General features: G+C 41.3%; 1 protein-coding gene and 1 non-coding gene across 5 annotated transcripts; one reads left to right on the top strand and one right to left on the bottom strand.

Annotated features, from left to right (window-relative positions):
• Positions 1 to 17604: 17604 nt before the first annotated feature.
• TRNAD-GUC (transfer RNA aspartic acid (anticodon GUC)) lies at positions 17605 to 17677 on the bottom strand. Its single transcript has one exon. It is a non-coding gene; the product is annotated as a tRNA-Asp (tRNA).
• A 6520-nt stretch (positions 17678 to 24197) lies between these two features.
• Positions 24198 to 112869, top strand: GCNT3 (glucosaminyl (N-acetyl) transferase 3, mucin type). Of its 4 annotated transcripts, none has more exons than XM_047766218.1 (3): positions 24198 to 24283; positions 109539 to 109731; positions 111044 to 112869. In XM_047766218.1, exon 3 carries the CDS (start codon positions 111098 to 111100, stop codon positions 112418 to 112420), a length of 1323 nt encoding a protein of 440 aa, XP_047622174.1. In that variant the 5' UTR covers positions 24198 to 24283; positions 109539 to 109731; positions 111044 to 111097; the 3' UTR covers positions 112421 to 112869. The 4 variants fall into 4 exon arrangements, with proteins under 4 accessions (XP_047622174.1, XP_047622175.1, XP_047622173.1 ...); XM_047766219.1 differs by lacking the exon at positions 24198 to 24283 and adding an exon at positions 64799 to 64883; XM_047766217.1 differs by lacking the exon at positions 24198 to 24283 and adding an exon at positions 92738 to 92983.
• Positions 112870 to 132854: the final 19985 nt, after the last annotated feature.

The following is a 132854-nucleotide window of genomic DNA, read 5'->3' as shown; positions in this document are numbered from 1 at the left end:
CCCACATTCCCGCAGTCCTGCAGTTCCCTCAGTCCCTGCTCGGCCCCTGCTGGTCTCTTGGCAGCTCCCAGGTCCTCAGCCGTGCGTTCTAGAATCTGGCCAGAAGCTGCCACATCCAACAGCTGCTGTGCTACCGCCCAAACCAGGTTGGACAGGACCACATGCTGAGTTTCTTACCTGAGACCTCAGCCTTCTCCACGCTCCCCACAATGTTTTCAGCTTCCTCAAACCCATCTGGGCGTCTTGACCAGTTTTTCTACTTCTGGGTTTCATTCCAAGACGAAGAAAAGGGAGAATGTGTTTACAGCCTTTCTTGCTCCTCCTCACACCCCACTGGGGTGAAAAAGAGGGCTGGCTTTCTCTCCTGCTTCCTGCCTGGAGTGGCCTTACTCAGCCACGTCCGTCCTTATTCTCAGCCCCTGATGGGAGCGGGGTGTTCTTTCTGCACCACAAAGGCAAGTCTGGTTAAAACCAAGTCCATGACCCTTGCTCCCACTAGGAGTTAAAGAAATTTAGAAAATTCTTTCTCTTGTCACAAAGCCTGGCTTTTGAGATTTGTCTCTCTCTGTGTTCATGATATCTATTCTGGGGAGTTCCCATTGTGGCACAGTGGTAACGAACCTGATTATTATTCCTGAGGATTCGCTGGCCTCGCTCAGTGTGTTTAAGGATCCGGCATTGCCATGAGCTGTGGTGTAGGTTGCAGACGTGGCTCAGATCCCACATTGCTGAGGCTCTGGCGTAGGTCAGCAGCTGCAGCTCCAATACAGCCCCTAGCCTGGGAACGTCTATATGCTGCAGGTGTGGCTCTAAAAAGAAAAAAAAAAAAAAAAGCTATTCTGGGTTTGAGAACAGAGAACTGCTTTGTCTTTGCATTCCTGCTGTCACCATCCTAGTTCTCTCATGGGCAAATGGATATTTCCACAGACTAGAGGCAGATGGAGGTCAAGGACTTGCAAATGACACAATTAGTAGTTTATTTCAAAATATTATCCCATTACATACACCCGTCTATCCTCTCCTTAGACAGTGATCTTCTTGAAGGCATGGCCCATATTTCCCCAGAGATCTCCAAATGTCTAAGGGAAGTCAGATGCTAACCACAGAAAGGTTTGTGGATTAACCAAAGTTTCAGGTTTCTTTAGGTTGCCTGTGCTTATAATGGCTCCTTGAGTACAGGTTCTCAACTCTTAAAAGAAACTCCGACTAATAGTTCCAGATGGGCTAAAGTCTTTGATGAATGAGACTATGAATTAACTGTTTGATTAAGCCTCTTTTAAAAAACCTAATATTTCTAAGGTGTCTATGTTTGGAGGTAAAATTCCAAAAGGAAGGTAAAAATATCAAAAACTACTGCATTAGGCATTCACTAAGCCCTTTTGCAAAGTGACTTTGCACATTATCTTATTTACCTGTTATTTCTCTTTATTATTTTTGTTTTTTTCCATTATAGCTGGTTCTGTCAATTTTCTACTAAAGAGCAAGCTGACCCAGTCACACATACATATATACATTCTTTTTTCTCACATTATCATGCTCCATCATGAGTGGCTAGATGTAGTTCCCAGTGCTGTACAGCAGGATCTCATTGCTTATCCATTCCAAAGGCAATAGTTTGCATCTATTAACCCCAAATCCCCAGTCCATTTCACTCTCTCCCCCTTGGCAACCAGAAATCTGTTCTCCACGTCCATGATTTTCTTTTCTGTGGAAAGGTTCATTTGTGCCATATATTAGATTCCAGATATAAGTGATATTATATGGTATTTGTCTTTCTCTTTCTAACTTCACTTGAGAGTTTCTAGTTCCATCTATGTTGCTGCAAATTACTGGTTATTTCTGGACCGTGTGAAAAGTAAGTTTTATCACAGACCTCTCTTAAACAGGCCTTCTGAAAGCCAGATGGTATAAATTCTCTGGCTTCTTCAAGAAGAAGAAATTATTTCAGGTTAACTTCATTTTGGCTCTTTTTCTAAACTTAGAGAAACTACAGAGCTGTAAAATTTATCCCTAGATGGAGCAATAAGGTAGAATTTTAAGAAGCAATGAAGAAAAGTTTACACCCCACCACCACCCCGACTTTCAAATTTCTTTCTACGTTTTGGCTGTGCCCATGGCATAGGAAGTTCCTGGACCAGAGATCGAACCTGCACCACAGCAGTGACTTGAACTACTGCTGCAGTGACAATGCCAAATCCAGAGCCACAGCAACATGGGATCCAAGCTGCATCTGTGACCTACACCATGGCTCATGGCAACACTGGATGCTTAACCCACTGAGCAAGGCCAGGGATCAAATCTGAAACCTCATGGTTCCTAGTCAGGTTCGTTGACCGCTGAGCCACGACAGGACCTCCTTGCTTTGCTTTTTAGGGCTGCACCTGCAGCATATGGAAGTTCCTGGGCTAGGGGTCAAATCTGAGCTACAGCTGCCAGTCTACACCACAGCCACAGCCACAGCAATGCTGGATCTGAGCTGATGCTGCACTTTGTGGCAATGCAGGATCCTTAACTGACTGAGTGAGGCCAGGGATCGAACCTGCATCCTCATGGATACTAATCGGGTTCTTAAACTACTGAGCCACAACAGGAACTCCAGTTGTGGCGTTTTAACCACCCCCCAGGTGCATTTAACTCAGATGATATGTGTGAGGACCACCACATCTTGAAAACCGCCTTTCTGGATGAAGAAACTAAAAACAGGAGACAAATCCATCCCAGTTGGTGAGTATCTTTCTGGCTGCTCCATCAGAGCATGGCTGCACGGCCCAGTGCTGGAGAGTCTCCACAGCTGGGGGCCCCATCTGGCAAGGCGCAAATGCCAGATTGAGATTGGGGAGGGTATTCCCACCTTCCTGGGTGTCCTAGGAAGGAATAAGCCAACCAAAGAGAAGGAGAGGTGTTGAGTGTTTCTCTAGAAATCAAACATAGTTTTCTGTCCATGGATGTGGTCTGGGGACTTTAGAGTTTGGGGGTTTAGCTGGCAAATATGAGGGAGAAGAGGCCCAGGAGGCTGAAGAAGCACCTGCTGAAAGTACAGATGGTCAGCAGCCCTGGGGGCAGAGGGCGATGACCAGAGGCCCACACCCTGAGCAGTGAGCTGGTTAGGGTTCACCCTCTGGAAAGAAGGATTCACTGTCACTCAGAGACAACTACAGGAGGTTCAGAGCCAACCTAAGAGATTCCTTGTTGCATTCTTCAGGGTCCTGCCATCTGTCCCAAGATGGTCAATAACTTTATTTATTTACTTTTTGAGAACAGGCTGTAGAGGACATTCCTGTTATATTTGCAATTGACGAGTCCCTGAAAGAATCGCAGCATAGGAGCAGGGTGTGAATGTGTGATCAGGTGAGATGGTGGAATGAATTTAAAAGAACAACATGCAATAGGAAAGAAGCACATAAAAAGATGCTTAACATCATTAGTTATCGGGGAAATCCAAATCAAAAAACCACAATGAAATACTTTAATCCTGCTAATGCAAAATGGTATGGCTGCTGTGGAAAAGAGCCTGGCAGTTCTTCAAAATGTTGAAGAGAGTTACCGTGTGACCCAGCAGTTCTGCTTCTAGGTATAGATCCAAAAGTATTGAAAACACGTGTTCACAGAAGAATCTGTACAGGACCGTTCCTGGCAGCATTAGTCATATTAGCCAAAAGGTGAAAACAATGCAAATGTCCATCCACTGATGAATGGGTGAACAAAACATGGTACAGCTTTACGATGAATATTGTTTGGCCAGAAAAGGGAATGGAATTTCGATACACAAAAGGGCATATATTATGATTCCGCTTCTGTGAAATGTCTGGAGTAGGTAAATCCGCAGCGATAAAAAGCAGGGGAAGTACCCATTGTGGCTCAGCAGAAACGAATCTGATATCCATGAGGACAAAGGTTCTAACTCTGGTTTCGCTTAGTGGGTTAAGGATCTGGTGTTGCTATGACTGTGGTGTAGGCTGGCAGCTACAGCTCTGATTCGACCCCTAGCCTGAGAACCTTCGTATGCCACAGGTGTGGCCAAAATAAATAAATAAAAGAAAAAGAAAGTAGATTGGTGATTGCCAGGGGCTTTGGGGAGAAGGAATGAGGAATAATGGCTAATAGGAATAGGATTTCTTTTTGGGGTGATGAAATATTCTGGAACTTAATGGTGGATACTCGGTGATAGATATTAAGACTTACTGTACTGTATACTTTAAGAGAGTGAATTAGATTTCAATAAACCTGTTATTTAAAAAAATACTCAAGGAGTTCCCTTCATGGCTCAGTGGTTAGCAAACCCGACTAGGATCCATGAGGTTGTGGGTTTGATCCCTGGCCTCGCTCAGTGGGTTAAGGATCCACTGGTGTTGCCGTGAGCTGTGGTGTAGGTCGCACACAAGGCTCAGATCTGGCGTTGCTGTGGTTGTGGTGTAGACTGGCAGCTACAGTTCCGATTGGACCTCTAGCCTGGGAACCTCCATATGCTGTGGGTGCAGCCCTAAAAAAAAAAAAAAAAAGACAGTAGTAAGAATAAATATGTGGTCCTGTCTTTGAGTTCATGAATTAACGGAGCTAGAGGAGGACACTTCCTTTTTCCTGGCCAGCCACCACCTTCTTTTAGGTGACAGTCTCCGGTTTCTCTGGAGAATTAGCTTCGTTCTAGTGGTCCTGTTGGGAGCCTATGTCACAAGGCCACTTACCTCCTGCACAGGGGCCAGTGGCCCTGCCTGAGCCAGATCAGACTCTGGCTGGGAAATCTGGACCCCGAGCCGAAAGGCTCATGGAAGCTATTGGGACTGAATCCTTCCTAGGACACCACCTGCAGGTTTCCCACTGAGATCCCTGGAGCTGGGTCTATTCCTGTGTTCAGTTTTGGGTACGTCTTCCTTTTTTAAAAAAATGTTTTTATTATAGTTGATTTACAGTGTTCTGTCAATTTCTGTTATACAGCAGAGTGAACCAGTTATACACATATACATACACTCTTTTTCTCCTATTATCTTCCATGATGTTCCATCACAAGTGATTGGATATAGTTCCCTGTGCTATACAGCAGGACCTTATTGTTTATCCATTCTAAAGGCAATAGTTTGCATCTACAACCCCTAAACTCCCAGTCCATCCTGCTCCTTCCTCCCCCCTTAGCAACCACAAGTCTGTTCTCTTTGTTCATGAGTTTGTTTCTGTTCTGTAGACACGTTCATTTGTGCCATATATTAGATTTCAGATATAAGCGCTGTCATATGGTATTTGTCTTTCTTTCTGACTGACTGACTTCGCTTAGTATGAGAATCTCTAGTTCCATCCATGTTGCAGCAAATGGCATTATTTTGTTTGTTTTTATGGCTGGGTAGTATATATACATATATATATATGTATATATATGTATGCCACATCCTCTTAATCCATTCCTCTGTTGATGGACATTTAGGTTGTTTCCACATCTTGGCTATTTTGAATAGTACAGCTATGAGCATTGGAGTATATGTATCTTTTTAAATGAAAGTTTTGTCTGGATATATGAGGCACATCTTCTAACACACGTCTTTTCTGTCTAGGTTAGTCAGAGTGGTTAAACTGGAGTTGCTTGTTAAGGGAACCCTCAACGGCTATGTTGAGTCAATGTGCTGTAGCAACTGCACAGGCAAAGTATCAGGTGTTTTAGCATCAATGCTAATAACAGTAACTAATCCTTATGGAGCCACGTCTTGGAGCTAGCACTGTGCTGAGAGCCCTAAATGCCTTTTCCCATTTAACTCAACTCTCACTAAAACTTTAGTTGGTAGGTATTGTTTTGGCTCCCCTTTTGGAATCTAGGTTCCCTTTTGGAATCTGGATTCAAATCCTGCTCTCCTTGACCCCAGAATAGGGCTCCTAACCACTGCTCTGAACTGCCTCAAAAGGGGGCAGTATCATGGAGGGCTGCCCAGCTCAAACTGGACCTCTGACTGTGACCTGAGAAGTTAAACATGTCAGGGCTCATCCTTTCCCTGGCACTGGTCTCTCAGGTAGAGCCTGCCCTTTAAGATACTCAATGGCAGAGTTATCAACCCTCACATCAGATGGCAACCACCTGGAGAGGTTTAGAACCACTGATGCCTGGATCCCACCCTCTGATGTAATGGGTCAGTGGTACTGCTGGGCCATGGGATTGTTTTGCAATATCTTAGATGATTCTGATATGCCGCCATGGCTGCCAGCTTCTATTTTTTCAAATTTTAAAGGACACACTGGAGTTCCCTGGTGGCACAGCGGGCTAAGGATCAGGCATTGTCACTCTTGTGGCTCTGGTTATTGCTGTGGTGCAGGTTTGAGCCCTGGCCGGGAACTTTCTTATGGCATGGGCCCAGCCAAAGAGTAAAATAAAGGGCATGCTATGCACCATGGGTCTGGTTAAGCTGCAGATTCTGATTCACGAGATCTGCTTGGGGTCCAAAAACTATGTTTCTAACAAGCAGCAGGTGATTTTAAGTAGAAATGCCATCCCAAGTGGAAATTTCTTGCTCAGAGTGGTGAGCATCACCTGGATCTTGTTGAAAATTCAGACTCCAGGACCCCACCCAGACCTACGGAAGCCAAGAGGGCACGCCAGGGAGAGTGCAGGTGATTTCTATGTACATTCAAGTGTGAGAAGCACGTTGAGCATACCGTATATTTAAAGAGGTGAGGCGGAGGCGGGGCTTAAAGCTGAAGAGTCTGTCCGGGCAGGTGGGAAAAGAGCTGAGGATGTGTTGCCAGGAGGAGAGGAGAAAGGACAGACGGAGGCAGGTAAGTGCTTTGCTCCTAGAAAAAGCTGCCCCCAGGAGGAGGGGACGGAGAGATGTGTCGTCTAAAGGAAGACCAAGAAGCTTGGGGGGACTCATTTCTGTCCAGTGTGGGTGGCTGGTTCCGCTGGGGCTGTGGGGGCTGCACTGGTTGTCGAGGAGACCACAGTCCCTTCACGCTGGGAGAAGGAACTCGAGCGGTGTAAAGGTTTGCTGGTTTTTCAGCTGTCTTGCTGTTCTGAAATTGTGAGTCTATAGAGTTGAAATGGTAGGACTGTCGGGTCACCTGGGGACATAGGTGCCTGTGGAGCTGAGGTGAGACGTTTGGGTTTGGGGTCAGTACGACTGTAGGGTCTTGGGTTGAAACTGATAAAAACCAACCTAAGGTGAGGAGATGCCCTCAAAGAGGTGTCGGATAGGAAGATGTTTTTCTCTACTCTTCTGGGTTTTGAGGGCTGGTCTGAGGATTAAATTGTCGTGAGCTGGACTAAAGGGAGAAAGTTGAACACAATTGATATAACATGTATATGTGGGAGAGACCCAGGAAAATAGCAACTTGCCGAAATGGCTGAAACCTTCACCTTAAATACTATCCTCGGCTAAAGACAAAGGAGTGTGTTGAGGGTGGGGAGACTCCCTTATGGGAGGTGACCAGGAAAAGCACAGTAAACAAGGGTAAGGTGGTTATGCAGCCTTAATATCGATAAGTTTCTAGAGATTGGGTTATCCTCTGCTTCCAGACATAGGAAGTTACCCTTAGAAATGGGGATTTTCCTTACAAATGTAAACATTTCTTATGGAAGAGTAATTCCTATTTGGTTTTCAGTGCCTGTCCCCCAGATGGCGCTTTCTTAGAAAGTGACCAGCTGAAAACAATGAATAAGCCAGGGAGACATGTTTTAGGGTGGCCAATTCTGGTCCCCTCTGGGGCAGACGTGGGTTTTACAGAAGAGTATGCAGGAAGAGATTGTGGGTGCCCCCAAATCCAGCAGGGGTGACCCCAGAGTCCCAAGGCCCCATCCTGCTGTGATCTGGTAGGCTGCGAGGAGCAAGGCCATGGGGGTGGGGCCAAGAATCGGGGTGAGGTTGGGGGTGTTTATGCTTGGATTGGAGAGGCCTGGTGCTTTAGCTAGAAACAACCCTGGAAGGACCAGAGCCCATTACTTCAAGCCGCGTTGTTCGTCTTGCCTGTGAATCCAGGAGGAGAAGCTGCATGAAGCCACCCAGGGAGACATGGGAAGGAGGGCCCTGGGCCTTGGCGCCTGCACGCATTTTGGCAGCTGGACTTTCTGCATCTTTCCTCTCGGGCTCCATCTTTGCAATACTTGGGTTCCCCTCCCTGCCTCAGTGTGTATCTTGTGTCTGCCATTTGGGTCCTCAGCCTCTCTCTCCCTCAACCTTGGGAAGTGGCTGGGAGAGAGGCCAAGAGCCCCAAAGGGCAGTGGCTGCAGAGCGTGGGGGCCTTCTGTGTCCAGGGGCTTGTGGCTGGATCCCCCCATCTTCGCTCTCCTAGACCAGATGAGACCCTGGGGAGGTCCCATCCTTTCAAACATGAACTGACTCTGCCTACAGTGAAAACACCACAGAAGGCTCTCTGCTTGCTCAAAGGGACTTGATCTTTCTGGCAACCCAGAGCCCTCTTAGGCAAACTTGTGGGTTTTTTTGGTTTTGTTTTGTTTTCGGGCTGCACCTGCGGCATATGGAAGTTCCCAGGATAGGGGTCGAATCGGAGCTGTAGCCACTGGCCTGTGCCACAGCCATGCCAGATCTAAGTCACATCTGCAACCTACACGACAGCTCACAGCAATGCTAGATCCTTAACCCACTGAACAAGGCCAGGGATTGAACCCGCATCCTCATGGATACTAGTCGGGTTCGTTAGCACTGAGTCACAACAGAAGCTCCCCAACTGTGCGTTTTATTTGCTAGAGACTCAGAGAAACACTTGTGTGAGGTGTTCAGGCCTGGGGCGCCTTTCCTGTGGGGCCCTCCTGCCTGTGCTTTCTCTCCGGTTTTGAGTGTGTTGGGCCAGGGCAGTGTGGGGCCCGGTGTGAGGGCCAGGGTCACTGCAGGCATGTGTCATAGGACCTGCCTGATCTTCCTGAGGAATAAACCCATCAAGTCCCTGGCAGGTTTCTCGGGGCTCAGGGATGGGGGGATTGAGACGTCATTCTGCAGCATCTGGGAAAGGCGAGTCAGATGGAAAATGGGCTGGGGCCTTGGTCAGCCTGTTTCTGGGGAGGGGAAGGGAACAAACATGAACTGAGAGCATCCCCATGATGAGCTGTGCTGTGTTGCTGTCATTTATGATCCCCCTGAGTCCTCATGAAAGTCTCCGTTAGAGATGACAGACTTCATCTCAGTGACTCGTCAGAGGTTCCCACGTGTGAGATGCAGCCTTGGGGTGCTCTTCTGTTCCACACAGGTGCTCACAGGCCTGGGCCCCCTGTGGGAGGGCGGGATCTTCCCACTCAGGTGCCTTAACTGCCAGGACACGTGGAAACACTCTTGAGACCTGAAGAAAGAGCTATTGTTCTCCAGGCCCACAATCTCCATTCAAGGCCCTTGGCTTTCAATTGCTTTTTATTTTTTTTAATTTATATATATATTTTTTTGCCTTTTTGCCATTTTGGGGGCCTTTCCCACGGCATATGGAGGTTCCCAGGCTAGGGGTCTAATCAGAGCTGTAGCCACCGGCCTATGCCAGGCCACAGCAACTCGGAATCCAAGCTGCGTCTGCAACCTATACCACAGCTCACGGCAACGCCGGATCCGTAACCCACTGAGCAAGGGCAGGGATCGAACTCGCAACCTCATGGTTCCTAGTCAGATTGGTTAACCACTGAGCCCCGACAGGAACTCCTGCTTCTTCTTCTTCTTTTTTTTTTAATTTATTTTTTATTTTTTTTTTAGCAGATGCTGATGATCCTAGGAAGCCAGAGTTTGGTTTCATGGACCTTCTGGTTTGGGCTCACCAGGAAATAACTTTGCTCAGTGCTAAGCGTTCCATGGGTGCCTCATCTTAGCAGAAAGTCGATACAAGTTTTGTTGTACCTCCTGCTTGAAGAGTTTCCAGCCAGCAGTTGTAGCCCTGCTCCCCAGGGGTATTAGTTACCCCTGTGTCTTGAGCTTAATCAAACTTGATTGTGAAGGCTTTGTCATCTCACGTCTGGGAATGGGGGAGCAGCTGTCTCCTCAGGTGTTTATGTGACTCTTAAGTTCATGCTCACAGCCCTGCTGCTGATGAAATTCTGGGGAAACCACCATAAATCTGCAAGAAACCAAACTTCGGGGAACTTGAACAAAGACAATTATCCCATTGTTCTAAATTGGGGGATGATGGTAATAGCCTATTAGAGGATCTACTGCATCTAGCAGACAGAAAAGTCCCCCCTCCCACTTCTTTTCTTTTTAATTTATTTTTTTAATTTTAATTTTTAATTTATTTATTTTAAATTTTTTTTTTATTTTCCCACTGTACAGCAAGGGGATCAAGTTATCCTTACATATATACCTTTTTTTCCCCCACCCTTTGTTCTGTTGCAACATGAGTATCTAGACATAGTTCTCAATGCTACTCAGCAGGATCTCTTTGTAAATCTATTCTAAGTTGTATCTGATAACCCCAAGCACCCGATCCCTCCCACTCCCTCCCCCTCCCATCAGGCAGCCACAAGTCTATTTTCCAAGTCCATGATTTTCTTTTCTGTGGAGATGTTCATTTGTGCTGTATATTAGATTCCAGTTATAAGTGATATCATATGGTATTTGTCTTTGCCTTTCTGGCTCATTTCACTCAGTATGAGATTCTCTAGTTCCATCCATGTTGCTGCAAATGGCATTATGTCATTCTTTTTTATGGCTGAGTAGTATTCCATTGTGTATATATACTTTTTTTTTTTTTTAATAGCCATACCTACGGCATATGGAAGTTCCCAGGGTAGCAGTCAAATTGGAGCTGCAGCTGCTGGCCTACACCACAGCCACTGTAATGCCAGATCCAAACTGTGTCTCCAGCCTACACCACACCTTGTAGCAATGCCACATCCTTAACCCACTGACTGAGGCCGGGGATCAAACCCACATCCTCAGGGACTCTGGGGAGGGTTCTTAACCTGCTGAGCCACAGTGGGAATTCCCAGGAAATTTCTTGAAATACTTGGTCAGGTGATGTCATTTTCCCCACTCAGAATCCTCCAGTGGCTTTTTCTGAAGTATCTCCAGTGACCTACCAGGCCCTATGTTATCTGCCTTGTGCTCTGCCTTGAGGGCTTCTTGGCTCCCCCTGACTTCTTGCTCTGGTCACATTAGCTTGTGTGCTGTTCCTCCCAGTGGACAAGCCCCTCCTGACCTCAGGGCCTTTGCACTTGCTGTTCATGCAGATAGCCACATAGTTTCTTCACTTCCTTCAGGTCATGACTCAGCTTCTGAGTGAGGCCTTCCCTGGCTATGCCCTAAAATCTCCCTCCTTACAGCACTCCCTTTCTCTCTCTCTCCTTGATTTCTTTGCATGACACTTACCTAGCCGAGAAACCACATACTTGTACTTGTCTCTTGCCCATTCCTGTAGGAATTTAAGTTTTCTGACGCAGAACAATTTCTGTTTGTTGGCTGGCTCACAGAGAACAGTGCCAGGCAATCAGAGGTGCTCAAAAATATTTTAGATGAATGACATCTCTAAGCAGTGCCTTTAAAGGCCAGTCATATAACATAAATATGTGAAATAACCAGAGTGAAAACAAAAGAGTAGAGTCACGCACAACCATGCTGAGGGTGTTGACAGCAGCAATAACCATTGCAAAACACTTCCAGCTACAGAGTTCCCGTTGTGGCTCAGTGGGTTAAGAACCTGACTAGTATCCATGATGTCTCTGGTTCCATCCCTGGCCTCGCTCAGTGGGCTACAGGATCTAGCATTGTGCTGTGCGCTGAGGTGTAGGTTGCAGACGTGGCTTGGATCCCGTGTGGCTGTGGTGCAGGCTGGAAGCTGTAACTCTGATTTGACTGCTAGCCTGGGAACTTCCATATGCTGGGTGTAGCCCTAAAAAGCAAAACAAAACAAACCACCAACAACAAAACAGTGCCACCTAAATCAAGCCCATGTGTGGGCTGCTAGTTGGTGACAGAGTGATCTCCCAGGCCTGGACTTGCCTAGAATTGCCGTCAATAAATGACGATGTAGAGGATACCCACGATTTTCCCTCCGGGATCTTCTAAGAACATATTCTGTGGAACTGTCATTTTGAATATTCTAAAGATGAGACATGGAGTTCCTGTCACAGCTCAGTGGAAACAAATCTGGCTAGCATCCGTGAGGATGCAGATTTGATCCCTGGACTTGCTCAGTGAGTTAAGGATCTGCGTTGCTATGAACTGTGGTGTCGGTCGAAGATGGGACTCCGATCTCACCTTGCTGTGGCTGTGATATAGCCTAGAGGCTACAGCTCTGATTCAACCCCTAACCTGGGAACCTCCATATGCTACAGGTGTAGCCCTAAAAAGACCAAAAAAAAAAAAAAATAGACATAATTCACTATATTTGTAGAAGACTTTTTTTTTTTTTCCTCCTGTTAGTGTCAGGTCAGATGTGTTTTTCAAACTATTTTATTTTTGAATCAGACTCTGGAACTCATGTTACTGATAGTGTGTTTTTCAGCTAGAAAATTTGAAATGGAAATTGTAATCCTCTTAGAGCCTGGAGATGTCTGGCATACTTTAAACAATACAAATACATGTAGTTGATTTACAATGTTTTGTTAGTTTCAGGTGTACAGCAAAAGGATTCTGTTATACATGTATTTTCTTTTTCAGATTCTTTTCCCTTACTAATTGTTACAAAATATTGAATATAGTTCCCTGTGCCACACATTTCATATTAGACACCTTCCTGATTCCATTTATATATTGTCTTTTCTGTACCTTTGCCTCATCTTTTTCTTTTTTTCTTATTTTGTCTTTTTAGGCCATACCCGCGGCATATGGAGGTTCCAGGCTAGGAGTCCAATCGGAGCTGTAGCTGCCGGCCTTTGCCACAGCAACGCCAGATCCAGCCACATCTGCGACCTACACCACAGCTCAGGGCAACGTCGGATCTTTAACCCACTGAGTGAGGCCAGGAATCAAACCTGCGTCCTCATAGATGCTATTCAGGTTTGTTTCTGCTGAGCCATGACAGGAACTTCTGCCTCATCTTTCTTATTCCTAATTTTTGTGAACTCGGTGTATTTTAAGTATCTCAGTTCCTCTTTTTCGGATTAGTGTGGGCATAAGAAAATAACTGAATACTGACTGGCTCAGGCTTCTAAGGATGAACAACATCCAGAAGAAGTAGAATAGTTTCCCCCTTTTTCCCACAAATACCTTCCAGCTCAAAGGTGTCATGTGCCATGTTAGTCCCTGGAAATTGAGAGAGAATAGAAGTGGAGGAGAAATACACCTGGGATCTAAGAGAAGGGACAGGAGATGGAAGAGACTGAAGAAAAGGTTGGAAATAAGTGGAGAGAGAAAGGAGCAGAGCTTTTCCCAAAGCAGAACAAAATCGTCCTGGTCCAAGAACTAGATTGCTCCTCTGATTGTAGAAGAATGAACATCACAGAATACAAAGAACATTCCCACGGAGGCCTGGCCGGCCACAGGTGCTATCCCCAGGGATGTTGAAGGAAGTGCAGCTTCTCTTGGGTGGTTTGGGCATATCGAATTGTCTGTTTCACATTTGGGTTCCCGATCCCTCAAGTTTTCTCATGACTCCCAAGAGTGGGGGACCCGCCCAGCAGTGACTGATGTTCCATCCCAAGAAGGCTGGCACTTACTGACTCCTAGAGGTTCTCCCTTTGTTCATGTCTCAGGGATTTCCCATTTGTGATCAGGACAAATAAGTGACATGCCCGAGTCACTAGGTGAGTGAGCAAAGCTCTGCAGCTGACAGCAACCTTGACACTGGGGAGACAGCCTCATGGAGGTGGTCAGAGGACAGGTTATCTTGGCTTCTAATCTGCTATGTCCAGGAAATGTCACAGCATCTCCCAACCTTTGTGGTCTGCTAATGAATTTATTATGAGCACAGAGTAAATGTTTAACTGTGCCTGTTTGATCATTAAGATCTATATTTATTCTAATAGCTGTGTTGATTCCGTGTTCACTTGGTGCAAGAACGTTCCTCATCTCTGTCCAGGAGGGTTGTACTCTCAACACAGCCTGGCACCAGGAAGCCCTTTGCGGTGATCAACTGTATGACTCACACCTGCCCATAATCTCTTGTCCATTTAAGTGAATGGTTCTATTTAGCCGGTTTTCTTCCTACTTTCGTCACATACACACCCTCTTCCAGTTTTAAAAAGACCCCTAAAATTTGGGTAGCCCACCTACTGACTCCAGTTCCTCTGAGCTTTTCTTCTGACAGATAGCTAAATTCATGATTCCATCTTGCCACTGCTAGAATTAAGTAAATAATTTACTGAGTGGCTTCCATGTGTCACAGACTGGTCTAGGCACTGGGGATGTGGCAGTGAACAGAACAAATCCTCCTAGCTTCATGGAGTGCATTTGCAAGGAGGGGAGATAGGCAGTAATTACAACATGTGAAAAGGGGGCCAGGGTGTGTGTGTGTGTGTGTGTGTGTGTGTGTGTAGGGATGTAATTTGAAAGTGGGTGACAGAGTTTCTCTGTGGGAGGTGACAATTGATTAATGACTTGCTAGAGTGAGTCAGGGACAGGTGTTCAGCTAGTGGGGCACCAGTGACAACAGGAGCCATGAGGAAGGGAAGTGCTGGCATTGTACCAGGAGTGGCCAGGAGACCCATGGCTGGAGCTGGGGCCACAGGAGTAGAAGTGGTCTGAGAATTGGATGGGGCAAAGAAGATTATGTAGGGCCTTGAGGGGCCTTGGAAGGAATTGGGCTTTGGCTGAGGTAAGAGCTATTAGAAGCTTGTGAGCAGAAGAGTGACACCCAGGAGAGTGACAGAACCTGGCTTAAGTTTAGCTGTTAGCTGTAACTGTTGGGAGGAGGAGAGCCAGGGTCAAGGAAGCAGGGAGCTTGTTAGAGGACAGCATGGCATTAAGACGGTGATCTGGAGGGCAAACCCTCAGTGGCCCACACAACACCCTAAAATGGACACTGGTCTCCTGTCTCAAACCATCAAAAACCTGAAAAATGAACCTTCTAAGTCAAGAGATTCTTACTTGTTTTAAATTTTTTTTAAATTAAATGTTACTGGAGTGTGGTTGATGGACAGTGTTGTATTCGTTTCAGGTGTACAGCATAGCGAATCACTTTGACACATAGGCACATCATTCCTTTTCAGAATGTTTTCCCATATAGGTTATTACAGAGTATACAGTAGATTTTCTTTTGCTCTAAGGAGGTCTCTGTTACTTACCTGTTTTATGTATAATAGTATGTATATCTTAGTTCCAAACTTCTAATTTTAGAATTAGTAACAACAAATTTGGTTTCAAAATCTTTGAGTCTGTTTTGTGAATAGATAGTACATAGTAGTGATCTCACATGACCATTCTGACTGGTATGAGGTGATACCTCATTGTAGTTTAGATTTGCATTTCTCCAATAATTAGTGATGTTGAGCATCTTTTCATGTGCTTTTTGGCTATTAGTATTCTTTGGAGAAATATCTGTTTAGATCCTCTGACTACTTTTTTTTATTACTCAAATGAATTTATCACATCTGTAGTTGTATAATGATCATAACAATCTGATTTCACAGGATTTCCACCCCACAGCCCAAGCACATCCCCCCACCCCCCAAACTGTCTCCTCTGGAGACTATAAGTTTTTCAATGTCTGTGGGTCAACATCTGTTCTGCAAAGAAGTTTAGTCTGTCCTTTTTTCAGATTCCACATGTCAGTGAAAGCATTTGATGTTGGTGTCACATTGTATGGCTGACTTCACTTAGCATGATAATTTCTAGGTCCATCCATGTTGCTAAAAATGCCGGTATTTTGTTCTTTTTAAAGGCTGAGTAATAGTCCATTGTGTATGTGTACCACATCTTCTTGATCCACTCCTCTGTCAATGGACATTTAGGTTGTTTTCATGTCTTGGCTATTGAAAATAGTGCTGCAATGAACATCAGAGTACATGTGTCTTTGTGAGTCATGGTTTTCTCTGGATAGATGCCCAGGAGTGGGATTGCTGGATCAAATGGTAGTTCTATTTTGAGTTTTCTGAGGAGTCTCCATCCTGTTTTCCACAGTGGTTGCACCAATTTACATTCCCACCAAGAGTGTACTAGTGTTTCTTTTTCTCCACACACTCTCCTGTACTTTTTGTTTGTAGACTTTTTGATGATGGCCATTCTGGCTGGTGTAAGGTGGTACCTCAGTGGTTTTGATTTGCATTTCTCTAATAATGAGTGATATGGAACATCTTTTTTTTTTTGTCTTTTTGCCTTTTCTAGGGCCACTTCCGCAGCATATGGAGGTTCCCAGGCTAGGGGTCAAATTGGAGCTGCAGCTGCCGGCCTACGCCGGAGCCACAGCAACACGGGATCTGAGCTGAGTCTGCAACCTACACCACAGCTCACGGCAATGCCAGATCCCCAACCCACTGAGCAAGGCCAGGGATTGAACCTGCAACCTCATGGCTCCTAGTCAGATTCGTTAACCACTGTACCACAACGGGAACTCCCTGAACATCTTTTCATGTGTTTTTTGGCCATCTGTATGTCTTCTTTGGAGAACTGTCTGTTTAGATCTTCTGCCCATTTTTTGATGGGGCCTCTGATTACTTTTTGATTGGGTTGTTTGGTTTTTTTTGATAGCTATATGGGAAGTTTGTATATTTTGAAGATTAATCCTTTGTTGGTTGATTCGTTGGCAAAGATTTTCATTTGCCAAGATCAAACTTGAATCCTCATAGATATTAGTTGGGTTTGTTACTGCTGAGCCACAACGGGAACTCTTGTGTGAAAGCTTTTGAGTTTAATTAGGTCCCATTTATTTATTTTTGTTTTTTATTTTCATTACTCTAGGAAATGGGTCATAAAAGATATTGCTGAGATTTATTTCAGAATGTTCTGCCTATGTTTTCCTTGAGGAGTTTTGTAGTATCTGGTCTTAAGTTTAGGTCTATAATCCATTTTGAGTTTATTGCTTATATATGGTGTAAGAGAATATTCTAATTTCATTCTTTGTCTTTTTGCCATTTCTTGGGCCACTCCAGCGGCATATGGAGGTTCTCAGGCTAGGGGTCCAATCAGAGCTGTAGCTGCCGGCCTACACCACAGCTCACGGCAATGCCGGATCCTTAATCCACTGAGCAAGGCCAGGGATTGAACCCACAACCTCATGGTTCCTAGGTGGATTTGTTAACCACTGAGCCATGAGGGGAACTCTAATTTCATTCTTTTCTGTGTAGCTGTCCAGTTTTCTGAGCACCACTTATTGAAGAGACTGTCTTTTCTCCTTTGTATATTCTTGCCTTCTTTGTTGTAGATGAATTGACCATATGTGCATGGATTAAGTTCTGAGCTTTACATTCTTTTCCACTGATCTGTATTTCTGTTTTTGTGCTGGTGCCATACTTTTTTTTTTTTCTTTTTAGGGCCACACTTGCAGCATATGGAGGTTCCCAGGCTAGGGGTCTAGTTGAAGCTACAGTTGCTGACCTGTACCACAGCCACAGCAATGCCAGATCTGAGCCATGTCTGCAACCTACACCACAGCTCATGGCAATGCCAGATCCTTAACCCACTGAACGAGGCCCGGGATCAAACCTGCAACCTCATGGTTCCTAGTCAGATTTGTTTCCACTGTGCCACGATGGGAAATCCTGGTACCATACTGTTTTAGTTATTATAGCTTTGTAGTTGTATTTTTGGCTGTTCCTGTGGCATATGGAAGTTCCCTGCTTGGGGATTGAACCCAAGCCATAGCAATGACAATGCCAAACCCTTAACCATTAGGCCACCAGGGAACTCCCCTGTGTGTTTGTTTTTGGCTTTTTCAGGCTGTACCTGCGACATACGGAGGTTCACAGGCTGGGGGTCGAATTGGAGCTACAGCTGCTGGCCTATGCCACAGCCACAGCAATGCAAGATCCAAGCCACATCTGTGACCTACACCACAGCTCACGGCAATCCTGGATCCTTAACCCATTGATGGAGGCCAGGGATGGAACCTGCAACCTCATGGTTCCTGTTGGATTTGTTTCTGCTGTGCCACAACAAGAACTCCTCCCCTATTTAATTTTAGATTAGAGTTCAGTAATGGGTGTGTGGTTCTGTTAAGAATGATAAAAGTGATACTGCTGAGATGTTGAAACTTTACAGAAAAGTTGTATACAGACCGCTTCCTTTGGTCTTTATAACTAGCTCTTGAGGTAGATATCATTATCTATTTTAATTTAAATTGTTGTATGGAAATTGGTACAAGATAAAATTCAGTTAGAACCAAGTGGTATGAAAATGAAAAGTAAAGAATTCTTTGCTCATGTCAGCCCTGTCTCCCTTTGACCATCTGAGCTTGTCAATAGGAGTTCATGGAGAAATCTTCTGGTACATAAAATCCTGTAATTTATATCCTCCACCCGAACAGGATCAACACAGCACATGTTGCTGTGCTTTGAGTGTTTTCACTTTCTAAGCAATCTTGGTGCTCTTTCCACATTCATACATGGGGTTTATCCCCTGCTTTTATTTTTTTATTTTTAGGGCTGTTCCTATGGCATGTGGAAGTTCCCAGGCCTGTGGTCCAATCAGAGCTGTAGCTGCCAGCCTACACCACAGCCACAGCAATGCCAGATCCGGGCCACATCTGAGACCTACACGGCAGGTCATAGCAAAACTGGATCCCCAACCCACTGAGTGAGGCCAGGGATCGAACCCACATCCTCATGGATACTAGTCAGATTTGTTTCACTGCTCCATGATGGGAACTCCTCCCTGGTCTTTTTAATGTCTACACAGAATTCCAAGGTCTGGAGATAGCATTTTAAATAATATGACATGGCAATCTTGGGAGATAAGCAGAGTTAGTATCATTTGGTAAAGGAGGAAACTCCAGTTCAGAGAGAGAAAGGGACTGCTTCCCTGTATGACAATTAGTGAAAGAGCTAAACCTCATATCAGTTCCTTGTTACTCTTACCACAACCAGGAAACCCTTCTTGATAGTGGGTGGGACAGGAATTCCTGTCATGGCCCAGCAGAAACGAATCTGACTCATATCCAGGAGGACACAGTTCAATCCCTAGCCTCACTCGGTGAGTTAAGGATCCAGTGTTTCCATGAGCTGTGGTGTAGGTCGCAGACATGGCTCAGATCTGGTGTTGCTGGAGCTGTGGCGTAGGCCAGTGGCTACAGCTCCGATTCCACCCCTAGCCTGGGAATCCTGCTGCTATGGGTGCAGCCTTAAAAAAAAAAAAAAAAAAAAAAGAGAGAGAGAGAGAGAGAGAGATGGAGGGACAGAAAGCAAATCCTCCCATTAGAAGTGGTGTTGGAGGAGCTCTCTGATTATTCAGGAGCCACCTGGAAATCCCTTCCTGCATCGCCCTCCTCCTGGCTGTCCTGAGGTTCCTGAAAAGGATGGCTTTGATCTTCTGATGCAGCTGCAGCTGCTAAGGGCTTAATGCGGAAGCTCTTAAACCAGGGGGAGCAAGGAAGCTGTCTGGTTTGAGATCATCTAGCAGAGTGATTGCGACAGTCCTGATGCTGAGACACTCACTTGCCTATTTGCATTTCTGTCACTTCCTGTGCTGGATGGGATATATGGGGCCATGTTGACCTCCTTCCCAGAAGCAAAGTAGGTGCCGCCTCTTTTTTGCCTTTTTTTTTTAAATTTTCAAAATGGGTGGATCCATATTTTTTTTCCTATCAAGATAGTGCATGTTTATTTTAAAACATGGCATACACATATCCCATGCATATAAAACAGGACATTTTCCCATGTAAATTCTCACAGTGCAGCAGAACACTATCAACAATTGAGGTCAATTTCCAGGCCAGGTGTTTGGTGTATGCTTGCATACGTGAGTGTGTAAATTGGTGTGTGTTTCCTTTTTACAAAGATAGGTTATTCATACTTCCCTATACTTGCTTTCACTGACATCCTGATATGGCTATTTTCCCAGGCTATTTCATTCTGTGCTCTAAATCATTTTTTTAAAGACTCCAGGTGACTCTACTGAAATGTGTTAATGACTTCATAAGCTTTTCTAGCCTGAAAGTATGATAATGTATTCTTATTTTGGTGGCTTTTTAGTATTTCACTCTTAAAATCTCAATAAACATACATGCACACGTTTTAAATGCTCACTTATTCAATTCATCAAAAGAGGAAAAAACAGATCGGACTTGTTGGCTAGGGGAGCCAGCCTTCCTTTCCAACTTGGGTATCTTGGATGTGTCCTTGATCTGCTATGTGATGTTAGGATAATCCTGTCCCTTCTCTGGACCCCCTTTCTTCCCCCTCCAACAGCACAAAAATTTTAAACTCATAAGTGGAAGATGTTTATAGTGTAGCCCTTGCTGTGGGTGTGGAGGCATGACACTGAGCATTTTTGAGACAGAAGAAACAGAAACCAGTCCTGGTGACTTGGCACATGCATGTGGTAGGTCAGGTGAATCAAGTTCCTTCCCTCTGTCATCCTACCTTCACAAAAGGCAACGTCTTGATAATGAGAAAGGATGATAAGTTAGGAGTAACGTAAAACAACACAGGGAGGTGGGGCGTGGCAGGACATTTGGGGACAGCATGGGGCACAGTGGACTGAGAAGTTGAAATCAATTAGTGATGAAAATCAGAAAGGCAGTTGGGGGATGGTAGGGTTTTGAATGTTAAGAAGAGGTATTTGGAACTTAATCTAAAAGCAATGAGCCGTCCTGGATGTTGAGAATCTTGAAATGAAACGACCATTTTGTGGTCAGGTGGAAAGTGTGTGCGTGTGTGTGGCATTGGGACCATACCTTAGAATGTAATTGCTAGAAGGGCATGTAGTCCAATTCTTTGGTTGGAAAAGATAACCAAGACTAGGAGAGAGTGAGGGTCTTGCTCCAGGACACACTGGTAGTGGCAGGTGCAGCTGTGGACACACACCTAGGCTGTGTGGCTGAGCGATGCTGTCAGCCTCCTGAATTTCTATAACATGAGAGCTTGGAAAAAGCACTGAGCTTGGCATTAGGAGATCAGGGTTTGAGTTCCAACTCTGAGCTGGTTAAGGCTTTCAAACCCTCCCAGATGGGCAGTTTCTATGCAGTGAAATAGAAACATCGGATTAGAGGGTAGGGCTTGTTCTTTTCTCTACCCTCACAGTCTACATCACTTGGATGTTTTGAGACCTTTTGTCTGTAGTTCCTCACGGAACTCCGAACTCAATTGTGGATGTAGATGGGAGAGGTGTTACTTGATGTTACAGATGAGGAAATCAGGGTTTGGAGAAGGACTAAGTGACTCGTTTTAAGTTATTCGGTGAGTAAAGAGTAGAACCCAAGTTTCGGACTCCTCCTTCAGTGCCCTTCCCACTACATTACACAAATGAAAGAAAATCATTTGCCCTTAGCTACTTGTTCATTAATTGACATTACTGTCAAACAAGATCCACCCACATCTAAGAAGGGGATTGCGTGTGTTTGCTTTATAGGAGGTGGTCAGTATTGTTGGTTAAATAGGAAAGAGAAATGAAATAAGGCTTTTTTTTTTTTTTTGGCCATTTCTAGGGCCACTCCTGTGGCATGTGGAGGTTCCTAGGCTAGGGGTCTAATTGGAGCTCTAGCAGCCGGCCTACGCCAGAGCCACAGCAACTCAGGATCCGAGCCGCGTCTGCAACCCACACCACAGCTCACGGCAACACCGGATCCTTAACTCACTGAGCAATGCCAGGGATTGAACCCACAACCTCATAGTTCCTAGTCGCATTCGTTAACCACTGAGCCACGACGGCAACTCCAAAATAAGACCTTTTTGGAGAAAATAAACCACCTGGCTCTCTGACCTGTTGACAGTATGTATTCTTGCATTCCTTTCTGATCTGTGCATCTGACCTTGTTTATATGGCTTTGGTTGTTACTCTGAATTTGTCCATTAAATTCAGTATGAAAAATGTGTTTATAATGTCATTACCTTGATTTATGACATGTATTTTCAGTTGAAATTCGTGGCCATTGTATTTTGATGGATAGAATAACTCGGGGGCGGGGAGAATGCATTGAGAAAGTAAACTTAATGAGTTGGTTGGTGTTCCTTGTAAACTAGCTTCTTGATTAACATAATCTTACAAAGAATTTAGTAAAACTTGACAACCAAGAGTTTGTGGTGAGAGGAAGATGCAGCCTCGGTTGGTTGATCCGGAAGTCTGGAACACAGTTCTGACCTGCCACTCATAGGGCTTTGGAAGCTGATCTACTACTTAGGCTACACCTTTCCTGATAAGTAACACAGAATCCACATGGTTCTCCTTAGAGCAGGATTCTTTGCAGATACAGAGATACTGTGTATATCTTTGGAGCTTTGAGGGCATAGAATGAGGATAACTTAAAATCTTTTTTGGGAAATAAATTCTTTTTTATAGATGAAAAAATTGTTATTTGGCTGCTGCCTGCAGTGACAAGATATGGGAACCTCACTTCCCAGATCAGGAATTGAACCAGGGATGCAGTGGTGAAAGCGCTGAAGCCTAACCATTAGATCACTAAGGAACCCCCTATAAATTGTTTTACTGTTGGGAGACTCAAAGTACTAAGCAAAACTTGTAGACAACAATGGATTATGCAATAAATAGGACATAGTAGGTGATGATCTGGGAGAAGATTAAGTTGGATTCACATTTCATGTTATTGACCAAGATAAATTCCAAGTGGATTGAACCTTTAAATATTAACACCTGAAATAATAAAAGTACTAGAAGAAAACATGGGAGAATTCCCTTATATTTTTAGAGTCAGAAAGATCTTTCTAACTATGAATTCAAAGTCAGAATCCTAAAAGAGAAGGTATGTAACTTGGGCCACATAAGAGAGAAAAAACAAGCCTTCTGATTGGTAAAACAAAAACTGCAAGAAAAGGGGAAAACATGTAGTAACCTGGGGAAAAGCAGCTGTGATTTGAAGCACAGAGTAAGAGCACAAGGCTAATTTTTCCATTATGGCAAGAACTCCTAGAAACTGGGAGGGAAAAGCTTAAAACTCAAAAGAAAAATGTGGAATCCCGTCGTGGCGCAGTGGTTAACAAATCCAACTAGGAACCATGAGGTTGTGGGTTCGGTCCCTGCCCTTGCTCAGTGGGTTAATGATCCGGTGTTGCGGTGAGCTGTGGTGTAGGTTGCAGACGCGGCTCGCTCGGATCCCGAGTTGCTGTGGCTCTGGCGTAGGCTGGTGGCTACAGCTCCGATTCAACCCCTAGCCTGGGAACCTCCATATGCTGCAGGAGCGGCCCAAGAAATAGCAACAACAACAACAAAGACAAAAAAAAAAAAAAGAAAAATGTGCAAAGAATGTGAACAAACTGTTCACAGGAAAAAGAAATAAAAATGATTCTAAGATAACTAGAAAGGTAGGGTTCAGATTTACACATAACTAAAGAAATGGAAAATAACACAATGCTGAAGAACCAAATTGGCAAAACTTGCTAAGTTCTGCAACACATGCTGTTGACAGGACAGTGGAAAAATGGGCATTTTCCTACATGGCTAGTGAAAGTGCAAAGTAGTTCGATGTTGACAGTATCAAAGTTATGTGTACAACTCTTCATTTCAGCAATTCAATTTCTGGGACTTTGTCTTGCAGATAAATATGTATGCTTGTCTGACATTATATACCAAGTTACTGATTATAGTATTCTTGGCAGTAGGGAAGATTAGAAACCAAAGGCCTTTCAGTAGAGGACTATCCATGGTACATAGACACAGTAGAAACTGAAGCTGTAGAAGAGAGAATATTTACGTGGAAAAATGTCCAAGATCTATTAATTTGGAGTTCCCTTGTGGCAGAGTGGATTAAGGATCAAGGATTGTTACTGTAGCAGCTCTGGCAAGGGTTTGATCCCTGGGCCAGGAACTTCCACATGCCATGGGTGTGGACCAAAAAAAAAAAAAGTCTATTAATTAAAAGACAAAGGAAACAACCCCACCAACAAAAGTCAAGGTAGAGACCAACAAAATGCTTTGTGTAAAGGGAGGGTCATAAGCATATATTAATATATCTTGTCAACACATAAAGTAATACCTATGACAGGAAACTAATAAACGTAGTTCTCCAGAGAGGATGTGGGAGCTGGGTGATGGAGAAGGGTCGGTAGCAGCAGGACTTTTCACTGTATACCTTAAACACTTCTACAATGAGATGCTAGATGGAAAAGAGCAGAATGTACACTGCCTTGTTAAGTGATTTTAAAGTGCACACTGAAACCATTATCCAGGTCTGGAAATAGAAACTGCATCACCCTATGAGCCTTCTCCTCCCCAGCACAACCTAAGATAACCACTGTCCTGATGATTATGGTTAGCACTTGCTTGCTTTATGGTTTTATTGCCAAGGTACACATTGCTAAACACTGGGAATGGTGGAGTTACTGGTTAACACCACATGTTCTGTGAGTATATTATGTATCCTTTTGTAATGAGCTGCTTCTGTTAGACTCATTCAAGTTGTACATAGCTATAGTTTGTTTACTGAATTATGGGTACATTCTTATACTTTCTAAATACGCTATGATTTATATATTCTATTGCTGGTGAACTTTTAGGTTGTGTCCTGTTTAGGACTGTTTCTTAGAAAATTAAAAAAAAATGTATTTGGTATTTGTCTGTGGTGCTGGGCTCATTGTTCCCCAAACCCTTGGAATTTCCTGAGTAATAAGAGCAATGCGAGCATTTTTTGTTGTTGTTGTTCTAATATTGGGTCTCTTTCCCTTTGTAGCTTCAGAGCCATAAAGGCAAAATGGGTGTCATCTCATTCATAGCAAATCCTTTTCTACCATGACTGGTTTTATGTGAATGAGGTGACTTTTAGAAAGTCCTTTATGGATGGGGGTTGGTTGCTAGGCAAATCAACCATATATTTAGAGTGTTGGAATTTTCAGCTCCCGCCCCCAATCCTAGCTCTCACCTCCAAGGAATGGGGAAGGTTGAATCAATCCCCAATGGCCCATAACTTAATCAATGGTGCTTATGCAATGAAGTCTTCATAAAACATAAAAGGAGGGGGTTCCAAGTTAGGGAGTCAGACCACTTCCACGTGCCACCCTGCAGGGTCCCAATACCATGAGGACTGAAGCTCCTTGGTTGAGGACCTCATCCTATGTATAGATTCATATGGCTGTTGACTTGTATCCTTTGATATTCTTTCTAATACGTAGTAATCTAGTGAGTAAATGGATTTCCTGAGTTCTGTGAGCCAGTAAATACATTGAGCCCAAGAAAGCAGGTTGTGGGAACCTCTGATTTATAGCCAGTTGGTCAGAAGCACACATAGCTGGACTTGTGAATGTGCTGTGAAGTGGAGGGCAGTTTTGTGGAACTAAGCCCTTACCCTGTGGAGTCTGATGCAATCCCTGGGCAGATGGTGTCAGAATTGAGTTGAATGGTAGGACACCAGCCCGTTCCAGAGAATTGCTTGGTATGGGAAAAACCCTTCCCATACATTTAAATTAAGTCTACAGAACTTACAGGAGCTGTTGAAGATAAGGCTCCTGAGAATATTTTCGTATATGTATCTTGGTAAACAGCTTTCTGTTAGTTATATACTTAGGAGTGGAATTGTTGAGTCAGAGTATGAATATGTCAACTTGAGTAGACATTGCCAAACTGTTTTCGTTGTGGCTGTACCAATTTATAGTCCAACCAATGGTGTAGGAGAGTTTACTTCACATCCTCACCAACCCTTGGTATTGTTAGTCTTTAAAACTTCAGCCAATTAGAAGATCTGTAATGGTATCACTTGGTGGCTTTAATTGCTCTTCTTCTTTAGCTAAAGAAGCTGAGCACACTTTTGTATTTATTGGCCAGTTGGATACCTTATCTTGTATCCAAATACCTGGTCTCTTACTGTGTTCTTCCTCTTTATTTATTGTCTTTTTCTTCTCGTGGTGAAATGTTCTGTTAAATTGCAAATGTTATATTCGCCTTTCAGCAAGTGGTTAAATTCTCATTCTTTCTCCCAGCCTCACTTTCTTCACTTGGTAACATCATGCATGCTGTTTCGTATCTTGTCCTTGAAAAAATATGATTGACCTGGGAGTTTCTGCTGTAGCACAGTGGGTTAAGAATCTGACTGCAGTGGCTTGGGTTGCTGAAGAGGCATGGGTTCGATCCCTGGCCAGGCACAGGGAGTTAAGTTGCATCTGTAGTTTGGACTGAATCCCTGGCCCAGGAACTTCCGTATTCCATGGGGGTAGTAGCAATTAAGAAAAAAATGCAGTTGACCCTTGAACAACATGGGGCTTAGGGGTGTCCCACTAGTAAGAAATCCACATACTGTTACCTGTCTCAAAAACAAAGGAATTGATAAATGATGCAGTCAAGGGCAGGACGTGGAAACAGTTGGGATAGAATCAGGATTCAAACTCTACTTCTTCTGTTACCAGTTTTTGTGATCTCTCATCAGATATAAACTTTCCTCAACACTTAGCTGATTTGTATGTTCATCTGTAAAATGAAAATACAGGTAGTATTTATTGAAAAAAATTGACCCAGAGGAGACCCATGCAATTCAAACCCATGTTGTCCAAAAGTCAATCGTATATCCTGAGACCCTTTCCATTATTAGTACATGAAAAACTGCTCCCTGCTTTTTATAGCTGTATTGTGTTCTTATAGCAGTTTACCATCCTTGATTTTAAAAAAATCATTTAAGTATAATTGATGTACAATGTTGTATTAATTTCTACTGGACATCAGTGTTTCAGTTATACACATTCTTTTTCATACTCTTTTCCATTTTGGTTTATCACAGGTCATTGAATATATATGGCTCTTTGTGCTGTACAGTAGGATCTTATTTATCCATTCCGTATATAGTAGTTTGCCTCTGCTAACACCAACCTCCCACTCCCCACATTCCCGTCCTTAGCAACCACAAGTCTTTTCTGTATGTCTGTAAGTCTATTTTTTTTTTTTGTAAAAGTTCACTTCTGTCATACTCTAGATTTCACATACATGTGATATACATTATTTGTCTTTCTTTTTGACTTCACTTAGTATGATAATCTCTGGTTGCATCCATGTTGCGCAGATGCCATTATTTTGTTCTTTTTAATGACTGAGAAATACTCCACTCTATGTATGTACCACATCTTCTTTATCCATTGAGTTCTCAATGGACGTTTAGGTTTGTCCATGTCTTGGCTATATGTGACTAGTGCTGCAGTGAACATGGGGTGTATACATCTTTTTGAATTACTTTTTTTATCCAGATACATGCCAAGAAGTGGTATTTTTGGATCATATACCATAATTTATTTTAATTAGTTTTATTTTTTAAAAAAAATTATTGGCATATAACTGGACCACAGAAGAGAGAGAAAAAAACAAACCTTCCGATTGGCAAAACAAAAATTAGAAGAAAAGGAAAAAAGCAGATATCAACCTGGTGAAAAATAGCCATGACTCAAATCAGAGAGTAAGAGTAAAAGGCTAATTTTTCTATTATGGCCAGAATGCCTAGAAACTGAAAAGGAAAGGATTAAACCTCAAAAGAAAGATGTGCAAAGAATGTGAACAGACTGTTCACAGGAAAAAGAAATAAAAACAGTCCTAAGATACTTGGAAAAGTAGGGTTCAACTTTACACATCCTTAAGGAAATGGAAAATAACATGATACTAAAGAACCAGATTGGCAAAAATTGCTAAGTTTGGCAACACATGCTGTTGACAGAGCAGTGGGAAAATGGGCATTTTCATACATGGCTAGTGGAGGTGCAAAGTGGTTCTATGTTGACCATTTCTAAGTTATACGTGCAGCTCTTCATTTTAGCAATTCAATTTCTGGGACTTTATTCTACAGATAGATATGTATGCCTGTCTGAAATTGGTAAACCAAGTTACTGATTATGGCATTCTTGCAAATGGGGAAAGATGAGAAACCAAATGTCCTTCGATAGAGGACTAGCCATGGTACATAGATACAATGGAAACTGCAGATGTAAAACAGAATGTTTATGTGGAAAGGTGTTTAAGATCTATTAATTTGAAGTTCCCTTGTGGCAGAGTGGATTAAGGATCAAGGGTTGTTACTATAGCAGCCCTGGCACGGGTTTGATCTCTGGCTCAGGAACTTCCACATGCCATGGGTGTGGACAAAAAAAAAAAAAAAAAAAAGTCTATTAATTAAAAGACAAAGAAAACAACTCTGCCAACAAAAATCAAGGTAGAGACTAACAAAATGCTTATTTCTTGTGTAAAAGGAAGGGGAGTAATAATATATTGACATACCCTGTATACACATGAAAAAATTTCTGTAGCAAGAAACTAATAAAAGTATTTCTCCATCAGAGAGTGTGGTAACTGGATGGTAGATGAGAATGGTGTCTGGCCTCAGGATTTTTCTCTGTATACTTTAAACACTTTTACAGTGAAATGATAGACAAGAGCAGAATGTATACTGCGTTGCTAAATTATTTAAAAGTGTACACTGAAACCATTATCCAGGTCAAGAAATAAAAACTGTATCACCCTATGAGCCTTCTCCTCTCCATCACGTCCTGTCACCTGAGATAACCACTGTCCTGATTATTACGTACAGCACTTATTTGCTTTATGGTTTTATTGCCAGGAGTGTGCCCTGGGGCAGGAGTGTGGGTTCCACTGTCTCACTGGCCCACTTTATTTAGTGCTGGTGTGGCTTCAGGCCAGGGCCTTGGCTGCTTGACTGCTGCCTGACCAGGAGAAGTATACACACCTCATAGGATGTGGTGATAGGCCATGAGAGTTTCTGCAAAGCAGGCAGCTCTTTTTAAAATTTTTTTAAAATTTTATATTGGAGTATAGTTGATTTACAATGTTGTGTAATTTCAGTATAGAAAAGTGAATTAGTTATACATGTATATGTATTTATTCTTTTCCCAAATAAGTTATTAACAGAATATTGAGTAGAGGTCCCTGGCTATACAGCAGGTACTTGTTGGTTATCTATTTTATATACAGTAGTGTATATATGTTAATCCGAAACTCCTAATTTATCCCTCCCCCAGCCATGTTTCCCCTTTGGTGACCCTAAGTTTGATTTTGTAATCTGTGAGTCTGTTTATTTTGTAAATAAGTTCATTTGTGCTATTTTTTTTTAGATTCCATGCGTAAATGGTATTTGCCTTTCTCTGACTTATTTCATTTAGTATGATAATCTCTTGGCCAGTCCATGTGGCTGAAAATGGCACTATTTCATTCTTTTTTAATGGCTGAGTAATATTCCTTTGTATATATATGTACCACATCTTCTTTATCCATTCCTCTGTTGATGGGAATTTAGGTTGTTTCCATTGGCTAATGTAAATAGTGCTGCAATGAACATTGGGGTGCATATATCTTTTTTAATGTTTTCTCTGGATATATGCCAGGTGTGGGTTTGCTGACTCACATACCATAATTTTAACTAACTTTAATTAGATCCTATTGATGGACACTGAAGTATTTCTACTCCTTGGCAACTATTTATTGCAAACAATGCTTCAATATTTTTATGCGTATTGAAGTATTTCTGTAGGGTTGGTTCCTAGAAGAAGTAGCACTGCAGGTCAGAGTAGTTGCATCTTTTATGTTGATAACTAGTGTCACATAGCTATCCATAGAGGCTTCCCTGCTTACCATCTGCACAATCTCATTTGTGTGGTTCTGTCTTTTCAAATCTAATAGGTAGACAACAAATGGTGACTTACTGTAGTTTAAAAAACTTATTGTGATATGACTGACATGCAATCATGTGCATGTATTTAAAGTTTTGAGTACTTCCCATCATAGCTCAGTGGAAACGAATCTGACTAGCATCCATGAGGACTCAGGTTCAATCCCTGGCCTCGCTCAGTGGGTTAAAGATCTGGTATTGCTGTGGCGGTGGTGTATGCTGGCTGCTATAGCTCCGATTCAACCCCTAGACTGGGAACCTCCATATGCTGCTAGTGTGGCCCTAAAAAGACAAAAATAAAGTTTTGATGTATGGCAACATTTGTGAAACCATCACCACAATCAAGCGAATGAGGATTTTCATCATGACCCCAAATTTTCTCCTGTCCTTTAGTATTCCCTTCATCTTCCCTTGCTACTCCACTCCCTCCCTCCCTAAGCAACCAACGATGGGTTTTCTTTCACTATAGATTAGTTGGCATTGACTAATTTGCACATTTAACCATTGAAGGACATTTGGGTTGTTCACAGTATATTTTTTCACTATTACCAAAACCATTTTAAGCATTTACATACAAGTCACTGTATGGACATGTATTTTCCTTCTGGGTAAATACGGAGGAGTGAAATAAATGGATTATATCATATAGCTGCTAAAATTGTTTTCTGAAGTAGTTGTACTCTTTTTCATTTCATTGAGAGTTCGTTTTTCCACATAGTTAACACCTAATGCAACATTTTTCATTTTGACCACTTGAATAAGAGTATAGTGGTATCTTGTGGCTTTAATCTACATTTTCCTAATGATTAAGCATCTTTATGTACTTTTTTTGCCACTTGTATATCTTTTTTGGTTAAGTGTTTCAATCTCTAGCCTATTTTTAATTTGGGCAGTTTTCTTATTACTGAACTGAGAATTTTTTCTAATATTTTCTGAATACAAGTCCTTTTTTTTTTTTTTTTTTTTTCCCTTTGGCCACTCCTGCTCCTGTGGCACACATGGAAGTTCAAACACCAGGGGTTAAACCTGAGCTGCTACAATGGCACACTGGACCCAACCTGCTGCACCACAAGGGAACTCCCAGAATATAAGTCCTTTTAAAATATCTTCTTTTTAAAGATTTCCCTCTTATCTGTGGCTTGTCTCTTATCAGTATCTTTCAGAGAGCAGGACTATTTAGTTTTGAAGATCAAATTTATCAGTTTTCTTTTATGTATTGTGATTTCAATGTCCCGTTGAAGAATTTTTGCCTAACCCAAGGTCACAAAGATTTTCTTCTATGATTTTCTCTAGACAGGATATTTCTAGACTTTATATGATTTTGAGTTAGAGGTATGTGTACAAACTTTTCTTGTATATAGATAATGGATATCCAAATGTTCGAGGATCACTTTTTGAAAAAGACTATCCTACTATACATTGACCTGGAAAGTGTGTGTGTGTATGTGGTTTTTTGTTTTTTGTTTGTTTGCTTCTTTCTTTCTGAAATAAGTTTTTATGTATGTAAGGTTCTTCTATTCTGTTCCATTGATTATTTTCCTATCTCTATACTAATAAGCTGTTTTTTTATTTATAATTTTTTTAATTTTCCCACTGTACAGCAAGGGGGTCAGGTTATCCTTACATGTATACATTATAATTACATTTTTTCCCCCACCTTTTCTTCTGTTGCAACCTGAGTATCTAGACAAAGTTCTCAATGCTATTCAGCAGGATCTCCTTGTAAATCTATTCTAAGTTGTGTCTGATAAGCCCAAGCTCCTGATCCCTCCCACTCCCTCCCCCTCCCATCAGGCAGCCACAAGTCTCTTCTCCAAGTCCATGATTTTCTTTTCTGAGGAGATGTTCATTTGTGCTGGATATTAGATTCCAGTTATAAGTGATATCATATGGTATTTGTCTTTGTCTTTCTGGCTCATTTCACTCAGTATGAGATTCTCTAGTTCCATCAATGTTGCTGCAAATGGCATTATGTCATTAATAAGCTGTTTTGATTACTGTTGCTTCATGAGTCTTGAAATCAGATAGTGTTAGCCCTTCAACTCTGTTCTTCAAAGTTGTTTGGGATAATCTGAGTCCTTTGAATTTTAGAATTAGCTTGATAATCACTACAAAATAGGCTACGATTTAGATTGGGATTGATGGAAGTGAATCTCTTTTTTTAATTTTAAATGATTTTTATTTTTTCCATTATAACTGGTTCATAGTGTCCTGTCAATTTATACAGCAAAGAGTCACACATACATTTATACATTCCTTTTCTCACAGGATCCTCCATATATACATTCTTTTTCTCACATTACCCTCCATCATGCTCCACCATAGGTGACTAGATATTGCTCCCTGTGCTATACAGCAGGATCTCATGGTTTATCCAAAACAGGTGGCCGCACCTGCAGCATATGGAAATTCCCGAGCCAGAGGCTGAGCCACAGCCACTGCAGAAGCAACACTGAGTTATTTGTTATGCTGCAAGCCACACAGGAAGTCCATGATGGAAGTGAATCGTTACGTCACTTTGGAAAGCTAATGTTTATTGGTTCTTTGACTTTATTGTTGATAAACGTAGAAACTTTGAAGACACTGAATCCATTTATATCCCACCTGACCTATGTGCAATTTTTGTCACATGTTTGAGTTCTTTTTTTTTTTTTGTCTTTTTTTTGCTATTTCTTGGGCCGCTCCCGCGGCATATGGAGGTTCCCAGGCTAGGGGTCGAATTGGAGCTGCAGCCACCGGCCTACGCCAGAGCCACAGCAACACGGGATCCGAGATGCGTCTGCAACCTACACCACAGCTCATGGCGACGCCGGATCGTTAACCCACTGAGCAAGGGCAGGGACCGAACCCGCAACCTCATGGTTCCTAGTCGGATTCGTTAACCACTGCTCCACGACGGGAACTCCACATGTTTGAGTTCTAATTCATTTATAACCCCACAAAGATTGTGAGTGTTTTAAACTCATCTAGATTTATTTATTTTGTGTTCTCCCTTGTTACTTCATTCTTGTATGTCCTCCTTGGATTGAATTTTTCAGCCTGGCGATCATTCCTTAATGTTTCAGTTAGTGGAGTCAGTCAGTAACCTTGTTGGTGTGCATCTAAAAATTATTTTCCTTCCTTTGTTTTTTAATGGCTGTACCTGTGGCATATGGAAGTTCCCAGGCTAGGAGCTGAATTAGGGCTGCAGCTGAGCCCCATGCCACAGCCACCGCCACACCAGATCTGAGTCCCATCTGCCACCTACGCCAAAGCCTGCAGCAACACTGGATCCTTAATCCACTGAGGAAGTCCAGGGATTGAACCTGCATCCTCATGGAGACTATGTTGGGTCCTTAACTCACGTTAACTCACTGAGCCACAATGGGAACTCCTTTTGATTCCTTTTTTTTTTTTTTTGGTCTTTTTAGGGCCACACCCATGGCATATGGAGATTCCCATGTTAGGGGTCGAAGTGGAACTATAGCTGCCGGCCTATGCCATAGCCACAGCAACATGGGATCCAAGGCACATCTGCAACATATACCATAGCTCAGGGCAATGCTGGATCCTTAACCCGCTGAGCGAGGCCAGGAATCGAACCTTCGTCCTTGTGGATGCTAGTCAGATTCATTTCTGCTGAGCCTCGAGCGAGACTACCCTTCTTTTCATTCTTGAAGGATAATTTCACTGCTTATATAATTTTGGGTTGGCAATTACTTTTCCTTCAGAAGTTTGGTGATATTTTCTCCTTTCCCTTATTTTCTGGTCTCTATCATTGAGATTCCAGAGTTCCCATCATGGCTCAGCAGTAACAAACCTGACTAGTATCCATGAGGGCTTAGGTTCGATCCCCGGCCTCACTCAGTGAGTTTAGTATCAATCATTGCCATGAGCTCTGGTGTAGGTGGCAGACATGGCACAGATCTGACATGGCCATGACATAAGCCTGCAGCTACAGCTCCAATTCGTCCCCTGGGCTGGGGTTCGACCCTAAAAGGCAAAATAAACAAACAAATAGATAAAAATAGATTCTATGGTTTTAGCTCTTAGCCTAATTGTTAGGGAAACAACCTTTTTTCTCTGGCTACTTCTTGATTTTTAGGATTTTTCTCTTTGCCTTTGGTTTTTTGGTAGTTTTCCTATCATGTGTCTAGAAAAGGGTTTGGTTTTTGTTTTTTGTTTTTTTTTTTTTAAAAATTCAGCTTGGAGTTTATAAGGCTTGTTGTATTTGTGGATTATGTCTTTTATTGGTTTGGGAGGAATCTCAGGTAATTCCTTGTCAAAAATCACTTCAACTCCTCTCTGGGACTACAGTTAAACATGAGAACTTTTTTCTCTTAGCTCTCATCTGAATTTTCTATCCTGTGACTCTGCTTCAATTTAGATACATTCTTTGGAATATGGGTGGTGGTCTGGAGCCTGCTTATACCAGTTTACAAGAACCTATTATTAAATTTTTATCAAGAAAATTTACGAACTGGTTGTTAAAACTTTGATAACTTGAAATGAGGTATGATAGGAATAGTGATACCATGGAAAGTGGCAAAAACTATAAATTAGAGGTACCCTTCTTCATTTCTCCTCGATTGACAGCATTGTTAATGTATGAATCTGTTTATTTAAAAAGGTCAGGAAATCAGATATGGCCTGGTTTACTGAAAAATTCTATTTTATTCAGTGGAGATTTTCTTTGTTTACTATACACAGGTAATCTATTTTAAACAGTGAACCCAAAACTGTAGAATGATGTTGTGCTAAAATTAATGGCACATAATTTATCTTTGAACTTGATTTGTGCATGATAGTGCTAATGTGCAATGATAGTTGATTTCAAGCTGTAGCTGAAAATGATGTGGGAGATGGGACTGAATGAATTCTGACCTAATGACATGCCTGAATTCTTAAAAATTTATTTATAGAAAAGTCCCTATTTCACACTTTCATTTGCTGTATCTTAGAAGAAGAGAACATGGTTTGGCTGGGTGGGGTGTGTTAGAGAAGAAACGTCATCTTTTATTTCCTATCAATGAGAATATAACAACTTAAAAATCAGTATGATATGGCTGTGCTTATAATGAATCTCATGGTGATAAAATCCAGGTATTGCCATGATGCTAGAATTACTGACACCATTGAACTCCAGATTTCATAATGAACTTTCAATTCAGCAATTTCTTAGAGGTTGGAAAATAACCATTCTTTTCTATATTGGAAACGTTTTAAATGAACATTTTAGGGGCCTAAACTTTTCCTGTTTCAATGAAGATAGAAGGGATTTTTCTTCTTCCATTTACTTTTTTTTTCTTCTGTTCTCTAAGGATGCTGTCAACTGTCAGTTGAATTTAGAAAAAAATACCAAAATCTTATCCAGTATTCTTAGTCTTTGTTAACATATAAAATCATTCTAGGAGTTCCCACTGTGGCTCAGCAGGTTAAGAATCCAACATAGAGTAGTTCCCGTTGTAGCACAGTGGAAACGAATCCAACTAGACCCCATGAGGTTGTGGGTTCAATCCCTGGCCTTGCTCAGTGGGTTAAGGGTCCGGCATTGCCGTGAGCTGTGGTGTAGGTTGCAGATGTGGCTCGCATCCCACATTGCTGTGGCTGTGGTGTAGGCCAGTGGCTACAGTTCCCATTGGACCCCTAGCCTGGGAATCTCCATATGCCATGGGTGCGGCCCTAAGAAAAAATAAATTTGGAAAAAAAAAAAAAAGAACCCAACATAGAGTCCATAAGGATGTACGTTCAATTCCTGCCCTTGCTCAATGGTTAAGGATCTGGCGTTGCCACAAGCTACGGCATAGGTCACAGATGCAGTTCAGATCTGGCATGGCTGTGGCCGGCAGCTGCAACTCAGATCCGACTCCTAGCCTGGGAACTTCCAGATACCACAGATAAAGCCCTAAAAAAAACCCCCCAAAACAAAAAACATTATAATGGCCTGTGACATTGTGCCTTTTTATAGTTGTTTTTTGTTTGTTTGTTTTGTTTTTACTCTTTAGGTATTTGTCTGTACATAAAGACACTGAGATACGTGAGTAAAAATGTTCGCACAGTAAGCGTACTGGTTCTAAATGATTTAATAGTCATGTATGATTCACAAAATTCCAGTTATTTTCCTAAGTATCAAAAAGTCTAAACATTTTGAAACTTGCAGAGCCTAAAGATGGTTCTAATTCAATTTCAGTCAGTAAGAGCTCAGGCTGTCGCTCCCCATGCCTCACAGGTGTTTATAATCTCAGTCTCTTCTTTGGTACCTTTGCGAATTGAAAATACACTTTTTGAGGGATAGGGAAAAGCATGGAGAGAGGGGTGATGTGCATCTTCGATTTGGTTAACTCATAGATTTAGGTTTTATGCCTAATTTCTAGTATTATGTCATTTAATTAAGTGGCTTCTCTGGAAAGTCACCTGCCTTCTTTACATGGATGTTTAGGTCTCAATTGACAATTTTTCAAAATCTTGCCAACTCAGCCAGTCTGAAAAGAATAGGCAATTTTTACTACTAGTATTGCTGGGCAGTCTTTTGCATATGTCATGGATTTTGGTTTTAAAACTGTAACATGACTGATGTTCTCTTGTGGCACAGCAGGTTAAGGATCCAGTGTTGTCACTGCTGTGGTGCGGGTCTGATCTCTGGCCTAGGAACTTCTACATGCCTCAGGTGTGGCCAAAACAAAAACAAAACAAAATTGCATCATGACCATGAAGAACACAACCTCACCTGGTGGCTTTATTGACACAAGTCCCTAAAGTGAACCCATGAGGAAATGTCAGACAAAGGCAAGGTGAAGGATATCCCCTAAAATAATTGGCTCGTACTTTTTCAACACATCAGTGTCATTAAATAAAAAGACCGAGGAAATGTTCACGGTGAAGGGAGATGAAAGAGCTGTGACAACAAAATGCTGTACATGATCCAGAATTTTCTTTTGCAAAGGACTTAGGACAGGTGGCAAAATGTGAATAAAGTCTGTAGGTAACAGTGTTAAATCAATGCTAATCTTCAGAGTTTGGTCAGTGCATTGTGCTGTTTTCAGAGAATGTTCTTAGGAGTTCCTGGTGGCTCCGCAGGTTACGGATCCCCTGCTGTTTCCGCTGTGGCTTGTGTCACTGCTATGGTTGGGGCTCATTCCCTTGCCCAGGAACTTGTGCAAGCCATGGGCATGGCCAAAACAGAGAATGTTCTTATTTTTAGGAGATACAAACGGAAGTATTTAGGGATAAAGAGGCACCATCTCACCAGACATGTAACTGACTTTCAAATGGCTGGATAAACAAAAATACTAAAATTTGGAATCTCGTGAAAGGGTATAAGGAGATTCTTCATACTACATTTTTGCTATTTTTCTATAATCCCATTGTGTCAAAAAGTTAAAAAAAAAACTTGCATAGTGATATAATCCCTCTGGAGATATTTTGGGACAGAATGAAGAACCCAAATTAAAAATTCTACTGTGAAGTGTCACATATCAATTCAGATGTGGTGACATAGGAACATCTGTGCTGCCCAGCCAAGTCTACCCATGCAGAGCAGTGACAGCTGTTGGGATACAACCTACCCGTTTGCCTTTGATGTAAGTTGTAAGAAAATGGTAGAGTAGATCCTGAGCACTTACTTGGTGTTAAGCAATTTCCCTACTACTCAATTTAATCCTCACAATGTTTCTGCATCTAGGAACATCTAAATGTTTCAGAATTGAGGAAATGAGGGCTTCGGGTGGAATTGAGAGGACTGGGTGATACACTGGCATGAGGAAAAAGTGGGTGCCAAGAAATGACTCTTGGGTTTCTCATAAAAGCCATTGGTACCATCTGCCAGCAGGAGACCTGGAAGAGAGGCAGTTGAGAGTGCACAAGATATCTAAGGGCAGAAGAATGCACAGATTTGAATTCCAAAGGAGAGAGGCTGGGAGCTGTCTCTCAGCTGGTCACAGAACATTTGGGATGGACGTATGCGTGTGTCACGAAAAGAATAGGAAACCCTGGTAAATGTCAGTTGTCCCACATTAGGTGGGATTTCAGGGATTCAGCACTAGGGCTGAGGTTCTGAGGGGTACCTTACGTGCATCCTTGGCTCTATACTGAGGTCCAGGATGCCTTTAGGAGAGTTGAAGGCAGACAATCTTTAGGAGCAAGGCTTAGGTACTCAGCAGATTCCCAGTATTTCCCTTTTTCCTGGACCTTGAATCCTGAAGTTGTGAGTCATGGATGGTAGGATATTGATCTATTTTGGGAACCGAGATCATTAAATATTGTCCCAAATTGAACTCATGCAGATAAGGTGATAGATTTACCAGAAATGTTTATAAAGTGCTCAGAAAGAGTATAAACTTTATCTATATTAGGGCCAATAAACAGCAATAATTGCTGCTCCTTGTCTCTTATTCTTGCTGTCTGTGATAACTCAAAAATCAACACATTTGATAATTATGCCTGGAATCTCTCAGGGGCAGATGGGACTAAGAAGCGCACATGCAAACACACTCCTCATGGAGGAAGTGAAATAGCAAAAATATTTTTAGTCTGGACAAAATATCACACAAGTAGAAATGAGCAGCGCAACAACTAAAACAAGATCGGACATATACTTCACTCCCAGGTATCAACCATCATAGCAAACCAAGTTTCACTTTACACCTGTAGAAGTTTCAGATCATGCATTTACATTATAATCACAGGTCTTATCTCCTGGGGTGCATTGTTAAGAGAGATCATTCCAAGAAATAGGCAAGGCCACTGTTAGATCCATGTGTTCCCCAACATTTGCAGCCCCATGTTGGTTGGTCGCACCATGTAACCAGTTCTGGCCAATGAACTAATTAACAGGCGGAGTACTTATAAACAGGTATGGGACCTTACAGGTCTCCCTTCTTTGTGCCACAAAAATATCAGTCAACTTGACCTAATTGGCGATTCTAGAAATACTCTTCCCAATGACAGCATACTACATTCTTTTTAAGTGCATATGGAACACTTACCAAGACAGACCACATTCTGGACCATACACAAAACAGTTCTCAATAGATTTAAATGAATTCAAGTGCTACACGGTATGTTTTCTAATCACAGTAAAGTTAAATTAGAAATCAATAATACAACACTGGAAAATAATGCACATATTTAGAAATTATACTTCTAAGAACGCTGGCACCAAAGAGGACATGAAAAGTAAAACTTAAAAAGTTTAAAAGCGGGAGTTGCTGCTGTGGTGCAGTGGGATCGGTGGTGTCTCTGCAGTGCCAGGATACCAGTTTGATCCCTGGCCTGGCACAACAGGTTAAAGGATCTAGAATTGCTGCAATTGTGGCTCAGATCTGATCCCTGGCCTAGGACATCCATATGCCGTGGGATGGCCAAAAAAATTGAAAAGTTAATGAAAATACAGCATATCAATATAAAACACAGCTTATCGATATATCTTGGATGTAATTAAAGGAGTACTTATAAGAAATTTTCAGTCTAAAGATCTATATTAAGAAAAGACTTGGAGTTCCCGTCGTGGTGCAGTGGTTAACGAATCCGACTAGGAACCATGAGGTTGCGGGTTCGGTCCCTGCCCTTGCTCAATGGGTTAACTATCCGGCGTTGCCGTGAGCTGTGGTGTAGGTTGCAGATGCGGCTCGGATCCCGCGTTGCTGTGGCTCTGGTGTAGGCCGGTGGCTACAGCTCCGATTCAACCCCTAGCCTGGGAACCTCCATATGCCGCGGGGAGCAGCCCAAGAAATAGCAACAACAACAACAACAACAAAAAGACTCAAATCAATTACTTCAGCTTCCTCTTTTAAGAAACTACAAAAAGGAGGACATGAAATCCAAGCTACATATATAGGGATGAAAACAGCCAATGAAATAAACAGAAACCATAGTGACCCAAAAATGCTTTCCTTCCAATTTTATTGGTTAATCATACCAATAAAATTGGAAGGAAAATAGCACTAACACCTGGTTCTTGAAGTTTAGTAAAATTGATTAACCTCTACATGGATTAGGAGAAAGGTATTAACCAGTATCAGGAATGAGAAATGTGGCATCAGTTCAAATTGTACAAGTAGTGAAAGGATAGTGTAACTTGATGCCAATACACTTACTGGCACAACCTAGACTAAATGAACAAAGGCATTAAAAGACATGACCTACTCAAGCTTACTCAAGAAATGGAGAAGCTGAAGAGCACTAAATCTATTCAAGAAAATGAATTTGTAATTAACCTTCCCATACACATAAAAGCAATATCCAAGCCCAGGTGGCTTCTCTGGTGACTTCTACCAGACATTTAAGAAAGAGATAATACCTTTAAACTTTTTTTAGAAATCGAAGAGGCAGCCGTACTTGCAATTTCTGTAAGACCAGGGATTTCTACAAAATAAGACTAAAACATTACAAGAAGAAGAAGAAAAAAAAAAAAAACCCACAGTAACATCTCACATAATTACTTATACAAAAAAATTTTTTTTTTCTTTCTAGGGTTGCACCTGCAGCATATGGAAGTTCCCAGGCTAGGGGTCACATCGGAGCTACATCTACTGGCCACAACCATAGCCACAGAACGCAGGGTTTGAGCCTAGTCTGCAACCTACACTACAGCTCCTGACAATGCTGGATCCTTAACCCACTAAGTGAGGCCAGGGATTGACTGGCATCCTCATGGATACTAGTCAGATTCGTTTCCTCTGTGCTATCATGGGAAATCCTATGCAAAAATTCTTAACAATTAACCACAACAAAAATAAATAGTATATAAAAAAGGATACTGCACTGTGACCAGATAAGTTTTATTTAGGAATTCATGAGTGGCCTAACATTTGAATATTGATGTATTTCACCATGTTGAAAGACCAAAGAAAAAGCACAATTGTCTCTACAGATGCAGAAAATGCATTTGACAAATTCCAACATCTATTTCTGCTTAAATTCTCACTGTAGGAATCCTCAAGCTGATGAACGAAACCTATTAAAAACTGTAGCTAAACTTATACTCAGTGGTGGATGATTAAACCTCCCAAGGTTAGGAATAATACAAGAATATCTACTCTTTATTCAACACGGTACTGGAGAGAGATCTGCTACCTTTGCCATTTCAGAGAGGAGCCCTAATGCCTGAGCAGCATGGAGAATGAGCTGAATGATAGTTGGTCCAAAGGTGATGAAAGCCAGGCAGCCAGTAGCTGAGGTAGACCTTATCATAGATCTTAGCTGCAAGGGCAGAGAGGGGTGACCTGTTTGTCTCTTTTCTCCAAAGAAGAAATGTAGTGTCTATAGAAAACGCTTAATTTTCATATGCAAAAAAGGAAGAAACCAAATTTCTCAGTATCTTGGAGTTCCTGCTGTGGTGCAGTGGGTTAAGAATCTGACTGCAGTGGTCAATTTGCTGTGGAGGCATGGGTTCCATCCCCTTCCCAGCATAGTGGGTTAAAGGAGCTGGTGTTGCTGAAGCTGTGGAGTAGATTGCAGCTGCGGCTCAGATTCAGTCCCTGGCCTGGGAACTTCCATGTGCTGTGGGTGCAGCCATAAAAAAATTACAAAAGGAATTCTTAGTGTCTCTAATGTCTAGATTAATGCATCCCTGAAGAAGTACATGAACATTCATTCCACAGGCATTCCCAGAGGCTCTGCTGTGTGATATATATATACATGTATGTATAGTAATGTATATAGCTATATGTATAAGAACAATGTTGATATTAATAGTGGTTACAATCAATAATGATACTTAACATTTACTGAACATTTATTGTATTCCATGCTTTGGAATTGTACTTAATAGTCACAAAAACCCTATACGAAATAAACAGTTTTTTATTTTCTTTTTTAGAGGTGTAGATACTGATGTTTATAGAAATGATGTAATTCCCTCAAGAGCTGAGCATGGCAGAGCTAGGACCAGAGCACAATTTCATCGAAGATCAAAGGTGGTTCTTATAAATGCTACCCAGTGTGGCCTTCTTGCAGCCTATTAGCACCTTATCTGTGATGGTCTCCAGCCCTCAGTTATGGGGACACCTGGGGGGGAGGGGGAGAAAAGTAGTGAGGTGCCCCAACATAGATGCTGGAGGCCTGTTGGGTAAAGAATGTGATGCCACCACTGAAATCCTCTGACCTAAGGGAAACTTGAAGGAACTCCCCTGATGCAATTGAAATGTCATGAGCTAGCTGAAGGTGGGGGTGGGAGGGTGCTGTGAGGATCAGAGGGGTTCAAGGCGCCAGGCCCTTATCAGTATGGCCTGGGTCCCTTACCCAACCTGCCCCTCCCACTATGGTCCATTGTCCTTGCTCTTTCCTCTGGGCTCAGCTTTTTTTAAAGTTTCCCCACAACCGCACAGGACTTGCATGCCAGTGTCAGGAGCGCAGCACCACCTCTCTGCTCTCCTTTTCTGCTTGGAGATGGTGATGTGATCACCCCTCTTCAACTGCCACCAGCCAGCTGTATTGCCTGTTGCTCACACCTCCGGGTCTCCTCCGGATGTCTTGAGCATCTTGGCCCTTGGATCTCGGGCTCACCCAGTACTCAGTCACCATCGGCTATGGGGCATCCTCAGGGTTTGGATGAGTGACTCATCCAACCAGAATCTGGCCCCACTGTGTCTTCGTCCTCTCCATGGTAGCAGCCTGCTGGGACAAGACCCTTTGCAGAATCTGGAAGTACAGGCTCTGAAGCTCATTTCTCTGAAGGTGACCTTTTACCTTTTCCATATCCTGCTCCCTCCCCACCCCACAACCTGCAGTAGCATTTCAGCTTCAGCCCACACTGCTTCCTTATTCTCCCACTGCCTTCATTTGCAGTCTCTATTCAGCTTGAACCCTGTGCTCAGCCACTTCGATGCTCCCAGGAACTTCCTCCTTTCTTCTCAACCTTAATTCCTTTTTCAGGAAACTAGCCAATTTTCCAATGCAGGTCAACCTAGTTGCAGATTTCCTGTACCTGTGCACGCAAACTGTTGACACAGTGCTGAAAACCAAAAACCAAAACCAGAATCTTATTGCTTGAGCTGATTACAAAGTTAGGTACCCAAGTACTCACGATCTGCTTCACCTTCTCTGTTGTTGCTTTTTTTTTTTTTTTTTTTCATGGTTGCACCTGTAGCATATGGAGGTTCCCAGGCCAGGGGTCAAATTGGAGCTTTAGCTGCCAGCCTATGTCACAGCCACAGCAACTCAGGATCTGAGCCCCAACTGTGACCTACACTGCTGGTTGCAGCAACTCCAGATCCTCAACGTGCTGCGTGAGGCCAGTGATCCTCACGAACACTAAGTTGGGCTCTTAGCCTGCTGTGCCATAACAGGAACTCCAGTTTCTATTGTATCTTATATCCCTCCCCCAACCTTTAACCCAAGCATCCTCATCCTTAAACACAAACCCTCTCTTTCTCTCTCTTCCTTTCCACAGCATGGTGCTTGGACCTCTATGCAGCATCTGCTTTATTCTGACTTTGTTTTTTTGACTGTGCCCTTGACATGTGGAAGTTCCCAGGCCAGAGGTGGAACCTGTGCTGCAGTGGGTTCCCAGTCACCCAAGCTGCTGCAGTAACAACAGTGGGTCCTTAACCACTAGGCCACCAGGGAACTCTTGTTCTGACTTTCATGTTAATAAGCTGCTTTTGGGGCTTCATAACTTGAATCTCCTATTGTATTTTACCTTCTTGAGAGTAGGGTTTTTTTTATTACAAACATTTAAATTTTTATTATAATAATACACATAAGCATAGAATTTGCTACCTTAACTATTTTTAAGTGTAGAATTCAGTGGCATTAAGTACATTCACACTGCTGTGCAGCCTTCACTACTATCCATTTCTGTTATTGTTTATCTTGTAAAGCAGAAACAATGTGCCCATTAAACACCAACTCCCCCTTCTTCCCTCCCCAACCCTAGATCCTGGCAACCACCATTCTACTTTCTGTCTCTTTTAAGTATAACTACTCGAGGTGCCTCATAGAATTGGCACCCAGGCAGTACTATTCTTTTGTGACTTGTTTATTTCACTTAATATCATCAAGGAGAGCAAGAATTTTAAGTCAATTTTGTGTGTTTTATTTATACTAGATGATGGAAATAGCATTTATCCTTCTCCAAGGGCTCATTGAGTGTAGCCCTGATGAAAACACTCAGGTCAGTGTGTCCTGCTGGAACTTGCTGAGGCTGGTCGTGAGACCTGCCCATTGTGTGAGAGCAGGTAAGCACAGGAATAATGACAGGAGGGTTTCATGTTTTAGTTGAAACAGTGATGAAGTGCCGATTTAATCTGGAATCTTTACAGGACAGGAATGCTATGAGGTGACTTGCTGACAGTTGCCAAATGGCTAGAGTTTCCATGCTGACTGCTTTTTATCGTCAATTGGAAGAAAGAATCATGAATCAGATGGCAGTAGTTGTTGTAAGTGCTGGCTTCACGAAGTTATTTAGACAACAGAATCTCTGTAATGGGATTAATTCACACCTGGCATATTTGGAAAAAATGAACCTCTAAATGCTTCAGGGAGGCAGGTGAGTGAGCTGGAGGAATGTTTAAAAAAGGGGGGGGCATGTATTACCTTCAAATCAAGAAATGTAAATATCCTGGATCAGCAGATCTCTATTATGAGAATCAAATGAGAAAAATTAATTCTATGATTCAACAGATTTTTATTTGAGTTCCTCTTAAGGTCAGGGCACTACTTTAGGCACTGGGGACACAGCAGAAGCAAAACAGCATCCCTGCCCTTCTGCTCAGGGAAGTCCTGATGGAGAAGGGGACATTTGAGCAGAGGCTTAAATGAAAGGAGGGATCAAGCAAGAGAGTATGTGGGACAAGAGTGTCCTAACGAGGGAATCGCATGTGCAAAGGTCCTGAGGCAGGAGATGCTAGAACGTTTGAGGACTAGCAAGGAGGCTATGAGAGAGGAAAAGAATGAGGAAGAGGAAGAATGTTACTGCAGATACAGCTGGAGATGGGCCAGCTGTGCCTGTAGACCCGGCTAAGGGCAACATGTGTGGGAAAGCACTTTAAAAGTCCCAGTTGCTTCTAAAAGGATTGAGATAGAATTAACTTACTGAATTATTTAATAAGTCAATTTAAAATAGAATTGATTTATTCTGTGTATCTTAATTATCCACTGACATAAGACAGTGTCCCACAACCCTTGTGTACCCATTTGATGAGACACCATAGGTCAGTCATGAGACATATCCTTGCAAATTTCAGCAGGACATGGCAATCTCTAATTGTTATATAGAAAAAGTCATTTATTTTATATATATATATATATTTTTTTCCTTTTTAAGGCTGAACGTGTGGCACATGGACGTTCCCAGCCTAGGGGTCGAATCAGAGCTACAGCTGCGGGCCTACACCCACAGCAACGCAGGATCCAAGCCTGTCTGTGACCCACACTACAGCTCATGGCAACACCAGGTCCCCAACCCACTGATTGAGGCCAGGGATCAAACCCATATCCTCATGGCTGCTAGTCAGATTCGTTTCTGCTGTACTGCACAGGAACTCCTTATTATGGATGTTAGGTGAATATATTCTCCCTGGGTTACTGTTTGTCACTTGACATTGCTTGTAGTGTCTTGTTTCGTGCTGAAATATTTAACTATTGTACTCTTAAGTATCGGGGTCTTAACATTTTATTTACAGCATCTGTGTGGCTTGTCTTGCTTTGAAAAAAATCACCTTTGTCTTTAAGCAATAAAATATTATTCTCTTTTTCTAATAGTTTTCTACTAAAGCTAAGTTTTAATCAATTTGAATTTATTTTGTATATGGAATGAGGTGCCTTCTGAATAGATAGCTAATTATCTGAGAGCTATTTATTGTATTTTTTCATCTTTTTGCCTTTTGTCTTTTTAGGACCCCACCTGCAGCATATGGAGGTTCCCAGGCTAGGTGTCTAATTGGAGCTGCAGCTGCCCCCTATGCCACAGCCACAGCAACATGAGATCCAAGCCTTATCTGCGACTGACATCATAGCTCACTGCAACGCTGGATCCTTAACCCACTGAGCGAGGCCAAGGGTCGAACCTGTGTCCTCATGGATACTAGTCAGATTTGTTTCTGCTGAGCCACGACAGCAACTCCCCAGAGCTGTTTATTAAATAAGTGTCTCACTGGATATATTGACCTGTGTTACTCATAAGAGAAAAATAGTGAAAATGTGGTTTTCTTAAGGTCAAACTAGCTGCACACTAATAAAGTAGTCCAAAAATACTTGGAAGGCTAGCTAAATGCAAAGCTCTGAATGGGACAAATAGGGATAAGGTGTGTTTCCCTTTGCACATGGAAGTGGCCCTTCCTCCTCACCTCCTTTTCTGATCTAGGTAATTTACTTGAGAAAGCTAGGCCTCTATTTTCTTGTCTGTAAAATGGCAGTAACAACAATGCAACATTCATAGGATTGCTATGCATCCAAATGAGTAAAACACTTAGCTATGTCCAGTCCATAAAAGCACTAAACCAAGCATTAGGGAGCTATCATTTGCATTAGGTTTTATTAGCAACACTGTAATTCCATCCATAGTCCCTCCAGATTCTCAAATTTTGAGAGCACTCAGCACTCAGTAGTGATTGGATGAAGGACCAAATGAATGGTGGTTTCTCTGGAACCATGATTTACCTACTGCTCCTTCTCCAGCCTCAGACCCTTCTTCAAAGGAAAAGGAAAGACTTAGATTTCAGAATAGCATCTGATCAATAAGAACAAACATCTGCAAAGTATTCCTCCCTCCCTTCCTCTGTCCCTTGTTCTCTCCTTTCCTTCCTTCCTCCCTCTTTTTTCTTTTGTCTTCCTTCCTTCCTTTTTTTTTTTTTTTCCTCTTTTTCCAGCCACACCCTTGGCATACAGAAGCTCCTGGGCCACACCCACGCCGTAGCTGCGGCATTTCTGAACCCTTTAATCCATTGAGCTGGGATCAAACTAGCACCTCTATAGCAACCTGAGCTGCTGCAGTTGGGTTCCTAACCCAGTGCACCACAGCAGGAACTCCGACAGAGCATTTCTTTGTGTCCGGGTACTGATTATGCCACTCTTAGGGCTTTACATATATTCATTTTTTATTGTAATTCTATGAAGTAAAACCCATTCTTGGTAAGGAAACCAAGGTGCAGAGAGGTTAAATAACACTTCCAAGTATATCATACTGTTAAGAAGTAGAAAGATTGGGATTTGAACCCAGGCATCCTGCTCCTGCATTGGTGCCTGTACTGGGCAAGCAGGGCGAGCACTGCATTGGCCCCTATGGCCTGGGCTCTGAACCACGCACAGTTGCTGCATCAGAAGTGGAGGCTCCTTCCTCACTGGATTTAGTTACTCCTAATACCAGCCCTTGAGAGAGAGTGGAACGGCTTCTTAGTGGTCCAGTGCCTTATCCTCAGCTTCATAGGGTAAAGCACTGGAAATTCACATATGGCAAGAAATGTCAGTCTCCTTCACTTGAGGATGTAAAGATTACTTCTGGGTGGAAACATTTCCCTTATCACCATCTTTACATCTTCTTTTAGCAGAAGTAAACATTATTTCAGATCCCTGAAACGGTATGACTAAGTCAAGTTCTGCTCGATTTATAGATTAAGAAGCCAAAGCATGAATAAATTGCTCCCCAGCAATTGATGAAATCCTATGACATTTTAGCCTGGGGACATTGCATTGGAAGGGCTTGATTGAAATGGATTTGCAGGAAGGCTAAGATATGGGGAGGAAGGGCAGCCCAGCCTGTCCAAGACCCAGTGCTGGGAGCATTATTAGGCTGAATGCTAATAATGGTGCTATGTATTTTTCGAGGACTGGGGGGTGGGGATAGGGAAGAATTCCTGCATCCTTGTGGAAGGTGACCTCTGGGTGTTTTATAATTGATGATTTGACCCGGAGATACCTGTCGGTCTCTTTTCTCTTTGGACGTCAGAGGACATTAAACCTATTAACTTATTTGCTCAAGCTGTGAATTGCGACACCTCAGTTTGTCCAAAACTCAGCCAGGCCAAGCCCATGGGAGCTTAAACAAATATTATCTAAGAAACCTAAGACAACAGAAAAAAAGATAAATCATTATCCTTGGATGATCAAACTTAGCATTTTCTGCTGGTTGATTTTTTTTTTAATTGCTTTAACACATGCAGTTCAAGACCAGCCAGTCAAAGAGATTATATTATTCAGAGGACAAGGCCCTCTACCCCTACCCCTCTTAGCTATAAGGCCCTGCACTCCGCCTACTGTGCAAACAAGCCGTTGGCAAATACTTGCTGCCCAGGAAGGGCTCTGTGAATGAAGAAGTGGGCTACTGGATGTCTTTGGGCTGGAATCTCATGGTGTCATTCAAATAATGGTAACAAAGAGGTCTTCATGGCATGAGTAATTGCCTAGCATACTGAGTGAAAAGGGCAGACTCCATAACTGTATTCATAGAATGACTTCTTATATGTTAAAAAAGACTGGAAGTAGGCCAATATGATTTTGTGTTAGGAGAAGATGGGTAAAATTTTGCCCTGAAATTTTGTCCAAATTGTTAAAATATGCCCCTCTCTCTTCTATCTGCATTTAGATATAGTACCGTACAGACTATAGTTCTTGGACATTGAGACTATCCCTAACCCTCATTATAAAAGGTTAAGAACATCATTCAAACCAGAGTTCCTGTTGTGGCTCAACTGATTAAGAACACCACTAGCATCCATGAGGATGTGGGTTTGATCCCAAGCCGTGTTCATTGGGTTAATGATCCCCCATTGCCGCAAGCTGCAACGTAGATTGCAGATGGGCCTCGGATCTCATATTGCTGTGGCTGTGGTGTAGACCCCAGCTGCAACTCCGATTTGACCCCTAGCCTGGGAACTCCCATATGCCACAGGTGCGGCCCTAAAAAGAAAAAAAAAAACAAAAAAAGCCACACATACAACATCCAAATCAATGTAGTAGACTCCATGATCTTTAATTTGACTCTTTTTTTCTCTTTTTATTTAATAAAATACAAAATGGATAAATGACTCTTTTTTTTTTTTCTAAAGAGTTTTTGGTGCACAACTTGTAAATGAAATTCTAAAGGCTATGCTGCTAAAACTCAAGTCATTCCTTGTCCCACTCAGTAGACAAGCCCTTTTGATCTCAAGAGTAGAATATTTATTTCAAATACTGTGGAGTTCACTGCCTCCACAAACCCATTTGACGTTAAGTCCTCTCTTGAATCTTGCTTTATAGCACAGGCAACTATATCTAATCTCATGTGACAGAACATGAGGGAAGATAATATGAGAAAAAGAGTATGTGTGTGTGTATACACACAACACACTGGATCACTTGGCTATACAGCAGAAACTGGCACAACATTGTAAATCTATTATAATAAAAGTTTTTTTAAAAAGTCCTCTCTCGAGGGAGTTCCCATCATGGCTAAGTGATTAACGAACCCAACCAGCATCCATGAGGATGCAGGTTTGATCCCTGGCCTCACTCAGTGGGTTAAGGATCTGGTGTTGCCATGAGCTGTGGTGTAGGTCACAGACGCTGTCAGATCCTGTGTGGCTGTGGCTGTGGCATAGGCCAGCAGCTACAGCTCCAATTCGACCCCTAGCCTGGGAACCTCCATGTGCCATGGGTACGGCCCTAAAAGACAAAAACAAACAAAAAGTCCTCTCTCGAAAGAGAAAATAATCTACTAAACAAGATTACTTAAGTACTAAATAGTATTCCACTTGATATGAAAAGGAACCTTTCAAAGCTACTTGCTTGAGAAAAAGCAAAAGGAACCTTTAAAAAAGCTGTGTGACAAAAGGAACCTTTCAAAGCTACTTGCTTGAGAAAAAGCAAAAGGAACATTTAAAAAAGGCTGTGTGATAAAAAGGAACCTTTCAAAGCTACCTGCTGAACCTTGGGCAGACCACATCCAGCAGCTGTGTAAAATGCTCTGTTTCCCACCTTCAAACCCCAAGTAAAATAGGAACAACCGAATGGTGAGTCCCTTGATTTTTCTGCTGAACCCACCCAAGTTAACAGGGTCAAGCTGACCCTCTTCATCGTCCGTCCTATCATGACGTAGGAGCCGCTCAGGTCTCTGTCATAGTAACACAAAAACAAAACCTCTCCTCATGCTTCTACTTTACAACCCAAGATTTTCTGCAGAGCTGTCTGCACACACTCTATTTCTTTGCCTTGCTTGGACCTCTTAGACCGCTCCCAGCTAATCCAATGGCTTCCCCCCTTCCTGAGATCTCCCATACACCATTCAGACTTTTTCTTGGTGACTTTTCTAACAGCATTTGCCAGTATTGACTTTCTGCCCGCTTCTTGAAATGCCCACAGATGTGGACCATCTTCTGTGCAGCTTTACTCAGTAAGAGGCATTGCCTTCCATCCAGATACCTGAGATAGAAATTTGGCAGTTATTCTTGACTCTTCCCCCTTCTCACACCTAGTCAACCACAAAGTCCTATCAATTCTGCCTCCTAACCATCTCCAGAATCTGTTGTCTGTTTTCCCCCACCTTCAGGAAAGGACATGCGGTGGTTTAGAACAGGCCAAGTGGATTCTGGCTCTCTCCTCATTGCACTATGGCCCCGGGGAAATCATTCTGCTTTTTTTTCTGCCTTAAAAATTAAGTAAAAATACTAGGAATAGCACCTTCCTTGTGGGCTCAGAGGTAAGTGATCTGTTCCTATAACGTGCTTGACACCCCTCCCAGCTCTGTGAGTGTGTTAGGCAAGTTCTGACGGTGTTGCTCTCCCAGGTGGTTTTATTTCACTGGGAGCTGGTCTAAGATGCTCCTACCCGGTCCCTCTGCTTCTAGTCTTACCTTGGGCTACAACTCATCCTGCCAACAGGCAGATGGTTGTACAGCTTATACTGTGTTACTCTCCCCTACCTGTACTCCTCATGGGGGAAAAAAAAGTAAGATTCTTACCTTACTGAAAAGGTTTTTTTATGAACAAGCCCCTTACATTCCAGCCTCATCTGTTGCTGTTGTCCAGATTTGAGATCTGCAGCCTCCTGTAACCTGTCTTATTGGAACCTTCCCTCTCTCTTTCTCCCCCAGCCCCTTTTGCTTTTTAGGGCTGCACCTGCAGCATGTGGAGGTTCCCAGGCTAGGGGTTGAATTGGAGCTGTAGCCACTGGCCTACACCACAGTCAAAGCAATGCCAGATCTGAGCCACGTCTTCGACCTACACCACAACTCATGGCAACACCGGATCCTTAACCCACTGAGCAAGGCCAGGGATCGAACCTGTGTCTTCATGGATGCTAGTCAGATTTGTTTCCACTGAGCCACGATGGGAACTCCAGAACCTTCCCTCTCTTTTCTCATCTGCAAAGCTTTCTACGTGCTGTCCCTCTGTCTAGAAAATCCTTTCCCTTTCTACCTTTCCATGGTCAATGCTAGGTTTCCAGTGGCCCAGGTAACAAGGTCATTTCCCCTAGAAAGTCTCTCCAGACCTCCCTGTTCTCCTAAGAAAAAGCCAGCTGGCCTGTGCAGCTCATTCGGGGGAGCCAGGTACCCTGTCCATCTGGGAAGGGCACCTTCTTACCCCAAGTCATGTTGCACCTGAAAGGATGAGAACAGAGCAGGTATGTCCTGGACAGCTACTTTAAAGATGATTTTAACCTTCTTGCTATTTTTTGTTTTTGTTTTTCTTGTAGAACTTCTCAACAGGGCCAGATTATTTGTTTGCAGTTAACTGGACATTCCTTGGGGGACCCACTGTTTGATGAGAGGCTATTTGGGTTTCCCTCCCAGACAGACACACAATATCCCAGCTCATTCCTTGGTCTTATGCTGCTGCAGAGGCCCCATTTACCAGCTGGCTTGGGATGGTCAACTCTGGGGCTAAGGCTCAAAGAGCCTGGGACTGTCTCTCTCTTCTTTGAGTTTCTTCAGCCCAACTCAACTTGGCCTCAGGGTTGTCCTAGTCTAGCCCTTTCAGGTACAGGGGTGGATCTGCTCACCTTAGGCAGAATCCCTTTTCCATCCTGGAGATAGAGTTGGTGTGTATTGAATCAGTTGATGGCGGCCAGGCAGGGGAAACAGCATAGGCAAATGTGGCTATCATGTCTGAGAGCTGTAATGGGGCCAGTGCCACTCTATTTCAGGGTATACGAGAACCACGGGGCCTGAAGGTGATGCTCAGCCCCTGACCTGGGGGTGTGTGGGGTGCCAGGGTTGGGCATTGGAGGTAGCATGGCAATATCCATGATTCTCTGCTTGTTCTGAAGGCAGCATTCCCAGCTCAGAGCAGGCACATTGATCAGAGTCACTGTAGAAAACAGGACCAGAGCATGGATCTGCTGATGCAGAAAAGAGTGAGAAAATAGGCATCTCCTGGCCTGGCCCATTCCTCCTGGGGCTTGGCCAGTACCCACTGGGGTTTGGGCTGACACCTGCAAGCACTGTGATGTTTCCAAGGTAGGAGAAGCAGCCAGAGTCAGGGCCCAGCCCTGCCACCTGCCCATCCCACTGCCACCCCCATCCTCAGTCGAGTAGCTAAATGAGCTAAAAATTAAACATGTCATTGCTTTGCAGAATAGCATCCGCATTTATTATATTACCATGTAGTGCTTAGAGTTTAACTTTCCAAGTGTGGCTACAAGTTATTTGGTTTATCAAAAAATAACTGTTTGGTTATTGATAATGTTGCTTGGTATGCCCTTATCTTAATCAGAAGAGGAGAGGGCAAAGAGGTTTTTGTTGTTGTTGTCGCTTTTTCCCACCTTCCATCTGAGAGCAGCTCTTGGTTCTTGGTATTACTCAATCCTGCTTTATGGAGCTGAACAGTTACATAAGGTCTTTGCAGATCCAGGGACATGTAGAGATCTTTTTTTTTTTTTTTTTTTTTTAAAATTGAGATATAATTGACATAGAGTTTCAGGTATACAATATTGATTCAATATATGTAATATTGTAAAATAATCACCACAGTAATCTAGCTGATATCTGTTGTCACATTTATAATATTTTTTGTCCTATGATAAGAATTTATAAGATTCTCTTTGCAATTTGCTAATGTACAATTCAGTACAAGTCACTATGTTGTACATTGCATCCCCAGGCCTTATTTATAACTGGAAGTTTGTACCTTTTGATCCCCTTCACCCATTTTTCCCATCCCCCACTGGCCCTGCTTCTGACAACCACCAATCTGTCCGCTGAGTTTGGTCTTTCTTTTAGTTTTAGATTTCACAGGTGAGATCATACAGTATTCGTCTTTGTCTGTTTTATTTCACTTAGCATAAATGCCTTCAAGCTCCATCCATCTTGTCATAAATGCAATATTTTCTTTTTTTTATGGCTGAATAATATTCCATCATGTATGTATGCTTGCATTTGTATGCGTACACTCACATACATACCTAATATACATTGTCTTTATCCATTCATCCATCACTCGACATTTAGGTGGTTGGCATGTCTTGGCTCTTATAAATAATCAGTAAAATGAGATTCCACATATCTTCTGAAGTTAGTGTTTTAATTTCCTTAGGAGGACTACCCAGAAGTGGATTTGCTAGGTCATATGGTAGTTCTATTTTTAATATTTTGGGGAACTTCCGGACTTTTCTGTAGTGGCTGCACCAATCTGCCTTCCCACCAACAAATGCACAAGGGTTCTCTTTTCTTCATGTCCTCACCAATACTCATTTGTATACTTTTTGGTAAGTCATTCTCACAGGTGTGAGCTGATATCTTCCTGTTGTTTTGGTCTGCTTTTCTCTGATAATCAGCAGTGTTGTTATACTTGTTAGCCATATTTATTTCTTCTTCAGAAAAATGCTATTCAGATCTTCTGCCTGTTTTTATTTCCTTCCCTTTTTGGCCCGCCTGCAGCACATGGATTTCCTGGCCAAGCTATAGTTGCAACCTCAGGCCAGGGATTGAATCTGCATCCTAGTGCTCCAGAAATGCTGCCAATCTCATTGCGCCATAGCGCCAACTCCTCTTCTGCCTGTTTTAATCAGGCATTGTTTTTTTTTTTTTTTTTTTTTTTTTGCTATTGAGTTGTGTGAGTTCTTTATATGTATAATAATGGGTATTAACCCTCTATCAGATGTAAAATTTGGAAATATTTTTCCCCATTCTGTAGGTTGCCTTTTCATTTTCTTGATAGTTTCCCTTGATGTGCAGAAGGTTTTTAGTCTGATGTAGGCACATTTTAAAATTTTTGTTCTTGTTGCCTTTGCTTTTGGTGTCAAGTCCCAAAAACCATTGCCAAGATCAGTGTCAAGGATGCTTACCCTTTCTGTCCTTCTAGGAGTTTTACGGTTTCAGAGTTTATGGTCAATTCTTTAACCCATGAGTTGATTTTGTGTATGAGGCAAGACAGTGGTCCAGTTTCATTCTGTTGCATGTGGATGTCTAGTTTTCTCAGCACTGTTTATTGATGAGACATACTTTTCCCATTGTATATTCTTGCCTCCTTTGTCATAAATTAATTGACCATATATGTGTGGGTTTATTACTGGACTCTACTCTGATGCAGTGATCTATGTATCTATTTTTATGTCAATATCATACTCTCTTGATTACTATAGCTTTATGATATAGTTAGAAATTGGGAATTGTGATGGCTCCAGCTTTCCTCTTCTTCCTTAAATTGCTTTGGCTCTTCAGGGCCTTTTGTTACCAAAAGTGAAGTCCAGATGCTCGCTGCTCTAAAGCCAATAAAAAGGTGAAAGTTGGTGGAATGGAAAGTTTGCTTTATTTCGGATGCCCTCAATAGGGGAGTGGGTGGAGAGGGCATACCCCTGTCCAAAGACCAACTCACGCCACTGTCAATCAGTGTGCCGGAGCCTTTATAGGCGGAGGGAGGGGACTACATCTAGAAACAGCACAGTCAGCTCCGACAATCATCTTGAAATTGGTCATATGGTGGCCTGATTACTGTAATTTTGATTATTTTAAGTACAGTTAATCTTTAGTTCCAGGGTCAGTTCCCATTTTCTTGAGGCTAAATCTCAGAATGGTGGCAGTTTATTTCATGGCTACAGTCTGATCAACAAGTAGTTAACTTCTTCCACCTTATAGGAGTTTCACTATCTATTAAGACAGCTCACAGGATATGGCTCAGAATCTTTTATCTATAACCCTCGAGAAGGAAGTAAAAGTCCTGACTTTGCTTAATAATTAAATTATTACTTGGTCTCATTTGACTGTTTTCATTTGCTCCTATATTTTCTCACTTCTCTGATTAAACTTATTCTTCAACTAAAGTTTTTCTATAGACAAAAGGCAGGTTTGGAGTTCTGTTGTGGCTCAGTGGGTTAAGGACCTGATGTTGTCTCTGTGAGGATGCAGGTTCAATCCCCGGCCTCACTCATTGGCTTAAGGATCTGTATTTCTTTGGCTGTGGTGTAGGCTGCAGCTGCAGCTGTGATTTGATCTGTGGTCCAGGAACTTACATATACCACCGGCATTGCCATAAAAAGAAGAAAAGAAAAAAAAAAAAAGAGCAGGTGGAGGACATGGTGTAGGGGGAGGACCTTAAGGTCCTGCTCTGTTTTAATTCCATACAGCTTTTAGGATTATTGGTTCTCTTACTATGAAAAATGCCGTTGGAATTTTGATAGGGATTGCATTGACTCTGAAATTGCTTTGGGGAGTATAGACATTTCAATAATATTAATTCTCCTAATCCATGAGCATGGAATATCTTTGCATTTGGGTCTTCAATTTCTTTCATCAATCTTAGAGTTTTCAGTGTATAAGTCTTTTGCTTCCTTGGTTAAATTTATTCCTAGATATTTTACTCCTTTTGATGCGATTGTAAGTGGGATTTTAAAAAAATTTCTCTTTCTGATAGTTCATTATTGGTGTATAGAATTGCAACTGGTCTTTGTTAATTTTGTATCTGTAACTTTGCCTTTTCTTTTTGGTTTAGTATCTTCTGCTTCTTTTTCTTGCCTACTGCTCTTTCTGGGACTACTGATACCGTGTCAAATAAGTAGGGAGAGTTGCCAACCATGTCTTGTTCCTGATCTTAGAAGAAATACATTCAGCTTTTCCCTGTTGAATATGATGTTAGCTGTTGGCTTGTCATATATGGCCCTCATTATGTTGAGGTACATTCCTTCTATATACAATTTGTTGAGAGCCTTCTTTTTTAAATCATGAATTAATGTTGAATTTTGTCAAATGCCTTTTCTGCCTCTGTTGAGGTGGCCATGTGATTTTTGTCCTTCATTTTGTTACTGTGGTGTATCACACTGATTTCTTTGTGAATGTTGAACCGTCCTTGCATCCTTGGAATAAATCCTGTTTGTTTATGGTGTATGATCCTTTTAAGTATTGTTGAATTTGATTTGTTAATTTGTTGTTGACAGTTTTGCATCTGTGTTAATCAGGGATATCAGCCTATAGTTTACTTTGCTTTCTTTCTTTTTTTTGGGTCTTTTTAGCTATTTCTTGGGCCGCTCCCTCGGCATATGGAGGTTCCCAGGCTAGGGGTCCAATTGGAGTTGTAGCCACCGGCCTACGCCAGAGCCACAGCAACATGGGATCCGAGCCACGTCTGCAACCTACACCACAGCTCACGGCAACGCCGGATCGTTAACCCACTGAGCAAGGGCAGGAACCGAACGTGCAACCTCATGGTTCCTTGTCGGATTCGTTAACCACTGCGCCATGACAGGAACTCCTACTTTACTTTTCTTACAGTGATCTCGTTAGATTTTGGTACCAGGGTAATGCTGGCCTTGTAAAATGACTTTGAAAATGTTCCTTCCTTATCTATTTTTGGAAGAGTTTGGGAGAGATTGGTGTTAATTATTCTTTGAATGTTTGGTAGAACTCACAAATGAAGCCATGTGGTCCTGGACTTTTGTTAGTTGGGAGCTTTTGGATTACTGAATCAGTCTCCTTGCTGGTAATTGGTCTGTTCAGTTTTCTATTTCTTGATGATTCAGTTTTGGTAGGTTGTATGATTTTAAACATTTATCCGTTTATTTTAAGTTGTCCAATTTGTTGGTCTATAATTGTTCATAGTAGTCTGTTATGATCCTTTATATTTCTGTGGTGTCAATTGTGACATCTCCTCTCAGAGTAATCTTTTTTGTAACTTTCTAGTGCTGCGGGCAAATTATTTCATCTTGGGTATGGATATAAAAAATTTAACAGAAGATCTAGAGAAAGAGTCATGTGAAACGTTCACTTACTTGCCATTGCTCTGGAGGGCACTCCTAACTTGGGCAGATTTTATGTCATGGGAAAAGCAAGGGCAGCAGAGCCAGAAATCCCAGGATAGATTACAGGCACCAACCCTGAAAGGAGAATATCTGAGTTGGGCAAAACATATGTAACCCAGTTGTCTCAGACTTCTCCAGCTGGTAGGGGTCACCTTCCCTTTTTACCCAAATAATACAGTTCTCACCTCTATAATGGAGATAGATTTTCCCCCTGGGTTCTCATTCACAAGTTTTTCAGAGACTGCCTAGATGATGTGAACTTGTCTTGCTATCTATCCCAAGGTTGCACTTGTGTCAGCCATGGTAGGGGGAAAGTGCAAGCTTCCATGTCCTCTTCAAGTAGATCATTTTCCTCAAATGTGTTCATCAACTGAGAAGCTCTCCAATGCTATCCTTCTGGGATTTTATGGAGGCTTCATTACATAGGTGTCCATTGGCAATTGATTCAACCTCCACCCTCTCTCCTTCCCCCAAGTTTCAACTCCATAATCATATAGTTGGTATTCCTGGTACCTAGCTCCCAGCTTTCCAAAAGTGACTTCATTAATGTAACAAAAGACACATTTTTTTGCTCTCATAACTTAGAAAGTTGTAAGGATTTTAGGAGCCCAGTGCCAGAAAGGGGAATGAAGACCACATGTATATTCCTTATTATAAATCACAATATCATGTCCAGGAAGGAGGAAGTCCTCTCCTCCCATTCTCAGCATCTCATAGATACGTGGCTCCTTCCTCAGTGATGACACCCCTTCAGATTCAAGCCACCTATTCTTGTGCAGGGTCTGGCTGCTTCCTTTGCAACACTAAAATAGCCATGAAATATTCCAAAATAAAAGATAAACTTTAGGAGTTCCCGTTGTGGCGCAGTGGTTGACGAATCCGACTAGGAACCATGAGGTTGCGGGTTCGGTCCCTGCCCTTGCTCAGTGGGTTAACGATCCGGCGTCGCCATGAGCTGTGGTGTAGGTTGCAGATGCGGCTCGGATCCCGCGTTGCTGTGGCTCTCGCGTAGGCCGGTGGCTACAGCTCCGATTCAACTCCTAGCCTGGGAACCTCCATATGCCTCGGGAGCGGCCCAAAGAAATAGCAAAAAGACAAAAAAAAAAAAAAAAAAAAGATAAACTTTAGCATCAAAGTTGAATTTTGCCTTTCCTTTAAACATAAAAATTCTGACTTTTTTTTCCAAATAAATTTTATTGGAGCATAGTTGACTTACAAAGTTGTGTTAGTTCCAGGTCTGCAGTAAAGCAAAACAGTTACATACTTATCCATTCCTTTTCAGATTCTTTTCCCGTATAGGTTATTACACAGTATAGAGGAAGTTATCTTATGTAGTAGGTCTCTGTTACCTATATATTTTATTTTGTCTTTTTAGGGCCGTACCTGAACTATATATTTTATATGTAGTAGTGTACATATCCCAGTCCCCTAATTTATCCCTCCCCCAGCCATGTTTCCCCTCCCGTAACCACAAATTTGGTTTCAAAAAATTTCAATCAGAGTTGCTGTCATGACACAGTGGAAATAAATCTGACTAGGAGCCATGAGGTTGAGGTTTAATCCCTGGCCTCGCTTGGTGGATTAAGGATCCAGTATTGCCACAAGCTGTGGTGTAGGATGCGGATGTGTCTTGGATCTGGCATTGCTGTGGCTGTGGTACGGGCCAGCAGGTGTAGCTCCAATTGGGCCCCTGGCCTGGGAACCTCCATATGCCATGGGTGTGGCCCTTAAAAAAATTTCAGTTTGGAGTTTCCGTCGTGGCGCAGTGGTTAACGAATCCGACTAGGAACCATGAGGTTGCAGGTTCGGTCCCTGCCCTTGCTCAGTGGGTTAATGATCCGGCGTCGCCGTGAGCTGTGGTGTAGGTTGCAGACGCGGCTCAGATCCCATGTTGCTGTGGCTCTGGTGTAGGCCGGTGGCTACAGCTCCGATTCAACCCCTAGCCTGGGAACCTCCATATGCCGCGGGAGCGGCCCAAAGAAATAGCAAAAAAAAAAAAAAAAAAAAAAGACAAAAAAAATGCTATAACAAAAAATTTCAGTTTGTTTCTGTTTTGTAAGTTCTTTTGTATCATCTTTTATTAAGATTCCACATATAAGTGGTGCTGTATGTTATTTGTCTTTGACTTACCTCACTTAGTATGATAATTACTAGGTCCATCCATGTAGCTGCAAATGGCATTATTTCATTCTTTTTTTACGGCTGAGTAATATTCCATTGTGTGTATGCACCTAAACATCTTTAAGATGTTTATAAGCATGTATATATGTATATAAATGTGTTTATATGTATGTATACATATTCTTTATCCAGTCCTCTGCTGATGGACATTTAGCCATGTCTTGGCTATTGTAAATAGTGCTGTGATGAACATCAGGGTGCCTGTATCTTTTTGAATTTTTGGTTTTCTCCAGATATATGCCCAGGAGTGGTATTGCTGGATTATGTGGGTAGTTAATTATTTTTTTAATGTCCTCCATAGTAGTTGTACCAGCTCATATTCCCACCAACAGTGTAGGAGGCTTCCCTTTTCTCCACACCCACTCCGGCGTCTGTTTGTAGATTTTTTCATGATGGCCATTCTGAGTGGTGTGAGGTGGTACCTCATTGTAGTTTGGATTTGCATTTCTCTAATAATTAGTGATGTGAGCATCTTTTCATGTGCCTATTGGCCATTCATCCATCTTCTTTGGAGAAATGTTTGCTTAGATCTTCTGACCATTTTTTACTTGGGTTTTTAAAAATTTTATAAAGCCATATGAGATGTTTGTATATTTTGAAGCTTAATCCCTTGTCGGTTGCTCAGTTTGCAAAGATTTTCTCCCATTTTGTAGGTTGTCTTTTGTTCTGTTTGTGGTTTCATTTGCTGTACACAAACTGTAAAGCTTAATTAGGTCCCATGCATTAATTTTTAAATTTTTTCATTACTCTAGGAGGTGGATTGAAAAATATATTGCTGTTATTTACGTTGAGAGAGTGTTCTGCCTTTGTTTTCCTCTAGAATTTCATAGTATCCAGTCTTATGTTTAGGACTTTAAACCATTTTGAGTTTATTTTTGTGTATGGTGTTAGAGTGTTCCCCCCCTTTTTTTAATATATGTGGATATCTGGTTCCCCCCCCTTTTTTTAAAAATATATGTAAATGTCTGGTTTTCCAAAAATTGCTGGCGGCTTTGACATAGTGGTTTCCCTGGCTTCTACTTATCAAACTGCCAGAATTGTTGGGCACATCGATCCCTGTGTGGGTGCCTTGAGAGCTTGATTTATCTGGAGGAGGATGCAAGGGGTTACCATAAGTTCACTTGCAAAAGGCTGAGGAACTTTGCTAACAGGAACTCACCCCAAGGAAAGAGAAGTTCAGATTCAGGGCTATGGCTGTGTGTGGGGTTGGGGGAAAACCATGGGAACCGAGAGTACAGCACTGGTACATTGTGCCTGGGTCCAGTGGAGCAGGTGATGGAAATGGACAGCAGCTCCAATAAGAACAACGGTAACAACCAAACCAGAAGAGTTTTTTTTGTTCTTAGACATACACTATTGAAGAGGTTGAGCTAGCATTAAGCCCAGTTTAACACTGCAGGGCACATAAGTGAAGGAAGCAATTAATTCTTTTGGACATAACCTTTAAGATATTCTGAGAGTGTCAGCAATGTGGTCACATGACGTATGCCATTGCCCAGGGTCCTGCACTCAGCAGGGTCCTGTGCTTGGTTTAATGCTCTCTGTCACTGTCTTTAAATTCTTTTTGTCCTTTTTTTTAGGGCTGCACCCGCTGCATATGGAGGTTCCCAGGCTAAGTGGTCTAATCGGAGCTGTAGCCACCAGCCTACGCCAGAGCCACAGCAATGCCAGATCCAAGCCTCGTCTGCAACCTACACCACAGCTCACAGCAATGCCGGATCCTTAACCCACTGAGCAAGGCCAGGGATCGAACCCGCAACCTCATGGTTCCTAGTCAGATTTCGTTTCCTCTACACCACAATGGGAACTCCTTGAAATTCTTATTTTTTTGTCTTTTTGCCTTTTCTGGGGCTGCTCCTGCAGCATGTGGAAGTTGCCAGGCTAGGGGTCCAATTGGAGCCGTAGCCACCAGCCTACACCAGAGCCACAGCAATGCTGGATCCGAGCCGTGTCTGCAACCTACACCACAGCTCACGGCAACGCCAGATCCTTAACCCAATGAGCAAGGGCAGGGATCGAACCTGCAACCTCATGGTTCCTAGTCGGATTCGTTAACGACTGCGCCACGACGGGGACTCCCAGGAACTCCTTGAAATTCTTAATAATTCTTTTTGGCAAGGAACTCTGTATTAACATTTTTCACCAGGCTGTGCCAATTATATAACCAGACCTGGGTATCAGCATTGTTGCCGCTCCGTTTGCCAGAGGTAGCTAAAATGATCTGTCTTGGTGGAACACTGGAGGTTTGGTGAAACACTGGATGCCCAGCAACGTCAGGGCATCTTTGGCTTTAAAGGCATCAGTAACTTTAGGGGCAGTGGGTGACAGGTCTCGACATGGGTGACAATGCCATTAATAGCTGACACCAGAGAGTTCTCTTGTGGTAAGGTGGGTTAAGGGTCTGGTGTTGTCGCTATTGTGGCTCAGGTTGCTGCTGTGGTGTGGGTCAATCCCTGGCTCAGGAGCTTCCGCCTGCCCCAGGTGCATCCAAAAATAGAAAAAGGTGACACCAGCTACAGTGGAAATTACGAGGTTCTTGCAGGTAGCTCTTCAGCCAGAGGATGATTCAGAAGAACAGCTGAGGAGTTCCCGTTGTGGCTCAGTGGAAATGAATTCCACTAGTATCCATGAGGATGCACGTTCGATCCCTGGCCTTGCTCAGTGGGTTGGGGATCTGGCATTGCCATGAGCTGTGGTGTAGGTTGCAGATGTAGCTCCAATTTGACCCCTGGCCTGGGAACGTCTATATGCTGCAGGTGCGGCCCTAAGAAAAGCAAAACAAAACAAAAAACAAAAGAGCAGCTGAGGAATGGAGGATATGGCATCCCAGTGAGAACAGGAGATAGTTTAGGGGGTGACTTTAAAGGACAAAGAGTGGTAGTCTTCATCCCCAAAGCCTGTAGGGATTGGAGCCAGAGACAGACTTCTAAAAATTACCTTTTTACCTCAAGACTGGTGCAGCCTGGGGAAACAGGCCTTACCTGTGAAGAGTGTAGATTCCCATTATAGATCAGTTCAGCAAACTCTGCAAGTGAGGTAAGACCCCAGAAAAAGGGAAACTTAACAGCCCATTCCTAGATTTGTAGTGGGACATACAAACATAGTTCCAGACTTGAGGCGAAAATGAGTGAACTTGTGCTGATGTGCCATTATTGTGGCCAAGTGTTGTCATTTATTTTGATATAAATGAACAAGAGAACAAACCTGTGATGTAGGTCAGGAAGGGATTATGCCTACAGAGACTGAAAACACCAATGGACATGCAAACCTGCACACGCAGGTGGAAGGCAGGTGGGTCTGTATTCTTGCCTTTCCAGACGGTTGGGACAGTGCTTTCTTTATTCTGGCATCCTGGAACCCAGAATAGAAACTGGGGCACAAAGACAACCTTCAGTATATCCTTGCCAGTTTTGCTGAACTTGAAGTGAAATGATAATATGCAGAATCTGGTTGAGACTTGGAAATAAAAAGAACTGCAATGCTTCATAGTTGTTGGGAATGAGGTCTATACTAAGAAAAATTATCTAAAACTTAGAAATGAGGCAAAGAGCCCTGCATGCCCTTTCAAAATCATATTTGACACTAAAACATTGTCTAACACACCTGCTAAGTCATCAGATTCCAAGAGATGTGATTTTAGCCTATTATTTATTGTTGACTAGGGCCCAGAGTCCATAAAATTTTTTTTGAAAAATTTTATTGAAATATAGATGATTTTCAATGTTGTTTTAATTTCTGCTACAGAGCAAAGTGATTCAGTTAAACATATACACACCTCATCCCCATATGTTACAACAGAACATTGAATAGAGTTCTCTCTGCCATATAGCAGGTCCCCATTGACTGTCTGTTCCATATATCATAGTGTGCATATGCCAGCCCAAGCTCCTAATCCTCCCCTCCCCCCATGCCTTTCCCCTTTGTTAATCATAGGTTTGTTTTTAAAGTCCTGAGTCTTTTTTGTAAATAAGTTCATTTGTATCATTTCTTTTCAGATTCCACATGTAAGTCCTATCATATATTTGTCTTTGAATTACTTTGCTTAAGATGATAATCTTTAGGTCCATCCATGTTGCTGCAATTGGCATTATTTTATTCTTTTTTAGGGCTGAGTAATATTCCATTGTATATGTATACCACATCTCCAGAGTCCATAAAATTAACATTAACTTATAGATATTTGTCCTGGATACAGGCAAATGATTTTGTCTGTTAGAAAAGTACTCTGAAAGCTCACAGTTGACTTATCTTATGCAGTATTAACCAGAGGCTTATTTTGGCATGCTTTTTTCCCATTAATTATATATTTACCAATCTTATTCTCCTTGGAACCAGCTCTAATATCCTAATTCCCTTATTAATGAATTGAGTATGTCCCTGACAGATGCTTGTTATTAAGTCATGTTTTAAACTTCTTGAAATTTATACTTTGATAGTTAAAAGCTATATTACTGAAATTTTACTTGGAATAAGTTACATTATGACTTTAAAAAATTTAACTGCCTTAAAAATCATATTTTCCCATTACTCTTCTATTCTTTGGTACATAAAATGATAAATTCCCAAAAAATAGTTTTTGAGGATTGTAATCACATCAGTATTACATGTGACATTCTCCCACTGATGAGAAGGCACTGGTGGGCTCTTTCTCTTTTAATAGGAAATAATGCTTATTAGTTACAGTTCATAGAAAGTCATTCTTATTTTTGTATGTAATGTTTCAAATCTTTGTTTACAGTAAGGCTTAAGACTGTGGGTTTTGGAGTTGTCTGGTGATGCAGTGGGTTAAGGATCTGGTGTTGTCACTGTTGTGGCTCAGGTTACTGCTATGGCTTGGGTTCTATCTCTGGTCCTGGAATTGCTGCAAGCCGCTCACACACCACACACACACACACACACACACACACACACACACACACACACACACACACACACGCCCTTCATTATGAAGCATTTTGAACATACACAATAGTGGGTGGAATAGTAAAATGAACCTCCACAAATCCATCATACAGCTTCGGTGTTCAGTAACACATAGGCATCCTTGTCCTATTCATACTTCCATTCACTATTTTTAAAAATTTTTTATTGAGGTATCATTGATTTACAATGTTTTTAGTTTCAGTTCACAGCAAAGTGATTCAGTTTTACATATACACATATCCATTCTTTTTCAGATTCTTTTCCTTGTAGGTTGTTACGGAATGTTGAGTTCCCTGTGCTATACTGTTAGGTCCTTATGGATTATTTTATTTGATTTATTATTAATTTGAAGCATTCCCAGATATCATGTTATCTGTAAATATATTCTAAATTAGGACATAAAAGCAAGATACAGAGTTTGTTTATCTGAGTCATTGTTTTGGACTACATCTTTTCTTTTTTTTGGCCTCGCCTGTGGCACATGGAGGTTCCTGGGCTGGGAATCAAACTTGCGCCATAGTGGCAGCTCAAGCCACTTCAGTGACAGTGCTGGATCCTTAACATGCTGCACCACAAGGGAACTGCCTGGCATACACCTTTTGAATTTGCTTGTCAAGAGATCAAATCTCACATAATCACTAAGTTTTCCCAGATGAAGCTAAATACCTTTTTTTTCAGTGGAACTAACATGCAAGTATTTCTCTCCCTGTCATTAGAAAACTTTGCCTTGGAAAAATTCCCTAATGAAAATGGATCTGATTTTAAAACCGTACACATTACACATATATGTAGCATGATCAAATGTGGTCATGTTGATTTCAGTGTTTTTGTTTGAAATTTTTAGGTAATAAAGAATAAGGGTAACAGGAAAAAAACACAAAGAGGAACTTATCTGCAGTGTTTTAGCTTACAGGATAGGCTAGAGTTGTATAAGGAAACTACCCTACTAGGACAGTTGACCTTTGAACAACATGGATTTTGAACTGCGTGGGTCCACATATATTTTTTTTTCAGTAAATATGTTGGAAAATTTTTTGGAAAGGAGCAACAATTTGAAAAAAATTGGAGATGCATCATGTAGCTTTCTCCTTCCCTGGTAACTGGAGAAACAGAATATCAACCGATCATTACAGGTAAGCGTTTTTTTGAAAAAAGTAAGAGTTTCCAATACTATTTTATAAATATAATTGAAATATGCTCAGCATAAAAATTCTATAATGATTCACCCATTGAGGTATAGGCTAGGCTACTGTGAAGCAATCATACTGTTTATACTAGGTTACCATAAAGCAATCATATTGCTACTGCTTGGTTTTCAATGCACAAAATGTTCTACCTGTAAATAAATATGAATTTCTTTTCCACATTATCTTTTCACTTTTGATGTCTACTGTTAGTAATACATACAGCATCTATAGTGTCTTGTATTATATGAGGTGATATTGATGTAGGTGCTGACAGACTATTCATCTTGTAACCAGACCATGAAAATTACAGTGTTGGTAAATACAGTACTATAAATGTATTTCTGCTTCCTTATGACTTTCTTTTTCTTTTTTTTTTTGCTCTTCATTTATTTATTTTTTGCTTTTCAGGGCCACACCTGTAGCATATGGAAGGTCCCAGGCTAGGGGTTGAATCAGAGCTGGAACTGCTGGCCCACGCCACAGCCACTGCAGTGCAGGTTCCGAGCCATGTCTACAACCTATGCCATAGCTCACGGCCACTCCAGATCTTTAACCCACTGAGTGAGGCTAAGGATCAAACCTGTATCCTCATGGATACTAGTCGGGTTTGTTTCCACTGAGCCACGACAGGCACTCCCTCCTTATAACTTTCTTAGTAACATTTTCTTTTCTCTAGTTTACTTTATTGTGTTTATATATATATAACACATATATAAAATATGTGTTAATCCACTGTGTATGTTATCGGTAAAGCGGTTGTTCAACAGTAGGCTATTAGTCATTAACTTCTAGGGTAATCAAGAGTAATATCCGAATTTTTAACCCTGAGGGCAGTCAGCTCTCCGAAACCCTGTGAGTTTCAAGGGTCAGCTGTGTCAGTAGAGTACTAGAAGGGAAACGTGGAACTGGATTGCATGGGGTCAAGTTCTGGTTCTGCCAGTTAGTAACTGTGTAACCAGCAGCTTCTCTGTGTTCTCTTCAACCAAAAGGGAGAAACAATAGTACCTACCTTATTATGTGGTTGGTGTGAGGATTAAGAAATGTTTCCAGAGCCACTCTTAGCACAGGGCCTGTCACATGGCACACCCCAAGTAAATATTAATACCAAAAGGGAATGATTCTCATGTTCAGGTTCTCTTCCAGACCTTACCCATGCATGCAGTTTATATTCTCATGATTATAGTATGCATACAGTTTTGTAATCTGTATTTTTCCTGTCCGTTGTCTGTCTTTATTTCCTAAATACTATCAGGTACACTACTCTAGGTGTCTAATTAGCACCCACAATAATAATGTGGTCATTCCTGTCGTGGCTCAGCAGAAACAAATCTGATTAGTATCCATGAGGACACAGGCTGATCCTTGGCCTCACTCAGTGCGTTAAGGATCCAGCATTGCGGCGAGCTAGGGTGTTGGTGGCAGACACAGCTTGGATCCTGTGTTGCTGTGGTGTAGGCCAGCAGCTGCAGCTCTGATTTGACCCCTAGCCTGGGAACCTCCATATGCTGTGAGTGTGGCCCTAAAAAGAGCAGCAAAAAAAAAAAAAAAGGGAAGTTGTCTAGTATTTCATAATGATGTGGTCTGCTTTATTACCTGTTTCTCTAGAATAAGTATTTAGGTTATTTCCAATACCTTGCTATTTTACAAAGGTTGGATCTTTGTGTGGGAGTGGCAGAGAATAAGTGAGAAGTTCCAGGAATGGATAAGGGAAATTAAAAAGGAGGAAAGGGTTGTTGATGGATAAAGTGGGAGAAGTGCTTACAATTAGTCCAATCATCACTTCTGTAAAAGCAGAAAAATCTAAGTGCTCCAAAAATAGTTACAGAGGCTGATAGGGCTCTAAGGGGCCTTAGAGTTCAAAGCTACTGAATTGGGGACCAGACGCTCTATTTGCCTGCAGGCACTCCAGCCCACCCACAATGTGGCCACTCTGTATCCTGGAGGTCTTACCCCACCAGGGGTTCTCCATCTGCCCCACAGGATTATGGGAACCTGGAGAGTAGCCAACACACTGAACACATGGAGTTCCCTTGCGGTGCAGTGGGTTAAGGGTCCTACATAGTCACTGCTGTGAGTTTGATCCCTGGCCCGGGAACTTCCAAATGCTGCAGGTGGGGCAGGAAAACAAAACAACACACTGAACTCAAGGGATTGTTCTGATTGCTGACCTGATATCTAGGTGGGCTTGTTTCAGTCACTTCAGGAAGAATTTCATTGTTCCCACGAGCAGTAGGGTGATAGGAGAAAGGGAGGGGTTGTGAACTCATGGAGTAATCAAGAATGGAAGCAAGGTGGTAAACGGCCAGCTCCTCTGATCCTTGGCCTGGAGAGGCCCAGCTCCATAGCTTTGCCTGAGGCTGGCCAGCACCTGTGTCCCAACTCTACTACAGAACTACCTTTGGCATAAATGTTAGACATGGCAAATCCCTGCTCCAAAACCTTAATTCTAGTCCTCCACCCTCTACACTGGCCTTGCTCACACCATTTGTATGTTCTTGTGTCAGGGAAGTGAGGTTGGTCAACCCTGGGGGTCTGCAGCCCAGACGGAAGGAGTGCTCACTGAGTACTGTATCTTTTTCAAGCAGTGTTGTGTAAAAATTCATGCATAGTTCATGTAACTCCGTAATTTATTCACTTTTCTCTTGCTAGAGGAGATAAGCTTGATATCATCAAGTTAAACTAATGTGTGGCTTCACCCTTCCCCTGGCCTGCTCATCCCGCAGGAAAGAGGCCTTGGCTCTTGGGTGGGGAGGATGGCGTGGAGGGCCTCATGTCATTTCCTCCCCCTCTCACCTCTTTTCCTCTTCTTTGTTTTGGTAGAATACTTACTGGATTTAAAAAAAAAAAAACAAAAAAACTTTTAGATTGTAATAAAAACACATTCAACACACTTTTTTTTTTAAATAAAAAAATATGCGCAGAAAACTCCCGTTGTGGCTCAGCAGTAACAAACCCGACTAGTGTCAGTGAGGACATGGGTTCAATCCTTGGCCCCACTCAGTGGGTTAAGTTCTGCCATGAGCTGTGGTGTACGTTGCAGAAGTGGCTCAGATCTGGCATGGCTGTGGTGTAGGCTGGCAGCTGCAGCGCTGAGTTAGCCCCTAGCCTGGGAACTTCCATATGCCACAGGTACGGCCCTTTAAAAAAAAAAAAAAAAAAAAAAAAAAAGGAGTTCCTGTCGTGGCGCAGTGGTTAACGAATCCGACTAGGAACCATGAGGTTGCGGGTTCGGTCCCTGCCCTTGCTCAGTGGGTTAACGATCCGGTATTGCCGTGAGCTATGGTGTAGGTTGCAGACGCGGCTCGGATCCTGCGTTGCTGTGGCTCTGTCGTAGGCCAGTGGCTACAGCTCCGATTGGACCCCTAGCCTGGGAACCTCCATATGCCGCGGGAGCAGCCCAAGAAATAGCAACAAAAAGACAAAAGACAAAAAAAAAAGTGCATTCTGAGACTAACAGAAAAGTTGCAAAAACCAAAAAATCCCATAGGTTTCACTCAGTTTCCCTAAATGTTAACATTTCACTACTTTTGCTTTATTGTTTTCTTTCCCTCCCTCTCCTATTTTCCCATCTCCCTGGACACATGAAAACACTGATTATTTCTTTTTCTGTGCACTTGCAAGTAGGTTGCATACTCATACCCCTGTTCCTATCCCCTAAGCCTTACTTCACTGTGTAGTTCGTAATACAGACAGCCTCTTCTGTGACCTTAGCACAGTTAGCAAGTCCAGGAAATCTTACTTCCATCCTACACTTTAACCTATAGTCCAAATTCTAATTTTATTTGTTGTTCCATTAGTATTCTCCATAACACATTTTTATTTATAGTGCATTTATAGTGTATTTTTCTTGTCCCAGTTCAGGATCACGTGTTAACATTTTGCTGTCCATCTCTTTAGCCTGCTTTAATCTGGAACCCTTGCTCAGCCTTTCCTTAGCTTTTAAGACAGTAACATTAAAAAAAAAAAAAAAGCAAGCTATTTATGTTACAGAATACTTTTCATTTTGGGGTTCCCTGATGTTTCCTCCTCATTATAGTCAAGTCTGGCTGGAAAATGATGTAAGAGGGTGTGTGTCCTTCTTGAGATGTTGCACCAGGAGGCACATTAAGTCTGTTTGTCCCTCACTGGTGATAATGATTAGTCACCAGGTCCAAGTGTCAAGGTGCTGTTGGCTTTCTCCACTGTATTAATATTTTACTCCTTGTAATTAATAAATAATCCGTGGGGGCACTTTAAGAGCATGCAGATGTCTTATCTTCAGACTTCCCATCCTGTATTTAGACTCTGCCCTATATTTGGACTCCATTGATAATACCTGCATGAACCAATCTTCACTACAATAGTTGAAAATGATGGTTTTCCAACTCTGCCTACTGCCTTCAGATTCATAAGTTAGTATTTGACTGTAAGAAAGGCCATTCCCTCCTCATTAGCTTGTTTCTTGCTTACCTGTCTGTCCATCCCTCTGCCCATCCGTTTACTCATCATTTAATCTATTTTATTGGTATGAACCCATGGATTTTATTCAAATCATTATACTCTATTACTCTTCTAATATACTTTAATGCTCAATTGTTTGAGGTATGTACCTTCAGGTTGGTTCCTGTATCCTTTTAACATGCCTTCCTCATGTCTGAGAACTCCCTTACTTTCTGGCACAGCAAGATATTCCAGTCTCATGTTCTCTCTTCCTTAACCTAGACCCAGAATCATCCACTTCTCCAAGGAGCCCTAATTCTTTTTAGGGGAAAGTGATATTTAGAAGTCAAGGTCTGGGCACAAGGTGTGCTCATGGTTTTGGGGATGTCATTTTTCCTAGGTTCTGTCAGTGGGTTGAGGTAGGGGAAATATGTATATACATTGTGTTTGATTCATGATTCTAAAAATTGCACACACACTTTAGCAACCATGAGGTCGCTTTGATACTTTCAATTTTAATTTTACCCCACACAGTTCTTTTTTCTTTGCTCATTCCACATTTATCTTTCCTTTCTTCTACAGTGAGATCATTGGCTCCCAACAATGTCAACATATTTTCATATTATTTATTTGCTCAAACCTACAATTCACATAAAATAGTTTTAGATTTGCACACTTAACCATGGTGAAAAATAAACTGAATAGAAACAATTTGAGACTTGGCAGTTTTTTGTTTTTAGCTTAAAGATACAAAGTACCGCATTCAGTGTCCCTTGGCTTAGTTCTCTCCCTCACCACCTTCAATGTGGTTATGTTGGAATTTACATTTGAAATACAGTGGGGTCAGAGTTCCTGTTGTGGCTCAGTGGGTTTAAGAACCTGACTAGTATCCATGAAATACAATGGGGTTTTATTTATTTCTATTTGCCTTTAGTTTTATTCCCCCCCACCTCAACTATTTAATTTTATTTTTTGAACATAGGAAACATTATCATACTTCCAACAGTCAAAACTGTTCAAAAAGGGGAGATCCCTGGCGGCTTTAGTGGGTTAAGGATCTGGCATTGTCACTGCTGGGGCTCGGGTTACTGCTGTGAATTATGCTCTTTCTCTGTTGAATTATCTTGAGTTTCTGCCAAATCCTTCAGTAAAGACTGACACACCTGGACAATATTGTGGGCTGATTTCTTGGAGCACAATGAAATGATAAAACTTCTTCCTGGTGTGTGTCATCTCATTGGAAGTGAACTCTAGGTAGTGGCCCTGGGGAACATCCACAGCAGAGCTGGGAGCAGGGCTGAAGAGTCACCCACAGTAGGGAGAGATCCCAGATAGAAACTGACTTCCTGATATTTACCAGGAAATGAGGGGAGGCCCTCAGTAATGGTCTCCACAAGAAACACCCACGTAAGCCTCATGAGCTGGTATAAGCAAAAGAATGGAACGACTGACTGTGTAGAACTCTGCACGATTTTGTGTGACAAACAGTGAGTCAGCCTATGCCATGTTTTACTGTGGGACAAAAAGACCACAGACTCAAAATGTTACAATATGCACTATTTCTAAGAACCTCAAAACAGGAAGAATGGAGAGGAGTGATCCGATGGGCAACCACCACAGACTACTTTCTTACCACATCAAAACAACACAATTTATTTTCTTGATGATCATGACCTAAGATCCCTTCTGAGTGTTGCCTTGTGTCTGTGGAGAAGATCACATGACATCAAAGTGAGGCAAATGAACTATGTAATAAACCTTAAGGAGGGGAGGCAGATCCTGTAATTCTAACTTGGCAAATTTCAAAAGGGCTCTTGGAAAAAGCAGTTTCCAGAGTTCCCATTGTAGCTCAGCAGGTTAAGAACCTAACTAGTATCCATGAGGTTGTGGATTCAGTCTCTGGCCTTGCTCAGTCTGTTAAGGATCTGGTGTTGCTGCAGGCTGCAGTGTAGGTTGCAGATGTGGCTCAGATCTGGTGTTGCTATGGCTGTGGCATAGGCAGCAGCTGCAGCTCCAATTCAACCCCTAGCCTGGGAACTTCCATGTGCAGCATGTGCAGCCGTAAAAAGAAAAAAAGAGAAAAGAAAAGGCAGTTAGCATGTATTTGAAAAAGACCCCAATGTTAGCCGGATAAGCCTTTTATGGGAAGTTCCCTTGTGGCACAGTGGGTTAAGGATCTAGTGTTACCGCAGCTGTAGCATAGGCTGCAACTGTGGCTTGGGTTGGATCCCTGGCCCAAGAATTTCCACATGCCAGGGGCATGGTAGAAAGAGGAGGGGAAGGGATCATGTTTCTAAAAGTTTACCTTGCTTTCTCTAGTCCCTTCCCACTTTACTGTGTTACATTATTTCAGAGGGGCTGATTTGTTCCTTCATAGTGGCAATTTTCTTCTCTAGTTCGCAGAAAAATGTAAATGTGAGTAGCAGGGACACTTTGAATAGCACTCTGTACTGATTGTTATGAAAAAACGGAATGCATACTATATTTATCTAGTATTAAGCATTAGGAATTAAAGGCAGACACATATCCTGAAGCTATCAGTAACAATTAGTGGTACTGAATTGGGAAACTGATGGAAATTTTAGATAAAAAGGAGCTAGTAGTATCAGTGTTTGTCCAGGCATTGTTAACAATTTTTTTTTTGTTTTTTCATTTGACTAATATGAATAAAATGCACACTGGCTGAAAGAGGCTGAGACAGTTCTTGCAGAAATATTTGAAATAGCTGGGGATCAATGATTCTTCCACACAAGCCATATGAACCATTGCACATTAAAAGTCATGTTTCATTAATTCTAAGGCGCACGTTTCTTCCCAGTTTGAGATCTCTTACCATCAACAGCATCTGTTGATCCCTTCTGGCCTGATTGCAGTCCTGATGAAGTTGTCATTGTTCACACTGGCAGGCAAGCATGGACATCACTATCCCAACCATTCCTTCAACTGAGTCAGGTACATTGTTGGAATGATGTGAGTTAAGTTGAATAAATCTGTTTTATTTGATTATTTTAAAAATTTTTTGACGGCACCCATGGCATACAGAAGTTCCTGGGCCTGGGATTGAACCTGTGCCACAGCAGTGACAATGCCAGATCCTTAGCCACTAGGCCACCAGGGAACTCCTAAATTTTCCATTTTACCCGTTTCTAAGTGTACAGTTCAGTGGCATTAGGTACATTCAGATTATTGTGTAAAAATATGATCACCCTTCCTCTTAGAACTTTTCATCTTCCTAAACTGAAACTCTATCCACTAAACAATACACTCCCATTCTCCCCTCCCTCCAGCCCCTGGATGCCCCTGGTTTATTTTCCATCTCTGTGAATTTGAGTATTACAGGGAATAAATTCTCATGGAATCATATAGGAGTTCCCTTGTGGTGCAGTGGGTCAAGGACCTGGTGTTGTCACTGCTGTGGCTCAAGTTTGATCCTTAGCCCCAGAACTTGCACATATCATGAGCATGGCCAAAATAAATAAGTGGGATCATATAACATTTGTCCTTTTGCAACTGGCTTATTTCACTTACCATAGTGTCTTAAGGATTCATTCTTGCTGTAGCATGTGTGACCATTTGCTTCTTTTTAAGACTGAATAATATTACATTATAAGTATTATATTTTCTTTTTGTTTTTATTGAAGTGTGTTTGGTACAGTATGTTAGTTTCAGGTGTTCAGCATAATGATTCTGTATTTGTATGTAGTGGAAATGATCACCACAGTAAGTCTACTTGATGTCTGTCACCATACATAGATAAAAAAAATTTTTGTGTGTGATGAAAATTTTTGAGTTACTCTCTTAGCAACTTTCAAATATGCAATACAATATTATTAACTGTAGTTATTTAATAATACTGACTTGCTATACATGACATGACTTGTTTCATATCTGGAAATTTGTACATTTTGATTTCCTTTATTCATTCCACCTACTTCCCATCTCCTCCTCAGGCAAATATCAATCCATTCTCTGTATCTATGAGGTCAGTCTTTTTGTTTTGTTTTGTTTTACAGATTCTACATGAAAGTGAATTCACTTGATATTTTCATGTGATATTTGTCTATCCATGTTGTCACAAATGGAAAGATTTAGTTCTTTGTTATAGCTGAAATATGTTCCAGATTTTTTTTATCCATTTGTCCATTGATGAACGCTTAGATTGTTTCCCTGCCTCGGTTTTTTTTGTTTTGTTTTGTTTTGTTTTGTCTTTTTAGGGCCTCACCTGTGGCATATGAAAATTCCCAGGCTAGGGGTCTAATCAGAGCTGCAGCTGCCAGCCTACACCACAGCTACACCATGCTGGATCCAAGCCGCGTCTACAACCTCCACTGCAGCTTGAGGCAATGCTAGATCCTTAATCCACTGAGTGGGGCCAGGGATTGAACCTGCGGCCTCATGGATAGTAGTCGGGTTCATGACCACTGAGCCACAGTGGGAACTCCTGTCTTAGTTATTTTAAATAATCTGCAAAAAACATGAAGGTGAGGGGAAAAAAAAGTGAGGGTACACATACCTTTTGAGCAATTGTTTTTGTTTTCATTGGATAAATACCCAGAGGTGGAATTGCTAGATCATGTGGTAGTTCTATTTTTAATTTCTTGAGGAATCTCCAAACTCTTTTCCATAGTGGCAATTTATAATCCCACTAACAGTGCACAAGTGTTCCCTTTTCTCCATATCCTCACCAATGCTTGTTATTTCTTGCCTTTTTGATATAGTCATTCTAAGAGGGATGGTTTTGATTTGCATTTCCCTGATGATTAGTGATACTGAATATCTTTTCATGGGCCTATTAGCCATCTGTATGTCTTCATATGTATGGAAAAATGTCTATTTAGATCACCTGCCCTTTTTAAAATGGAGTTGTTTGGGGTTTTTTTTGTTTTTTGTTTTGGTTTGTTTTTGCTGTTGAGTTGTATGCATTCTTTGTATATTTTGTATTTTAACCCCTTACCAGATAGATGATTTGCAAATTTTTTCTCCCATTCTGTAGGCTGCCTTTTCATTTTCTTGATGGTTTCCTTTGCTGTGCAGAAGCTTTTTATTTTGATGTTCTCTCACTTTTTAATTTTTGCTTTTGATGTCAGATCCAAAAAAACTTCTCCAAGGATAATGTCAGATTGTTTACCTCCTATGTTTTCATCTAGGAATTTTATCATTTTAAGTCTTTAATCCATTTCGAGTTGATTTTTGTGTATGGTGTGAGATTGTGGTCCAGTTTCATTCTTCAGTTTTCCCAACCATTATTGACAAGACTATTCTTTCTCTATTGTATATTCTTGCCTCCTTTGTCATAAATTAATTGACTATATATGTGTGGGTTTATTTCTGGGCTCTCTATTCTGTTGCATTAATCTATGTGTCTATTTTTATGCCAAACTATATTGTTTTATTATAGCTTTGTAATATAGTTAGATATCAGGAAGCAGAATGTTTCTAGCTTTGTTCTTCTTTCTCCAGAAAGATTATTTTCTTCTTTCACAAGAAAGAGCCTTTTGTGATCCCACATAAATTTTAGAATCATCTATTTCTTTAAAAAATACATTGGAATTTTGTTTGGAATTGCATTGAGTCTATAGATTTCTTTGGCTAGTTTGGACATTTTAACAATATTTTAACAATCTTCTAATCCATGAAAATGGAATATATTTTCATTTTTTGTGTCTTCTTCAATTTCTTCTCACAGATTTAAATATAGAGATCTTTGACTTCTTGATTAAATTTATTCCTAAGTATTTTATTCTTTTTGATGCAGTTGTAAATAAGATTGTTTTCTCTATATCTATTTCTGATAGTTTGGTATCAGTGTACAGAAATGCAAATGACTTATGTGTAATGATTTGTATCCCGCTACTTAATTCATTTATTATTTCAAACAGTTTTTTAGGGGTGAAATCTTTATGGTTTTTTATATGTTTTATATGTTATGTGTCATCTCCAAGTAGTGACCATTATACTTCTTCCTTTTCAATTTGAATGCTGGAGTTCCCGTCATGGTGCAGTGGTTAATGAATCCGACTAGGAACAATTTGAATGCCTTTTCTTTTCCTTGCCTAATTGCTCTAAGAATTCCAATGCCATGTTGAATAAAAGTGAGCATCCTTGTCTTGTTCCTGATGTTAGAAGAAAAGCTTTCAGCTTTTCGCTTTGAAGTATGCTGTTAGCTGTGGGCTTGTCCTATATGGCCTTTATCATGTTGAGATATGTCCCCTCTATACCCACTTTGTGGAGAGTTTTTATAATAAATGAATGCTGAACTTTGTCAAATGCCTTTTCTGCATCTATTGAGATATTCATATGACTTTAATTCTTCCTTTTGTTAATGTGGGGTATCACATTGATTGCTTTGTGAATGTTCCACAGTCTTTGCATCCTTGGAATAAATCCCACTCCATCATGGTGTATGATCCTTTCAATGTATTGTCAAATCTAGTTTACTAATGTTTTGTGAGGATTTTTGCACTTACGTTCATCAGGGATATTGGCCTGTAACTTTCTTTGCGTGTGACATCCTTGTCTGGTTTTACTATCAGAATAATCTGCCATGTAAAATAAATATGAAACTGTTTCCTCCTCTTCTTTTATTGGAAGAGTTTGAGAAGAATTGGTATTAATTTTTCTTTGAATGATTGGTAGAACTTACCAGTGAAGCTGTCTGGTCCTGGACTTTTGTTTGCTGGGAGTTATTAATTACTTAGCCTCTTTACAAGTAATTGGTCCCTTAAGATTTTCTATTTCTCCATGTTTCAGTCTTGGTAGGTCATATGTTTCTAGGAATTTTCCCATTTCCTGTAGGTTGTTCAATTTGTTGGTGAACAATTATCCATAATAGTCTGTTATGGTCCTTTGTATTTCTGTGCTATCCATTGTTACATCTCCTCTTTATTTTTGGTTTTATTAGAGTCCTTTGTTTTTTGTTCCTGGTTTTATTAGAGTCCTTTGTTTTTTGACTAAATGTCAATTTTTTTTTATCTTTCAAAGAACCAGCTGTTTCATTTATCTTTTCTATTGTCTTTTTAATCTCTATTTGATTTATTTTCCCTATGATCTTGGTTTTTCACTTCTTTTTACTAACATTGAGCTTCAATTACTCTTCTTTTTGTAGTTCCTTGAGGTGTAAGTTTAGGTTTTTCGGTCGTTGTTTATTTTTTTTGTTTGTTTTTTATTTGGTAAGCTTAGAGTTTTAAAAAAAATTTATTATAGTCTATTTACAAGATTCTGCCACTTTCTGCTGTACAGCAAAGTGACCCAGTTATACATAGGTTCTTTTTCTTATGTTATCTTCCATCATGTTCCATCACAAGTGATTAGATATATTTCCCTCTGCTATACAGCAGGATCTCATTGCTAATGCACACCAAATGCAATAGTTTGCATCTACTAACCCCAAACGCACAGTCCATCCACTCCCACCCCCTTGGCAAACACAAGTCTGTTCTCCATGTCCATGAGTTTGTTTCTTTTCTGTAGATAGGTTTATCTGTGCCATATTTTAGATTCTGCATATAAATGCTATCGTATGGTATTTGTTTTTCTCTTTCTGACTTACTTCACTTAGTGTGAGAATCTCTAGTTCCATCCGTTTTGCTGCAAATGGCATTATTTTTTCTTTTTTATGGCTGAGTAGTATTCCATTGTGTATAAGTACCACATCTTTTTAATCCATTCATCTGGTGATGGACATTTAGGGTGTTTCCATGTCTTGGATACTGTGAATAGTGCTGCAATGAACATAAGGGTGGGTGTATCTTTTTCAGCGAAAGTCTTGTTCAGATATATGCCAAGGAATGGGATTGCTGGATCATGTGGTAGTTCTATGTTTCATTTTTGAGGTACTTCCATACTGTTTCCATAGTGGTTGTACCAATTTACATCCCCACCAACAGTGTAGGAGGGTTTCCTTTTCTCCACATCCTCTCCATCATTTTTATTTGTAGACATTAATATTAGCCATTCTGACCAGTGTGTGGTGATGCCTCATTGTAGTTTTGATTTACATTTCTCTAATAATTAGTGATGTTGAGCAATTTTTCATGTGGCTATTGGCCATCTGTATGTCTTCTTTGGAGAAATGTCTATTTAGATTTACCCATTTTTCAACTTTTTTTTTTGTTGAGTTGCATGAGTTGTTTGTGTATTCTGGAGATTAAGTCCTTGTTGGTTGCATTGTTAGCAATTATTTTCTCCCATTCTGTAGGTTGTCTTTTGGGGTTATTTTTTATGGTTTCATTTGCTGTGCAAAAGCTTGTAAGTTTGATTAGGTCCCATGGTTTATTTTGTTTTTATTTCTATTGCCTTGGGAGACTAATGTAAGAAAACTTTGGTACAATTTACATGAGAGAATGTTTGCCTCTGTTCTCTTCTAGGAGTTGTATGGTGTCTTGTCTTATGTTTAAGTCTTTAAGCCATTTTTTGTTTATTTTTGTGCATGGTGTGAGGGTGTGTTCTAGTTTCACCGATTTGCATGCAGCTGTCCAGTTTTCCCATCACCACTTGGTGATGAAACTGTCTTTTTCCCATTTTCTATCTGCCTCCTTTGTCAAACATTAATTGATTACAGGTGTCTGGGTTTATTTCTGGGTTCTCCATTCTGTTCCATTGGTCCGTATGTCTTTTTTGTACCAGTAGCACAGTGTCTGGATTACTGTATCTTTGTAATATTGTCTGAAGTCTGGGGTAGTTATGCCTCCTGCTTGTTTCTCTTTTCCCCTCAGGATTGCTTTGGCAATTCTGAGTATTTTATGGTTTCATATAAAATTTTGTTTCTTCTACTTCTATGAAAAATGCCATGGGTAATTTGATCACGATTGCATTAAATCTGCAGGTTGCTTTGGGTAGTACGGCCATAGTATTTTATTTTATTTATTTATTTTTTTGTCTTTTTGTCTTTTCTAGGGCCGCACCCACAGCATATGGAGGTTTCCCGGCTAGGGGTCAAATCAGAGCTGTAGCCACCGGCCTACACCAGAGCCACAGCAATGCAGGATCTGAGCTGCATCTACAACCTACACCACAGCTCATGGCAGTGCCGGATCCTTAACCCACTGAGTGGGGCCAGGGATCAAACCCAAAACCTCATGGTTCCTAGTTGTAGTTCCACGGAGCTACAACGGGAACTCTGAGTATGGGCATTTTAATGATATTAATTCTTCCAATCCAGGGGCATGGAATATCTTTCCATTTATTTGAATCCTCTTTAATTTCCTTGATTAATGTTTTATAGTTCAGCATATGTTTTTCACCTCCTTGGTCAGGTTTATCCTTATGTGTTTAATGTTTTGGGGTGTGATTTTAAAAGGTATTGCATTTTTTAAAAAAGGCATTGCATTTTTATATTCCTTTCTTAGTGTGTCATTGTTAGTACACAGAAATGCAACTGATTTCTGAATGTTAATCTTGTATCCTGATACTTTGCTGAATTTGTTGATCAGTTCAAATAGTATTTGTGGGTTTCCACATATAGTATTGTTTCATTTGCATATAGTGACAATTTTACCTCTTCTCTTCCAATTTGGGTGTCTTTTATTTCTTTTGTCTGATTGCGGTGGCTAGGACTTCCAATACTATGTTAAATAAAATTGGTAAGAATGGGCATCCTTGTCTAGTTTCAGATTTTAGTGGGAAGGCTTTCAGCTTTTCTCCATTGAGTGTTATGTTGGCTGTGAGTTCGGCATAAATAGCTTTAATTATGTTAAGGTATGTTCCCTCTATACCCACTTTGGTAAGAGTTTTGATCATGAATGGATGTTGTACTTTGTCAAATTCTTTCTCTGCGTCTATTGAGATGATCATGTGGTTTTTGACTTTTCTTTTGTTAATGTGGTATATGACATTAATTGATTTGCATATATTGAACCATCCTTGTGAACTTGGGATGAATCTCACTGGGTTTTGGTGTATGATGGTTTTTTTTTTTTTTTTTTTTTTTTTGCTATTTCTTTGGGCCACTCCCGAGGCATATGGAGGTTCCCAGGCTAGGGGTCGAATTGGAGCTGTAGCCACTGGCCTACGCCAGAGCCACAGCAACGCGGGATCCAAGCCGGTCTGCAACCTACACCACAGCTCACGGCAACACCGGATCGTTAACCCACAGAGCAAGGGCAGGGACCGAACCTACAACCTCATGGTTCCTAGTCGGATTCGTTAACCACTGCGCCATGACGGGAACTCCTGATGTTTTTTATGTGTTGTTGGATTTGGTTGTCTAAAATTTTTTTGAGAATTTTTGCATCTCTGTTTATCAAAGATAGTGGCCTATTATTTCCTTTTCTGATAGTATCTCTTTCTGGTTTTGGTATTAGGGTGATGGTGCCTTCATAAAATATTTTGGGATTATTCCTTCTTCAACATTTTGGAAAAGTTTAAGAAGGATAGGTATAAGTTCTTTGTATGTTTGGTAGAATTCACCTGTGAAGCCTTCTGGTCCTGGACTTTTGTTTGTAGGGAGTGTATTTATTTACATATTCAATTTCATTTCTAGTGATCGGTCTGTTCAGTTGATCTATTTCTTCTTGATTCAGTTTTGGTGGGCTCTATTTCTAGAAAGTTGTCCATTTCTTCTAGGTTGTCACATTTGTTGTTATATAATTGTTCATAGTACTCTGTTATGTTTTTTTTTTTTGTATTTCTGTAGTATCCATTGAGATTTCTCCATTTTAATTTCTTATTTTGTTTATTTGAGTTCTTTTTCTCTTCTTCTAGGTGAGTCTGGCCGGAGGCTTTTCTCTTGTTTTTTGAATCTCTATTTTACTGATTTTCTCTTTATGATTTCCTTCATTCTGCTGACTAGGTTTTGTTCTCCTTTATCTAATTCTTTTAGATGGTAGGTTAAGTTGTTGATTGGAGATTTTTATTCCTTTTTTGAGGAAGGCCTATATTGCTATGGACTACCCTCTAAACACTGCTTTTGTGGCATCCCATAGATTTTGAATGGTTGTGTCTTCATTATCATTTGTCTCAAGGTACGTTTTAAATTCCATTTTGATTTCCTCTTGATCCAATAGGTTTTTTAGTAGCATGTTGTTTAGTCTCCATGTAGTCAGTTTTTTTCTCATATCTTTTCCTGTTGTTGATTTCTATTTTCATGCCATTGTGGTCAGAGGAGATAATGGAAATAATTTCTATACTCTTAAATTTGTTGAGATTAGTTTTGTGCCCCCGTATGCAGTCAATCCTTGAGAATGCTCCATGCGCACTTGAAAAGAATGTTATCTTCTGATTTTTTGGGGGAGTAATGTCCTGAAAATATCAATTAAGTCTGTTCTATTGTGTCATTTAGGATTTCTATTGCCCTATTGATTTTCTTTCCAGAAGATCTGTCCATTGATGTGAATGTGATGTTTAAATCTCCTAGCATTTTTGTATACCCATCAATTTCTCCTTTTATGTCTGGTTAGTATTTGTTGTATGTCTTTAGGTGGTCCTATATTAGGGACATATGTATTGATGAGTGTAAAATCCTCTTTTTGAATTGATCCTTTGGTCATTAAAGAGTGTCCTTCTTTGTCTTTCTGTATGGCCTTTGTTTTAAATTTGATTTTGTCTGAAGTAAGTATTGCAACTCCCAATTTCCTGTCATGTCCATTCACATAAAACATCTTTTTCCATACCCTTACTTACTTACTTTATTTATTTATTTATTTACTGTGGCATTTTTAGGGCCAGACCCATGGCATATGGAGGTTCCCAGGCTAGGGATCAAAGCAAAGCTACAGCCGCCGGCCATAGCCCCAGCCACAGCAATGCCAGATCCAAGCCGTGTTTGCGACCTATACCACAGCTCATGATAAAGCTGGATTCTTAACCTGCTGAGTGAGGCCAGGGATTGAACCTGCAACCTCATGGTTCCTAGTCAGATTTGTTTCCACTGTGCCACAATGGGAGCTCCAATACTCTCACTTTAAATTTTTATGTGAGACTCTTGTAGGCAGCATATTGTAGGCCCCCCCTTTTTTTTAATCTAGTCTGCTACTCTGTCTTGATTGGAGCATTCAGTCCATTGACATTTAAGGTAAATATTAATAAGTATTTATTTAATGCTATTTTAAGCCTGTTTTCCTGTTGATTCTGTGTTTCTCCTTTGTTTATTTTTTTGGTTGGATAATTTCATTTGTTTTGGTTGGATAATTTTATGCTTGTGTCCTCTTCTTTTTAGTTTTTGTGAATGCATTGTTGGGTTTTGAAAACAGTTGCCCTGTTTTCCAGGTATGTCAACCCCTTCCTATATCTCCTTGCTTTAGCCTGATAGTCATATAGGCTCAAACACATTCTAAAAAAAAAAAAAAAAAAAAGAGTCTAGATTTTCTTACTTTCCTTCCCCATATTTTATGATTTTGTTGTCCTTTTTTTTACATCTTCATTTTTATCCTTTTGCTGTTCCTTGTGTTTGCTGTCACTTCTACAAATAGCCTTTTTTCCAATTTAGATCTTACACTGGCTTATTTAAATGATTACTTTCCAATTGTCAGTTCCTCCATCCTATATCTCCTTACTACTTTCCTACTTAGAGGAGACCTTCCAGTATTTTTTTGAGCTTTTTTTTTCTTTTTCTTTTTTCTTTTTCTAGGGCCACACGCACAGCATATGGAGGTTCCTAGGCCAGATATCGAATTGAAGCTGCAGCTGCTGGCCTACACCACAGCCACAGCAATGCCAGATCTGAGCTGTGTCTGCGACCTACACCACAGCTCACAGCAATGCTGGATCCTTAACCCACTGAGCGAGGTCAGGGATCAAACCCGCAACCTCATGGTTCCTTGTTGGATTCGTTTCTGCTGTGCTATGATGGGAACTCCCAGTATTTCTTTTCGAAAGGCCTCAATATTGCTATATTCTTTTAGTTTTTGTTTGTTGGAGAAATTCTTTATTTCTCCTTCTATTTTAAATGGTATTCTTTCTGGGTAGAGTATTCTAGGCTAAAAATTTTCCGTTTTGGAACTTTGAATATTATCTTGCTACTCTCTTCTGGCCTGTAGTGTTTCTGTAGTGAAGTCAGCTGATAACCTCATGGGGGTTCCCTTATAATAATTAACTCTTTGTTTTTTTCTCACTGCCTTTAGAATCCTTGCTTTAACTTTTGCCATTTTTATTATAATATGTCTTGCTGTGGATCTGTTTGGGCTCAACTTGTTAGGGCCCTCTTTGCTTTCTGTATCTCAATATCTCTTTCCTTTAGATTTGGAAAGTTTTCAACCATAATTTCTTCAAATATATTTTCAATCCCCTTTTCTCTTTCTTCTCCTTCTGGAATCCCTATTATGCATAGAGTGCCCTGCTTTATATTATCCCATAGATCTCTTCTATTACTTTCATGTTTTTTCTTTTGTTTTTTTTTGTTTGTTTTTTGTTTTGTTTTGTTTTCATCTGCTCTCCTGTTTGGGTGATTTCCCTTAATCTATCTTCCAAGTCACTTATTTACTCCTCTGCATTATTCATTCTACTCTTCAGTGTCTTTAACTCAGCTTGTGACTCTGCAAATGAATTTTCTAATTTTTCTTGGCTCCTCCTTGTATTTTCTAGTTCCTTTCTGAAGTAATATGGCTTACTGTTCATATCTTCTCTTAATTCCTCCATATTCACTTTGTTGTTGTTGTTGTTTGCTTTTTAGGGCCACGCCCATAGCTTATGGAGGTTCCCAGGCTAGGGGTCGAATCAGAGCTCTAGCTGCTGGCCTACGCCACAGCCATAGCAACATGAGATCTGAGCCATGTCTGTGACCTACACCACAGTCCATGGCAATGCCGGATCCTTAACCCATTGAGCAGGGTCAAGGGTTAAACCTGCATCCTCATAGATGCCAGTCAGATTTGTCTCTGCTGAGCCACAATGGGAACTCCCACATTCACTATTAATTCCTTCAGTATTTTCACTATCTCCTTTTTGAGCTTGTTGTCCATCAGACTGCAGAGGTCTGTTTCATTGTTCACTTCTTCTGGGGAATTCTTCTGTTCTTTTTACTGGGAATGGTTCCTGAGCATCTTCATTTTGCTTATATTTTTCTTTTTCTGTGAGTTGAGGGAAACTACTGTAGTCTTGGAGGGCTATTTATGTGCAAGAGTACACTTTGGATAGTTTGTGAGGGCTTTTTTTTTTTTTCCTTGAGGACTGCTTTTGGTTTGTATGCTTGCTGTCTCTTTCCTCAGTGTATACAGGCCGTTATCCCATTGTTGGGGGGTGTGCAGGTGTATAGCCTGCATGTACTTCCAGGGAGATGGGGGCAATGGGCAGGGCTAATAGCCAGTGCCTGGTTGCCATCCCTTTACAGTGGCAAGGACCTGTGGGGAGGTGGTGCAGACTGCTTCTGGTTGCAGAGCCCTGGGGAGTGGCAGTGATCCTCATGCAGGTAGCCAGCCCCAGAGTGTTTGATAGTGGCAGCAGCAGGGTGTGTGTGTTCCCAGTGGAATGAGAACTAAAATGGGTGGCACTTGGTTGCAGTGCCCTCCTCTGCACCAACCCCTGAGGTGACTAGGGCTGCAGGATGTCCCTGCTCTTGGACCCCTAATGGTGGCAGGCCATGCCCACCTCTGGAATCTGAGATGGTTGTGGTGATTTTCCCCCACTGCCCATAGCCCATGGAAGAGGTGTTCCACTGCCTGTAGCTTGTGCAAAAGGCACCTTGCCACCTGAGACCCTGCATGTGCTCCAAGAAAGATACTCTTATGGTGGTCCCACACCTCCTCCTTTTGCCCTCCCCAACAATCGTGCCTTGATTCTCCTGTGGGCCCAGGCCTCCTCATGCTCTCCCTCAGCAGTGCGCTCTGCTCCCCAGCCCATGGCTCCCTAGCCCCTCAGGCTGTCTCCACACAGCCAACCCTAGTCCCCTTCCCAGAATTGTCCTCTGGAGCCTGAGTCTCAGTACCCAGCCTCTGCCTGAGCATCTCAGGCTGTGATGTCCAGGGGCGGCAGCAATGATGGTTTGTGCAGCTCTTTCTCTCCTTTTGCATCCTCAATCTGGCTGCTGCACTTTTCTCTGAGGCTTTGAGTTTCCCTCTCTGGCTCCAGCTTATCTCCCCTTCCAGCATGTGGATTCCTTTACTCTCTCATATCTCCTCCATCTCAGGAGTGCTGGTCCTGTCCTGATTCCTTTTTTCCCCTCTTTTATCTCTTTCCCTCTTTTTTTTCTGCTTTCGTTCTACCCAGTTATGTGGAGGTTTAAGGTGTTCTGCCAACGTTCAGTAGGTGTTCTGTGAGAATTGTTCTACATGTAGATTTTTTTTTTTGATGTGTTTGTGGGAGAAGATGAGCACCTCATCTTACTCCTCTGACATCTTGATCCCACATCTGCCAGCTTTTTTTAATTTGAGATTTATTCTTATTTCTTATAGTAGTCATTTTTGTTATGAACTTCCCTCTTAGAACTAATTTTGCTGTATTCCATAAGTTTTGGTATGTTGTATTTCCATTTTCATTTGTCTCAAGGTATTTTTTTCATTTCTCTTTGATTTCTTTTTTGAACCATTGATCTGTGGCATGTTGTTTAATCTCTACACATTTGTGAATTTTTAATTTTCTTATTATAATTGATTTCTAGTTTTAAACCATTGTGGTCAGAAAAGATGCTTTATGTCAATGAAATGTGACATAAAATTATGAAATTTATTTCAGTGTTAAATTTTAAAACCTGTTTTGTGGCCTGATGTAAACTGCCTGAGAAATGTTCCATGTGCACTTAAGAATCTGTATTTTGTTGCTTTTGGATGGAATGTTCTATGTATATCTATTACGGGCTTCTGTTTCAACCAGTTTTTTAAGACCAATGTTTCCTTAGTAATTTTCCATCTGGATAATCTATCTGTTGATGTAAGTGGGATATTAAAGTCCCCTGCTATTGCTGTAATGCTGTCTGTTTTTCTTGTGTGTGTATTTTAGTTTTTAAAATCATTATTCAAGAGCTCCCTGGTGGACTAGTGGGTTAAGGATCTGTTGTCACTACTATGGGTCAGGTTACTGCTATAGTGTTGGTTCAGTCCCTGGCCTAGGAACTTCTGCATGCTGTGGCTGTGGCAAAAAAAAAAAAAATCATCATTCAGTAAAAACTGATGCACTGTGAAATACTGTTTTAATATCCTTTTGGTTTTTTTTTTTTTGGATCTTTTTGCCTATTCTAGGGCCTCTCCCCCGGCATATGGAGATTCCCAGGCTAGGGGTCTAATCCACACCAGAGCCACAGCAACATGGGATCCAAGCCACGTCTGCAACCTACACCACATCTCACAGCAACACCAGATCCTCAACCCACTGAGCAAGGCCAGGGATGGAACCCTCAACCTCATGATTTCTAGTCAGATTCGTTAACAACTGCGCCCCAACGGGAACTCTGTTTTAATGTCCTTTTAAATAAAAAGTTTGTCTAGGGAAATTACTTGGAGTCTTCCATACTTATCAGATGTCTTTTTGTTATTCTTTTCTTTTGGACAATTCTGGACCCAAATTACATGGCCTGTTTCAGAAGAAGAGCAGAGGTTGTATGAAGAGCAAGTTCCATTGCTACAGGATACAGAAATCAGATACTCCAATTAGATACTCCAATTTCATGGAGTAAAGTTAAGTTTACCTTTTCCCAGACTGGTTAGGAATTTAGAAAGGAGACATTTTCATCCAGGGAAGGAAATCTTGATTCTTTTCCATGATCACCAGTAACTCTGCATCCTAATCAAGATTTCTAGAAGAAATTTGACCTATGTCCATCTCAATTTCCTTATTTAATCCTTCCAGCCCACGTGTTTCAAAATGGACATGATAATGAGAATAAGCTTCAAATTGCTCTTCTGCACCAATTCTAGTAATAACTACCTTTGCATTTCTCTGTTATGTTTTAACTTCATCCTGGGTCACTAACCACCCAGTTCCTCCAGAAGAAGCCAGACTGCAAAGCCAGTGCTATCATCCAACATTCTATCCAAGGCCTGAACTAAATTGTTTTTTGTTTGTTTGTTTTTCGGTCATGCCTGCAGCACGTGGAAGTTCCCAGGCCAGGGACTGAACTTGCACCACAGCAGCAACCCAAGCTGTTGCAGTGACAACAGCTTGTTATTTCTATTTTTTATTTTTTGTCTTTTTAGGGCCGAACCCACAGCATATGGAGGTTTCCTGGCTAGGAATCAGAGCTGTAGCTGCTGGCTTATGCCATAGCCATAGCAACTCAGGATCCAAGCCGCTTCTGCAACTTGTACCACAGCTCACAGCAACACCAGATCCTTAACCCAAGCAAGGCCAGCGATCAAACCTGCATCCTCATGGATGATAGTCAGATTCTTTTCCACTGAGCCACAACGGGAACTCCCACAACACCAGATTCTTAACCCACTGCTCCATGAGGGAAATACTAAGTGGGATGTTCTAACTCTTAATTTTTGCAGTTTTTTCAGACTAAAATTAATTTCAACAATTTCAGATTTGGAAAGTGTTAGCAGGTTGCCATTCATTTAGTCCTAGTCTTCCTGTGACCTTTTTTTTTTTTTTTTTTTTGCTTATTTAGGGCTACACCCACGGCATATGGATGTTCCCAGGCTAGGAGTCTAATTGGAACTGTAGTTGCCAGCCTATGCCACAGCCACAGCAATGACAGATCCAAGCTGAGTTTGCAATCTACACCACAGTTCATGGCAATGCTGGATCCTTAACCCACTGAGCGAGGCCAGGGATCGAACCTGCAACCTCATGGTTCTTAGTCGGATTCGTCTCTGCTGAGCCATAATGGGAACTCCCTTCCTGTGATTTGATTGCCTACACTGAATGGTTCATCAGGCCTAACTTGAGCAGATTGCCATCTATTTCTCCCCTTAGGTCTGTTAATATTTGCCCCACATATTTAGGTGCCCCTGTGTTGGGTGCATAAATACTTACAAATGTTATATTCTCTTGTTGGATTGACCCCTTTACCATTATGCAACGTCCTTATTTTCTTGGCTTTAAAGTCTGTTTTGTGTGATGTAAGTATAGCTGTTTCAGCTTCCTTTGGTTTCCATTTCCTATATTTTGAATTTCTTTTTCCAGTTTCTTCTCTTTCAGTCCTTATGTGTCTTTAGATTTGAAACAAGTTCCCATAGGCCACATCTAGATGGGTCTTGTTTTTTATCCATTCAACCACTCTATGTTTTTTGGTTGGAGAATTTAGTCTGTTTACATTTAAAGTAATGACTGATAGGTATGTACTTGTTCCATTTTGTTAATTGTTTTCCTGCTGTTTCATAGTTTCTCTCCATTCCTTTCATCTTCTCTTGCTTTCTTCCTTTATGTTTTGATGTCTTTCGGAAGTGATATGCTTAGATTCCTTTTCTTTTGCCTTTTGAGTGTAAAAGTCTTCTATAGGTTTTTGCTTTATGGTTACCATGAGGCTTTTATATAACCAATTATATTTATAACAGTCTATTTTAGGTTGATAACCTAAGTTTGAATGCATTCTCAAAACCTACATCTTTACTCTCCCCACTCAATGTTTTATATTTTTGTTGTCACAGTGTTACTTAGTTTTATCTTGGTTATCCTTTAACTATTGTTATTTTTACTACTTTTGATTTTAATCTTCATGCTAGCTTTATAAGTGATTAATCTACTACTTCACTAAGTATTTATCTTTATGTTTTCAGATGTTTTCTTGTTCTTAATTAGCACCTTTTAAAAATTCAAATTAAAGCATTCACTTTAATATTTCTTGTAGGGCCAATTTGGTGGTGATAAACTCCTTTAGCTTTTTCTTGTCTGAAAAGTCCTTTATTTCTCCCTAAATTCTGGATAATAACTTCACTAAGTAGTGTACTCTTGGTTGTAAATTTTTCCTTTCAGCTCTCAAATATATAGTGCCACTCCTTCCCGGTTGCAAGGTTATTGATAATAGGGATTCCCTTTTATGTAATAAGTTGTTTTTGTCTTGCTACATTTAGGGTTCTTTTTAACTTTAGTCCTTGTAATTATAACATGCCTTGGTGTGGGTCTCTTTGGGTTCCTCTTATTTGGAATTTTCTAGACTTCCTAGATTTGGATGTCTGTTTTCTTCTTCAGGATAGGGAAGTTTTCAGCCATTATTTCTTCAAATAACTTCTCTGTCATTTTTTTTTCCTCTTCCTCCTGGGAGCCCTGTGATACAAATGTTGGTCCAATTCATGTTGTCCCATAGGTCTCTTAAGCTATCTTCATTTTAATTTTCATTCTTTTCTCTTTTTGCTGCTCTGGTTGGGTGATTTCCAGTGCTCTGAGCTCGCTGATTCTTACTCTGTCTCATGTAGTCTGCTGTTAAATCCCTCTAGTGTATTTTTCAGTGCAGTTATTGTACTCATCAGCTCTATTTGGTATTGTACTCATGACTTCTATTTGGTAATTTGTTATATTTTCTTTCTCTTTGTTGAAGTTTTCACTGTGTATTAGTCCATTTTTCTCCAGAGTTTGGTGAATGTATTTATGACCTTTTCTTTGAACTCTTTGTTAGGTAATTATTTATATCGCTTCTCTGTTACATTAAGGTTAGTTTTTTTTTAATAACCTGAATATTTATCTTTTTCTTTCATTTGGAACATAGTCTTCTGTTTCATAATTTTGCTTGACTCTCCCTTTTGGTTTCTATGCACTGCATAAAATAACCACCTCTCCCAGTCTTGAAGGAGGGGCCTCAAGTAGGAGATAAACCTTATTTAACCCTTCCCTAGTTCTTGATCATCTTTCAACCCTTTGTGATGGTCCAAGAAGTTTATTTTTAATTAGTCACAGTAGTTGAGGGTATGCCAAAGACCTTCAGTGTCCCAAAGGGGAGGATCTCATTCAGCAGTAAATTCAGTCCGGTTAGAAGCCAGACCCTCAGGAAGCAACTTTTAAAGTGGGCAAATACATGGAGTCCTGGGGCACTATAAATGTGAGCCTCCCTGTCTACTAGAGCCTGGCAACTTGGAAGTGTCCCATGGCAAGAAGTTGCAAAAATAGGACACCAGACAATGTATAAGCTACTTTCTATGAAATATAGAAATGCTACAGTGAGGGAGAGGGAGAGTGCAGAAAGATGTCCACTTTCCTGTGTTCCCTGAGAGCACTTCTACTGGCCTCTACTTGTGAGCCAAACCTGAAACTTCCCCTCAGGCCAAAGCTCCAGGATGAGTAAATAAGCCTCTTTCACAGAAAGATAGGAGATGTGTTTCAGTTTGCTCCTTTTTGTGCCCTGGGGGTGGTAATTTAGCAAGGACTGTTTCTTGAATTGTTGCAGTTTGATGTGAGCCAGGAATACAAGGCCCCTGGACACCAGAGCCAGATAGTCAAGAATCATGTCTTGGGCAGCAGACAGAAAACCAGGGGTCCAGAGGTGTGAAAGAGCTGGCTACATGCTGTAAGCGTATCAGAATTTCCTTCCTTTCTTAGGGTGAATTATGTACATTTACACCACATTTTGTTTTATCCATTTATCCACTGATGATTTACAGTGTTTTTAAAAATGGCTTGATGATGTATAATTGACAAATAGTAAACTGCACATATTTTTTATTTGTTATTTTTATTACTCAATGAATTTATTACATTTATAGTTGTACAAAGATCATCATAATCCAATTTTATAGACTTTCCATCCCTAAACCCCAGTGCATCCCCCCACCCCCCCCCAACTGTCTCCTTTGGAAACCATTAGTTTTTCAAAGTCTTTGAGTCAGTATCTATTCTGCAAAGAAGTTCAGTCTGTCCTTTTTTCAGATTCCACATGTCAGTGAAAGCATTTGATGTTGGTGTCTCATTATCTGACTGACTTCACTTAGCATGATAATTTCTAGGTCCATCCATGTTGCTAAAAATTCTGGAATTTTGTTCCTTTTTATGGCTGAGTAATATTCCATTGTGCATATGTACCACATCTTCTTGATCCACTCCTCTGTTGATGGACATTTAGGTTGTTTTCATGTCTTGGCTATTGAAAATAGTGCTGCAATGAACATTTTAGTGCATGTGTCTTTTCGAGTTGTGGTTTTCTCTTTGTAGATGCCCAAGAGTGGGATTGCTGGATCAAATGGCAGTTCTATGTTTAGTTTTCTGAGGAATCTCCATACTGCTTTCCACAGTGGTTGCACCAATTTACAATCCCACCAAGAGTGTACTAGTGTTCCTTTTTCTCCACACCCTCTCTAGAACTATTGTTTATAGACTTTCTGATGATGGCCATTCTGGCTGGTATAAGGTAGTACCTCCTAGTGGTTTTGATTTGCATTTCTCTAATAATGAGTGATGTTGAACATCCTTTCATGTGTTTCTTGGCCATCTGTATGTCTTCTTTGGAGAATTGTCTGTTTAGATCTTCTGCCCATTTTTTGATGGGGTTGTTTGTTTTTTTGGTATGGAGCTGCAGAAGGTGTTTATAAATTTTGGAGATTAATCCCTTGTCAGTTGATTCTTTTGCAAAGATTTTCTCCCATTCTGTGGGTTGTCTTTTTGTGTTGTTTAGGGTTTCCTTTGCTGTGCAGAAACTTTGAAGTTTGAGTAGGTCCCATTTGTTTATTTTTGTTTTTATTGTTAATACTCTGATAGGTGGATCTGAGAAGATGTTGCTGTCATTTATGTCAGAGGGTGTTTGGCCTATGTTTTTCTCTAGGAGTTTGATAGTGTCTGGTCTTATATCTAGGTCTTCAATCCATTTGGAGTTTATTTTTGTGTATGGTGTTAGGGAGTGTTCTCATTTCATTCTTTTCCATGTGGCTGTCCAGTTTTCCCAGCACCACTTATTGAACAGGCTTTCTTTTCTCCATTGTATATTCTTGCCTCCTTTGTCATAGATTAATTGGCTGTAGGTGTGTGGGTTTAATTGTGGGCTTTCTATCCTGTTCCACTGATCTGTATTTCTGTCTTTGAAACTGCACATATTTTAGGTCTTCTCTTTCTCTCTCTCTCCAGGCAGACCTCATATCATTGTGTTTTGCTTTATTCTACAGATAGTGTATTTTTAAAAAAATAAATGGAAGGTTTGTGGCAACCTTCCATCAAGCATCTATTTGCATTATTTTTCCAATAGCATTTGCTCACTTAATGTCACTGTGGTACATTCTGGTCATTCTCACAAACCCTCCACCAGTAAAAGTTTTAAAACTTGCCAAAGGCTCCTTAGTGATAAAATGTTTTTTGATTATGGTGTGTATATATATATTTTTAGACACAATGCTATTGCAGTTACTAGACCACAGTGTAGTATTAACATAACTTTTTTAAAATATATTTTTGGCCACCCCACAGCACACCCCTGGGCCAGGGCTCAGATCTGAGCCACAGTTGCAATCCAAACCACAGCTGTGGCCATGTCAGATCCTTAGCCCCCTGTGCCAGGCCAGGGATTGAACCCACGTTGCAGGGCTCCCAAGACATTGCTAATCCTGTGGTGCAACAACTGGAACTCCTAAAATAACTTTTGTAAGCACTGGGAAACCATAAAAGTTGCCTGAGTCATTTTATTGTGGTGATCTGAACTGAACCCATAGTATCTTCAGGGGGCACCTATTTGGATATATATATATATATATATATATATATATATATATATAGAGAGAGAGAGAGAGAGAGAGAGAGAGAGAGAGAGATCTCCTCTGGTCCAGGAACTTCCATATGCTGCAGGTGTAGCCGAAAAAGAAAAAAATAATTATCATTTCAGTTTTAAAAATCACTTAATGGGGAATGAAGAGTTCCCGTTGTGTCTCAGTGCTAACGAACTCTACTAGTATCCATAAGGATGCAAATTCAGTCCCTGGTCTCGCTCAATGTGTTAAAGATCCATTGTTGCTGTGAGCTGCAGTGTGGGTTGCAGACTCGATTGTGATCTGGCATTGCTGTGGCGTAGGCCAGCAGCCATGGCTCTGATTCAGCCCCTAGCCTGGGAACTTCCATATGCCTCAGGTGTGGCCCTAAAAAACAAAAAATTAAATTAAATTAAAATCAGTTTGTGATATAGCCTCAAAACAAAAAGTACAAAGGTGCATAGATGATACATTAGAGAAGCAAATATTCATTGCTGGAGGAATAATCACAATCCTCTATTTTCTTGCAAAGCACTATTAAAATATTTTATGAGAGATAAGAAAGAAGGTTAGTTATAAATCCATAAAAACCTGTCTAGCATGACAGATGCATTAATTGGCATCTTTTGATACTTGGAGATGGAATTAACAAAAAGGAGGAATCAAAAAGAAAGGCAGGGGTGTGGAAAAGCCTGCCGTCTGTCATGGAGCCATGAATCGTGCTTTCAGCCGTAGTGTCTTTGAGCAAGGTGGGTTAAGTATGAAGGTACCTAGTTGCTGAGTGTAGGATTCTTTGAGCCCATTCCCTGAGCAAAGGGAAATTCCTGGGGCTTTGTCTTTAGCAGAGGAACTGCACCGGCAGTGCTGTTCTTCCGGGAGATAATCTGAAAACAGAAGAGGCTTGACTGGGGCAGGGGAATAATTTAAGAGGCTGCAGCTGCAGAGCCTAAAGGCAAGAAAGGAGAGCTGATCAAAGAGCATTCCAAGGAGCTTGGCAATCTGCTGGAGGACCATTTTGCTCACTGCTCTGTGTATACTTGGTGCCTGGGAATCATTGCTCCATAAATATTTGACTGAATGAGCAAACTCCTGTGGATGAGAAGGAAAGAAGAGGAAGCCAAGACGACATTGTCAAATCTGGCCTGCATGCCAAGATAGACGGTACTGTTGGCAGATATTTGGGCCTCCGGGGCCAGAGCAGGAACAGGAGAGAGAAGAAAATGTGTTAAGGTTGGGTTGGCTAAGGGGTCGTCAGCATCGGTCCTTTCCAGCTGTACATCCTGTGACAATGCTTCTCCCTTCTGCTAGCATATATTTTTGGGTTTTGGTGATTTTTTTTTTTAAAGAAACTTCTGGGCATTTGCATGCTCCCTAGGAAAATCTCATAGTCTTTGGACAGCAGCAGATTTTTTTCTTTCTTTTTTTTTTAAATCTCTCTTTTTTTTTTTAATGAAAGTATAGTTGATTTACAATGTTGTACCAACTTCTGCACAACAAAGTGACTCAGTCATCCTGAGTATATATACTCAGATATATAATTTTATATATATATATGTGTGTGTGTGTGTGTGTGTGTGTAATTTCCCATCATGGTCTATCCCAGGAGATTGGTTAGAGTTCCCTGTGCTATACAGTAGGATCTTATTGTCTATCCATTCTGTATATGATAGTTTGCATCTATTAACCCCAGACTCCTAGTCCATCCCACTCCCTCATAGCAAAAGATCTTAATAAGACAAAATGCCCAGCAACTGGGAAGGGGTGTTCTGTTTAATTGAATTTTTCTGATGTCCTTCAGGTAGAACAGAAACCTTTTAAAAATACTCCAATGAAACACATGTAAAAAAGAAGTCTACTTTGTTTAGAAGGCAGATGGTTGACCATCACCACTAAGAAAAATGATTTAGGAGTTCGCATTGTGGCTCAGTGGAAATGAATCTGATTAGTATCCATGAGGACGCAGGTTCGATCCCTGACCTCGCTCAGTGGGTTAAGGATCTGGCATTGCCATGAGCTGTGGTGTAGGTGGCAGACATGGCTTGAATCTGGCATGGCTGTGGCTGTGGCTGTGGCGTAGGCTGGCAGCTGCAGCTCTGATTGGACCCCTAGCCTGGGAACCTCCATATGCCTGCAGGTGAAGCCCTAAAAAGACAAAAAAAAAAAAAAAAGAGAGAGATTTAAAACTTGGAAACAAGAAAAACAAAGGGGCAGCATATCCAGTGTCAGGGATGGCATTGCCATCCAAGGGCATTCGTTAACATGTTCACCTGAGGGTTAGTTAACTACTTAGGGCAGGGCTTCTCGCCCTCATACTACTGACCTTTGGTGCAGGATGCTTCTTTGTGTGGGGGCTGCCCTGGGTACTGTAGTCTGTGTAGCAGCATCACTGGCCTCTACTCACTAGATGCTATCCTTCCCCCACCTCCCTACTCCTGGGGGCGGTGGTCAGAAGTGTCTCCAGATAATGCAAGATGTCTTATGGGAAGCAAAATCACCCCTATTTAAGAACCACTGATTTAGAAGAATGAACAGTTGTTTGAATTTGCTATTTGCTCTTAATTAAGGGTTTGGATTCAGTGCTGTTACTTCTCAACTTGCAGAATGAATTCTCTTGAGATGCCAGTAAATTCTCCCCAGTAGAAAAGAGACTTCCAAGGTTAGGGTTTTATACTATCTTGTAGGGCATTAGTGTAAGTTTATTGTATCTAAACTAGGAACTTGAGTCTAACCTTCCTTTATAAGTGTATACAAATAGCCAGTTTCCGAAAATGTTCTTTGAACTGGCCTTCCCATCCTATTGCTGCTTATTAGTGAACTGAGTGTTTGATGCATGTTCAATGTATCTTTGCAGAGAGTTGTTTTTAATTTTGGGAAAAATTACACATGAGCATGACAACTTTCCCTTTCGAAGCTGGCATGACCTTGGGTTGCCATTGTGAACTTGTAGTCAGAAGGCTCCTCGCTTTTAGATTTGGTTTCTCAAATCTTTCTCTGTGTTGCTTTTACATTCCTCCTGTATCTAAGAGCTCTCTAGTCTTCTTGTCTCCATTGACCAGCCACCAGCCTGGTTGAGCCCACATCATTTCTGCTTGGATCAATGCAATATCTGCCCAGTGGGCCTCCTCACGGCCAGGCTTTTGCCCTTTTTTCCATCTCTGGAAAGGTCTGCCACCACATGAGGACTTTTGAACCGTGGCTCTGATTGTTTTTTGCAGGACAGACACCAGACAGTAGGAACAAAGAATTACTGAATTGAAAAAGCTGGTCTTTCCAATTCAGGGTCACTGGTTAGGGTTGTAGTTTAGGGTTAGGGTTTCTTCACAGTGAGGAAACTGAGGCCAAGAGAATCTAAGTGGCTGATGAATGTCACACAGGGAGGAGGGGAATTGTTTTGAAAAGGTTAGTAATCAGGTTGAATGTACCTGGGACCATCCCTGGAAACTGGCTTTGTGCATAAATTTCAGGTGTGATCATGTCCCTCCCTCATTTTCCTGGCAAAGTACAGGGCAGAAAATGTTTGCATTAATAAGCATGGAGGGGAGTGCCCTGGTGGCTTAGAGGTTAAGGATTCAGCATTGTTATTGCTGTGGCTCAAGTTCGATCCCTATCCAGGAATTCTTGAATGCTGTGGGTGTAGCCAAAAAAAGGAGCAGGGGAGGCATGGCATAGGGGATGCCAATGAATCCAAGCTTTTCTGGCTTAAAGCAGCACCTCCCAGAGCTGTCCTGATAGGCTTTCCTTTGGCATTGTTATCTTGCCTACTTCGACCCCAGAAAGGGCTGGCTTCCTTCTTGCCACTCATTGATCTCATGGATGGTTTTTCCTGATACTTTCATAATTAATTCTGTTGGCTTTTTATTGTATGTTTCTGCTTTGTTCCAGCCTTCTGACCTCCCAGTGCTACATCCGTCTTCCTTTGCAAACACCACGTTCTAACCACTCTTTTTTGTGGTTCTCCCACGGAGAACTGACAAGTGAGTTAGTCCCTTAAAAAACTTTCCTCTACATGTATAATTGAGTCAGCTTTGTGTTGGATGCTGTTTATCTTTGCACAATGCCTAGACCACAATACGGATCATATCTGCTTTTTTTGTAATCAGGACTTTGATTAGAACCCACAAGAGTATCTTATTTAAATAGCACATGAGGTATGTAGGTTCTGCCACTCAGAAGGTGGCCAAGATTAGATGCCTCCTAATAGAGGTAACAAATTCCCGTGTGGAATACCAATTAAGATTTAGTTTGTTTGCTTTCTCTTTTATGAATCAGGTTCTGATTTCCCCTGCAAAATGGCCGGCATTGTGTGGTTTTTCCAAGTTACTGACTGGTGTGATACATAATCAAAGTCAAATGTATTTTTGCAACTTAGCGACACCTCCCCTTCAAGGCCATTCTGTTTCCCTAGGCCTCCTCTGCCTTCCTCCCTCCATTCGTTGGTGTTCACCATTTTCCCAAAAAGCCAAGCTAAAAGGTTAAAAGTTTTATTTCAAAGCATAGCTTTTTGGTCCCAGTACAATCATCACCTTGCCTACTTCATTCCATACATCAAAATATATTCCAGATGGATCTAAAATTTAAATGTAAAAGAATCCCATAAATTTTTTTTCTCAGCCCCGGGATTGAACCCACTCCACAGAAGTGGCCCAAGCTGCTGCAGTGACAAAGCCAGACCCTTAACCACTAGGCCACCAGGGAACTCCTCCATATTTTTTTTTTTTTTAAAGAAAGTGTGAGTGAATATGACCCTGGAGTGGAAATGGGCTTTCTAAACACTGTGTGAATTTCAGAATTTCAGAAGCCAAAAGGAAAATACAGATACACTTAACTACATAAAATGATTGTAAACTTCTATATATCAGTAGGAAAAAACTCCATAAAATGTAGTCACACAACACTCTGGGATAAAATTTATGCAAAACCAGAACACTGGGTAAACAACTGATAAATTCAAAGAACTCTTACAAATTAATAAAAACTAACGGTCCCCGAGAAAAACAGGTAGAAAAAAGACCAATAGGAAAGAAAATTTGACAAGTCCAAATGGACAAAAATATGGCTTGAGCTTACTAGTCATCAAAGAAAGGTAGATTAAAACCATAGTGGGATATCATTTTTCATCTATTAATGCTAGAAAGGACAAAAACGAAAGATAATATCAGGTAATATCAAGGGGAAAACAGGTGCTTTTGTGGTTAAAGTGGATAAAACCTTTTGATAGTACCAATTAAAAAATTTTAAACCTGCATAATCTTTGACCTAGAAATTATCTGCTAACCATTTATTCTATAAAATAATTGCACAGAGGGATGAACTGGGGTTTGAGATTGGCATAAGCCCACTGAGGTATATGGAATGATTGGCCAACAGGGACCTGCTGTATAGCACAGAGAACTCTACCCAGTATTTTGTGATAATGTCTGTGGGAGAAGAATCTGAGAATGGATATGTGTATATGTATGACTGACTTGCTTTGTTGTACAGCAGAAATGATCACATTGTAAATCAGCTATACCTTAATAAAACTTTTAAAAATGAAAAAAATTATTGCATATAGAAAACTATAATTTTAATGCAGCAATTTTTATAATTAGGAATGCACTGGAAATAACTTCCTTTCCATTGGTAAAAATGTATTGACATTGGATGACTTTCAATGTGTATTATAAAGAGAAAAACGGAGTTCCCATCGTGGTGAAGCAGAACTGAATCCGACTAGGAACCATGAGGTGGTAGGTTTGATTCCTGGCCTTGCTCAGTGAGTTAAGGGTTCAGCAGCGTTGCCTCGAGCTGTGGTGTAGGTCGCAAATGCGGCTTGGATCTGGTGTTGCTGTGGCTGTGGCATAGGCTGCTGGCTACAGCTCTGATTAGACCCCTAGCCTGGGAACTTCCATATGCCTCGGGTGTGGCCCTAAAAAGACAAAAAGACAAAAAAATAAATAAAGAGAAAAGGCAATATTTCAAAGGGCAGATGAAACATAATCCACTTGTTTGCACCAGCATTATAATATATGTTAACTGCTGTTAATAGGCATTCTTCTAGAAGTTTCCTACAAAGATACCATGAGTCAATCACTAGGTTGCTCAATTAGTATCCCTTAGAATTCAGTGACCCGCCTCCCTTCAGAGCTGGGCAGTGTTCAGCCATTCAACAACTCGCTCACTCATTCCACAAACATTCATTGTGCAATCTGGATACAGTGAGAGTGAGGTTGAGTAAACTGATTCTGAAACTGGATTGCCTGCGCATGAACCCATCACATGGTGCTCTTATCTTGGGCCACTATCTTGATTTCTTATACATGGTCCACTCTGCCTTCCATTATGGGCAGAGAAGCTGAGACCCCGTGTAGGTAAAGAAAGGCTCAAGGAGAGGCTGAGGCTGGGCTAGAATTGTCCCAGGACAGACACCCTGGCTAGGAATTGTGTTCCTAGTGTGGGCAGCTGGAGTGCAGTCAAGTGGATAAGGGGTTAGGAATGGCGCCAGACACCAGGGTGCAAATTCTGGCCCTGCGAGTCCCCTGGTGGTCTAGCGGTTAGGACTTCAGCTTTCAGAAAGCTTACCCTACTTTCAGACCAGAGACTGAACCTGGCTGTTGCCCAGGTTCAGTCCCTGGTCTGGGAACTGAGATCCTACATCAAGGTGCTTCATGCCATGGCCCCCTCCAAAAAAGAAATGATGGCTCTGCTACCTACTAGTTGTGTCATCTTGAGTAGGTTACTTAGTGTCTCTGTGCTTTACATGAATTGTGTGACAATTAAATGTAAACTGCTTAAGACAATGACTGGCATTCAATATGTCTCAGTATATGTTGATTATTATTATTTGCGAGGCACTGGGGATGAAAATGTGCACAAGAAAGCACAGTCCTTGTATGGAAGAAATTTACAGTGTAGAGGGGTTGGGTGTGGGAAAGCCCTTGATGAGATAATGTTTCAGGATATTGAGAGAGCAAGGAAGGGGGACCTCCCACCCAGGGGAAGTCACAGGCAAGCTGAGACCTAGAAGTGCAGGGAAGGCTATTCCCCTTGGGTGGAGTGAAGAGCCAGGCTCAAAGTCCATAGCTGAGAGACAGCCTAGTTAATTCCAGGAACTAAAAGTAAAGGAGAAATCCCTCAGCACATGCTAGGGCAAGGGCTGGTATTGTGATCATGAGGATAAGGCAGCTAAGGTGGACATTCAGCCTGACTCTTTGCGCTAACCCTACTATTTACCTGACTGATCTATTTACCCATCAGGCATCAGCCTAAATGCCACCTCCTCCAGGGTGCCTTCCCGGGATCCCACTTTCCTGTAGAGCTTTAGGTCTACTTGCTACAAGTACCCTTGGTACTTTCCACACTTGATTGTCCCTGCTTTTTTATTGCTTTTCCCCACCAAGTATGAGATCCTCCATGGTTGTATTTGCCTGGCACTTGTTTACCAGTGCATACCTATTAGTGTGGATGAGGTAACAGAGGCAAGAAGGGGGATCCAGGAGCTTCCCAAGGATAAAGGGAGCTGGAAGTCTCATTTAGGTTCTTGAATTCTGCATGCATTCCACCATGGGCTTGAGTCCATTACCAACTATGGGAAGCAAATATGTACCCAGGCTGGACGTGGGCTGCAGCTGCTGAGCCTCACTGGCCATGGCCCTGCAGGAAACACTGCTCAAAGACAAAGCTTTTTAGTCAATATTTTGTAATAATTTATAAGGGAAAAGATCTGGAAAAAGAATATTATGTCTATATCTATATCTGAATCACTGGGCTGTATACCTGAGACTAACATGACACTGTAAATCAACTAGATTTCAATTTTTAAAAAAAATTTTTAAAAAGTGAAAAAGGAGTTCCCGTCATGGCTCAGTGGAAATGAATATGACCAGTATCCATAAGAATGCAGGTTCAATACCTGGCCTCCTTGGTGGATTAAGGATCCGACGTTCTCATAAGCTGTGGTGTAAGGTCACAGATGCGGCTTGGATCCGCTGTGGCTGTGGCTGTGGCATAGGCCAGGAGCTAAAGCTCCAATTCAAACCCTAGCTTGGGAGCCTCCATATGCTGCAGGTGTGGCCCTAAAAAGACAAAGTAAATAAATAAATAAAAAGTGAAAAAGAAAACTTAAAAAGACAAAGCTCATCTCTGATGAGCTAGAACTACAATATTTGAAAGCTTGAAAGTTACTGAGAACCAAGTTCAATCTGCCTTCATCTCCAGGAGGTGTGGGTGGGAGAGAAGTCACAGATGCCACTGGTCTCTACAGGTGTGCCCTCCCTCTCCTCACCTCTCCTTCTGCACCCCAAGGAAATAGAGACTCCTTGCCCAGGGCCCAGCACATAGTTTCAATGGTCTATGCCTGAAAGACAGCAGTGACCTTAACCACACACATGAAAGCTTCTAGAGGGCCCAGAGTATATACAGTTGTTAGGACCTTATGGACTAGGACAGCCTAGAGAGGGCCCTACCCTAGAAATACTTTGCTCATGTGCTACCTAAAAGGATGGTATATAGAGTCAGTACTTTTCTTATTTTTATTTTTTTAAGATTAAGAAACTAGACGAGTTCCTAATGTGGCTCAGCGGGTCAAGAACCCAGCTAGTATCCACGAGGGTGGGTTTGATCCCTGGCTCGCTCAGTGGGTTAAGGATCTAGCATTGCCACAAGCTGTGAGATAAGTCACAGATGTGGCTTGGATCTAGCATGGCTGTGGCTGTGGCTGGCAGCTGCAGCTCCAATTCGACCCCTAGCCTGGGAACTTCCATAAATAGGTGCAGCCCAAAAAGAAAAAAAAAAATTATGGAAATAGAGCTAAAATGTATTGTGTGTTGTTTGGTCATTTAATGCATTTTTATAGTCACATTTATTAGTTGGCATGGTGATCATATTCCTTTAAAAGATTACATGAGTAAGAGAAGTAGCATTTTGTGAGTGTTAGGTGATGCAAGTGTTTCAGTTATCTTGTTTAAGTTGCTCTCATTATAAAAACATCCAATTTTTACACTCATGGAAAAGTATTTCTTTTAGCATCCAGTTAGACATAAATGTGCACACACACACAATCCTACTTTCCCACCCAAAATAAAGACTAGATCTATGCACACAGACCTGCAAAGAGGAAAAACAAAGAAAAAGCATAGTTGACTTCTGCAATCAAAGAAAGCATGATTTTTTAAAAATTAAAATATTGTTGATTTACAATGTTGTTAGGTTCTGGTGTATAGACATTTGATTTAATTTTGCATTTTTTTCATACTCCTTTTGTTATGGTTTGTTACAGGGTATGGAATATAACTCCTTGTGATATACAGTAGCTCCTTGTTGGTCATTTAAAAAATATATATAGTGATGTGTTTCTATTGATCTTAAACTCTGAATTTATCCCACCCCCTTTCCCCTCTGGTAACCACAACTTTGTTTTGTCTATGAGTCTGTTTCTATTTTATATAAAAAAATTCACTTGTTATCATATTTTAGATGCTACATATAAGTGAAATAATATGGTATTTTTGCTCTGTCTTACTTCACTTAGCATGATAATCTGTAGGTCCATCCATGTTGCTGCACATGGCTTTATTTTGTTCTTTTTAATGGCTGAGTAGTATTCCATTGTATACATGTGCCACATCTTCTTTATCCATTCATCTGGTATTGGATATTTAGGTTGTTTCCATGTCTTGGCTGTTGTAAATAGTGGAGAGCACTATTTTGTTTTGCTTCCTAAGATGATTCTAGAATAACTGTAAAAATATATATATAATTTCTGTGCATTCTAGATAGATTAGAAAACTGATGAGACAAAAAGGGGAAATTGGAAACCAGCAGTAATCACACTACCCAGAACACTGTGGTTAATATCTTAGTGCATTCCTTTCAAGATTTTTTCCTAAAATACGTTTTAAAAATAAGAAACTGTGTGAGTGGTAGTATGGGGATGGGAGGGGTGATGGTGGAGAGAATGGGAATTAGAGCTCCTGTTCTGTACTCTGCTGGCTTCAGACTAGCTTCTTTTTTACTCCCCTGAAACCTATGCCTTTTTTCATGTTTGATTCTAAGTGTCCCTGAATTAGGAAACAGTTTCTGTATGAGTTAAGTTTTGACTCATGTCGGAGACCTGAAAAGGCAGTGACTGTTTAAAGCAGAAGTTTGTTTCTTTCCCATATAAATGAAGTCCAGAAGTAAGCAGTTCAGAACTGGTGAAGTGTCTCTATGATATGAAGCTCATGGCCTCCTTTTTCAATGTTGCCTCCAGGTCCTCGATAGCGGCTGGAGCTCCAACTATTACAGCTGCATTCATGATAATTAAAGGACTGGGAGAAGGGCTTAGCCTCCTCCTTTTAAGGAATTTTCCCAGAAGTCTCAATTTACACTTTGTATTTTTTAATGATTTCTTCATAATCAAATATGTTTCTTTTTTGTTTATAATTTTCCGGTTTTGAAGAAATAGTAAAAATACCTTCCCAGCCTAGACTGGGAATATATTCCTTTTATAAAAAATTTAATTTTATTGAAGTATAGTTGATTTACAATGTTGTATTAATTTCTACTGTACAGCAAAGTGATTTAGTCACATAGATACACATATCCATTCTCATATATAGGTTATCACAGAACATTGAGTAGATTTCCCTCAGCTATACAGCAGGTTCCTTTGATCATCCATTCCATATACAAAAGTATGCCCCAAACTCCCAGTCCATCCCCATTCCTTCCCCTTTGGTAACCATACATTTGTTTTCAAAGCCTGTGAGTCTGTATCTACTTTGTAAATAAATTCATTTGTATCATTTTTATTAGAGTCCACATATAAGTGATATCATATGATATTTGTCTTTATCTGACTTACTTCACTCTGTATGGTTATGTTTAGGTCCATCTATGTTGCTGCAAATGGCATTATCTCATTCTTTTTTATGACTGGGTAATATTCCATTGTATGTATGTACCACATCTCCTTCATCCATTCCTCTGTCAGTAGACATTTAGATTCCTTCCATGTCTTAGCTATTGTAAATAGTTCTTCAGGGAACGGAGGGCAGGGTGTGTGTGTGTGTATCTTTTCAAATTATGATTTTCTCTGGTTATGTGTCCAGGAGTGGGATTGCAGGGTCATATGGTAGTTCTATTTCTAGTTTTTTGAGGAAACTCCATACTGTTTTCCATAGTGATTGTACCAATTTACAGGGAATATATTCTGTATATTTCCTGGAACTCAGAACTGTCTTTTTTTAAGTTTTCCTTGGAAAGGTATTTGTGTTTATAGTGTGGGGGTAGGGATCTAAGATTCTTTTTCCAAATGGCTGCTATAATGGAACATTTTCTTTAACCCATCTACCTACTCCTCTGGTAGCCATTTACCAAGATCAGTCCATAGACACTGCCAGAGGCACCCAGACAAATCTTTTTGCTTCTTTTTTTAGATTCCATTTAGACCTACACCCTTGTCTGCCTCTGTATTGCTAACCATTCCCTTTCTGCTTTCAACTTCTGTGCCTCCATTAAATCCAACACATATCTTTTTGTACATGGCATTATAATCTATTTTCAAATATTTCTCTCACATACAACAGTAGGCATCTTGAGAGTAGGGACTATCTTAATCCATTTTGTACCTCTAGCATTTAAAATATATCAGCTTTCTTAATCACTAATTATTCAATGGGCTAATGTATGAAACAGTGCCATGTCACATGCTATTCGTTACTGGTTCCCTTTGATGTAGGGATGGAGTAGGCACAGGTGGTTGTAGAAGACCCAGTAGGGGATCATATATAAAGATGGAAACCTGGATGTTGGGAGACCACTCTAAGTTCAAGAAAGCCATCAGAACAAGGCAGACTTGCTTGACCATTGGAGGTGGGAGAATTGCCTCAGGTCATTGGGAGATGGGATGAGGCCTGCATTCAGATTCAGCCCAAGGGCAAGAGTTTGAGGACAGTCCTTCAGCTGATTTGAATACACACCTTACTGGATACTAAGGAAGAGCTACTATTTCCAGAAAGGAAGAGGCATGCCTTTCTAACCTCCACTGCCCTTGGATGATAAAACTGTGGCCCACCGGATCCTTGGGCAGAGCTTCCGTGCCTGTCCTCTTGGACCTCTCACAAGCATCCTCTCTTAATAAATCTCTTTCTTGCCTATTAACTTTGTCTCTCACTGAATTCCTTCTGTGTGGAGGGAGACATGAAGAACCTGAACCTCAGTGAGTCCAGACACAGGCTGAGTGATTCTAATTTAAAACCGTGGGTTCAAGTCCCAAGCTGGGTTCTGGATAGGTTCAGGCCATTCGTGCTGTCAGTTTCACTTTCATTTTATTTTGCTTCGATAGGCCAGACATAGCTTTATTAAGATGGGATGTTTGTGAGAGATGCAAGTGGGCAGGCAAGGAGGCTCTGTCATGGTTCCCTTTAAAAGGTTACTTTCTGATGACAGAATAGGAGGCACCTTAATCTTCTAATGAACATGTCTTTTTTTTTTTTTAGTCTTTTCTAGACAAGCTCATGGTTCCTAGTTGGATTTGTTAACCTCTGAGCCACTACAAGGGAACTCCAGTAACATGTCTTTAAATCTCATTTTTGGATGATTACCTCTGAGGAAGTTTCCTAAGCAAAATCAATCTCATTGATGCTGTCTGGATTTCAATTAGCTTCTACTCTGTGGCGCTTTTTGTGCACAGCTTACTTAAAGGGGCCTCCAGCCCTAACTGCAGTAACTCTTAGTAAGACATGGTCAAGACTCCAGTCCTTAGAGGACCTCCCAGGGCCATGGAGGAAGCTATTCATTCTGGAAACATTCCTGGTGGCCCTGTCATTTGCAAAGTTCTCGTGCTAGCTGCTGTAGGGAGAAACAGCTCTGGCTCTTAAGAGCTCATAACGCGGTGGTGAGGACGGGTGTGTGTTGATGAGATCCTGAGGGGTGGGGATGGAGGGGTAAGAAAAGCCTTGCAGTGGCTGCCCCTCAGTCTGCAGGGCTGAAAAGCAGGAATTCCGGCCATGGTAGAACGCAGTGTATCCCCCAAAGGTGGCAGGAGGAGGAAGGAAACAAACCTCCTTTATAATTTAGCAAATGATCCACCTTGGGAACGTGAGCATTGAGGAGGAACAAATTGGATTATTTCACGTGAGAAGATTATTTTCTCCCCTATTCTCAGAAGTTTCTTTTGCCTTAGTGACTATGTACTTACTGAGTTGTCTGCATTTTGTGTATGTGTGTGAATCTTCTTTTTTCTTTGACTCTAATGTTGCAGGCAGTGTGTCCAGGGGGAGGGGATTAGGAGAAAAGGGGGAGGGGAGGCTCCTTCGTAGCCACAACTTCATGGTTCCTAGTCAGATTTGTTTCCGCTGTACTGCAATGGGAACTCTGAAAAATATAGTAGATTTATATTGTTGTAGGAGTTCCCATTGTGGCTCAGTGGGTTAAGAACCCAACTGGTATCCATGAGGACAGAGGTTCGATCACTGGCCTTGCTCAGTGAGTTAAGGATCTGGCTTTGCCCTGAGCTGTGGTGTAGGTTGCAGATGCATCTCGGATCTGGTAGTTTCCCTGGCTGTGGCGTAGGCCAGTGGCTGCAGCTCCAATTTGACCCCTAGTCTGGGAACGTCCATATGCTGGGGGTGTGGCTCTAAAAAGACACACACACACACATACACAGATACAATGTTGTAAATTGTTGTGCTAATTTCTGCTGTACAGCAAAGTCACCCGCCCAGTCATAGATTTATGTATGTTCCTTTTTTTATATTATTTTCCATCACAGTCTATCCCAGGAGATTGGATGTAGTTCTCTGTGCTCTACAGCGGAACCTTGTTGTTTAGCCTTTCTAAATGTAATAGTTTGCATCAGCTACCCCCAAACTTCCAGTCCATCCCATTCCCTTTTCCCTCCCGCTTGGCAACCACAAGTCTGTTCTCCATGCCTCAGTCTGTTTCTGTTATGTCAACAGGATCTCTCAAGCTCCAGCCCAAGCAGTAACCCATTAACTTGGCTTATCCGCTTCATTTCCTGTTTCTCTAAGTCATGACCTCTTCCCCTTAGCCCATTGGCAGAACTGCCTTTGCTATCTGTAACCACATGCAAGCTTTCTGGGCAGCCTTAAAATTCTGCTACTACCCACTGTGCTGGGTGTTGAGAGAGAAAGAACATGACTTCCAGGAGCTCTCAGTCTAATGAGAGGACAAAACTGACAATCACACCACAATGCTAAAAACAGGTAAAAAGCATGCTTCTGCCGTTTTGGTAAATTCAGCTTAAAATGGTTGGATCCCTGCTGCCTGGGCCCTCCTCTGACCTGATTGTCGGGATGTAGGGTCCCCTGTATCTCTATCAAAGTTAACACCAAACTCCGCTGGATTCTTCCAGGTCACCCGGACGAGCCGGGCTTAGTTTCTCTGTTTCCCATTGCTGGAACTCCTGGACCATTTCCCAAACATACAGGGATTTCTAGTTCAAAACTCAGCAAAAGCAGGCAAAGCTATCTGCTCAATAAACTGACTAAACTCAGGATTAGGAGAAAAGGATTGAGGCATCTGAGCACAGAAAATTCACTATTGAGAAAAAGGCTCCATAGCAGTAGTTACCATGGGGAATCAGGACTGTTTGGATTTTTACACTTATTACCTGGTTTAGTGTTGCTTTTCTTTTCAGTGCTTGAGGGAGGTGAGTGCCCGCATCATTTTCAGTGCTTGGGACTTGTAAACATCTTCCTGTAATCCCAGTTTCTTGGAAAGAAACCTTAATGAAAGGACTCATTGCCTGGGTCTGGCCTTCTGCCTTGAAACCTGCCTGGTCCCAAGGCACTCTGGGCCTGGGCTCTGCCTCCCTCTTGCCAGTGCCTCCTCTTCTTATCCAAGGCCAGCATGGAGGTGAGGTGTGGGATCTTCTGCCTTGCCTGGTTGGGTAGGTTGCCTGGCTCCTAATCTTGCTGTGCCTTTGTCCAGCCACACTGGTTCCTCTCCTGAACTTACCTGGGGTCAGTTGCAGCTCACCTTCCCTCTCTGCAGTGCTAATACCCACCACTTACAGCTGAGCCTCTTTCCAGAGCACAGAGTCAACAATTCCAGGTCTCTTCCCTGATTGACCCATTTGGTCACATCACCAGTGTCAATAGTTTTCCTAGATCCAGAGGTAAATAAATCCATCTGTACCCTCCTTGAGCTATTCTGGGAGTAAAATAGGCCTCTGTGGACTAGCAGTGGAGCCTACCTAATAGTAACCTTTGTCAAGGAGTTGCAAATCCCGTCCCAGGTTTTAAGGCAAGTCTCTCATATGTGTTATCTTGTTTAATCTTCACAATAATCCTGTAAAACAGGTACTAGGGAGTTCCCGTTGCGGCTCAGCGGAAACAAATCTGACTAATATCCATGAGGATGCAGGTTCGATCCCTGGCCTCACTCATTGGGTTAAGGATCCGGTGTTGCTGTGAGCTGTGATGTAGGTCGCAGACAAGGCTTGGATCCTGTGTTGCTCTGGTGTGGTATAGGACAGCAGCTGCAGCTCTGAGTTGACCCCTAACCTGGGAAGCTCCACAGGCCACAACTGTAGCCCTAGAAAGACAATCAATCAATCAATAAAAATAGTTACTAGTATTAGCCCTAAGTATACCAAGGAAGTCACTGAGGCATAGAGGGATAACAGGATTTGTCCATGATCACACAGCTAGAAAGTAACAGAGCCAGGATTCAGATCTAGCTCCATCCTACCGAAACCCAGGTGTGCCCATAACTACTACCCACTTGGTGTTACTCATATGCAGATTACATCAACAGAATATATCCATATTTTTTAATGTTATATTAGGACATATTTTGCAACTAAGAGGGGATACCTGATTTGGTTATCTTAAAAATCAAATATTTGGAGTTACCTGGTGGCACAGAGGGTTGGGGATCTGGCTTTGTCAATGCAGTGGTTCAGATCACTGCTGTGGCATGGGTTTAAATCCTGGCACAGGAACTTCCACATTCCATGGGTGTGGCCAAAAAAATCAAATATTTATCTTTGAGAGACTCTGTGATGTGATTTTTAGGGGAAGAAGGTGGGACGTTGAGGGGGCCATTAAAGAAAAGATAGAAACAAATAAGAAGGACTTTTCTTGATTCAGATACCAGAGCAAGTGTTTATCCATTAATCATTTTTGCCCCAGATTTTACAGCTCAACAGAGAGTCACACAGAATCTGAGTGATCGAAGCTGTTAGAAGACAGAGCGGTGGAGTGAGGCTAGTAAAAGAAGGGGTGTGTATGGCTCCATATGACTCCTTGCCATTGACCTGTCTTCATTTACAATCAGAAACAGGCAGAGGAGGTCCGGAAAAAAAGACCAAAATTCCCTAGGCTGTATTCTCGTAGAAGGAGGGCAACTCTAACTCATCTCCATTGGTGTGCGATTGTCTTCAGATGCAGCTATCCTTCCTGGACTCACCTTTGAGAGGGGGAACTCTGCAAACTATGTTTGTGCTTTGCCAGCTGCCCCCTATTAGGTTCTGCCAACAGGGGGCGCCAGAGGGAGAGAGCTAGGCTGGAGGTGGGACTTCCTGTCTGCTTCCTATTTCCTGTCTACTTCCTATTTCCTGTCTGCTTTCTCTCTACTGTTCACTTCTGTGAGCATCACCATGGCAATGCCATTTTACCCCCTCAGTGGTGGTTCATTTATGCAGCTGCAGAGGACAGAAACACCAAACACTTCAGGAGAGTTCTGGATCTCAGCTTAGGAGGCCCTCCTCTGAACTCAGAGACCTCAGTACCAACTGAGTTGTGTCTGCATCTCAGAGGTCTGAGTTTCTGTATGTTGGCACCCGTCTTCCTAAATTCTCAGTTTAGTAATTTCCAACTATTTTACTTGTCCCTCCAGCAACTGCTACTTCCCTAATAATTTGGTATCATCTACTCCTCCCCACACTTTCAATTATCTACTTAACAATTTTATGCTAGTTAAGTTCTTCACCTGAAATTATTAAATTTGCTATTTCAAATAGCTGGTCAGGAATGCTGCATTTTTGGAGGGATGTTCTGGGTGTGCCAGGGAGAGGCCAACAGTGGCAAACAATGTCAACAGTTTTGAAGAAGGTGCTTTTCACACTGTATTGCCAAAACCACTCCATGGAGGCTCTCAGTGGAGTCTAACCACCCTTTTCTTCAGACTGCCAAGAACCCTAGACTCACGGACATTAGTGAGGGAGATTTGGTCTGGAACCCCGAGGATATTTCTACAAGCTACAAGATATTAGCAGTCATGGAAAGACAGGCAAATGAATTTTTTGAGCAGTTGCCATGGAAGAACAAACTCAGGTTTTTCACTGACTTTTTTTCTTTCACATAAAACAACAAAAGAAACACTGCTTGAAGGTCATTTTCCTTGCTTCACTCTGCAGTGAAATTCCAGGAGTACTGAGGGAACATAAGAAGAGTGACACTTGGACCCCAGGCCAAAAGGAAGCCAGGGCATACCTAGGGTTCCTTGTTAAGGGGGAAAAAGCTTTCAAGTTCTTGTATGAGCACTGACAGGTTTTTATGAATGGCTTTGTGGCAGAAGGATATAGGTATGAACCGGGCTGTTCAAGGTGCAATAGGTGCTTGGCTTCTTAGACATCGCCAGCAATTTTTTTTTCTGCCTTGCTCACCTCCCTAGATGACTCATCTGTGAGAGTATGCCCCTGAATGATACACCTGAGCTGGCTCTCTTATCTGAGAGCAGAAATCCAGAAGGTGAGTGACAGAGCAACCTGCTACTCTTTGCTTTGCAGAGATTAAGGAGGAGCCTGACAGAGTTTCTTGGACGTCTTGTGAATATTAGAAAATACATTTTGGAGAGGCTAAAAGGAGGCCAAGAGATACGGTGCTCACATTTGCTTCCATGGAATCCAGCCAGTCTTCCCTTGGGGAAAAAAACACACTGTGTCAAGAGATCTTCCCTAAATAGGAAAGAAGCTATTAAAGGTGAGAATTTTCTTAAATTTTTTCTTCTTCTTAGATTCCCATAAAAGTTATTATTAAAGAGGATACATTTTTTTTGTTTTGAATTACATTGCAATAAGGGGGAAAAATCGTTGCTAGAAGGATATGTTATTTTACTTCACTTTCTCTCCTTTTAGAGATTTCCCCCCACCCCCCATAATATCTGGTTTTCTCTGATGGTACCAAGACCCTGTATTTTTAAATTTTTTTTTTAATTGGAGTATAGTTGATTTGCAATATTGTGTTAATTTCTGGTATACAGCACAGTGATTTAGTTGTGTGTATGTATATATGTGTGTGTGGTATGTATGTATAAATATGTATATTTTTTCATATTCTTTTCCATTATGGTTTATTACAGGCTTTGAATATAGTTCCCTGTACTATACAGTAGGACTTTGTTGTTTATCTATTTTATATATAGTAGTTTCTAAGTATCCTATACTGTATTTAAAAAGTAGCTGTGGTGGAGGAACAAGTATTAGGTTTATAGACCAAAAAAAAAAAAAAAAGAAAAAAAATGGGAGGAAGAGGGAGCATGTAAGAGTCCTAAATTTACTGCTTAGAATGTATGTGATATTTGGCAAGTTATGTAGCTTCTGCTCTCCTATGTATAAAAGAGGCCTAATCATACTATATTTTAGGCATGTTGTGAAATCAAATGCGACAATGTAAAGAAATATTTCTGGCTCATAGAAAGCACTCATTAAGTATTGCATATGCATAGCTCTGTGCATCTCTGTGTGGTTTTATTTTCTACTTGGATAGACTAAGAGTTATCTGTATGCATAATTCTATTGTACTTTTTGGAATTACATCCAATTTTTGTACTGGTTGAAGAATATTTTTTAAAAAGGGTTGTGAGATATCACATCTAGGCAATGAATTATATGTGGTGAAAACATCCTAAAATATGAATTGGCAAATAAGTCCAAGAAATATACTTTATCTTTTAAAAGGACCTTTGGACTTCTAGAACTGAAACTGAAGAGTCTGAATTTCAGTGATTTTTTTTGTCTCATACAGATGAGAAATCCTAGCCTCCGGATAAGAGCTGTGTTAGAAACAGGGTGGTAAGGGGGAGGGGAGAAGGAAGAATGGTGGGTGGGGATTTCCTCTTACTAATTATACCTCTCTGGCAAGCTGGGTGGAGGAGATTCCCAGACAGGCCTTGACTGAGGATATATGTCTAGAGAAAAAAATCTATTTTTGCCATTGCTTTGGGGCTGAATTTGATGTTCCTTGAGCACATTCAGGGTTAGTTTGTAATTGAAGGCATTTTGTTCTGTCCAAGGGTTTCGTCCTCCTCCTCTTTTCCTGTGCCCAAACTCTACCAGTCTCCCATTCCATGAAGATGCTTTGGTGGAAGAAGAAACTCTGCCGGAGCCATCATCTGTGGGCCCTGGGCTGCTATATGCTGCTGGCCATTGTTGCTCTGAGATTTTCTCTCAGATTGAAATGTGACATATATTCCCTGGATCTGGAGTCCAGGGACTTTCAAAGCCAGCACTGTAGGGACATCTTGTATAAGTCCCTGAAGCTGCCAGCAAAGAGATCCATCAATTGTTCTGCGATCACTCGCGGGGACCAGGAAGCAGTGATCACAGCTGTCCTGGACAATCTGGAAGTCAAGAAGAAGCGGAAGCCTTTCACAGACACTGATTACCTGAACATGACCAGAGACTGTGAGCAGTTTAAGGCCAACAGGAAGTTCATACAGTTCCCGCTGAGCAAAGAAGAGCTGGACTTCCCCATCGCATACTCTATGGTGGTCCATGAGAAGATTGAAAACTTTGAACGGCTGCTGCGAGCTGTGTATGCCCCTCAGAACATATACTGCATCCACGTGGATGAGAAGTCCCCAGAATCTTTCAAAGAGGCAGTCAAGGCCATCATTTCCTGCTTCCCAAATGTCTTCATGGCCAGTAAGTTGGTTCGGGTGGTTTACGCCTCCTGGTCCAGGGTGCAGGCTGACCTCAACTGTATGGAAGACTTGCTCCAGAGCTCAGTGCCCTGGAAATATTTACTGAATACATGCGGAACAGACTTTCCCATAAAGACCAATGCGGAGATGGTCCTGGCCCTAAAGATGTTGAATGGCAAGAACAGTATGGAATCAGAGATACCTACTGAGTACAAAAAGTCTCGCTGGAAGTATCACTACGAGGTGACAGACACACTGTACCTGACCAACAAGATGAAGGACCCTCCCCCTGATAATTTGCCCATGTTCACAGGGAATGCCTATATTGTGGCTTCTCGAGCCTTTGTCCAACATGTCTTAGAGAACCCCAAATCCCAACGATTGATCGAATGGGCCAAAGACACCTATAGCCCCGATGAACATCTCTGGGCCACCCTTCAGCGTGCCCCCTGGATGCCCGGCTCTGTTCCCTACCACCCCAAGTTTCACATCTCGGACATGACAGCTATTGCCAGGCTGGTCAAGTGGCAGGGCCATGAGGGAAATGTCAGCATGGGGGCGCCTTATGAGCCTTGCTCTGGAATCCACCAGCGCGCTGTCTGCATTTATGGGGCTGGGGACTTGCACTGGATTCTTCAGAACCATCACCTCTTGGCGAACAAGTTTGACCCAAAGGTGGATGATAATGTTCTTCAGTGCTTAGAAGAGTATTTACGTTATAAGGCCATCTATGGGACTGAACTCTGAGAGGATGGCTCCCTGAGGGGCATGAACATGCACAAACATGCTCAGAATGTGCTGGGACAGTGTGGGTGGGAGGCCAGGGCTCTGGAATCCATGCATCCCCCAGGGCCAGGGAGCTGCTCTTGGAGAGTCGGTGAGTAGATGTGTTGCCTTGCAAATTGCTTCCCCAGGTGGACGCTGACTGTGCATCACCCCACTCCCAATAGCTCCTCCGCTGACTTGCTTACATAGTTGAGAATAAGAACCAGCTCTTTGGGGGGGGGGGAGTAAGAGAGGAAAGTGTGGCAGGAGACCCTGGATTTCAGGTGAATTCTTGGTGTCAGCTTTTCTACTCTTTGGCGATGCTGTTCCTCATAATTCTGGACTTGGTAGTGGGGAGGGGATTTGGAAAGAAGGCCTTCTATTCACGTAAAACTGCTGTTAACTTAAAAATAAATAGCTTCTGATTCAAACCCATACCTCTACTTCTTGTCTAATAAGGCACAACTAAGATAAAACTGTGAGACTTTTTCTTAAAACCCTTGGTGACATTGAAAATCCCTGGTGGCTGACTCTAAGAGAATCCTCATTATTCCAGAATGATCATGGCAGATTCAAAAGAATATAGAGGGACACAGCTGATTCTTTCATTATTGAAAGCCCTCCTCATTTTGTTTACATTGCTAGATTCATGATTTTCTGTCAGGAAAAAGGCAGGGTGATTTAACTAGTATGACTATCCACAGCCTTATGGGCTCCATAAAAAAGGTGATAGTAACCATTAGGTCGGGTCACCATGTGATTTATTGTCCAAACTGGAACATATTTTAGTTGGGGTAGGCTGTATTATTAATAATTGTATTAGATAACAAGAATAAACTAGGTCTGGAGTTCCCATGGTGGCTTAGAGGTTAATGAATCTGACTAGCATCCATGAGGACGCGGATTTGATCCCTGGCCTTGTTCAGCGTTGCTGTGAGCTGTGGTGTAGGTCGCAGACATGGCTGGGATCCTGCATTGCTGTGGCTGTGGCTGTGGCCAGCAGCTATAGCTGCAATCGGACCCCCAGCCTGGGAACTTCCATATGCCATGTGTGTGGACCTAAAAAAGCAAAAAAAAAAAAATTAAAAAAGATAAACTAGGTCTGGTTATTCCATCTTTATGCCTCTTGAGTCAAAACTCTTATTTAAGTATGTAAATATGGAATGGTCACTTCATGGTTCTGTGGCTTATACATTTCCTTGTGGGGAGACAGGTGTATGTGTATGTGTGTGTATGTGCTCTCTGCCCCACCCTTCCACTCCCGTCCAACAAATGTTACCCTTTGAAACGTTTCCTTTCTAAAGTTCCCACTGATAATTGTCAGTTAATTGGAAGGTAATTGTCTACTAGCCATACTCTTTTATGGCAAGGAATACTTTATAAACAGATAAGCATGTCTTGTATATATAGTAGAGCTGATCTTCTGCATACAATGTGCCCTGGAAAAGTGATTTATGTGTAAGTTAATTTGTGTAATTTGAATGAGGGTCCCATTAATATGTCATGATGCCATTAGTGTGTTTCTTCATTTCTGGTTTTGATTCAGTTACTCAAGTTTTCTTTCACAGTCAACTTTCTCTGCAACCCACGGACTCTGACGTAGTTACCACTGTGTCTGATGCACTGCATTTTCTAAGTGGTTGCTTTCTGTGAGGTTGGACTCATTTGGTAATGGGCATTGCTACCACCAACTTACATGCATTATCACAGTGAGTCCTCTTCACCTTGCTCTCAGCCCCACCGTAGAGATGTCTGCAGATGAGCCCTGAAAGGTCTGTCTGTTCCCAGCAGCGGTGTTTGGGGACCTCTCTGCCTACGAGCATTTGTGACTGTCCTTGGGTTCTGTGAGGGGGCTGCAAAGGAGCAGAAAAGTTTCTGAGTGCATGTGTTCTGAGAAAAGAACTTGATCTTTGGCTTCATAGTCAACTTCTCATATCAGTTTTCATTTGATGTGAATAGAAAATTTTTATATCAATAAATTTAAAAGATTCAAGTGTGAATTTGTCATTTTAGGGGAACAAGTTCCTGGAAACTCCCCATGCATAGATACTTCCTCTAGAAATATCGGGTAAGGAGGAAGTCCTCTTTATTTAATAGCAAACATAAGTCTTCATATCAGAAGGGTCAGAGTTCTCCCTCATTTGGTTAGTGTATTTTAGAAACCATACAATTAAACCAACATGTCTGTTGATTTTTCCTTCCCTCTGAGTCATATCTGTCACTTTAATCTTTCTCTGGAAAGGAAAAATCTTATTAATGAATTGAGCAACTCTGTTTGTATTATTTCTCAAGGCTTGAACTTCCACATTAGTTTTGATCTGTGGACTATTGATAAGTGTTGTTTTAATAACTAGATTTTTGTAACACACTTTGCCTATTGTAATCTCTTTTCTTGACTGAGCAAAAATTTAAGACAGGAAGACAAGGCAGTTAACCTTGTTTGGGAATAGATGACATAGTTTATTTGAGGAGATCAAGTATTTGAATTAAAAATGGAAAGAAGAACTAAATCCATTGCCTGCCTCAAGTTCTTGAGTTGACTTGAATATTCTTCTTGCCCCTTTTCAGTCATTACAAAGATAGGACGCCCTCTCTATGACGCTTGGGTGTATGACAAGCAATGAAATAACTCAATCATTCACTCCTCAAATATTAACTAAGCCCTTAGTATTTCCCAGGCATTATTTTTGACACTGGAGGTAGTACAGTCAAGAAAACAGAAATCCCCATGCTCACGTTGTTCACCTACTAGTGGGAAAACAGCTATAAACAGAGAAGAAACATATAAGTGTATTAGGAGACAAGTGAGAGAGGAATTGAAGGAAGTGTTAGAGACCTTAGGAGAGTGGGTGGGGAGGAGAATGCTAAATAGTGTGGTCAAGGAGGCTTTCGATGAAAAGGTGATAAATGAGTAAACACTGGAAGGGGATGAAGGAATGATCCATGAAGATAAATGGGGGAAGAGCATTCTAGGCCAAGGGGAGAGACATGCACGGCCCTGAAATAGGAACACACATGCCATGTTTGAGGAAAAGCAAGGAAGCTGGTATAAATGGAACAGAGTAAAGGAGGGGAAGGAGGTAAGAATGGAGGGGAGGAGAGTATATTAAGAAGGCCCTTGTGGGAGTTCCCTTCCTGGTGCAGTGGAAACGAATCCAACTACTGTCCATGAGGATGCAGGTTCCATCCCTGGCCTCAGTGGGTCGGGGATCCAGCATTGCCATGAACTGTGGTAGGTCACAGACACAGCTCAGATCCAGCATTGCTCTAGCTGTGGTGTAGGCTGGCAGCTGTAGCTCTGATCTGACCCCTAGCCTGGGAACTTCCATATATATGCTGTAGGTACAGCCCTAAAGAGCACCCCCCCCCCCCGCCAAAAAAAAGAAAAGAAGAAAAAGAAGAAGGCCCTTGTGACCCATTACATGGACTTAGTTTTGTCTGAGTGATATGACAACCACTGGAAGATTTTGAGCAGAAAACTGACATGATCTGATTAACATTTTACTTATTTAGTTTTTTAGCCTTTTTTGGGCCACACCCACAGCAAATGGAGGTTTCTAGGCTAGGAATCAAATTGAAGCTGTAGCTGCCAGCCTACACACAGCCACAGCAATGCCCCATCTAATTCTGCAACCTACACACTGCTCACAGCAATGCTGGATCCTTAACCCACTGAGGGAGGCCAGAGGTAGAATCTGCATCCTCATAGATCCTAGTCAGATTCGTTTTGGCTGAGCCACAATGGGAACTCCTGATTAACATTTTAATGCTGTGTTGAGGACAGACTGGTTGGGAGGCATGAGTGAAAGCAGGGAGGCCAGTTAGGAGGCGATGGTAACAATCTCAGCACTAGCACTAGTGGCTTAGACCTGCAGAGCAGTAGTAGAAATGGGGAGAGTGGTCACCTTTTGGGAATGTTGTAAAGGTTCAGTTTGAAGGTTTGCTGACAGATCTCATTTGTTTATGAGTGCAGTGGATGGGTGAAGAATGTCTCCAGGGGTTTTGTCCTGATGATAAGTTAGGACAAATTTACCATTAACCAAGACAGGAAAACTATGGAAGAGTAGTTTAGGGGAGGATCAGGGCTTCGATCTCGAACATATAAAATTGGAGGTGTCTCTTAGACATTTGAGTAGAGACGTGGAGGAGGTGGATGTGACAGGAATCTGGGTGCAGGAGAGAGGTCTGGACTGGAGAATGCTTATCTGGTGTTGATCACGTTATAGATTGTGTAAAGCCATGAGACTGAGGAGAGTCCCACAAGAGTGAACAGAAATACAAAAAAGCCCCCAAATGAGTTCTGGGGACTCTCCAAAATGCAAAGGTCATGGAATAAGGAGGAACCAACAAAAGAAACCCAGAAAGGAGTAGCTAGAGCAGTGGAAGGAAAGTCGGATGTGCAGTATTCTGGAAATCTAAAGGAGAAAGTGAGGAAAGAAGTTGATGATTATGCCCCAGACTATTGAAAATCATGTTAAATGAGAATGAAGAAATGACTGTGGGATTTAACAGTGTGGAGGTGACCTTAATAAGATCAGTTTTTGTGGAGTGTGGAGGTGAGAACATGATTGGGGGTGGTTCAAAGGGAATGTTGGAACAAATCTGGATTCAGCAAGTATGGATCAATCCTTTGAGTCTTGCTTTAAGCCAAGAGAAGCAGAATTAAAGTCATGTAACTGAAGGTTAAGAGCAGTTTGTTGGGAATTCCCTTTGTGGCTCAGTGGTTAACGAACCCAACTAAGATCCATGAGGATGAGGGTTTGATCCCTGGCCTTGCTTAGTGAGTTAAGAATCCAGCATTGCCATGAGCCGTGGTGTAGGTCGCAGACACAGCTCAGATCCTGTGCTGCTGTGGCTGTGGTGTAGGCTGGTGGCTACAGCTCCAATTGGACCCCTAGCCTGGGAACCTCCATATGCCATGGTGCAGCCCTAAAATAGCTTTAAAAAAGGCAGTTTGAACTAAAAAATAGAAAAATGTTGACCTGTTTATAGGTTGACAGGAAAGACCTAGTCAAGAGGAAAAGATGTAGAACGAGACAGAGTAATTATGCAGTGCCTGGGAGAAAGGGCTTGTCTCTGATGGAAGCATGAACAGTTCACCCCCAGTAACAGGACTGAAGGCAGGGCACATGGGCTCAGGTGTACATAGATGCGTCCACGTGGTGTTTTGTGGAGTATGTGGAGTTTTCTTTTTCTCTTCTTTAACATTTTATCTTAAGTATATATAGTATATTACATAGAAAATATGTAAAATACATATATTTTAATATACATATTTTCTATTACATAATAGAGCAGGACAAAAATCCCCAATATATAGCCCGGTAGTTTCTACAAAGTGAACGAACTGGAGTTCCTGTTGTGGCTCAGTGGAAAAGAACCCGACTAGTATCCATGAGGATGTGGGTTTGATCCCTGGCCCCTCCTGGGGTTAAGGATCCTCATTGCTGTGAGCTGTGGTAGTGTAGGCTCAGATCCCATGTTGCTGTGGCTGTGGCCTAGGCCGGCGGCTACAACTCTGATTAGACCACTAACATGAGAACTTCCCTATGCTGTGGGTGTGGCTGAAAAAAAAAAAAGAAATAAAAGTGAACTAACTTGTTGTGTAACTAGAACCTAGATCAAAAAACAATGTTCCCAGCAACTCGGAAGTCTCCTGGCTTCCTGTCCAGTTATTACCCGTGACCACTGTCCTGACACTGAAACTGAGCCAGGATCCTACAGGGCCCTCCTGGGAACAAGCCCGTCTTTGTCTCCACTTCTTGTTTATTAGAAACAATGAACAGACCTTCCTGATGTTCCAAAGAGCCAACTCAGATTAATAATTAGAGAAGTGAAAAATGTGGAAACAAAAGAAAGAGCTTGAACAGTAGGGTCAGAGGACTCCTAGTTGCTCCCAAAGGGACATAGATGATAGTCTGATGCAGATCTCTGAGGTCGTTGTGCAGACACTAAGATTCCCATCTAGTGGAGAGTGTTGACTACGTGTGGATCACAGGCTCACAGATAGACCCCAGGCTGGTTGGAACAAGAAGATGGATGAATATTACTCCTGAAGTTTCAGGAATATTACTGTAGGAATATTACTGTTACCTCACCACCAACCAGTCAGAAGAATGTCCACAGGCAGATCATGCCTCCTGCAATTCTCACCTCCTGCAATTCTCATACCTTTAAAAGCTGCGAACTGAAGTTTGGCACTTGCCATCAGCCTTTGCTTGGAGTAAAGCATAAGACACAGCAGCTGCCAACCCACAGCACCCCCTGAGTGGAGCTCAGGCTGGAGACCAGGAGTGAGGCAGTCTGTGCTCTGGGAAAACTGGAAGAACGGGCTTTCCGATGGTTTGATATTTTTAGAAGATTTTATGAGCCAAATTCTTGCATCTCCTCATATCTAGAAAAACACTGAAAAGACATCAATGGTGACTAATGTCTGTAACTAGTAGTAAACTTCACAAGACCAGCCCCAAATGTCTGAAATAGATAGCTCTGAAATACTGCCTCCTGGGCAAAACAAAAGATGTCATGGTCACCTGTGAGAACAGCCACACCCAAGGGTGGGCCGATGAGCCCTGAGGGAACTCAGGAAAGCAAATCAAAGGAGTGATTCCAGTAAGCCCAGACCTTTAGTCTTCCATAGAAATGGTTTTCTGTAAATCTGGTTATCTGTAAATCTTTTGTTCCTACTACCTCCTAATTGTTGCAAAAACTCATGTATCCTAGCTTACCGCCTCAGAGCAGAATCTCGGGGCTGAAATGCTGCCTCCCGGGCTTAAGTCCTAATTTCACCCCCCAAAAAAACTTAACTTTCAACTTTCAGGTTGTATTTTTTTAGTTGACAAAGCCAAAAGCCACTGGGGATTTCTGAATCAGGACCCTGTGGGGCTCCTGGGTACACATCTGTGTTCCCTGTTTCTTTATTGTAGGAAATAGGCTTCATTCAGTTTCAACCTTCCCTGAGTTCCAAAGGGTAGGTTCAAACAGTTGCTAATAAGGGAAGGCAGGAACAGTCAAGAAACAATAGTGCAATGAAATAGAAAAGATGAATGGACAATCACAAGAGCTGAAATTGAAACTGTGATTAAAAAGCTTCCAACAAGCAAAAGTCCAGGACCAGATGGCTTCACAGGTGAATTCTATCAAACATTTAGAGAAGAGCTAAAACCTATCCTTCTGAAACTAGTCCAAAAAATTGCAGATGAAGGGATATTCCCAAACTCATTCTATGAGGCCACCATCACCCTGATACCAAAACCAAAGATACCACAAAAAAAGAAAACTACAGACCAGTTTCACTGATGAACATAGATATAGAAATCCTCAACAAAATACTAGCAAACCACATCCAACAATACATTAAAAGGATTGTACATCATGATCAAGTGGGATTTATCCCAGGGATGCAAGTGTTCTTCAATATCCACAAATCCATCAGTGTGATACACCACATTAACAAACTGAAGAATAAAAACCATATGATCCTCTCGATAGATGCAGAAAAAGACTTTGACAAAATCCAACATCCATTTCTGATAAAAACCTTTCAGAAAGTGGGCAAAGAGGAAACCTACCTCAAAATAATGAAGGCCATATATGACAAACCCAGAGCAAACATCATTCTCAATGGTGAAAAGCTGAAAGAATTTTCGCTGAGATCAGGGACAAGACAAGGATGTCTGCTCTCGCCACTACTATTCAACATAGTTTTGGAAGTCCTAGCCACAGCAATCAGAGAAGTAAATGAGATAAAAGGAATCCAAATTGGAAAGGAAGACATAAAACTATCACTATTTGCAGATGACATGATACTACACTAGAGAATCCTAAAGACTCTACCAGAAAACTGTTAGAGCTCATCAATGAATTTGGCAAAGTCACAGGATACAAAATTAATACACAGAAATCGATGGCATTTCTATATATTAACAATGAAAGATCAGAAAGAGAAATTAGGGAAGCAATCCTGTTTACCATCACATCCAAAAGAATAAAATACCTAGGAGTAAACCTACCTAAAGAGACAAAAGACCTGTACTCTGAAAACTATAAGACACAGATGAAAGAAATCAAAGATGACACAACTAGATGGAAAGACATAACCATGCTCTTGGATTGGAAGAGTTACTATTATCAAAATGACTATACTACCCAAGGCAATCTACAGATTCAGTGCAATCCCTATCAAATTACCAAGAACATTTTTCATAGAACTCAAACAAAATATTTTAAAGTTTGTTTGGAAGCACAAAAGACCCAGAATAGCCAAAGATATCCTGAAAAAGAAAAATGGAGCTGGAGGAATCAGGGTCCCTGACCTCAGACTATACTACAAAGCAACAATCATCAAAACCATATGGTACTGGTACAAAGACAGAAATACATATCAGTAGAACAGGATAGAAAGCCCAGAATTAAACCCACACACCTACAGCCAATTAATCTATGACAAAGGAGGCAAGAATATACAATGGAGAAAAGACAGCCTGTTCAATAAGTGGTGCTGGGAAAACTGGACAGCCACATGGAAAAGAATGAAATGAGAACACTCCCTAATACCATACACAAAAATAAACTCCAAATGGATTGAAGACCTAGATAAAAGACCAGACACTATCAAACTCCTAGAGGAAAACATAGGCCAAACACCCTCTGACATAAACGATAGCAACATCTTCTCAGATCCACCTCTTAGAGTAATGACAATAAAAACAAAAACAAATGGGACCTGATCAAACTTCAAAGATTCTGCACAGCAAAGGAAACCCTAAACAACACAAAAAGACAACCCACAGAATGGGAGAAAATCTTTGCAAAAGAATCAACTGACAAGGGATTAATCTCCAAAATTTATAAATACCTTCTGCAGCTCAATACCAAACAAACAACCCCATCAAAAAATGGGCAGAAGATCTAAACAGACATTCTCCAAAGAAGACATACAGATGGCCAAAAAACACATGAAAAGATGTTCAACATCACTCATTATTAGAGAAATGCAAATCAAAACCACTAGGAGGTACTACCTTACACCAGCCAGAACGGCCATCATCAAAAAGTCTACAAACAATAAGTGCTGGAGAGGGTGTGGAGTAAAAGGAACCCTATTATGCTGTTGGTGGGATTGTAAATTGGTGCAACCACTGTGGAAAGCAGTATGGAGATTCCTCAGAAAACTCAAAATAGAACTACCATTTGACCCAGCAATCCCACTCCTGGGCATCTATCCAGAGAAAACCATGACTCACAAAGGACACATGTACTCTGATGTTCATTGCAGCACTATTTGCAATAGCCGAAACATGGAAACAACCTAAATGTCCATCGACAGAGGAATGGATCAAGAAGATGTGGTACATATGCACAATGGAATATTACTCATCCATTAAAAGGAATGAAATACTGGCATTTTTAGCAACATGGATGGACCTAGAAATTATCATGCTAAGTGAAGTCAGCCATACAATGTGACACCAACATCAAATGCTTTCACTGACATGTGGAATCTGAAAAAAGGACAGAATGAACTTCTTTGCAGAACGGATACTGAACTCACAGACTTTGAAAAACTAATGGTTTCCAGAGGAGACAGTTGAGGGGGGTGGGGGGATGTGCTGGGGTTGTGGGATGGAAATCCTATAAAATTGGGTTGTGATAATCATTGTACAACTGTAAATGTAATAAATTCATTTCAAAAAATAAAATATAAATAACTTAAAAAAGAAACAATAGTGCAACTTTGGGATAGGAGCCTGGTTCCTTCTCAAGGAACATACACAATAATATCTTTGAGTTCTATAGGAACTCACCCAGGTCCCCACCCAGGTGGAGGGTGCCAACTTCAGACTGGAGCACAAGATTACTGGAATACCGCCCTGCACCTCACTACCAACCAATCAGAAGAAAGCCACATATACCCTGCAGCCCTCACTCCAGATTTTGCCTGAAAGTATAAAAAACTTCTCCCCTAAAACTACTGAGGAGTTCGGGGGGGGTGGGTGTTGAGCATGAGCCACCCATTCTCCTTGCTGGGCCCAACAATAAACCATTCTCTGCTCTAAGCTGTGATGCTTTGGTTTATTTAACCTCACTGTATGTCAGGCACAGGAAATTGAGTTTGGTAACAATTCTGCTGAGCTAGGGGTCTATCCCTGTGGCAAGTCAAGCCTGGCCAGAGGCAGACCTTGAGTCCCCAGCAGCTGCTGGAGCTCCTTTTGCCTCAAGGAGCTGGGAGGGACTCTCCCAGACATGGGTGGGCCGCCCCACAGCACAAGGCGCTGAGCTCCTGTCCATATTCACTGTCACTTGTTGCTCCAGCTCATCCAGGCTGGGGGATTCTACCCACTTCATCTGGGCTACTTCCCAGACGGGAAATGAGCCACTCTGAGCTCCCTGAGTCACCACGGTTTCACTCCCTTGCAGGAATAAAGCCACTCTGGATTCGTTCTCTCTTGAGAACTGGGCCAATCTGTTTGTAGACCTCTGTCTAGGAGTGAAAGTGAAATTTTTAGACTATGCCTCCTCTGATTTTCTGTCTCTGCAACCATAGCTGTTGTTTGTGTTTTTGTGTGTATTGTTTTGGGGGTGAGTTACTCCAGTTTATGCAGGATGGGAAAATTCTACCTGCTCAATGTGAGCCACTCTGTCCTCCATCTGGGAATAGAAGTGGAATTTTTGGGCTGCATCTTGTCCGAGGTGATTTGACGAGCTCCAGGACCAGGTTAAGTCCACAGAGTGCACTGGAGCAGCTTTTCCTTTATGGCCAATTGACTCTGATGTGCAGCTGCCATTGAGGATCATTTGTGAGCACCAGGTACTTGGACTGGGGTAATATTTGGGCCAGTAGGCTCTGACATGTACCTGCCATTGAGAGTCATTTGTGGGTTTTTTTTTGTCTTTTTGGGGCTGTACCCGTGGCATATGCAAGTTCCCAAGCTAGGGGTCTAATCAGAACTACAGCTGCTGGCCTATGCCACAGCCACAGCAACGCAGGATCCAAGTTGCATCTGCGACCTACACTGCAGCTCACACTACACCACAGCTCACAGCAACGCCAGATCCTTAACCCACTGATTGAGGCCAGGGATAGAACCTGCAACCTCATGGTTCCTAGTCAGATTCATTAATGCTGTGCCATGATGGCAACTCCTCATTTGTGTTTTAAGAGAATGTTTGTTTAAGACCCATGCTGGTCATTTGGATTTGGATTTTATGTCTTGTCAGAAATGTGAAAAAACCTTGCCTGGATGAGTTTCAGCTTCACGTACTGGAAAATATTCCGTACTGAGTTGGTTTGATTAATATAGACACGTGTTTAGAGTTGTCAAAGTTAAGTATAAAACAGCTATTGTACCTAGGTTTATTGGAAATCAAATAAAGCCTTATTATATCTGTTGCAAATTTGTCAACAAGGAAAGTAACTTGATATTAAGGAACTTTTAAGGAAAGTAAATGTAAATTAGATAAGAGCTTTTAGGTAAACCCTATAGGAAAAAAAATGACATTTTCAAAATGTCCATCTAACGTCTCTCCAGGAGTTGCCTCATGGACTAGTGGTTAAAGATCCACCACTGTTACTGCTGTGACGTGGATTTAATCCCTGTCTGGGAACCGCCCCCATGCTGAGGGTGCAGCCAAAAATAAATAAATAAATAAGTAGTCTCTTTAGATTTCGGTAATTTTAAACTAAGTTGAATGGCAAAAATTCATTGACTCTCTGGGTCATTTCAAATAGGATAAAATACTGGAACATTGGTTGCTGGGCAGGTCTGAGTTTACCTAACTTTGCCTTCTTGCAAAAGAAACATTTCAGTATGCCAAGAAAGTAAGATGTGTGTTTTCAGTAAAAGAAGGTGTGAGGAATGGAAAAGAAAATAAGGGACAAAATAACATGGATAAAGAAAGTTGTAGAAAATCTGTGGGAAAAGGAGTGTTAATTGTTGTACACATCAGGATTTTTTTTAGATTGGATTAAATTTAGATGGGAACATGGATTTTGTTGGGCGTGGGCTGGGATAAGACTGGATTTGGTTTCTCTCTGTTACAAGAACAGATTATTTTCATTTAGCAGATTCTAAAAAGTTCTTTTGAATTCTATCTAACTTTAAGATGCTTCAGAGGAACCCTGAGGCATCTCAGAGAGAAATATTAAATTAACTAAGATTATTTGGTATGTTAAGTTACATGGGAAGCATTGTCAAATGAATAATCAGACTTCTCAGGTTATACTATATGGATAAATGTTATTAATGCAGATATTCTAAAAATGATAGGGAATTCCTAAAAATCTGGTATATCCAATGAAATGTTACCAGTCATAATTCAGGTTACTCTAATGAAGTTTTGAGTATACTGTAATCAGGTGTTTAACCATGCTTTTAAAGTCTTTCATTTATAGAGAGTTATTATATTCTGATACTTTTGCAAAAGTGCTTCATCTTCAAGAAGATTCATAGGAAGGACCTTTGGACAAGTACAGATCTCTGATAAATTTCAAATTATACTACTGAACGTTACCCAATTCAGGTAAGAGATGAAAGAATAGAGAACCCGATGGTTTCATACAAAGCTAACAATGGGATTAGTTACTGAATGAACTAGTGAATGTGGTAAGAATGCTAATGTTTTTTGTCTGGAATATTACTGCTTTTGATATGTGCTTTCCATAAATAGGGAAGCTCTTCCCCTCAAGCTACTCATGACTTATGGAAATTGGACAAATTACGCCTCTGTGTGTAGAATTGAAACATTCTTCTTTTCTTGCTGCCATCCCTCCAGAAATTGGAGACTCTTAAATTCTGACCAGCCTTATCGGGGGAATGCAAAGATGGTCTCCTGGCAAGTGCAAGAATCTTGGTATTTTGGTGACTTCTAGAAGAGAGAAATCCATCAAAGTAGAGTCTGATGGCAGGCCTTGGGCATGGATTCCCTATCCTGAAGAGGGTTTTTGGGAATTCAATCTGAGACTCCTGAGGATTTGCACCACAGATAGTTTGGAGGAGGCTGTGTGGTCAATGGACCAGACTTACTTTTGGAAACAAATTAGTTTTTATTTGGATGTGTTTGATGGAAATGAGGGTAATTTTAAAGGTAAAAATGCAGCAATAGATACTGAATTTTAGTTATGTTAATTGAGACCCATATTTATGAAAGTTACTGTGTTAGCCACACTTTTGCCCTGATGTTCGGGGGAAAGGACAATTAGTGGAGTTATAACAGAGTGTAACAACTCATGATGTACAACTCTTTGCTTTAAGTCTCTTGCTAAAAGCACATATATAATGCTTGTGTGACAATTGGGTATAAATGATAAAATGTATGGTCTATAAAGCCTTTCTCTATTAATATAGCTCTGATCTTGTTCACAATATCTGGTTAGTTTTCCCATCATGGATTCACTAGGCCAATATAAAGGAAGTCTAGCACCGAGGGACATGATCTATATCTAGAGCAGGCAAGAGATGCCCACCCTGACTTCAAGGGACATGTTTTGGCCTTTTGAAGGACTTGGAATCAAAAGAGGAAATGATGGAAAAATCTGCACAGCTTGAGGTATGGGGAAGTCATTCTGGCTTATACATGGTTAACTAAAACTTTATTTACTGAAGAAACCTGTTTTGTGGCCTTTTGGACATGCATTGTATATCTGTATATTTTTTTGGCAATTGAGGAAAGAAAAGCATTTGAAAGTCAAAATGAAGTAACTGTGGTTCAGTCATCCAAGACACAATACTGGGTGGCCATTGTGGATATATTTCAGACAAGTCCCTGTATTGCTGAGCTGCGTCAGACTAGGGGATGCCACTAGCCATTCTCAAAGTGGTGAATGCTGGTAGCTCGTAGCTGCAACCTTATGTTTTCAAGGTCTTGTCTTGTAACTATTAAATTTTTAGACAATGCAATTGCCTAAAAATCAGATCAGATATTAGCTGAAAAAGGAAATGTGCAGTGGCCAAGATCTCCTATTATGTATATGTTAATGCCACATCAGAAGTTCAAACCTACTTAGATAAAATTAGACAAGTGGCTACTTGGCTATAGGTCTCCCCAAAGTGCCAGGTCCAGACTGGGTTTGAGTCATATTTTTCTGAATTCCTCTGGTAAGGAGATCTATTTTGTCTATTAAAGTTCCAGGTGTCACTCCTCCAACTACTTCACCAAAATTGTGGACCAATTGAGGTGATTGAGATCTTAATCATTCAAGATTCAGATCCATGACTTGGAACTAAGGAATATTTCTAGTTAGGTGTCTGTTCCCCAGATTGAGGCAGGACTTTGCCTCATTTCAGCAGGAAGTAGCCAGAGTGGTTGTGGCTCCATTCCCTGAAAAGATGTGGGGAAAATTGAAGCAGGAATGGGAATTGAAACTGATTGCCCCAACAGGGATTTCCTTTGCCAAGTTTATGATTAACCTCTCTATCTAAAATATTATTGCCCCACAGCATATGAAGTTCCTGGGCCAGAGATCAGAGCCTAGCCACAGTTGCAAACTGTGCCACAGCTGCAGCAGTGCTGGATCCTTTAACCCACTGTGCTCGGCCAGGAATCAAATCCATGACCTGGCCCTGCAGAGATGCTGCTGGTCCCATTGCACCACAGAAGGAACTCCTTACTCCCTTTCTTGTCCAACACCTGTTCTCCTCCAGATTGAGGAGTATCAAAGAAAAGGGGGAATTAGGAGTTCCCATTGTGGCTCATTGGTAATAACTCTGACTAGTATCCATGAGGATGTGGGTGTGATCCCTGGCTTTGCTCAGTGGGTTAAAGGATCCAGCATTGCTGTGAGCTGTGGTGTAGATTGCTGATACAGTTCAGATCTGATGTTGCTTTGGTTGTGGTGTAGGCTGGCAGCTGCAGCTCCCATTTGACCCCTAGCCTGGGAACTTCCATGTGCCACAGGTGCAGCCCTAAAAAAAGGAAAAAGAAAGGGAATTGAAACTGAGCAGGACCCCATGGAGCCCTCTCAGATACAAAAGTCTTTCTGTGTTCCCCATTTCTTGTCTGTAGGAAATAGGCTTCATTCAGTCTCCTTAACCTTCTCTGAGTAGATTCAAACAGTTTCAAATCAGGGAAGGGAGGAGCAGTCAAGAAGATATAGTGCAGCTTTGGGACTAGGGCCTGGTTCCTTCTCAAGGAACATACATAACAATTTCTTTGAGTTTTTCTATAGGAACTAAGGTCTCACCCAGGTAGAGGGTGGCAACTTCACTGCCTTGTTACTTCAACATCAGCCAGTCAGAAGAAAGCCACATACCCTGCAGCCCTCACCCCAAATTTTGCCCAGATCATTTCCCCTCAAATCATCAAGGAGTTTGGGATTTTTGAGCATGAACTACCCATTCTCCTTGCTTGACCCTGCAGTAAACCTTTTCTGGTCCAAACTTGAATATTTGGCCTCACTCTGCATTGAGCACACAAACTTCCTTCAGTAACAGTTTGGGTCTTTTGAGTATTAGCTGCCCATTCTCCTTTCTTGGCACCATGCACATAAATGCTGCACTTTTCTTTATCACAACCTGATGTTAGTAGTTTGACTTTGCTGCCTGCCATGAGAGTTGATCCAAGTTCCATTCAATAACAGTGCTATAGATTATTGGGCCTGTTTTTGAATTTTAAAATAAGCATTATGTGCTCTTATGTTCTCCTTAAACTCACCATTCTGAGGTTCGTCTATGTTGTTATGCATAGTCATAGTTCAGTGATTTTCACTGCTGAGTAAATATAATATGGTATATATTACATATATATAATACTTCTTATATGAATATACTACAGTTTACCCATTCTATTTGCGTTGTTTTCAGCTTTTATCTATTATGAATTGTGATCCTATAAACCTTTTGACATGTTTTATAGGGAACATATGTATACATTTAAATTGGGGAGTTTCATAGGAGTGAAACGGATGTGCCATACAGTATGCATATATTTATCTTTAGTAAATACTGTAATACAGATTTTACAACATGATATATAAATTTACCTTCTACCAGCAAAGTGTTTGAGAGTTCTACTTGCTCCACTTCCTTGCTAATAGTACTATCTGTCTTTGTCATTTTAATCATTCTGGTGGGTGTTGGTGGTGGTTTTAATTTGCATTTCCCCATGACTAATAATGTTAAGTAGCTTTTCATATACATCTTGCCATTTGGATATCCTAAATGTTCTCTTTTGATTACTTTTATTTTGTTCAGTGAAATAAAGAGCAAGATAATTCTATGAGACGTGTATGGGGGAAGAGATAGTGCAGGTTTGGAAAGAGGAAAATATGTTAAATAATTGTTTCAGGTGGGAAACTGGAAAAGAAGCCAGACTAAGGGGGAAAAAATGATGCCTAGCAGCATTAAGAACCCCATGACATTAGGGAAAGTGAGTTGAAAAAGAAATCCACATTCAGCTGCAAGAGTACAGGCCTACAGTAGGCAGAGAGTAGGATTTACTCAGGTTTGTAAGTATGAGTGAAAGGCAGAGGATTTAAGATGATGTTAAAGGGAGTGATCATAATGATGGACCATGGAATTGCATCTGGGTAATGTGGGAAGGGAATGGGGTGATGATGGGATAATATATGGAGTGTATTAGAGTGTTGGAATTGTATTGGAGTTGCTTTGAAGTGAGAAATTAGTTCTATTTCAAGGAGTCTATTAAAAATTAAAAAAAAAAAAAAAAGACAACTCTGCCTTGGAGTTCACCAAATAATGAAAGTAATGAAGGGGTTTCCAGGCAAGCAAATGTGGATTACCAAATGTGAAAATACACGGTATGTTCAGGGAACTGAATGTAGCTTCCTTTGGCTAAGGAGGAGGCATCTTGGAGTGAAGGCAGGTGAGCCTAGGAGGTGGGCAGATTGCAGGAAACCTGGTGTTCTGCTTCTGTCAAGTAGTTTAGACTTTATCTGTGAGCAATGAAGATATGTAGAAACTATTTTAAAAAGAAACACTTAACATGGAATCTTCACCCACATACAAAAGTAGAGAGAATCGGAGTTCCCTTCGTGGCTCAGTGGTTAACAAACCCGACTAGGATCCATGAGGATGCAAGTTCGATCCCCGGTCTTGCTCAGTGGGTAAAGGATCCAGAATTGTTGTAAGCTGTGCTGTAGGTCACAGACATGGCTCAGATCCCAAGTTGCTGTGGCTGTGGAGTAGGTTGGCAGCTGTAGGTCCAAATCGACATCTAGCCTGGGAACTTCCATATGCCCCAGGCGCAGCCCTAAAAAGCAAAAATAAAATAAAATAAAATAAAAATGGCATAGTGAAACTCCCATGTGTCCATCATCTAGCATCAATAGCTATCAACTCCTTACCAACCTTGTTTATCTCCACTGGAGTAACTTTCCAACCCCAACTGGACTATTTTGAAATAAAATGCAAATATCAATATCATATTTTTACATGCTTTAGTATGTATTTCTCAATTGAGATAAATAATGGACATTTTAAAAACTCAAAAACTATATCATACCTAAAGTAGTAACAGTAATTTACTAATTTAATCAAATACCAAATGTTTAGAATTTTCCCCCACTGTGTCATAATTAGGTTTACAGCAGGTTATTTGAATTAAGACACATTGGGATGATACTTCTCTGTTTTATGCCTTTTTTGTTTTAGCAATTTATTTGTTGAACAAGCTAGATCTTGTTTCTCATCAGTTCTCCAGAGATTTTGGATTCTACTGATACTATCCCAGTAATATTATTGAGCATATTTCCATCCCCAGTATTTCTTATGAACTGGTACTTATATTTAGAAGCTTGATCAGATTCAGATTTGAATTTTTGTCAAGAAAATTTCATAATTGGTATTTTGTATTTCCTATTGCATCACATCAGGAAGTACATATGTCTAGTCTTTGCGTCTTCATTTTTTAATGTTAGTGTTTGAAAGTTGTAGAAGAGATAGTTTGTTGTAAATCTCAAAGCAGGCAAAAGGGAGTTCCCTCATGGCTCAGCAGTTGTCACTGCTGTGCCTCAGGTTTGATCTCTGGCCTGGGAATTTCCTGCATACCACAGGAGGGGCAACCTTGCAACCAACCAACAACAAAAAACAGGGAAAAAGATAGAAAGATGGGTATACATGATGAATAGTCAAAGGAGGGTGCAAGATACTGTCTGCTCTTTCAGCTCTGTATTAACTCTTCTGTATTTCCCTCTTCACTATTGTGGCAGATTCACAAGCTACATTTCCCTGGCTCCCGGCAGCTGGATTTCTGTTTAGTTCTATCTTTGAGAGGCACTGTTGGGATACTGGAAAGTGAGAGGATGGGGAAAACTATGTTTCTTAGACCTTCTGGTAGTATCACAAGCAATGGCAGTGATAGCAGCAGAGGCAGTGACAGCAACAGCACAGTGTCAGCCATGGCTGGTTAGTGAAGGCCACTTGATTTCTGATTAGGCCTCAGTGTTAGTGACTGTGGACTCCAGGTCATACTCTTTTCCTTTTTCATTCCCTTGGGCAGTAGGGATGGTAACCGCCCTCAGTTACTATTCCTTAGATATACTTATCTTTTATTTTTTGCTCAAGCTCTTTGAACACCTTTGTAACAAACTCCCTGTATTAAATTCCTTCTGTTAGAAATAGTTGGTGTGGCTTCTTTTTCTTTGAGTGGACAATGATACTTTTTCTCTAAAGCAGGTACTAGAGTGAAGGAGCCCCCTAGTGGGCTGAAAAACAAGCTGAAGACTTTTTTTTTCTTCAAAGGTCCTACAAATTAAGTTTCAAGACAGGTAGATTACATAACACCCTGCAGGGCAGTGACAGAATTTAAGGGAGGTTGAGAAGCATGGGAAATAGAATGGTGAGGAAATCTTCTTACAAGTGACAGGACTTAAGTAGAGCACAGATCTTAGAGAGGGAGAAGACAGATTTTTCCCTCAGCACTTAAAAAAAAGATTAATGAAAGTTGTCAAATATACACAAAATTTACCATCTTAATCATTTTTTATGTGTATATTCCATTCATACTATTGTGCAACCAATCTCCAGAGGTGTTTTTTTTTTTTTTTCATTTTGCAGAACCAAAACTTTATACCCACTAAACAACAATCCTCCATCCCCTGGGAACCACCATTCTTTCTGTCTATAAAAATTTGACTGCTCTGTGTATAAGTGGATAATTTTTTTTGACTGGCCTACTTCACTTAGCCTAATATTCTCAAGGTCCATCCATTTTAGTATGTGTCAAAATTTCTTTTTAAGTCTGAATGATATTCCATTGTATATATAGATATAATTTTGTTTATTCAATTGTCAGTAGACTCTTAGTTGCTTCCACCTTTTTCACTTTTTTTTTTTTTTTTAAGGGCCGCGCCTGTGGCATATGGAGGTTCCCAGGCTAGGGGTCTAATCAGCTGCTGGCCTACACCACAGCCACAGCAACGCCAGATCCGAGCCATGTCTGCAACCTACACCACAGCTCATGGCAATGCCAGATCCTTAACCCACTGAGCAAGGCCAGGAATTGAACCCACAACCTCATGGTTCCTAGTCGGATTTGCTTCTGCTGCACCATGACGGGAACTCCCCGACTTTCTGTTATTGTGCAGAATGCTGCTATGAATATGGGTGTAAAAATATTTGAGTCTCTGCTTCCAGTTCATTTGGGTATATATGCAGAAGTGGAGTTGCTGGATCATATGTAATTTATATGGCAAAAATTAAATTTTATAAAATTTTTTGAAGAACTGCCATAATGTTTTCCATAGCAGCTGCATACATTCACACCTATAGTGTACAAGGGTTCCAAGTTGTCTATGTCTTTACCAACATGCATTATTTTGTATTTCTGCTCTTGATAGCAGCCATTCTAATGGATGTGAGGTGGCCCTCTGTACTATTAAGAATTTGTTTTACTGTTTTGTCAAGTGCATAGTTTTTAACAAGAAGTCTATGGGTTTGTTATCTTTGTGTAATTACAAGATGTCTTGCCTCTGATTACTTAAAATTTTTTTCTCTTTATCACTGGTTTTCAGCAATGAGATTGTGATGTATGTTGTTACCCTGCTTAGAGTTTATTAAGCTTCTTTTCATCAAATTTGGAAAAATTAGACTATTTCCTAATTTTTTCCCCTTTATTCTTGGGAGAGTGATGACACATAGTATCTAGAAATCTCTACTATCTATATCTAACATCTAATCTATATCTAATATCCCATGTCACTGAAGCTCTGTTCATTGTCTTTAGTCTTTTTGTCTCTGTGCTGTATTCTGGATAGATTTATTGCTAGGTTTTCAATTTCACTGATTTTTTTTTCTTCTGTAGTGTTTAATCTGCTGTTAATTTATCTAGTTAAATTTTCATTGCAGCTATTGTGCTTCTCATTTCTAGAAGTTTTGTTTTTTAAGAATATTTATCATTTCTCATATTTTAAATATCATTTCTGGGTCTTTCTCTATTGACTAAATTTTTTCACAGTTGC

This window comes from Phacochoerus africanus, chromosome 2 (assembly GCF_016906955.1).
Source record: "Phacochoerus africanus isolate WHEZ1 chromosome 2, ROS_Pafr_v1, whole genome shotgun sequence".
NCBI classification, from domain to species: Eukaryota; Metazoa; Chordata; class Mammalia; order Artiodactyla; family Suidae; genus Phacochoerus; species Phacochoerus africanus.
This window is presented reverse-complemented; position numbering and strand designations above follow the sequence as displayed.

What these genes read in the sequence shown, in the direction of transcription:
- GCNT3 (XM_047766218.1), top strand. Translation starts at nt 111,098, where the DNA reads ATGAAGATGCTTTGGTGGAAGAAGAAACTCTGCCGGAGCCATCATCTG.